We start from the raw sequence: 111303 nt of genomic DNA on the forward strand, positions 1-111303 counted from the left end.
TGAGCCTGCCAGAGGGGTTCAGGGGCATGCACACACAAACATTTTGGAAAATTAATGGATTGCTATTTTCTACATTACACCCATAATACACATTAATACACCCAATGATACCCTATTGCCCTATTATTACACCCGTATTGCACCCATATTATACCCATGTTAAACTGTTATTACACCTACATTTTACTATCATTAGACCCATATTACACCCGTGTAACACCAATATTACACCGTAATTACACTGTTATTACATCCATTTTACACATGGACACAGCCTGTCAATTCACTGCTTCCCTCAGGATACCGAAACCATTTAGGGGTTAGGAGGATATACTGTCACAAACACATACTGTACACCTAAAAAAGGGAAATCTTTACTGTAATTGAATGTATTTTGTTTACTAATTTCACACAACTGTATTAGGTTAGTTAAAAGCAAAAATATTAAGTAAAAAACAAGAATAGTTTCAACTTAATTACTTAATTCCATTTTTTCAGTGCACAAACAGTATTTCCTACAAGGTCAGTGTCAGTGCTTAGGATCAGTACATGCCAGTCTCCTGCTGCTTTTCATTGTAGTCCTGTAATAATTGATGCTCGGGATGTAAATACCAAATCTGAGTTATTTTGGGTTGTGTGGATGATGTTATTAGTCAATGTAGTGAGAACACATGGGTGATTTAATTGTTATTTTACTGACTACCAGGCTAAGAATATTATGTAGCAGTTACCTCGGCATTATCACTGAATGCTTGCTTCTTCTTCACTTTGTGTTGGCATCAATAATGAAATCTATTAGAATTCAGCAGACCTGACATCATTAAAGGAAAGCTCTGGGGTACATTTGGATGTAATTCATGTTTGTGCGACATTTGCAAGCCTCCATAAGTGAGCGCAGCAGGGATCCAGAGATACTTTCTCTTTGTTTCAAATGGCTGACAGGTTGTGGGAATAAATGGAGCAGATTCTACACCTCGAGAGTTTCTGAGCCTGCTGCAGTCTCTGAAGCTAGTTTATCATTAATAAACACTTAGTGGTCCCCAGTCCAGCCCTTGCACCGGAGGATTCATTAACAGTGTTTATATAGATGATGCACACACAGTACATACTCAAGGGCAACATTAGAAGGAATAGGGATTGAAATATGCAAAACTTAAGAAGAAAATTCATTTGTACAAATGTTTATCACAAAGGCAATTCATAGGGCTTTACATAATGTATGACAAAAGAAATGTCAGACTTTTGGCCAGTGTATTGTACCCTACTTTTGATGAAAACTATCAAACAATCTTAACTTTAGTAATCATAAAACATGCCCTTGAATTAAAATGATAAGTAAATCAAAAGGTATTCTTACATAATTGCTTCTCTACCATGATAACCAGTTAACACCTTTTTTCAAATCATTCATGTAAGGATATTCACGTCCCAGTAATTTTCAGGTTATGGGGAGTATCTGAATTACGTAATCAGGATACAAAAAAGGTAACTTTACAGTTACATCATTTGTTTTAATGAGTTTACTCTTAAATTTCTAAACATTTTGGATTACTAGCAGGATTAATGTGTTAGTAAAAACCTAAAAAGAGCATTAGTATTTTGTTCTCTCTCCTCTGTCAGCTGTTATGTTCTGTAGGCTAATACTTGAAGTATGAATCTGTATGCCTACTGCCTGAATCTGCTTGATGGTTTCACTTTATTTGATGTATTTGTTCAGTTTTTAATTCAGTAGGAGAACCTATATGTTCATAAACAATTGTGTGAGCTTAACTGTGTGATATCATTTAGATTTGAACAGGTAACTAGTAATTGTAACAGAACACATTTTTTTTTTACAACCCTGTAATGAAATATTAGCTTGATTACCTTTTAACTGAATCATGATAAACTCTGCCACATCCCAACTCTCAAAAGTAAAAGCTTGTGACACTAACCCGCTAGCATGAGCAATACCTACCAGTAAACATGTTTTATTGGACAAAGATGGCAGTATAGGTAATTTAGAGGCTTATGAGAGGCTAATTAGCAGCATTTAGTTGAGCTGGACGAGCACAATGATGACACACAGAATAGCTTCCTAATGGCTCACCCTTAAAGTGGACTGAGAAAGTATAATGGATGTGGGGAGCCAGGCAGCACCCTCCACAGCTGCTTCCTGTGATTTGTCCGAGGATCTGCACTCTATTGTCCGGAGGAGCTTCTGCTCCGGTCTGACCTGCCTCCCTCACCTCTCACCTCTGTCCCTCACAGCTGCTGCACGCTCACGACAGACGCGTGTTCAGAGGATGCCTTCTTTCTTTGAGGTGGATCTAAGAAAACATTACATTAATATAAATATTATAAAGTCTGGCACATGTTTGCTTTTTCAATGCTTGATAAACAGTGTTTGGAGTGGGTACACTGAAAAAACTGAAAGGTTGACTTCAATGAAATGTATTATGTCAACAGATTTCACATAACTGGATGAGGTTAGTTAAAAGCAAAAACATTAGGTTTAAATACAAAATATTAGGTTCAAAAGTGTAAAAAAGTATTCCATTACAGTTACTAGTTTCCTGTCCAAAACATTTAGTGAGTTACTTAACCTAAGTATCACAATATAAAAGTAATTTAACCTGATTACTCCCCATACTTTTGGATTACCTACTGTAAATATACGGTGGCCGACAGGTGCATCCGCGCTACAACGGACCAGAACATGCAGCAGTTTTAAAAATGATATATATATAAAAACACAAATGTCCCAAAACACATGCATTTGAAGAAACATATTCATCAACTTGACAACACGTGCGTGGCATTTAGAAAACATCAATTAAAATGACGAAACACGTGTTTAAATGTGTTTTTCATTAAATGCTGCAAACTTGGCCCACTTTATAATCCATTAACGTCAACGAGCGCTGTATGGGTGTCACTTTTTGCACCTGTTGGCCACCGTATTACTATCATAGTAATTACATGCAATATACAGGTCTAAGGATTGCAGATTAAATTCTAAATTCGGCTTATAGAATAGTTTAGTGTACGAATGCTGTTTTTGTTGAATCCATGAATTAAGGTGGTATTTTTGTTTTATAAATCAGGTATCCACCTATTGCTTTTAAGCAAAAGTAGAATGAAAGAAGATTAAATGATAACCTTCCTTCGAATTAAAGGCAACGATGATGCACTGGAAGATAAGCTATGGTTTCACCGCTTGTAAAGGTGAGCAGAAGAAGAGCAGAATGAGCCTTCCTCACTGTGTCTGCCTCCCGCTCTACTGCTGGGTAATATAAACAGTGGAGATAAGCTATAAAAGTTAACATCCCCATGTCTCAGTTTCCATTAGAAACACATCTCTCATTGTGCTTCTAAGAGAATGGTCCTCATTAAAATTCATTGCACCACAGTTTCTCTGACAGATATCTTCAAAGAGCTTAAATAGATTTACAAAACATGGCATTTTTTAATGCCTTCGCCACTATAAATAATGGAGACACTGTGGCGCTGTGACAAGAATGGAACAAGAGCTGTTCACATTCAGGGACCACCAACAACCTATCAGAGCCCGGTCCCGAGGTGGGCATCAATCATGGGAGCCCGGCTGTGCTGCCCCGTGTGCTCCAGCAGAGGAAAAGGCTCTGACAGGGGCCCATTATTCAGCAGCTCATCTCTGTCGCTTCACACGTCATGTCACCTGTCAGCCCGCTGCTCGGCCTCGTATCCAAAGGTCGCCTTCAGTCATCAGTCACATCAGCGGCATCATTACAGCCGGCTCTGGACTGTGTTTCCATCTGTTTGACGGGGTGCTCGTAGATGTCAATCAGGACAGTAAGAGAGGATCAGTTACCAGCAGAGACAACGGTGGACAGCCCGAAGCTCTTTATATGATTTATATTCATGTATATAAAACGTCCCATGATTAACTCCCACCCAAGCGCAGGGTTCAACATTAAAGAGATAACATTATTACCTGCATGCTGCGATATATTTCTGTATCAGGTTATAGTCTTTATTCAAGTAAAATCAATTCACACCAGGTGACAATGGAAAATATTATTGAGTATAGTAGTATAGTATAGAATATAAGGAGTAAGGCACACCCATGCACATCATGGTGGACTGCTCTTTTATGACTCTTCTCCAGGGATATTACCTCTTTAAATGTGCATGTGGGACCTTTTCACCTCAATGATACATGAATCCATTTGAATTCATAAAAAAAAAAAACTGACTTTAGCAGCTCATATTTATCCAAGCAATATATCTGTTCATGCCGAAACTTTTGAATGTTCCTGTGTTCTCTGAGATGTTGTGAAAAAGGTATCTTTACCTTTGGGAAACTAGTTGATTTTACCTTGAGGCAACCATTTAATCTTCTATGAGAACAAGAAAGCAGTTCCATGATGTCAAAAGGAAACAGTATCTGAGATAATGTGAGCATCTCCTTTATTCTTTGAATGACGACTGATTATATATAAAAGTATGACTCAAAGAGGTCCTGTTCTGCTTTTTTGGGGTGTTCCTTTCCCTGTAGTGTGTTCTATAGGTTTGTGTGCAAACGATAAAATGCCTGTGTTCCCTCCAGAGGGAGTTGATCTTCCACTGCCCCCAACCCCCAGACTGAAAAACCTCCATTGGAGTCCTTTGTTTACTTCTGTAACATAGTGACATCACCATGGTACACTCAAGTTCTTTTGGCTAGCGCTCCAATATAATACATAACAGGCTAAGGGCCGGTACATTTCCAACACATCTCTAAGCAGTTTACCAATCAACCAATCAGAGCAGACTGCGCTCTGGTTTCAGACAGAGGGTGAAAAGAGGTGCTGCAGCACAGGCAGCATGAGAAAAATAAAGAGCTTTTTGAACATTAAACCTTGGAGACATGTCCCAGACTCCCAGTAGAGGCAATACATACAAATGTGAACCTGAAAATGAGCAGAATATGTCCTCTTTAATTCACCAAAACTATTGGACCTCACACTCCATCTTGGTTTAATTGTGCCTTTTGGTTGTGTGGCTGTATAAAAGCAGCTTATGTTATCCAGTCCTCCCCTAGGACTCCCCCTGCAGCAGAAGCGGCCCCTAACTTACAGCTGAAACACCTAAACACATCAAGTGTGTTTGGCCATCACACTAAAACACTGAAACAAGACATTTGTGACCGAACCAGCCATATGGTCAACATGTTATGAGACGTTTATGGTGTAATGATGATATTCAGGCATCGGAAAGTCTTTAGCCCAAAGAGCAGCCCACATATCAGTTTACTAGTCATACAGAAAGCACTTGAGAAATCATCATCTTGGTCTTGTACAGCGTTGGGAGGGTTACTTTAAAAAAGTTTTCCGTTACGATTACTAGTTAACTGTTAAAATCAGGAACCTTATCTGTGTATCAAAATAAAACCTGATTTAATTTATTTAACCTGATAACTTTCTGTTACTTTTGGAATACCTCAATATCAAAATAATCAAAGAGAACAGATATACTGACAAAAATGTTTGTTATCTGTGTATTATGTAAGACAACAGAACACTGCGAGCAAAAAAAATAAGAAACCAAGATATTTAGCATAAAAGGTTATTGTGATCCTTTACAACAAACACTAGATGCTCTTTTTAGGTTTTACTGTCATTGTAATCCTGTTAGTAATCCCCATATTGAAATGGAACAGAAATGTGATTAGAACTTTATTAATGTAACTGTAAAGGAAAACAGTTACCTTTTTTGTATCCTGATTATGTAATCCCTTTACATGTAATCTGTTACTCACCATGTCTGGTCTTGTGTTTATTGCATTCAGTTTGAAAAGTATTGGCAGTTAGTCAGTAAGGATCCGGAGTCAGCATTTGTCTGCCTCTGTTACTTACATTTGGACCATAATCCCTTAAATTGGTCATTTGTGAATTCCCTGTTGATAATGTAACAATAAATCACTGCGTTACATCCTGTGGTTCAGCTCAGCACATAAACAAATGGCCGATGCTGTCATAATTCTCACACTCAATATGAACATAAACGTCATTAAAATACAGGTAAAAGGGAGCCTAAAAAAAGCCAGTGTCATTTAGATGAATCCATGATATCCTCATATGATGATGGAAACCTTACCATCTGATATATTTATGGATAGGGGGTATGGATATGAAAAAAAGTACTTATTCTCTTCTTGTTTCTATGAACAGCCACGTTTCTGCTCATACTGAGGTGTGCTGTGCGCTGGCTCCCAGTGCGGCTGTCTGCGGGATTAATAGGCAGCAGCAGACAAGAAGCACCACAAGGGAGTTAGGAGGACTGACATGAGGACCGAGGGCTGTGTGTGTGCACAAAGAAATGTATTTCACAAAAATGTTTTGAAGCAGCAAAGGCCAGTGGATGTGTGGAATGAAAATGGCATTTGTGATAAGGTGACATTTAGAGAAATCTCAACTCCATCTCCTTTTAAATCAACTGGCTTATCTCGATACCAGAAAAAACAGGCCTGAAGGTTGTTCAAGTTGTAGTGGAAAAGGTCTGTTCCGCAACATATTTATTAAGAACTCATAAACCGGCTCTCCACACTGAAACAACTGTTGACTTAAATGTATCATGTCAACAAATATCACATTACTGTATTAGGTTAGTTTAAAGCAATAATATTAAGTTGAACCTAATCTTTTTTTATTGAAATGTAATATTATTGCTTTCAACTAACCTAAGGGTGAGGCTAGCTAAAATCAGTTGACACATTTTGTTGTTTTGGAGTAAAAATGTTCCATAATCACATCGTAGTGATTGTAATGATATATGACATCAGCATGTAATAAAGGCGTCCAAGGTCGTAGTTCACTATCCTTGTTGTTAAGGCCACATCATTGATCAGGGCTCATGGTTACCATGGAGAAACATGCAATCAGCTGGTGTTCCTCTCCCTTTCACCACCCATATAGATGGCCTGTTGTTGTCAAATAGTGACGGAGCATGTGCAGTGTGGGAAGGAGAATCTCAGCTGTTCATGTCCGCTCCCGTTCCGGTCCTAGGTGAGCCTCAGTACTTCCCCAGACCTCCCTTTCCTTTTGGCTGCCATTACCCAAACTAAGCTCATTTGTCCCCCCCAATAGACCCATGATCTGCCTTTTGTTCAGGCCCCAACCTCCCATTCATGTCCCCCAGGAGAGCAGACAAAAGAGGAAAAGACACAGGCCTGAACCCTTTGCCCAGACAGACTGTAGTAAAGCAGCCATAAAGAGATGCTTGAATGGAGCTGCTCTGTGATGGGGAGCTCTGTGAGGATGTCCTCCCCGCTCCATATCTGTAATGTTAGTCATCCTTCATTCACACATACCACAAACTGCACAAGCCATAAGAGCCTGACACACTGCAACTACACAAAACATCATCAATTTCATAACCACGTACACTGAAGAAACTGAAACGTTGACTTTAATTAAATGTATTATGTCAGCTGATTTCACATGACTGCATTAGGTTGAAGCAATAATATTAAGTTTGAATACAAAATATTAGGTTCAACTTAATTGCTTTCAACTAACCTTATACAGTTATGTAAAATGTGTTGACATAATACATTTAATTTAAGTCGACGTTTCAGTTTTTTCAGTGTGTGTAGCACGTAAAAAGCTGCTCCACATGTAGAAAAACAAATACAGAAACAAAGCGCAATTACTGTACTGATATCAGAGGCACACTCATACATATGCAACCTAAAATAAGCGTCATACAAGGCAACACTACTGAATAAGGAAATATTCAACAAATACAAAAAATGCAGGAATATTCTACAGAAACGACAAAACAAACAAATACAGAAACGCAGAAACATTCACCAGGTTTCCGGCAATATTAATCCGGCCTTAAACCACGGCCGCAGGAAGCTTTATTTAACTTTAAGAGAAGATAAGATAAAGAGGAAAAAACAATAACACAACATTAAAGAGACAAGCAGACTTTCATAAAATAAGTGTATAATATGTACCTGATTGCACATAGTCCCTTGATCCTCCTTAGGAACGGCCTGATCTCCTTCACAGCGGACTGTGAGCAACAACCTCTGTATGTCCAAAATGACCAATCAAAATTAAATATTCAACTAAGCCGTGGTATAATGTTATTTATGTCTGAATGCGGTGATGTCAAATTGTTAGACCCTTTTATTTGTTTTTATTTGTTCATGAACGATATATAAGTTGCCATGCATGGATCTTTCCGGGCTATCACAGAAAACAGTGAGCAGTGTGTTTGTTTGCTGAGGACACACGATAACGGAATTGAAAGAATTTTTGCCACAGTGCAACTTGGTTCTCATCCTAAAAGTATCAGCTCTGGATCCTTGTTGTCAGATTGAATCCTGCGGCTTACGCTTCTGTTATGGTTTGCGGCACAAATCACATCATATTTAAACCATAAGCTATATTACTGTAGCTCAGGATTTACAGGCTTGTAGAAATACTCTGAACTCCCCGACATGTTAATCTACAAAGCAATAAAGCCTGACATAAGCAGTAGCTGTGTGTGTGCCTCCACCTGTGTGCTGTTAAATATGAGCTGGGGTTCAGCTCGGAGACAACGGGTGGGATCCGCCATACTGTTCTATAGGGGGCTGCACGGCTTAAAATAGAAGAGATAAGGACCAAGTCTCGGGAGGCATCCATGCTGTTACATACTATTACAAAAAATATGGTGTAGGCTGATATGTGTTCCATATAAATGATGCGCACAGGATTGTAAACTGGAAATGAGTGGTTTTAAATGAGATATTTATTATAGCCTAGAGGTAATGCCTGCTCGTACAAAATAATGTTGGCTTGTAGCTCTCTCGTGATACACAGGGTCTTGTTTTTTATTGAAGTGAAGTGAAAATGTAGCATTACAACAATATACTCAGGATTGAAATTATAAGCTTTTTATCAACTAGTGTAGTGGAGAGTTAAAGGTAACTCAGTGTTGGCACTAGTTCTCTAGTTTATCACTAGGTTCACCCCGGTGTGTCGGCCAGAACACTACTTAAGGCCAAAGGTCCAGTGTCCAGAAATGAGGAGCTGAGATGATGGTTGAACTTCTTTATTATGTCCTTTAATGGTTTGGGTGTTTGTATATGTGTGGTCTTCCGTCATTTACGCACACTAACACCACAAAACCTTCCCGCAACTACTTGGAATGGCCACCGTCTGACGTAGTGCCACGTGCCATGCAACTGAAAGTACTGAACATCAACACAACTTTGGAGCCTTTTTACAGCCACCCCAAAATGTAATAATACATTTGCTCATCAATAAAAGGCAACAAAGTGCTACTGCTGGGATGTGATGGCAGGAGTAAAACTGCTCTCATCTACTCCTGATGGAAGAGCAGGGAGGACCACCAGTCTGGCAACTGGCCGGGTATAGACTCTTTCCTTGACCTTCACGTCGGCAGACCTTATTTGTCCGTCGCTGCTTGGATGTGTATTGACAACTGTCCCTATGGGCCATAGGGCCCTTGGAAGGTGCAGATCAGCGATCATCACCACGCAGTCCTCTGTGATGTCAACAGGTATATCTTGCCATTTCTGAGGAGCTTGCAGACTTGGCAAGTAGAGCCTCAGGAATCGAGCCCAGAAGTGGTCAGCCAGAACTTGGGAATGTTTCCAACGACGTCGGCTTATGAGCTCGCTCTCCGGATAGACTACCTGGGGTAGTGAACCATCAGGCCGCCCCACCAGAAGAACATTAGGAGTCACCGGATCGGGGTCGCTGGCATCTGCAGACACATAACCCAAGGGCTTACTGTTGAGGATCCCCTCCACCTCAGTGAGAACAGTGCTGAGCACTTCTTCTGGGACCGGTTGAGCACCGACAGTGACATACAGGGCGCTCTAAACAGAGCATATCTCTCTCTCCCACACTCCACTGAAATGGGGAGGTGCTTCGGGGGTTAAAGTGGAAGGCAGTCTTCTGTGGTGCAAGAATCTGTTGTAGGTTGGGAGCCATTGCCTTGAAGGCCTCTCTTAGTTTTCGCTCACCTCCTTTGAAGTTTGTCCCCTGGTCTGAAAACAGCTCTGCAGGCATACCTCTTCGGGCGATAAACCGTCGAAGGGCCATCAGGAAGGCATCGGAACTAATGCTGGTAAGAAGGTCCAAGTGGACAGCCCTGCTGGTGAGGCACTTGAAGATGATTCCCCATCTCTTCTCCAAGCGTCTTCCCAGCTTGACCTCGAAAGGCCCAAAGCAGTCCATCCCTGTAGAAAATAAGGGAGGCTTAAATAGGCGCAGACGGGCTGCCGGAAGGTCAGCCATCTTGGGTACTGCTGGTCTGGCCCTCCATCGCTGACAGTCAGCACAGGTGTGCTGGTAGCGCCGAACTGCCTCACGCCCTCTCAAGATCCAGAATGAGCGTCGTAGCTCAGCGAACATCCGCTCTGGACGGGGATGGTGTAGACGGCTGTCGAAGTCTTGGATCAGAAGTTTAATCATTCAATGACCTGGGTCTAGGATGATAGGATGGAGTGCTGTCCCCTCCAGGTCCTCTGCTCGACGTAGTCTTCCCCCAACTCGTATGAGCTCTCCACTCTCATCTAACTCCAGAGACAGAGTGAGGAGTCGACTGCTTCTAGGAACCGGCTTACCCGCTTTGAGTAGGCTGTACTCTTGTTGGAAGCTATCCCTCTGAGCCCTTTGGAGGGTCAACCGCTCTGCCTGGTAGAAGTCTTCAGCAGTAGGTGGGTCGTTAGACCCAGCCGCCCCGTGCAGCTCCCGCACTGTCTCTTCCAGCAACTCCTTCCAGGAGTTAGGACGACTTGTGTCTGCAGAAGGCTGAATCGATGCTACTACGGCGAGCCCACAGAATGTAGACTTGCGAAGCTCTGAGGCATCTTCTGTTTGGTGGACAGCTGGATCCTCTGGCCACAAGTCTGGACTCAGCAGGAGGAAGGGAGGTCCTTGGCTCCATCTGTTTATCTCTATGAGCTCCTTCAGCTTCTTACCCCATGTCACATCGTCTGCTGGGTTCGTCGCGGTATCAACATACCTCCAGGTGTTCCTGTCAGTCAGCTCCTGTATCTCAGCCACGCGGGTGCCGACACTGACTTTGAATCGGCAGGACTCGGACTTCAACCATGTTAACACTGTTGTGGAATCAGACCACAAGATGATCTGGTCAACATTGATGGTAAGTTCCCTTAGCAGCACCTGCGACAGCTGTGCACCAGTGAGTGCTGCATAGAGTTCCAGTCTGGGCATGGAGTGGAACCGCTTAGGAGTGACTCTGGAGTGGGCCATCTGAAATGACAGGTAGACAACACCATGTCTGTCAGTGGTTCGAAGGTACGCCACTGAGCCGTAAGCTTCTTCAGAGGCGTCGCAGAATATGTGTACCTCTCTCTGTGGAGCAGAGATGTCCACTTCCATAGGTAGGTACGGCCGGGGCAGGCTGACCTGAGGCAGGACCTGTAGTTCTTCCTCCCAGACTTGCCACTGCTGTAGAAGCTCTTGAGGTAGCAGAGGGTCATCCCATCCACGATGTTTATCCCAGAGGTGCCTGACGAGTATTTTTGCCCTGGTTGTGTAGGGTAAGATGAACCCTAAGGGGTCATACTGACTTGCCAGCACTTTGTAGATGTTGCGCATTGTGATCTCCCCATAATCAACGGGACGATGCTTGTAGCCCAGAACATCCCTTTGGAAAAGCCAGCTTAGCCCTAGAGTGGGTTCTGGGGCATCTGTGTTGTTCTGAGCCAGCCATAGCTCAACACTAGTAGAGCGACTCTCTTCTGGTAGGTGACTGATGACCGCTGGTTCATTACTGGCCCATTGACGCAACTCGAAACCTGCAAAAGCTAGGATGGCTCGTAACTTGTCGACCAGGTGCCTCGCCTCAGAAATGGTGGGGACGCTCTGTAGGCAGTTATCTACATAAAAGCATCTCTCGACTGAGCTCCTCATCTCTTCATCTGACTGACTATGGTCGGTGACGTGGTGCTGTAAAGCAAACGTAGCACAGCGGGGGCTACACGTCGTTCCAAAGGGCAACACTTGCCACTCGTATACAGCAGGTGACTCTTGACTGCTGTCACGCCAAAAAAAATTGAGCAGGGCTCGATCTTCTGGAAGGAGGCAGACCTGGTGGAACGTGCCCTTGATGTCTCCACTGATTGCTACTGCATACTCTCGGAAGCGTAGCAGGACTCCAAGGAGTGATGCTCCTAAGGTAGGCCCAGGCAACAGATAGTCATTGAGGGTTTGCCCTCGATACTGAAAGGAGCAGTTGAACACCAGTCTGTTTTTGCCATTATGGCTTACCATGTGGTGAGGAATGTACCACGTTTCACGACCTTCCTCTACTAGTATTCCAGGGTCACACTTGATGACAGAGCCTGCCTTGATCAGCTTCTCCATCTCCGCTTTGTAGGCTTCAGCCTGCGTAGGGTTCTTGGCCAGTCTTCTTTCTATACTCCGTAAACTGGACATGACAGCTTCTTTAGCAGCTTGGAAGAATGACATATCTTTGCGGCGTAGCAGTGGGGTGGCATAACGGAGTATGGCATTAACCTGTCTTCTGATGGTTTTGGTCTCCAGGATACTGATTGCCTCTTGGTCCTCCCTCGAACGTGTGACTTGTTTCTCGATTCTGAAAGGAAGAGTGTCGACCTGCCACAACATCTCGACATGTCTCATCAACTCGTTCACCTGTGGTTTTACTGTTGTGAATAGGCACAGCCGTGGTTGGGCAAGATGATAGACAACACTAGCTGGGCCTTGCAGTGTCCAGCCTAGCTTTGTGTGAATGGCAGCAGGTCCTCCTTTAGGGCCTAATCTGACTGCTTCAATGGGGGTGATGAGATGTGGGTGATCACTTCCAATGAGAAGTAGAGGCTTCACATTTGTGAGGGTCCGGATGGGAAGGCCAATGAGGTGCTTGTACTTCTCCCGGAGTTGCTCCATAGGGTAAGTATGATCTGCTAGTCCAATGTGAGCAGTGGTGAAGGCAACTGTAATCTTGAACCTGGCCTTTGGCTTGGCAGGAGAAGAAATGTAGAAAGTGACCTGGCACCGCGAAGGGTCTGCACATCCTGTCTGATCGTGCGCAGTGGTAAATCCTCTGGCGTCCCTTGCACACCTAACCTCTGTTCAGCCTCTGGCAGAAGCATAGTCCTCTCCGAACCATCATCCAGTATGGCATAGGTGTTGATGGTTCGATTCCTATGATGGTTGCGAATCTTAACGGCTTTCAGAAGAAGAAGAATAGCATCACGCCTGTGGAGGCGCCTTGGTGGGGGAGAGTCATTGGGGGAGGTGAGGGGGGTCATCCTGGCCGTTCCCTCCTGATGAGAAGTCTCTACCTTCGGTCTGTATCTCTGATTGATGTAGCATGGATGTTCCACATCATAGTCTGCGTAGTGCGATGGAAGGCGAGTTTGCCTTCTAGGGTGTGCACCATAGGCCTCATACTCTGGTAGCGGTTCCATCTCTGAGGTAAACCTTATGATATCCGGCTCGAAGGATCCTCAATGTAGTGGAGAGTTAAAGGTAACTCAGTGTTGGCACTAGTTCTCTAGTTTATCACTAGGTTCACCCCGGTGTGTCGGCCAGAAAACCACTTAAGGCCAAAGGTCCAGTGTCCAGAAATGAGGAGCTGAGATGATGCTTGACCTTATTTATTATGTCCTTTAATGGTTTGGATGTTTGTATATGTGTGGTCTTCCGTCATTTACGCACACTAACACAACAAAACCTTCCCGCAACTACTTGTAATGGCCACCGTCTGACCTAGTGCCATGTCACACAAAACATGTGAGCTAACCCCTCCTCCCCTCATCATCTACACCCAACAACTGAAAGTACTGAACACCAACACAACTTTGGAGCCTTTTCTACAACTAGTGAAGTAAATTCTCCTCAACATAAGCTCGTCCTTCTAATCACATTAACCAACGAATGGCATTATCTGCCTTTACTAATGACATCTCATTACATTGTTGGCTTCCTGCAGTCTGAAGCTTGTGTTGACATACCGCCAACATCACTGGGAGATTCCTGCTGATTCCGTGTTGTGATTGCATCTGTCAGTTTGTACTTACGCGTAGATTGTGGTTCAGTCCGGCAGAAAGTTTGTTTCAAAATCCGTGTGTGAAAAGCCAATCCACAAATACACACTAAATTCACAATCATCTGATCAAAAGTTGTAAATGTTAGAAAGACACTCACAAAGTTATTTTGTTTGTTTGATTAGACATGTTGGTGATGTGTGATGTGCAAACTTGTTGCATTGTTGAAAGTTAGAAAATCCTAAGGCTCCCATTTCTAACATCATGTGGAAGCAGGAGTTTTAGATGCTGTTTTAAAATCAAACAATCACTGAATTTGAAGCGTCCTGGTGTGACAGTATGTGAAAGTTTGTCATGGTTGTGTAAAAATATATTTTTAAATAATACATCCTGGGCAAAAGATGCATGAAAGCGGCAAAACTCAAAATGACATTTCATTTCCATAATCCAAAGCAAACTTACAATACATATTGTTGTGTACGGACTGCTTCACTTTCATTCTGGGATATTTTTTAAATAATTCTCTGCGATGGCTGAACAAATTCATACAGCTGTTCTATGGATAAGGACGATACAGAAGAAGAAAAATATACCCTTAATGGTCCCACAGGGGAATGGAAATGTACATTCTGCATTTGACCCATCCTAGTGTTAGAAGCAGTGGGCTGCCATATGTAAGGTGCCAGGGGAGCAGTGTAGGGAACGGTGCCTTGCTCAGGGACACCTCGTTACTTGTTCTTTTTGGGGGTTTGTACCGCTGATCTTCCAGTTCCCAAGCTAAGTCCCTTTGAACTTCGCCACCACTGCCCCCATGTATTGCATGGCCTTCAGTTCTCAGTTGCCTCTGCTCTAGGAGGATGGTGGGGTCTAAAGTCTTCTGGCCTGGGTTCACTTAGGGGTCTGAGTGGTTTTGTGTTGCATTGCTTTCTCTTCATCACTTCTGGGGAAAGTCAGGTCTCAAAGGGTCAATTCACCCAGGAGGTCCCCAGCTCCTCCTGATCACTCTACACTAGCGGTCACTTTCACTTTCCAAACAGATCATGAATCATCTCTCTTCAATGTCCTTTGTGTGATCAGTTAGGGTTAGGGTAAGGGTATATCGTGAGAACACAGGATATTTAATGTAATTTAAAGTCTAATTTGTTAGACTCAGACCAAACAGGACCGGATAAAGCAACGGTTGACCGGTTCCTCTGCTTCAGTCAGGTCTGTGGTAAGAGATACCCAGTCAGTCAGGAGGAAATATTTTACATGTTCTGTTCCAGCTCAGTTTGTTTATAAAAGGGTGTTGGTGTTCAGTGGTTAAAATGGTCCATTTATCATTAAAGACACATATATATAATTGTGGGAGAATGGAATAAGTGTTTGCTTTGTAACATGGTAACCGTAAATCAGTTTGACCTTCAGAAGAGTTGCTTACATTCTGTCATGTCAGAGTATTAAATGTTGTGTATCAAACATATCCAGAGAGTCACAGTATGTGCACTGTCTGCAGGGATTTTACAGCTCTGGGGGGGAAGGGAGCAGGGTGCCAACTGTAGCAACACAAAAGTGAACGACGGTTATGAGGTGAAAGGTTAGGGACCGCAGCGCAGTTACAACGACCTGACACTGTGTTGACGATGTTTATTGGTCATTTTACAGACGTTGACTGTGTGTGGCCTTTGCCTTAGTCCACAGTATGTAGAAAGAAGTGAAAACATGTTATGGTGACAATGTGCAAGGAGGCGAATTGACAATGCACATCCTTTTTGCTAGCTATTGTTAATCTTTATTGAGTAGTGGTTTGCATTCGGCTAAGCTTACCTTAAAGCTTGGAGGCAGCTAACTTGTTACATTCATGATTAGTTTGTTAATCCATCGCACCGTAAATCTTTAAAAAAAAAGATTTCTCCTAGTAGAAAGGCTAACCTGGTACTTATTGCTTAAAAAAAAGCACAGCCTTGCAGTAATTCATGAACTTGTTGTTGAAGACATGTAATGGTCATTTCACAGTCTTTTAACTGTGTTTGGCCTTTGCCTTAGCTTACAGTATAAAGAAAGAAGTGATAACACTATATTCTCTATGGTCACGATGTGCTTCCTGTCTTTCACTTCCTGTACCTGTTGAGATGCTTCCCGTGTGGTAAAGGACACAGAAGGTGCAACAGAGCTGCCTGCTTTGTTTAGAGTCAAGAAGTACACCCATGGTGGTCCTTACCTGGCAGCGCACAGTCACCACCGCCATTCAAGAAGATAGCACTTACTTTCCCCCCAGTCGCTATGCTAAGCTAAACCGACTCCAGCTCTGTGCAGACTCATATCACTCAAACGCAAATAAATATGTTTGACTTTGTTGTAGGATTGTGGACCGTCACGTTTCAAGTGTCGGTGACCTACAGATCTCAGGCCCTTTTGTCTGACCTCTAAAATTCAATTTATTTTACAAATCTAATGCAAATAACTATGCAAACAGCCGCACTAAAGCAAAACAGAGGGATGTCTGATGAAAGTGATGGTGGCCCATCTTTTCCCCACATTATGAATTATGGATCACTCCTAATAGGCTTTCTCTCCATTGTTTAACCTGTTGTGGCCACAGGCTGGTTGCTGATGGCTGCTTCTTCTTGGGCCCTACTCAGTGCTCATCACCTACATTATTCTTCCCAACACTGTGCTATTGTCTCATTATTGCACTACAGAGGCAGGGGCTTCAGTAGCTAAGGGAGGAGGAGGCAGACTGGGTCTCCGTCCAAGTGACCCTCCCTGAGGACTTAACCCACACCGTCCCACCTCGCTGCTGCATAATGGATGAAGGACAGACATTGGGAGGGAGGGGAAGGAATGGGCGTGGGGCCCTTATTACCTTGTGATTCATTTTTAATGAGGTAAACAGGTCTTTCCAGGTCACCTGCAAGCTCACACACCCCCATGGCGGGTGGTGTGTCTTCTCCATCTCCGCTTTATTGCTGACCGCTTTGACATCCTCCATGGCTGCAGGGGCTCCATGGAATAATTAGGTCTCACTGTCATTGACAGAATGTGTCTTACTTCCCACAGAGTCCCTTTTTCTTTCCTTCAAGTTAGATGCCACCAATTATACAATGGAGAGAAGACCTTATTGTACGTGCTGTAGGCAACCTTTGCCTCACTTTTCCCCTTGCTGCTATTAGAGTAAGATTTCCAGCAGTGAATTATACACTGAAAACCACTATTAATTTAATTTGCAAATCATGAATTTAATGACAGGTTCAGGTGCTAAAAATGCCCACAACACTTCCAGTAGGGGAAAAGCGTTGCACTTAGAAAACATTCACCAACTTGACGAAAACATGCCTAGCGTTTATTGTAGTGTTGTTTAAAAAACAACGGAAACCAGGGGAAACTAAAAAGTGATGCACACAGGCTTGGACAGGAGAGCTTCTTGAGGTTTGGCCAACTGTCACGGGAAACGTACCTAAAATGTACATTGGGGTATTTTTTGCAGGATTCCTTCAAATACTATCGCAGATCTCCTGTAAGCAAGCTAGTTTACGTGGCTAACCTAGTTGTTTCAAATATACTGACAAAACAACATGAAACAATTATGAAACAGACTCACTCTGCCAAGTGAGATGTTCGGGGATTATAAAACTGTCACTGCCAACAGTGACAGTTTTATAATCCCCGAACATCTACAGTCGCTCCGGTCCCAGCTGTGTGCATCACTTTTTAGTGTCCCCGTTTCTTACTGTGTTTTGGAGCATTTTGTATTTGCAGTGTTTTGTCTATGCAGCGCTTTTAGTAAACTCTGTGCATATTTCGTCAAGTTGGCGAAGACGTTTCTTTATTTACATGTGTTTTGACACATTTGTGTTTTTTTATTTGCATCATTCACCTAATAGAAATGTTTTGCACCTGTCCACCACTGATGAAACCTGATGGGTGTAACGTGCAGGGCAGGTAGTTGTTCTCTCTCTTTGCATGGCATGTTATTGTACCATTTTCTCATCTGTATATATGTTAAATGACAGCCGATAAAACTGAACATTGTTGTGCTCTGATGAAAATAAAACGGGCTCCCTCATGCAGACGCCTTGTTCCGGCGCGGCAGGAATTGGATGACAGGCGAGGATGCACGTACGAGGTGTCAGCTGGGAAATCAAACCCGCTCAGTTCACTTGCTCTGAAAGTCGGTGAACAGGTACGCCTTGGCAAACAGGGAGGTGGAGAACTCCCACAGCAATTCTCTGCGAAGCCTTGCGAGGCTGTGAAGGAAGGAGAGAGAGTTTGACAGGAAGGTGAGAAAACAGGAACAGATGGAGAGACGCGGGGAATCTACATTTACAGTCATTTAAAACAGGTGCTAAACATAGCCAAGCTTTCAAGCCATCATCTCATCTAAATGATATCATTACAGCCAGAAGTCATTAAAAAAGATCTATGCCCCCAAACTGTATAGATTTCCTCCCTCTCTCCTGGGAGCGCAGATGAAAATGAATTTAGAGCCCCTCAAGTCATTGAATTTGCTTTTTATCACCCGATAGCCTTGCTACATATGTGCCATTGTGCAGTATATAGGATTAGAGAGGTTCTTTTCTGCCTGACTGGCTACTGGCTCTCAGCAACAAGATGAGGATCATTTCCCCCGCTGAGAAAAGCTCTGCTCAGCACACACACCCCAAGGATGTCTGGGATGGATCTTCACACACATACCACCAATTCTTACCAACACGTGGGGCATTCAAGCTTTTAAACCATTATTTTTTCATAAGTTAGAAAATTCTGCTTCAAAATGACTTGTTTCCCTGGACCCACATCATTAGCACCTTTTTAAAGTTTGCTCAAGAAAAGATACATCTAGTTAAAAAGCAATCCTGTTCCTGTGAAAGCCTTTTTCATTCCCTACCATAGTGAGCACCAGCAGAGCCCTGAATGATGAGTGAGGGGTCATATTCTGACTTAATGAGTGTCACACCATCCTCCACACTGGCTCTCATCAACATCCATTGAAGTGCATTTCTCAGCTCTTTAAAGTCTTAGTTTTTCCACAAGAGCGAGGGTTTGATCCTCCTGAGCTTTTGGTTCCTGTGTTTATTTGACGCAGCTCAGCCTGTTTACATCACCGTCTTGAGCAACAGAACGGCTGGTAATTACGACCAGCGTACGTTTGGTACCCCGAGCAAACTGTAATCAAGAGGCAATTACTGACAGGACCGTTTGATGTGTTGGGTTTATGCTTGGTGGTAACCGCCTGAGCAGTTGGATCGGGAGCCAGTGGCAAAAAAGCGACCTTTCAGGTCAGTGACAGCCAAACAATAATCAAGGAAAGAGCTAATACACCCAAAAAATTAAATTCCATTCCTGTAGTGTGTAGTATGGGTTTTCGTGCATGTAAATGGTCTGCAAAGGCTATATGTGTTTCCTCCAGAGGGATTCTCTCTCCCATACACTCTCCCCCTGCCTAAGAAACGCCTCCATTGGTCTCCAATACTACCGTAACATAGTGATATCACTATGTAGAACTCGCTCTTCATTTCGCCGGCACTCCAAGACATTGTACATGATGGGCTAGGGGTTGGGACATCTCTAAGCGGTTGAACAGCCACAACAGAGCCGGCCAGCTAACCAATCAGAGCAGAGCGGGCTCTGGTTTCAGACAGAGGGTGAAAAGCGGTGCTGCAGCACAGGCAGTATGAGAAAAATAAAGAGATTTTTGAACATTAAAGCATGGAGACATGTCCCAGTAGAGACACTAAATACTGATGTGAAACTGAAATGAGCATGTCCTTTTTAATATATCAAACCCCATTTTGGATAGCATTTATGACCATATTTTGTCAGCTTTTACTACTCTACTACTCCTAGGAGCTGACCCCGGCAGAAAGGACAACAGCTTTCAAGTTGGACAGCAGTAACGTGATTGGCTGTTGGAGATTTCGGCAAATTCTAGATGAAGGCCTAAAATCAGCTTATAAGAGCCAGTTGGAAGAGAAAATTGATAATGGATAAACACAAATGTAGAATTTATGGGCTGCCAGATGCAGTACAGAGCTAGCATCACAGTGTCTGCTTCCAAGCACACAGGTTGTACTTGTGAGCCCGAGGATGTTTCAGCCATGTTTTCTATCTCCTCCTTTCAACACTGTATCTCCAATAAAGGCATTGTCTACTCCAAAACATATCTGTAAAGGTACAGAAGTAGTTCGTTAGTTTCCTGTGTAGCCCTGTAGCTACATCGTCAAGTTTCCAGGGCCGCATTTTTGATGAAGTCACGTTTATTTAATTCATCTTACAGGCCCACTTTCTGTTGTGACTGGCGACCAAACAACAAATAATGGCAGCATTTTGTTACACATTCCATGTTGTCTGCTCCCACATCAGACAAAAAAAGAGCAGAAAGAGACCCCCGCTTTCAAGTTTCTAATGCTATGTTAATGCCGGGTTCTGCATTCACTCATATCTGGCTTTCCCATTGGCTTTGCTCACTGCAATTTGCTGCTAATGGTCCAACCAACCCCCCCCCCCCTTTCCTCTCCGACCCCCCCCCCCCCTTTTCCTCTCCGACTCTCTTTTCTCTCAGTCACTCTCCCCTCTCTCTTTCCAGCCTCCAGGCGTCCTGTTTCAGCTCCTTCGCTTTCAGTCACAATGCTGTGGAAAGGGTGAATGGGTGGGTGGGGGGGGGGGGCACATTTAAGAGAGCAGTAGGTGGGAGTGGAGTCTGACTGCAGAGGGGTCTGCTGTTTAAGAGAAAGGGAGCTCACTCTTTCTCTCTCTCTCTCTCTCTCTCTTTCTCCTCCTCCTCCTCCTTCTCCTCCATGGCTCTCTCTCTGTAGGTAGACTGGAGTGAGCACTCAGAGGGAAGATGACAGAGCTGTCAGCGCTCTGAGACACAGTGGTGAGAACATTTGCCGGGGCTGGCTGTGATAAGGCGCTCTTCAGTTTACGTTGTGTAATCAGTGGAGACGCTGTAAGCATTCTGTGAGGTAAGACACTTTCTTTTCACCTGCATGGAGCTACTGGGTTTGAATGGGAGCATGCTTTAATTAAGATAACTGAAAAAAATGCAAAGCTTGACAATTTTCATATATTCTCTGGGCTTTATTCCTCCTTTAAATAAGTTGATATTAAAACTTTCGTGAGCATTTTTTGTATTAGTTTTAGGACTGAGGCTGCATATTTCTCTTGATGTTTGAATTGTTTAAATTCTAATAACGGATGAGTTCTGAGTGACATTTTCAACTAATGTGTGGTTCACTTAAATTTTAGGTTTACAAAACATGAGAAAAATCCTCCCATTGGGAAAAAGAGTTTTATTTGTTGAATGGAATTATTAATGGATCACAATGATGTTCAGTCAACTCATCAGCACATTGTTCCTACACTGCGTGGATATAATATATTCTAACCTACAGGGAAGAATGTGGGGGGTGTAAGCAATAAAAAGCTTATTTCCATTCATCAACACAGCTTCTGTAATTCATCCTGATCTTTTACAAGCTACTGTATAGCTTCAGAGACTGCTGTGGAGCGCTCTTCACTGACTACACCTGGGGGGTCATTATGTTTTACCGTGAGGGCTATTTCCGATTTATCAGCAGCAGGTAAAACAGAGTGATATCTTCAGAGATGGAAGTCTATTGAATTACTCTGCTTGCAATAGGGCTGATGCTGATAGGATAGCAGACGGGAGCTGGGTAGGGTTTTTGTGTGTGTGTGTGTGTGTGTGTGTGTGTGTGTGTGTGTGTGTGTGTGTGTGTGTGTGTGTGTGTGTGTGTGTGTGTGTGTGTGTGTATGTGTGTGTGTGCGTGTGCGTGTGTGTGTGTGTGTGTGTGTGCGTGCGTGCGTGCGTGCGTGTGTGTGTGTGTGTTTGTGTGTGCTCTAGTTGTACACTTTACCGTTGCCAGCAGACAGTAGGCTTGTGTAACCCAGGAGACAGACAGCTGCTATGTATTAGATGCTGCTGGTTGGTTCCGATCCCAGATCTCAAGCTCTCTCTCTCTCACACACACACACACAAACACACACAAACACACACACATGCGCACACACACACACACACACACACACACACACACACACACACACACACACACACACACACGCACACACGCTGTCCTTCTCCATGTGCTTCCCAGTCTCAGCCTCATTTGTTTGTCAGTGGTGTCGCACAAACAGATTGCCGAAGAGAAAGAGGCGATGTGAATTTGAGGATGTTTGATGGATTAGTAAATAAGCTTGTGTTCAGGAGTACGGATACACAGAAATGTCTGCAAAAAGTTTCCCAACATTATTCGATCCTGGTTATACAATATCAAGCAGGGCATTCATGAATAAGAAATGATGTGATTTACTGCACAGGATTTAAACTTCTTTGTAAGATGTACATATCCTCACTTTGGATTAAATGAGACTTTTCATGCTATTGTCAGAGCAGCATATTTACAAGCATTACGTTCTTTAGAAACTTTTTGGAGGGAGGATTTTTCCCAATCTCTATCCTCACTGCAGTGGATTCCCCACTGAGAGCTAGTGGGATTCTTTAGCCCTAAGGATTTATTAGGTTTTATAACACTCGATTTGGTTCACAGATGTACACTGCATACCCCTAGAGCTGTTTCTTTATGCTGCTGGATATCAGAACCCTTATGTATATCTTGGAAGAGATGGTAGGAGGGAAAGAGAGAGGTGAACGGGTGAGTCAGAGAGGAGAGAGAAGATAAAAGGTGGTGGAGGAGACCTACAGGATACCAGGGCTGCGTCTTCTGGATGGTGATTGTGTATGGTGTGGAGCACAATAGTCTACTTGCCAGCACTGTAAACATGTGACCATGTAAATCAGCAATGCCTTTGATTGTGTGCAGACAATAGTTCATACAAGTGGCTTGGCCGATTTGGACAATTTTGGAGTGGATATGGGGGTTGCTGAATCCATTTCTGACATTTCAGGATCAAAATGGCAGTTTTAACCAGAGAGTGGCAATATTTGTATTCTCGGTGGGCTGATTTTTACTACTGTGAGTTGTGTTGCGACCATTTGAAGAGAGCACATAATGAAAATGACAACCTCTACTGTGGACCATTTATTTGAAAAATAGATAAGCAATCTCTCCAATCCAAATTATCCAGAGTCCACTTAAACTTCGAAACAACCCAAAATTCATCAAAATCAGTTCAAATATGGCCACTTTCCGGTTAATATATGCAAGTTAGCATCCGGTGATTTCTATGTGCTGAGGACCCGTACCATTTCTAACATAAAACTTTGGGATACTTAACATTTCCGGGTTCACACTAGGATAGGAGCTGGCAACTAGACTATAATAATGAGCCTGGCTGATATTCAGTAACTGTGACCTAATCTATGTAAAATATCCCTTAAATGTTACGGTCCAATGTTGACTCATTTGGCCTCTTAAAGATATTAGAATGTGAGCTATCCCTCTTACCCTAACCCTTGGTGCATTAATGTTTCATGATGCTTTGGCTGCCCATATGAGTAGCCACTGTCGGTGACTGGGCATAAAGATGAGTGGGAAACAGGCCTTTGTTTGGACAGCTGTTAGCTGCCTACGCTCTACGCCGCACAAAGCTCTCTGAGGGGGTGACTGTCTTTAACCCCACTTAGCTCCTTTACTGGTGATTGAATACAAACATTCATAGTGGGTATTCCAGATGACCCACACTGTGCAGGACTCAGGAGAGATGCAGAAATGTTCCATCACCATCCTCATCCTTAGCCACACACCTCATTCAGGCCTCCCCTCCTGCCATCCTGCCCTCCTACCCTCCTGCCTTTCCCTTTCTTTATTCAGCATTGTTGCTAGTTTCTGGTTAATACCAGTTAGTTTTTTAATATCCTAGTGACATTTAGGCAGATTTCACATCATTTATGAGTACATATTTAGATAATTTCACTTGCACTGTCTGGCCCTGTTTTTACGACCACCTGTGGTCCAGATGGTTCTTAATACCTTGAGTCTAGTAAACTAAAAGATACTTTTAGAACAGTTAAACTGAAGGTGTTATGTGACAAGAGGACAGTCAAACAGTCAGAAATCATTGTGGCAAGTATATTTGTACAGAGATTGAGGGTTCTCAGATGATGTACTGTATCCCACTGACTGGTGAGCCTTTTCCACCAGTGCCATCAGCAGCCACACAAAGTCCAATACTGCTGCATGACCAAAAACCTACACAACTAATCATACTCCAATCTGCTTTAGCTGTAGCAAAAAATCTTTCTTTTATTAACATTACATTTTGAATGGGCTTATTTTAGAAATATTTGATTCGCTCTTCTTAAAGATTCTTGGCTGAACTTGAAGGATTACTTCAAAGGGTTGTTTTTCCTCAACCGGTGGTTATTGTTAAAACGTTTTGTGAAGACACCAATAAATGTAATACCCCCACAAGTTTTTTCCTGTCAGATTAGTCACCACCACAGAAGGAAGACCCCCCCTAAAGAAATCCAGTGTTTTAAAGTGTCCCAGATGGTTTAATGTTCCTCTGATGCTAATTTGCTTTGGGAAAGGAGTGGCAGTCTTGGAGCTGTGGGATCCGGGCTGCCTTTGTATCGCCTGGCCCTCCATTGGAGGCATCCAATAGATGAACACATGTGGTAGGCACTTCGCTCTGACACTTTGCCTCTACCGGTGACCCTGCACATTGGAATGCATGAGCCATAATGTTCTTGGAACAAGATGGGGGCCCTTTTGAGAGGGGCAGACAATTTAAGTTGGGGAAAATGGTTAAAAAAAACGGGGAAGCCAATGAAGGGCCGACCTCGGGGACCGGGGTCATTAGGCTCATACAAGTGTCTGAATGGAAGGCACTCCCAATTTGGACACGCAACACGCTTCAGTCTTTCATCACAGACAAGGACAAACAGATGTCCGGGTATCACAGCCAACATGCTCGCTTCCATTTATAGCAGAGAGAAAAAAATCCTTTCCATCCTGTTTGAATGGAAGTAACCAATAAACCTTGGTGGAAAGTGCTGAAATGTGCAGTCTGTGAAAGGACTTGCAAAATCCTCTTACATGTTAACTCAGCATTCTTTGGACTTGATCAAAAAAGTCTCCCATCACTTTCAGAATGTACAATTCCAGTCAGACCATTTATATGTTTAAAGAAACGAGGGAGCTTTCTATTTTTCTACATTTGGTTCAGTTCAAAGATGCAAATTATTTTGATTGGTAGCATCTTACTGTAGGTCAGGGGATTCATGCTTTCTGACAAATCGATGTTAAAGGTTCTCCTATTATGCTATATTTGAACAATATATTGTAGGGCCATATCTATACAAAACTTGTCTGTGAAGTGTTTTGCTCAAAATAGCAAACAGATCCCCCATTGTAGCATGCCTCATCCCCCTCTATTTCAGCCCTGTTCCTGAAGTGCTGATTCTGTGACTGTAGCTTTAAATGAACTAGCTGCTGCTGACCACGCCCCTTTGGAGCTGCTGCTGGCCACGCCCCTTTGTAGCGTCATGACCTCTCCTCTGTGAATGTTTCCTAACGCAGAAACTCAGCTAAACGCTGCCGTGATTAAACCCCATATTATGTTCCAAAACACATCCAGCATTATTTCTGAAACACTTCTCAGTGTTTACCACTACAACAGAGACATTATATGTATTATATAACAACAACTCTAAGTCCCTCCTGCAGACATCCTGCTGAATACACAGACACACAGATGAGCGGCGGAGGGGATTCAGCTTGCGACTGTATGGGGGACGAGGTTGGGACGTGTCACGTGGGGGGGACGTTGTCAGGAGTTCAATGTAAAGCCAGCCCACATTTCTGATATGACGTCAAAATTCCATGTTCAAAAAGTTGAGAAGCAGAAACAACCATGCAAACTCAGACAGCCAAAACCTGAGAGGGAAGGTGTTAGTTACATGGTAAGCCTAGACTATTCCGAGAAGTCGATATCAATACCTCTGTGTAGCATTACGATAAGGGAAGCAGCCAGGTACAAGGTAGATTTTAATAGTACGCAATTACAAGTGCCTGGAGAAAACAGCAGGTGGATTTGCTGTAAAGGCTGCACATGAGGCTGCCAAGTCTACACACCACACAGGGACCGAGGCTAATAAACAGTAGGTCACCAGCACCCAGCATGTTAAAACGCTCTTGAACAATGACTGGCTTCCAACCTCTCCATCTGGACCCAGCGAGAACAGCAGCGCAAGACGGAGGCGCCGCGGGGGAAGAGTCATAAAGAATATCGATGGGCCTCAGGGCGAGCTGCGAGTCAAATCACAATGCAGTAAAAACTAAATTGAGATTTGACTGTCTGCTGTGCGATTGACCCTGAGAGCGTTCTCCATCTCTCAACATTTGTTTTCTCTATATAAAAGTGTCAAAGTCTGAAATTGGTTTTGGTTGAAGGAATAGACTTTTTAGGGAGGAATCAGTCAGACATGTCAGCTGCGGCTCGTAAGCACTCAGAGGTTCTCTGAGCGCGATAGGGCTCAGCGTTGGCAGAGCGCTCTCCCCGAGTATCCAGATAAGTGTTGCTGCCGGTATCTCAGATCCAGCCTCCACGTCTGCCTTATCAGCCATGAACACACTAACCCCCACCACTCTCCCGATATCTGTGTCATCAGAACCAGTGGGGTCACAGCCGAGAGCCAATGAGCACAGCAGTGACTTGATGAAACCTTCTCTTCATCCATCAAAAAAAAAGAGCATTCCTCATGCCATATCTGTTTAACAACTCAGATTATTATTCGTGTCTCACTATCTGGTACATCATTTTGTGCTCATATCGTTGTGCTTATTGATTTCAGGCCATTGCTTCTAGCCGGATTTGTGTGAGAGGAGATAGAACACTTTAATTCTTTTTGTTTTAAAAGGGAATCACATATAATGAAGCTTGGCCATCTTAAAGTGTCATCTGGTGAAAATATTTGTAATTTAATTGCACTCTCAATATCTCATGAAAAACCAATGAAAGCTTTTGTTGGCCTAGTGACATATTTCAAATGAGAATCTGATGTATTTTTGCCAAGTAGGTTTACACATAGAAGGAGTTTACTTTAAAGTTCATGGCTCTTACCTAAGATGAATACAGTTGTAAGAAAAAGACCCAAAATATTAAATATTAAATATGAAAGAAAATGTTAAACACTAAATAATAAGAGCCCCTTTTCTGCTCGTTCGGGTTTCCCATTTCCTTAGTGTGTTGAATAGTTTATGTACATGTAAATGGTCTTGAAAGACCAAAATCCCTGTGTTCCCTCCACCCACTCGCCCCAATGCCTGATACGCAACCATTGGACTCCATTGTTTACTAGCATAACATAATAACATCAGCATGTAATACTTGTGCTGCTATAGGCTAGCAATCCAACACATTGTACGTGATAGGCTAAGGGGTGGGACATCTCTAAGTGGTTGATCAATCCCAACAGAGCAGGCCAGCTAACCAATCAGAGCAGACTGGGCTCTGGTTTCAGACAGAGGGTGAAAAGAGGTGCTGCAGCACAGGCAGTATGAGAAACATAAAGAGCTTTTTGAACATTAAAGCTCATATTTGTATTTAGTGTCTCTAAATACAAATATGAACCTGAAAATGAGCAGAATATGTCCTCTTTAATAAACACAAACCCAAGAACAGTAAAAATATTACAAAATACTTTGCCTCAGAACAGTATTATAATTTAAAGTGGAAAGCTGTGCAGAAAATAAAAGACTTAGAACATAAATGTGCTCATCAGACATAGAGGCGGGGCCACCATATTAATATGGAAAGGATTTGGTCACATGCATAGTGTCATAGAGGAGAGGGTGAGAGTCAAAGTCAGTGGGGTCCCAGGCCTTGTCGAGGAGACGAGAAGCACACAGGGAGAAATAAACTCTAAACTTCCAGCCTTCTTACTTTAGATACGTTATATAATATACTTTCACCAAATAGTTAAGAAAGTAAGTGGAATATAAATAAACATAATTATGTTGAACTGTTATTTAAAGCCCTAAACAAGTAATATACACGACAACAACTTTATGAGCGGACTCAAAGTCTCCACTCTGCGAGAAGGTGCAATCTGCCATTCCTCCAGGACCTGTACACCTTCAGGACCCTGAGGCGGACCGGCCCCTCCCACCCTGGACACAAACAGTTTGACCGCCACATGAAAACAGTTCTGGCCAACACTCCAAACCCAAAGAGTAATTGTAGCAGATTCATCTTCTGTTGACCGATACAAATGTGGAAGAAAACATGGTCTATTTACACCACCAATACACACAGAGAGCTATTTTATTTGAAGTCGTGTTTTTGTTACCTGGCAAGTCTATGTCCAGTATTCACGCACAATGAACTTTGATTCGTCTGCTCAAAGACATCTCTCTCTCTTTAGCTGCAAGACCTTGCAATTTCTTCTCCAGCTTGTTGGTCTTCTACTCAGTGTTGGGCTGTGATGTCAAAGCAGCGGGCTGAAAGAGACTAAACCGCTGCGTAGAGCTAAGAGTGACTGCAAAGCCAGGTAACATTTCTCTGTGGGTTTTTCAGTTCAGATTACACATTCCATAAAATGTTTAATGGACTGTACTTATATAGTACATAATCAGTTGAGTCTGCAATACAGTTATGTGAAATCTGTTGTCATAAATAAAGTCAACGTTTCCGATTTTTCAGTACACACAGCATTTCATCTATTGTAAATATCAGCATTTTAATAGTGTACAATTATTCCATGAAGCTGTCTCCATGAACTTGAAGAAAACAAGATGTTTGAGCTCAGTTGATACTTGTAATGCCCATTTGTGTTGGTCTGTGTGGCATGTTTTGACCCACTGCACCTAACCTGCTTTTGAAATGTATCAGATAAGACAAAAGCTGACAGACAGGAGGATTCTCTTCTCCTAACTAGCTGTATCCTAATGTCATGGCCCGAACACAAAACTGCCAGATTCAATTCCCGTCCTGATCACTCGTCTCCCTCACACGCAATGAGTCGAAACTGATTGCCTCTTAGTCTTGTTTTGTAACACGGCGTCTGTACAGCCATTAAGCGTGCAGTTTGCTCCTTTATTCCGCCGTGGGGGATATTGTGTATTTCATCGACGGCTGCATCGCTCATAAAAGGCAGAAAGAGAAAGACGGTGTGTGTCTTCCAGAGCGTGAGGTGATAAAACTTGAAAAACCTTTTCAGAGCAGCAGCAACAATGGTGCCATCGATCGTACGTCGAGCAGTCAACTCCAGCTATGCTTTCTTTCTGGAAATTCATTTCTGTGTTTGATGATTATAACTCACAGCCATAGTGCTGTCCTCAGCAACTCGCTATCTCCCGGACTGTGACCTTGGTGGAGATGCGGGATCCAAATCAATATTCACCTGCTCGAGCGCAGGACATATGTCTGAGGGTTTTTTTCTGTCTCACCGCAGACACGTTGATTGAAATAAATATGCTCCTCAGCAGATTCCAATTTGTGCGTCTTTGGGATATGAGCTCTTTAAAGTGGTGATTCTTGAGGCCCATATCCAGTGACAGTGTCTCAAGGTGAAAGGAGGACCAGACAATAACCCTTCATTCAGTCCTTATACCAGCGACCCACATTTGGATACTGTACCAAAGAAGGCACGCTGAGTTTTTGTCAAGGGTGACCTACAAAACTAGGCAAGCTTGGTAAATTCTTCAGAAATGAAAAGAAAGCATCTATCAGCCCTGTTTAACATACGGTCCTGGGAGTTGAGTTGTAGTTATAATCATTGAATATTTACAGCTTTTACACACCAAGGGGGGGCGGCACGCTGCTTCATTATTCACTTTGTTTGTTGTGGAGCTGCGTTGTCTGTTCACACTCACTGCTGCCATTATCCACTGATAGACCGAAGCTTCCTTTTCCTTTCATTAAGACTGCTTGTCTGTCACCTACCACACATTTCTGTTGATAACTATTCCTTTGAGCCAAAACAAATTGCATTTTCTCTTCGGTGCAGCAGTAAAGATAACCGCTGCTGGCAGAGTAATAGTTTTATTTTGATATATCTCGAAATGGCCATTTGGTATTTGCAGCACAGGTGAACTACTGTAATGACTACGGTTGTCCGGCTGGGCTTTAGGGAAGAGATAAAGTCTGCAATCATCCCCCGACAGAAAGTCTTCTTTCTCTCAACCAACTGAAACCAAAACGTGTTTCCAAAGTGATGAAAGGATAAGACTGGTAAAGTAAAATTGCTTTGTTAAACATGCAGAACTGTTATTTAGTTTAATATAGGGATAGGTCACAGACATAAGAGGATTGTTTCCCTGAAGAATTCTTGGTGGATCGCTGGTTGATTGGGGATGGGGGTGTTTGCTTGGCCTACACTGAAAAACTGAAACATTGACTTTAATTAAACATATTATGTCCACAGATTTCACATAACTGTATTAGGTTGGTTGAAAGCTAACATATTAAGTTGAAGTAAATTTTATTTATTTAAACTTAATATTATTGCTTTCAACCAACCTAATACAGTTATGGGAAATATGTGTAATAATACGTAGTACAGTTCTTTCAGTGTATTATCTCTGTCACTTTGGGATGTTAGTACAAGCAAACCCAAGGTTGCAGTTCATATGTGACCTGCTCTATGGAAATCACTGTTCCCCCATTATATTAATCTCCCTCTTAAAATAACTATGGTTTGACATTGTATGCAAACTTTGAAGGCCATTTTATCAAAGTTGTGTCTGGATAATACTCATTATGTTATGGGAAATATTTTTGTTGAATATTTGGAGAACAAACACAACAACGGGTTTCGGTAAGATGTGACTGATTATGATAGAGCAGGTCACCTATTTACTTAGTGTTACAACAAAAACAATTTAAAACAGTTACAGTTTTGTTCAACAAATAATGCTTTTCATTATCGTCAAAATAACTGTACAATAACTGATCTGTGGCCCCAGGTTGCGTTCAATCTGACTTTCTTCCTTTCAGCTATTCACAATATTTCATATATATTCATCTTTAAATGGAATGGGTAATAAGCACAGATATTGAAGTTTAATGTATAAACATTTATTTAGACAAAACTAATTCTGGAATATACTGGACCCAGCGAATAGACCGAAGAGTAAGGCAACATGTGCACCAGTCTCCCCTAATCATCCACTTCCACAACATAGATAGAGGATAAAGAAAAGGACATGCTGGAAAACACTTGTGCTTGTAAGGCTGTTAGAGGTGCAATGTTTTTGACATTACATTAATGTGAAAAACAGGGCTGTATGAGGAGACTTATGTCAAGAGCACATCTGTGGATGCATCTGTCTACACACAGGAAGAGCTTTTTCTGGTTGAAGGTTTGAGCGTGTTGCACATGTAGTGTTGTGAGCATTTCTGAAGGGACACTGACCGTGATGAAGTGTAGCTGACCTTTGACATCCTCGTGAGACTCGCCAGGGAAAAGATGTTCACTTTTTCCTCTGCTAAAGAACCTTATAGGCAAGCGGGACTCTTTTTTTTCAAACATCTGTGTACTGTTGTTTTTGTATTTGAGCAGATTTGTTTGGACATAGTCTCCTGACAGGCTCTTTTTAACGCAAGCAGAGTTGAGACAAGTTGGCCCAGAGAGACAATCAAGTTTATCCGGAGAAGCAGAATTTCCACCGTGTGCTTTTGCAAATACAAAGTGTTGGATATACACTTTTTATTCTCCTGAACTTTAGTTAAATACTTAAAGTGGACATGTCAACCCAGAGGCAAATCAGAAAACTATGAACCGTTATCACACAGCTTGAATACTCCATAATTAGTCCATGTAGTTGTACTGAAGACTGCAATTCATCGTCTTTTAATGGGTCTTTTAGGGTCAGGTCATTGTTTAAGACAAGCTGTCACTTTAAATCTTAAACAAACTACCATAAAATGAATTTAACATTCCTGACAGCGCGAGACCTAATCGCTTTTTAAATGGACGCCAAATGGATCTTTAAAGCATTTCCAGCGCGGCACTGTGTGAGGTATAACACTTCAAGTGTTTCCCTCCTTCACAACAGGGTCATTTAGATCAGTTGCTCCAAATGTGTCTGTGCGCCAGCAGGTCTCCCTGGAAGTATTGCCCCACACATTCGACCACAAGACGGGCAACCAGCTTTGTTGCCATTTCAGAAACTATCTATAGAGCAAAACCTAGTGAGGGGATAACAAAGCAGCAGCAGTCAGATTGTATCAAGTCTATGTCTACAGTGCCAGCAACCAGCTGCATCAGCACAGTGCCAGGGCCACAGGGGGCTCCTGAAGAAGGTCCAGACAGGGGGATCAGCTCTGTGTTTCTCACATTCTCTTTTGCTGCTTCATATTAAACAGTGCTGGATGGCAGGTAAGAGAAGAAAAGGTCAAATCAGATTTATTCTCTTCATCTATTTCTGAATAAAGGCGCGTTTCGCCAGAGCCACCAATTCCCAAACAAAGCTCTCTTTGGTGTCTCTGGGTTGCCTCGCTCAGAGGTCCATGTGGAGAGCAGCCAGCCTTCAAAGTGAGAAAGCCAACCATTCGCCCAGAACTAAAACCTTAGCAGCAACTCAAAGCAATTTTCTGGCTATTTGTTGATTTAATCCCTAGTTTGTGATGCTTGGGCACGGCGGTGTGACTGCATCGGTGTGGATGGGGATGTGTGACATAGTGTGTTAGAGTGAGAAGGAGGGCGGTAGGGGTGTGGGGTCCCCTGAGGGTCCCGATCCTCAGCACTTCCATCAGCAAGCCACATTAGCACTTTCACAGTCTACCCATCATGGAGGCGCTCATCCCTGTCTGTCTAATCAGACGGGTGGGGTGGGATGGGGGGATGAAGCCGTGGGATCCCAACAAGCTGAGCTCATCTGTCGGCTTATCACACGTCAGGCCGGGATGAGCATCTCTTCCTGGAATATAACCTGTGCACCGTTAGCCTCCATGTTCCTGCACACATGGAAACGCGGAGGCGTCCTGTGTTCGACCACATCAGTGCGACCGAGTCCGGTGTAGCAGAGAAAATAAAACCCATTCATACATTCCTCACCACAGGGGATGGAATATGTAACATATGCTTATTCAGACATTTTCATGCTGGCTGCTAAGGCTGCTATTCACCTTTCAAGCTGCCAAGGCACACATTGGCTTTGTTTGAGGTAGGAAATGATTGGTGTCAGCATCTCTGGCATTAGGCTAAGAAATATATTATATAAACTCGCATTTACCCTGCATGGAATCTATACTCATTATTATTTTGTCCTTGTTGGTGCTAAAAGACATTCAGCATATAAATACCTAGAAACAGGATTATTAGATGAATAATATGCATCAAATCGCTAAAATGTTAGGCATATCAAACTTATTTTTTAATGAATTAAGTCTAAGTTTTTTCAGTGGGTGTATTTATTTTAACGCTTACATGAAACATTAACAGGATCAGCAGGTTTAATGCAATGTGAAAAACCTCAGCATATCTTTCTAGCAGACCTTTTAAAAGAGTCAAGTCTCCGAAGCATTTTGATTAAAGCAAAAAAGAATCACATTACAGAAATAAAAAGAGAGTGGCCGTCAGGAATGCTGAGTGGACTGTTTGCAGGTAACGGGGGGAGTCTGTGCTTACAGGAAGTCCACAGATGGTCTAACCATACATCGCAATCAATCTGTCAGCCCGGACTGGAGAGAAAAGAGGAGGCGCCCCCCCCCCCCCCCCCCCCAGTGCAGGTGTTGCCGGTTCTAATCATCCAGGTCACATGTGGGCGGGCCCGCAGGAACTGCTGCTCTTGGTCCTTGAAGAATTGTGAGAAGAATGCCCCGATGTCATCTGCTAAGTGTGTGTCTCCTCCTCTGAGAGCAGGAAGGCTCAAATGGGTCAGAGGCAGCATCAGGATTGGAAGTGGTCTTTTGTTAGGGGCAACAGAAGCAGGTTCATTGCGTTTCAGTGGGATACTCTGATACTTCAGTACGGCTATACAACCCCCAGTGTGTGTGTGTGTGTGTGTGTGTGTGTGTGTGTGTGTGTGTGTGTGTGTGTGTGTGTGTGTGTGTGTGTGTGTGTGTGTGTGTGTGTGTGTGTCCAACAGGGTCGGTTTGGATCAGGTGCCCTACTGCAAACCAGCTTTCATGGCTTGGAAAGCTGCTACTCAGGCACCAACAATCTGTTCGACCATTCTAGAATCCTTTATTTACGACGCTAAGTTGCCAAACATTTTCAATCAAATTTGAAAGAAAAAACTAAACATTTCTGGGGAAATCGTGCATTAGGGGACATTCAGTGTGACAGTCAGACAGTGAATAACTGCTTTCAGCCGCAGCTGGTGTTAGGAATTGGTAGATTCAACTTGCAATCAAACTGTATTGGTAATAGCAAAGTCTGACATTGTTGGTATTGTGAGGGATCATCACGTTAGTGTTGCAGCAATTTAAACGGAACCACTTTACAATAAGACTGCCCTAAAATGTGTTAGAGAGCTAGCCATTAGAAGAGTGAGTGTTACACAGTGATGTCACTATAAGAAGTTAAAAAAGGAGGCGTTTCAGGGAGGGGGAGGGTGGGGGACAGAAACTCCCTCTGGAGGGAACACGGAGATTTCAGCCTAAGCTGTAACAGGAAAGGGAGAAATGTAAAAAGCAGAAAAGGACCTCTTTGAAATAAAGACGCAAAGAAGAACCATCAGAGTAATGAGCATGGAAATGGATCTTCTTAATTTCTTCTTTCTGTCTGTTCTTTATTTTACTCTAGGACTAAGGACAAGAACACCTCTTTGATTCCTGAATACACTGTAGTCTGAGTGTCAGGGTGTCATCATGGCCGTTAAAGGCTTCCTCTTGGGCTTTGTGACCGTGAACCTGCTCCTCGAGCTCTCCACTGCTGGCCTGGTCAAAAAGGTCATCCGCCACCGCAGAGATGCTCTGAGTCCTAAGCAAAGCCAGGAGAACCTCACCCTGCCCCACCCCGACCAGCCAGTGGTGTTCAACCACGTCTACAACATCAACGTCCCCTCCACGTCCCTCTGCTCTGTGGACCTCGACGCCCCTGGTGATACCGATCTGAAACAAAAGAGTGTCCCGGTGGAGATGCAGAACAGCGAGCACATGGAGCACACCTTGGACGGAGACAATCAGATCGTTTTCACCCACCGCATCAATATACCCAAGCAGGCGTGTGGCTGCGACAACCAGCTGCCCGACATCAAGGATATCCTGAGCAGATTGGAGATGCTGGAGTCCGAGGTGTCGAGTCTGAGGGAGCAGTGCAGCAGCGGGACGGGCTGCTGTGGAGCTCAGGTTACAGGTAGCTGTATGCCCTTCACTGTATTTAACGTGTCTCTCCGTCAGTATACATGTGAGGTGAACTCGGGTGAAATTAAACTCTTAAGTTGTTCAACCACATTGTTTCGAAAGTTGATGAAATTGGACTTCATACATTACAAATGCTACACCATTTTTAAAGCTGAGCCAGGCAACCCTATTTAGCAATACATTTGCATCTTCTGACCCATTAACCACACAATGCCTGTATTTCACATTAGTGTCACCCTCTTTACAATGTAGGGTTGAGTTCATTGCTATGTCTTCCTACCTTCTACTCATTGTTTTCCAGTCCTTGTTTTTGACTGGCTTTTACTTCAATAAAGGAGCTGGTGAATCGTCACAATCCAACATTTGAATGTAAATGATCAACAGATTCTCGGGATTCTTTAAAAGAAAGGTCTCCTGTTAGGACTTGACTATAATACAAAGCTTCATAGCTGCCAGATGTCAGTTATGGGTTGTCAGAGCGTCCTGGCCTTGGGAAAATACATACAGTTTTTAACTAAATTTAAAGTCACTATGATTGTATTTTCAATTGTTTCATTTCAATTAGACAGAAACCATTGAGTACCCAGAAGTTAAAATGCCTCATCCATGCCAGTTGGCATTATTAATGCCTGTTTTCACCTTTCAGCTGGTTTGCAGTAGGGCACCTTTGTTTAACAGACTGTTGACCTTTTCCTTCTATAATAGGGCATTAGAAATGTATGCATTGCACATTTTATTCAATTTCTTCTTACATTGCTTACAATATTAATTTTTCCTGTGTGGTTTTTCCCCAGGTGAAGTGTCCACAAAGCCCTTCTGTAATGGCCATGGTAACTGGAGCACTGAGACCTGCAGCTGCATATGTGAGCCTGGATGGAAGGGCCCCAATTGCACCGAACTTGAGTGCCCCAACGACTGCCAGGACCAGGGCCGCTGTGTAGATGGCAAGTGCGAGTGCTTTGAGGGCTTTGGTGGGGACGACTGCAGCAATGAGCTCTGCTTGTTGGACTGTGGTGACTACGGCCACTGTGTGGATGGCTTCTGCCTCTGTGAGGAGGGCTTCATCGGGGAGGACTGTGGTCAGACCAACTGTCTCAACAACTGCCTCGGCCGTGGACGGTGCGTAGAGGACGAGTGTGTCTGCGACGAGCCTTGGACAGGCTTCGACTGCTCCGAACTCATCTGTCCAAACGACTGCTTCGACCGCGGACGCTGCGTCAACGGCACCTGCTTTTGTGAAGAGGGCTACACCGGAGAAGACTGCGGGGAGCTCACTTGTCCTGGCAACTGTAACAACCGTGGCATGTGTGTGAACGGCCAGTGCGTGTGCCAGACCGGCTACAGTGGAGAGGATTGCTCCAAGCTCACCTGTCCCAAGAACTGCAACGAAAGAGGCCATTGTTTCAACGGGAAGTGCATCTGTGATCCAGGATATGAAGGTGAAGATTGCTCCATCCTCTCCTGCCCTGACAACTGTAGCAACAGGGGCCAGTGCGTCGACGGAGAATGTGTGTGTGACGTAGGCTTTCAAGGTGAAGACTGTAGCGAGCTCTCCTGCATTAACAATTGCCAAGACCGTGGTCGCTGCGTCAACGGAAAGTGCATTTGTAACAAAGGCTATGGCGGGGAGGACTGCAACATCAAGACCTGTCCAAAAGACTGCCAGGGACGTGGAGAGTGCGTGGACGGCAAGTGCGTGTGCTTCGTCGGCTTCACTGGGAAATCCTGTGGCGAGCTGACTTGCCCCAATGACTGCCTGGACCGCGGTCGCTGTGTCAATGGACAATGCGTTTGTCATAAGGGCTTCACTGGCGAAGACTGCAGCGAGAAGACGTGTCCCAAGAACTGTCTTGATAGAGGTTACTGCGTCGATGGCGATTGTGTGTGTTACGAAGGTTTCTCCGGGTTGGACTGTTCCATGCTGACCTGCCCAGAAAACTGCCAGAACCAGGGCCGCTGTGACAATGGAGTGTGCGTCTGCGACGAGGGCTTCATTGGGGACGACTGCTCAGAGGGTAAGATGGTGCATTCACTGAGAGTCATCCTTACACATGAGAAATTTAGAATTTACAAAGTCTGCTGTCTACTTCAATATACTACCAGTGTCAGCCAAAGTCAGATACATTTTGCATTTGCGTTAAAGCCGCATTATTGATTTGATGGCGCTTGGGAGTATACATTTACAACAAGCTTAATGTTTAATTGGCCTAATCTAATAGTCTAAAGTTAATATATAGTTAATTTGCCTGTTCACACATCCACATGCGAAACAACCAATTCAGGAGAAAATTTAATGTCTAATTGAATGTCTAATATTCAGTCTATGTTGTATTATGCCTGCTGCAGCTTTTGGAAACAGCGTTTAAGAGAGCACACCAATACATTGTTGAAAATAAAACAATTAGCTTAAAGAGAGTAAAAATATTGAGTAGGGCAACAACATTCTCACTGCTCTATGCAAATATACAAAGGAATGATATTTTGGGGATGAGCTGAATTAAAAACAGAACAAATTAACCACATAAAGTGAAACTATAAAGCAGATTCAGGCAGTAGGCGTATAGATTCACTTGTAAAGTATTAGCCTACAGAACAGAACCGCTGACAGAGGAGAGAGAACATCTGATCCTTTACAACACACACTGTATGCTCTTTTTAGGTTCTACTAACACTGTAATGCTGCTAGTAATCCTTAATTTAAAAAATGTGACAGTAATCGGATAAAGTCTTCTTTTATGTTACTTTTAGGGAACACAGTTACCTTTTTTTGTATCCTGATTACGTTACTCTCTAAGCCGGCAGTTAACTTTTTTTTTCAGCTTTGCACATTCACAAAGTTGACTTTGTTTGACATTTTGGTTGTCACTGGCTCTTTCTCCTTCTGGATTTTAAATCATTTAACATTGACAAAGGTACTTTTTTTACATTTTCACTTGAATGTAATAGGTGGTTGGTGATGATGATTTTATTTTTATTTGCTGAGTTAATTGCTGTAAAATAAACAGAAACACTTCCAAATTGGAAATATAATTGGAAAATTGCTTTGATGAAGCAGCAGGTGAATCAATACAGCAATCAGAAAGGCCCTTAGATAATTCAACAGTCCCTTAGGTGTGCCAAATAGTGTTCCCTTAGGTTAATAACACAAAATAATCACAAAAATCCTTAACAACTCTACACCAAACAATGTCAACATGGCTCTTAATCCTGTAGTGTGTCTTCAGAATATATATATATTTTTTTTCTTTAAACCAAATTGTATAAGCATCACCTACATGGTATCTTATAATAACGTATCAAAATGTCAATGTCAAATGCAAGTCGATGTGTATTCCCATTGGCAACCATACAGTCCTCATAGAAAACTGTCTTTCCGATGCTAACATTTGTAAACCCTCAGTACAGATGACTGATTTTCAGTGTCTCTCTTTAGTCTCACCGCCCAAGGACCTGACAGCGGAGGTGGTAAGCCCAGAGACGGTGGACCTGTCCTGGAAGAATGAGATGCGTGTCACAGAGTATCTTATCACTTATGTACCAACGGCCGCTGGAGGTCTGGAGCTCGACATGCGGGTGCCAGGGAACCAGATGATGACCACTATTAAGGAGCTTGAGCCTGGTGTGGAGTACCTGATCAGTGTCTATGCTGTGCTCAACAACAAGAAGAGTCTTCCTGTCAGCGCTCGGGTGGCTACACGTAGGGCAACCTCCTCTGTAGCTTTCTTACAAAATCCCATGTAGATCTAAATGAAATGTAGTGACAATTTTGTATCATGCCTCTCAGATCTGCCTGAGCCGGAGGGGCTGAAGTTCAAGTCAGTGCGGGAGACGTCAGTGGAAGTGGAGTGGGATCCGTTGGACATTCCCTTCGATAGCTGGAACATCATCTTCAGAAACACGGTGAGTCCTGCTACCCAACAGAGTGTCTGTATTCCAGTCCCTAGATTCTACCACAGCCTCAACAAGTTTGCACATTTTCCTCTGGTAGAGACATCTTACACCCCTACTTTAAATTCAGTATTGGTCTAATAGATGTGGATCATGGTGGGTATCCTGTGGAAAATGGTTTAGCAGTTAGCATGTCCTGACAGCTCAAATGACCACTCAAGCTCAGAGCTATTGATGCTTTGCTTCATGCTTTATTTTCTTTGTTGAGTGCTCATAGAAACCTTTCCAACCAGGGCTACTGGGATTTACTCAAAGCCACATTTTATTAAACTGAGTCAACTCTTAACACCACACAGAGTGCCTTTATGTATGTCGTTCCTCCCACTTAACACATAATGCCAGGATTGATCTTTGTAGTGGTTGATGACTGTTGTTTTTGGGTGCTGGCAGAAAGAGGAAGATGGTGAAATTCTTAACTCCCTCGGCCGTCCGGAGACCACCTTTGAGCAGTCGGGCTTGGGCCCCGGCCAGGAGTACGAGGTCAAGCTGGAGGTGGTGAAGAACAACAAGCGTGGACCGCCTGCCTCCCAGAACGTGGTCACAAGTGAGTGTTCACATTCACAATGCCAACTGGCTTATTATTCTTCAGTTTTTTTACCTAAGGGAGCGCTTTGACTCAGTTGGCAACGAAGCAAAAACATGTGTTACATTTGCATTACAGAACATATATATGGTCCATCGTTTTAGAAATGATCTTTTGAATATCTTTACCATCAGGCTATCAATCACGAAACTAAGATTGGCATCACATTCTTACACATATTCTTACGGCTGAAAGTTATTATTACCTCTCCTCCTGTAAATGTTTTTCAATCCACCAGTCTTTATCGCCACATGTCTTCTGAATCTGGATACATTATCTGGAAAAATGTCATTTAACTCACTATTAAGAGCTGGCATTATAGAGTATTGCAGTTATGACATATTATTTTAGGCCAACCTGGAAGTTAGCATCACAAGGGGTCCCTCGACAAAAAGCAATGGGATTTCCCCATTGGATTTCAACGTTAATGTCTGGGAGATTTACTTTATGTCTTGGAACAAAACCAGAAAATATCTTGCGTTAGACCTTATCTCAGTCTTCAAACAGCAAACACAAATACTAAATATTTTTTCTGCGTTTTAGGTCTTATTACTGTACCACTCTATTAGAGGTCAATATGGTAAAGAGTTTAGTTGTGTAACATCGAATAGTTTGTAGTAGTAAGATAGAAGAAAAGAGACTTACTATTATAACAATCACATCTGCAGGATAATAAGCCTTAACTCTGAGCCACTACTACAGATTGAGGTGGTGTGATATTCCAGAAATGGAGGTTATTGTGGAATAAGATGTCACCAAGAGCTGTCAAATTGAAATGCAAATACAGGTAGTCACCTTCAGACTATGCAAAGGTTCAGTGATTTCTATATGTAGGTTATCATCTTGTGGGGCCCCCAACAGAGTATTGGAAACAGCCCGGCGTGTCAACCCTGAGTGATTTCTTCATTAGATTTCATTGCATTGTTGTGATCCAGGGGGGTTGTAAAAGGTATGGATTTGCAGGCCTGTTGGCAAGTTGTGAGATATCTCTACAGCTTCATCAGGCTCTAAAGCCCAATGGCTTGTAACACTGCAGCCTGGGATCTTTATATAGAGAAAAAATGCTTGATTTAACTGTCAGACCAACCACCAGGCCATTTTCAGGTGCCTTTAGGTGTTGACTTAAACCACTGCTCGTGGTTAAATGTGTATTTTCTTTGAAAGCATGTCTCTGTAGCTATTACCCCTGGGAGACTTCTGTTTCAACAAAGCAGATTCAACAGGCACAGCAATGTTTGCCCCATTCAGCACAAAGTTCATTTAAATAGCAGTGCTTCTAGCTGTGGGTCAGGCCCTTCTTTGCTTATTTATGGTGTGAAAATGGTGCACACTGCCAAGATAAACACAAGTATGCATGGAAAGGCCATTAGAGGCCTATCATTTGCTTCGGCCCTCAGCGGTGAGAGCAGGGCTGCTACATTCCAGCGGGTGCACATTGAGGTGAGGTTTGTTACATTCATGGATTAATATTAAATGACCTGGGGGTTGACTTCGTTGTTGGGAATGTCATTTTGATAGACTTCTTGGAAATGTTTAAATGGATTAGCAGCAAAGCTACAGCTATGACAATAATGAGGAAAAGCAGGGTGGTTAAAACGTTTACGACTCTTTGAGACCTCAAGTTTTTCAAGACCTTTTTATTTTTATGATTTTAAACTTTTGCAGGTTCAGTTTGTTGTTGCTGAAAGACACATTACTGGGATCAACCCAGCCTGTGTCCAGATGCACTACACCATCTAGATCTGTGTCTCCTTTAATGTTTTTTGAGGTCTGTTCATATTGTGTAATAAGGAGGATGTCTTTATATTTTACAAGATTAAGTGAGATGGTGTAGTTCTAACAAGAACAATGCCTTTAATATAAGAAAAATCCCAAAACCCGGAAATGATTTAAGCACTTTTAGTTGCTTTTCTTGAAGCCAAGGTTTTATTTTATGTGGTTTTTGTTAGATAAGGTCTGTGGTCAACACAAGAGATTTTCATGTTTTGTTCTACGAGATAAAATATGTCAGTAAATGCCCCACTGGTAACTGTAACGTGTTTGTGTCTTTAAAACAGCGGTTGCTAACAAGTGATTCTGAAACGAATTAACGTCATCACTTCGAACATTAGCCACCTTTATCTTCACGGGGCTGATGTAAAACTAAGCTACTGCAATGTAGTTTGTTTATAGCATAAAGTTAGCTTTTTACTTCTGGATGTTAAATATATGCTTCGACTCTTATAAAGTGTTTTATTTTGTGGAAATTATCCTGCTGAACAAAGTGTGTAAGCATCATAAATGTGTGCTATACTGTTTGTATAAATAATTAAAAAAGACAAAAAGAGATGGAAAGACAACAATTAAAACAAAAATGTAGCAAGGTTTGCAGCATGCAATCCCTGTCGTCATTGAAGTGATTAGTTGGTTAGAACTTAACTGGGTTATCTACACATATTTACACCACTTATGATGTTTTAAGCGTAAATGCAAAAGCCACAAGTAATTATTAACTTGATGCTGTAAACAAATGACAGCATGGTCACATGACCTCGCGTCCCTAGCACTAAGCTAAAGGTGGCTAATGTTTGGCATGATGACGTTTAGTCTTCATATTTACTCAATTGTTGGAAACAACCATTTTTATGATGCATAGATGCTGATGTTAACTTCAAAATCTATCCACAGAGCTTATTTCAGTCCTTTTTTAAAACATAGACTTAGGTGAGCGAACCATAAATGGTAAAAATGCTCACTCAATTATGACATCCTCTATTGACATTGATGGATTCTTTCAGTAACAGTTTGGCCAAAAGATCCTAATGGATTGTAGAAAAGGTAACTGGGATACACTAACACGTGTCAGCACTAATTGGATTTCAAGGATCAAAGATCTGCGTGTCATTCAGGCTCTTTTATATCTAGCTCAATTTTTTCCATTACATAGGCTCATACTGTGGGATTTGCATGCTAAAGGGGCTCATTTTGTGAAGCGAGACCTTCCACTTTACCCTTTCTCCTCCCCCTCCAACATAACCCAGCCTGTGAGGGAGGCTGCAGTAAGTGAGGCTCAGAGCGACAGCGGCCTCCCGGGAGAACAGTATCATGACACCAGAGCCACACATTCCCAGCATCCTCAGAAGACAAATCTGTCTTAAGCTCAAATGCAGATTGTTCACTTTATCAGCCCTGTGCAGAAGGTTGACTTTCCTAGAGTTGCTTACATGTGACAAATCAATTTCAGCCTTGTAGAAAGGCGCCCTTCATGGAGCAGGGCGATGATCTGTAATAGGCTGAATATCTTTTTATAAATGCTAGAAGGCTGTCACATTTCCAGCACCTTCATTGCTGAAATGACTGTATTCCTGCATAGAACAGCAATCCTCCATGTGCTTCCTAACCCCATGGTCTTTAGTTAGGGTTAATTTATATCAGTGTACAACCTTGATAAAAACCATAATGAAAAATGTCTACTACTCAAACACAAATTCCAACTGGGAATAAGTAAGATTAAGACACTAGTCTGCAACTGACTCGATTGTTTACAGTCGTAAATAACTATTATAAAGATGATTAACAGAATGAACTGGACACCTTCCAGATAGTTTAGGATTAAAGGGGCCCTTTTATGCCTTTTGGGTTTTTCTCTTTACTGTAGTGTGTTATATAGGATTTTCTGCATGTAAATGGTCTGCAAAGGCTAAAATCCCTGTCTCCCACACACTAATGCCTCCATTGGACTTCTTTGTTTACTTATGTTACATAGTGACATCACTATGCAACACCTGCGCTTCTATTGGCTAGCACAATATATATTATATGTTAAGCGACGGGAAATTGCCAACAGTCATAGACATAATATCTGAGAGATGATTAACGCATCCAAGGATCTGGTCCTTTTGGTTAACTTCCAGTTTCCTTAATGACCCGTACGAGTTCTCTAGATAAATGATCAGGAAATCAGAAAACCAGTCAATGTTTTTACTCAGTATGTTAGTAATTAAGATAAGATAAGATGTACCTTTATTTGTTTATGCAGCAACCGATAGAGAAAGAAAAACAGTACAGATTCACACAAGGATAAAAAAATAAAATCAGAATCTAAATTATATTCAGTTAAGTAACAGTTTCAAAACAAACTGTTGGAACAAAAAATAATGAACAATTAAATGGGCATATATATATTTCGTATTGTTAAATATATGCACATTGCACAAATGAAATGAAAAACAAAGGAAAATGAAATTGAAATGAACATTCTTGCACCTGTTCTATGTACTGTACATATTTGAACCATTATTCACTGCTCATTTAATATTGTTCAAAGGTGTATTCCCATTCGCGTTCTGTCAGATTTGAAAACATAATATTACAATTAAGTTTATTGAATCAAACAGGAAAATAAAACCAAGTTACTTGTTCTGAAACTGAAGCAAAAGATTGACCGGGCTTTAAACAATTGTAAGCTGCCTACACTGAAGAGACTGAAACATGACTTTAATTAAATGTATTATGTCAACAGATTTCACATAACTGTATCAGGTTAGTTGAAAGCAATTATATTAAATTGAAGCCAATATTTTTTATTTAAACTTTCAACTAACCTAATACAGTTATGTGAAATCTGTTGACATAATACATTCAATTAAAGTCATGTTTCAGTCTCTTCAGTGTATATAGACTGAACCATATTTGCTCGCTGTAATCATTCCTCCTGTTTGCAATAGACCCTTTCAATGTTAGTGATGGAAGACAAAATCCAAATTGTTCAAAAATGTGCATATACCAGAGTTTTGTGTCATAAGCCTTGTTGCTCCTTCCCTCTGCAGTGATCGATGCCCCCAGCCAGGTGGACGTGCGGGACGTGACAGACACCACAGCACTGGTCACCTGGTTCCAGCCCGTTGCTCAGGTGCAAGGGGTCAGCATTTCCTACGGGCCAAGCTCCAACCCCACTGATCGCAGCGTGGTGGAGCTTTCCTCCAGTGACACCCAGTACCACCTGGGAGGCCTCACACCCGACACCCAATACGAGGTGTCTCTGTCGTCTCACATGGGCGAGCAGAGCAGCATTCCTGTGTACCAGTCTTTCCTCACAGGTGACACTCAAATAACAATGTGATGTGCTTTCAGGACAGAAAATAGATGAACCTGAGCCGTTTATATTCTAACCACAGCTATTAACTGCTGATGAGAGGTGGGAGAAGTACTCAGTTCTTGTACTTAAGTAAAAGTAGAAGTACCAGAATGTAGGAATACTCTGTTACAAGTACAAGTCCAAATGTTACTTAAATAAAAGTACAATCATCAAATAAACTTTAAGGACGAAAAGTAAAAGAATAGTATATATTGTTTGTATATTCGTATGCTGCAGAGCTTGTGAATTGTGAAATTTGATTATATTCAACATCATTAATCCAAATCTGTAAAGTAAGTAAAGGTATTAAATAAATGTAGTGGAGCGAAAGTATACAATTTACCTCTGAATGTTATTGGAGTAAAAGTGCAAAGTAGCATAAAATTGAAGTAAGTAGATTAGAAGTACCTCACAATTGTATTTAAGCTGTGTGTCAACTAAGGGGGTTGTATGTTAAATATCAGGCTGGTGTGTGTTCCTTGAAGGACCAAACGTCTTCACAATGATCCCCCAATTGTCTAAAAGGACCCTCTTAATCTTTGGGTCTGGATGAGAAATACAGTTGAGTTTAGTTTAGAGCATACTTCCTTCCATCTACTTACATCTCATCTGTGTGTTGTAGACCTGGACGCCCCCAAAGACCTGCAGACAGTGGAGCTGACGGACGAGAGCATCACTCTTGAGTGGAAGAACAGCCAAGCTCCAGTGGAAAACTACCGCATCAAGTACGGACCTCTGTCAGGAGGGGAGCACGGAGAGCTGCTCTTCCCCCCCGGACCCAAGGACACCACCACAGCCAAGATAACAGGTACTGATCCCTGATCCAGCTAAAGCTACAAGCTACAGGCTAAGGCTTCAAGCTACAGACACACACTGGAAAAACTGAGCCGTTGACTTTAATTCAATGTATCAACAGATTTCACATCACTGTATCAGGTTATTTGAAAGCAATAATATTAAGTTGAACCTAATATGTTTTATTTAAACTTAATATTATTCCTTTCAACTAACCTAATCCAGTTATGTGAAATCTGTTGACATAATACGTTGAATTAAAGTCAATGTCTGCATTGTTTTAAGCTTGAACAGGATTTTAGGGGCTTCATCAGTGCTTGAAGCTTGCTAAGTTGTCATGGATAAACAGCATATAGAAAATATTCCACAGCTTTATATATCCATACACCTGTAATAACTGTCCTGGTCTAAAGTGGACTGGTTTGTTTTAGCTTTGAGCTGATGGTGTGCCCCCACATGTTGTTGTAGACGTTCATTAATTTGGGTAAAGCCTTGAGAGAAACCTTTTTGGGGGTGGGGTCCTAACAGAAAACATGAAGAATAACAAAAAAGGACATTGTAGTACTAGAAAACACAAGAAAAAAAAGGCAATCAACAATCAAACCGACGACTAAGACAATAACAAACATCAGAAAAAAAGTACGTTTGTATGAAGTAGTCCGGAACACGGACACCATGGCGGCTCTCAGTACAACAATCGACGTGCCAGAATTTAACCCGAAATGTTGAGTACCCCAAAGTTTAATGTCAAAAATAGTATAGGTACCCTTATGTGGTTCAATTTGTATAATTACCATGAGTAGCATAAATTAACATAACTTATCACTATAGCTTAAATGGAGAATATTTTAATCGTGTTCGATTTGGATTCTGAGGGTTATTGAGCATGCTAGATCCATTTCTGTCACCTGTTCTGAATTCAAATACAAATATGGCCAGTCTTTGTTTTGAACGGTCTAAGTTCCGTGGGATGATTTTGATGAATTTTGAGTTTTTGAGGATGCTGGATTAATTGGATCTGATATATAGCTCATGGATTTCAAATAGCTGAAATAACGTAATCTTAGTTATAAAGTGTACTATATTTCTCAACACAATTATCTGAACAATGCAGAACATTTACATTTTCACACAACATATACTATATATATATATATATATATATATATATATATATATATATAGTATATGTTGTGTGAAAATGTAATATATATATATATATATATATATATATATACACTGGATACAAGTGTGCATGTTTCAGAATCCAAGTGATGAGCAGTCACTTTGATCATTGTATATTAGTCCTGAACATTTATGACAGTTCAACTGATAGTCCTGCTGAGCAGAGCGAGCAGTTTTTCATTCTTCCTCTGCTTTCAGTTCACTTTAGCCCGTTACCACCCCGCTTCCAAATGACACAGCTGAAAACCGTCTGTGGGAAAAAAAGATACAGTGTGAAGTGTTTATTCTACTAATTCTTTGGGCAATTGTCGCGCTCCCCTAAAATTGAAATGGTCAGTGTTATATTCAGCCGGCTCATTTCCTTTGTTTTGTGTCCTGAAATGTTTCCCCTTCTACAAAAGGCTCACTTTATTAGAAAACCCCCAGGGGGGTTTGGCATTCAGACTTTAAATGGAATAACACAGCGGCTTGTTTCCCTCTGAGCCGTGTTTTCATCTATGTGTACGCTGACATTATAAAGCCATGCTTTGAGGCGGATGTGTTTTTTTTTCGGTGTGTTTCTACCCTGTGAGCATGGCAGGATTAGACACCATGAGAAACAAAAAAAAAAAGCTTCCAAAACAGTCTAATAGTGTTTTTGTCTAGCCCAATTCTTTGTCCTTGGGAGGCCCATCCCATGGAAATAAAGCACTGTGTCCATTCAGCCGACGTCCCACTCTGCTCCACACACACCTCAGCACTTCTTTCACACAGTTATTATCTGTAATTGCCTTCACGCTCGTGATTTTATTGATAATGAGTTTCCTGGGCATTAGGTGTAATTTCATGCTGCAAGGCTCTGCGTGTGATGACCTCTGTGGGAGTTAATAAAGGAATTAGAGGCGATCAGGCCGAAAGAGGGCTTCATTGTGGACACCAAAGAGCCTCCAGAGCCTGCTGTATCATAGCAAGTAGCTCCACGACAAGGGCCCTATAGACCCATCAATGATGTTCCACAGTGAGCACAGGCTTACCATGAAATGCAATTAGGCTGCAATCTATTGTGCAACCAAGCCACATGAGAGCGTTTTTGTGTTTGCTATAGGCATTGGAGCCATTAGCCAAAACAGCTGGCCACTTGACTACAGAGCCTCCCCATCGTTCATGCGCTGACACCTCAGAGCAGCGGTACAAACTCAACATGACACTGCTTTTTATTTCTGCCCTGCCATGTAGGCCTGAGACCTGGCACAGAGTATGGGATGGGCGTGACCGCGGTGACGGATGAGCGGGAGAGTCGGCCGACGACCACCAACGCAGTGACTGGTAACACACGAGCACTTCAAACACTAAATGTTTTTTAAGACTTATTTTTATGACTTTGCTATTAAGATAAATACAAACATTCACTTGTCAGAAAGTAATAAAATAAAAACAATAACAAAAACAATACATATTTACAATATATACAGTATGTCTGTCCCTCTATTCGTCTACCTGTCTAAAATTCCACTTTACCTTTCTGTGACTTTTCCTGTCATCTATACATTTACAAAGTTCTAGTATCAATACTTAATTCACGCTGAATAATCTTCCACCTGGTGCGGAAGCATCTTTGCAAGAAGAATTTGTGTCTAACTGCGTCTTTGTATTAACTGCGATCAAGCCTGAAAATGCTGAGTCATCAAGTCACAGTGGAATGTTCAATCAGGTCCCCTATTCTGCTTTTGGGGTTCTCCCTTTCCTGTAGGTTTGTGTGCATGTAAATGGTCCGCAAAGGCTAAAATCCCTGTGTTCCCTCCAGAGGGAGTTTGTCTCCCACACCCCCCTGTCTGACATTAAAGCATGTAAACATGTCACAGTAAAAGCACAAAACACAAATATGAACCAGGAAATGAGCAGAATAGGACCCCTTAAATACGACTTGTCTAAACTCAAAATGTCTCACTATAAAATCATGCATGAAAAGAAAAAGCCTCTGTAAGAGTTTGGAGAATAAATCTGAACCTCACAGTCTGCTGTCTTGATTTCTCTTTCTCTGTTTCAGTGTTGCTGCAGGCTTCACAACTTCTAGTTTAGAACAGACAACCCGTTTTACTTTATTCTTTTTGTTTGTTTCATAATTTCATCAACTGATTTGAAGGTTTTTTTTGCAGTATTTTCAAATAAGCATGCCGAAGCTTATTTTAAGTACGCAGCCTCAGTTCTGCCTTCATGTCCCTTACATTATCTTCTACAGCGAGTATGGAGCTCATTTCATGCCAAAACTTAACAAACAAACAAAACATGTTTTACAAGTGACATATAATTCACTAATAAACACAGTTTGGTTTACAAATACATAACACATATGACACTTTTGGTTTCATTATATTGTTTTTGAACTTGTAGGATATATATGTGTGTTTGGTACTTTAGTTGTAATGCAACTAAAATGCATTAGTTGGTTAATGGTGATTTTTATCAGGTTGTTAGTGAATTAAAGGGCTTTTGTAAAACATGTTTTGTTTGTTCGTTAATTTTAAGCAGGAAATAAGTTCCAATGAAATGTCCTCAGGTAGTTTAATGTTGGAAAGCTGCTCTGTAGCTGAAATCTTTCCTCTGCCCCCCCTCTCATTAGCACTGGATGCTCCCAGGGAACTGGCTGTTGTGGAGGTGACAGAGACCACCATGATGCTGCAGTGGAAACGCCCCCTGGCTAAACTGGACTCCTTCAGATTGGTGTACATATCGGCTGACGGCCACAGGGCGGAGGACGTACTGCCGGGCAGCTCCGAGTCTCACATCCTGAGGGGCCTGACAGCCGGCATGCTGTACACCATCAGCATCATCGCTGAGAGGGGCCGCAGGACCAGTGCGCCCAGCACCATCTCAGCAGCCACAGGTCAGCACCGCAGAAAGTCCTTCCATTGTCTCAAACCCTGACTTAGCGGTAGAGTCTTTACATTAAGGGGGTGTGACTTAAACCTGTCTTATTAACAAGGACGTCTTCAACATCAATTATAGGAAATGTAAAAGGTGAATCAGAAACAGAATTCCTTTATTGGCCGCACAGTGGGGACATGTACAGCATTAAAGCAGAAAGTGGCATAGTAAGTAAAAAAAAAGGCGTACAATAGTAAAGAATAAGCTAACTTAAATAGAGAACAAAACACTCATTAGTAATACCAGATAAAGACAAGTAAGTACACATCCACATGGCTAAAAATGAGGAGCAACAATTTAAAGAGCTAAGAGACCCGGTGACATATTAAGGTTATGAGACATTGTAAAAATGTATGTTTTTCACATAAAGGGGATTATTGCAACATATGGCATGAAAAGTGTCTATATTGCACAATGCAGGATTATTGCACAAGATTGCAACAGTCTGCATTGTGTAAGAATTGGTACAAGGTAGATCAAATATGCAACTGTGCAGTTACAGTCAACAATGTGAAAATACTGATATTTGCACAGTCATCCAAATGCATCACGAACTTGCTAAACTCACTTAGTGTAACACGTTTTAGTTATTTTGTGAGCATGTGTTACTTTTTGAGACAATGCACATTAGTTCCTTCTATATTTACATTGCATAATCTGTTTTGTTAGTATGCAAACTTTCTTAAAGCATTCTCATTATTAAGTTAGGATTTTCTAGTGCAAGCTATTTAGCAGAGCCTTGTTAATAAATGATAATTTCAAAAAGCAGTAGGGAAAAATCTACCCAGATTTCGGACACAGCCTATTTTTATGATCCAAGCAAATCCACAATTTTAAGCGGTTGATCCATCCAAACAAACAAAACTTCAAGTAGTAGCCACATGGATAGTTTCTAAATGCACCCTGAGGTATTTTCTATAAAGAAATAGTCCCCATGAGGACTTGTATGGAAGGGGACACAGAGAGTGAGTGGGTTGGTTCGCCCTGCTCAGTCTTTTTTCAGCATAAAAGCTCTGGTAAAGCTGTCGGTGAGAGGCAGTTAGCATGTACCTGGTAGCGGAAGAACCAGGTGGCTAGATATAGGGTGACCAGATTTGAGGTGGCGAAAAAGAGGACACTTGCGATTGTTGGGGGGGAAGTCTAAGTACAGTAGACTTCTGTGCAAAGCGCCATTCAATTTAAGTACACGCTTAATGGTCCCATGAAAAACTGTGAAAACCGGACGTTTTCATGAATTTATAAAACCCCCCCGGACGCTCCGGACAGGACATAAAAAGAGGACATGTCCGGGCAAAAGAGGACGTCTGGTCACACTCATGAGACAAATCAACTTTACTAAGCTAACTTGATGAAAGTGGTTAAGTTGTGCCCTTTTCCTATATTAGTATGGAGGTTGAGATATTGAGTATGTGAGTCTTTATGTAGCCCTCTGTGAGCTCGCTTGCTGGTAGCGCAGGGTTAAAGAATAACCATAGGTTCATTTTTTTGTCCTTCAGTATTGCAGCCAAACCGAGGCAATGAATTGAGTTCATTGTTAGCTTCTGAATGTAAGTCACTCTGTCTCTACCCCTTACCACCCTAAGGCTCATTTATAGCATGTGGGCTTATTTTTCTTTCCCCCCTGTTTTTTTAAACCAAAACAAGAAAAGACAAATGATGTGATTGTGGCATTTTCCTCGCGCTGCGGTCAGAGCGCTTCCAAACCAAACATTTCACAAGTAAATCCCCCAGTTATGCAACGAGTGCCCATTAAATGCATGGCTCCGGGCACAAATCGATACGGCATGAGGGAAAAGTTGGTGAGCTTCAGAATAAAACTTTCTGTCTTTTGTTGCATTTTCTTGGTTTGCACGCTGCCAAGTAAAGCACACAGACTCCTGTGTGTGTGTGTGTGTGTGTGTGTGTGTGTGTGTGTGTGTGTGTGTGTGTGTGTGTGTGTGTGTGTGTGGGCGTGTGTGTTTGAATGTGCACGTGCATTTGTCCGCTCTTTATGTCCACTTGTCTGTTTGCTCATGTGTGACATATGATTGAGAGACAGAGTGGCTTAAGACTGCGACAGAGTGAAACTGTGTGTGTGTGTGTGTGTGTGTGTGTGTGTGTGTGTGTGTGTGTGTGTGTGTGTGTGTGTGTGTGTGTGTGTGAGAGTGTGTGTAGGGGGGGGGGGGCTGTTGTGGACATGTGAGCAGCCGGCACAGTGTTCATTCATGTGATAATTGCTGGCGTGAGCGCGGCTCCGCCTGGTTTTGTGCTATTTGACCACGATGAACTGTGGCTCCGTCAGATAAAAGGCCACATGCTGTTAGAACATTGTCTCTAAAATCAGCAGCCCTCAAATCCTCAACTGGGCCAATCTGCAGCCTTTATCGTCTCTAGACACGTAACACAAACACTGATCACACTTGTTTTAAAGGAGGGATTGAAGGGGGGGCGGGGGGTTGTCTACTTGTGCCTGACAATATGTGTATGTTTGATCACCAGGGTTGTTCAATGTATCCACCAACACACCTCGTTGAGGGCATTATGATGGGGTGTCTTGCTTCCTGAGACAAAAGAGCTGACACTGGAGTACATAGAGCATGTAAAAAGCAACATGATCCTCCTGCATGCACTGCATGATCTACGAGATTCTCACCTTAAAGACGGATACACTTATTGATGAATGATAGACCAATGCTGTAGCATGATCTCAATGAGTTTGTATCAAATGGCAGATATCAAAATGAAAGGTGATATGTCAAAAGAACATAAGATTTACAAAGAACACACTCTTACATCTGTACGTGACACCCAGGACTGAAACTGGGCTTATACAGTTGCCTCACTGGGGGAAGAAAATGGAAGCCTCAGATTCCTTTAGGTCAGTAAAATCGATATGGATCAAACGTTGTTAGTGCTCACCTACTGGAACTGAAACATTTCATTTACTTGTTTCTTACCAGAAACAGCCATTTTACTGTTAACTGCTTTTAGGTGAAATTACCTTCTACTAAAGAGAAAGTATGTAGCAACATCGTTGAGAGCAACCAGAGGGGTTTGGTGTTTAATCTTATTTTTTAGCACCACAAATAAAATTCCTTTCACTTCCATTTTACTGGGGCAGAAGTCTCCGGCCAACATTGTTTATCCTGAGCTTATTTGACCTCAACAACCTGGTATATATATGTATTATATATGCAGTATATGTGTATATGACTGAGAGACAGAGTGGCTTTCACTCCTATGAAAGTTGCTCAGTGGCTCACGAAGCCAAAATGGCCAGACTCTGCCTGAGCAACAGCCACAATATCTGGCCTAATGAATGGAGAGACAAATTAAGCTTTGAGGACATAATAATTCAAACAAGAGCTATTCCAATGATGGTACTGGGAAGTTGATTCAGCTCTAAAAAAGTATCTGTTGATTTACAGACTTTGCCAATTCAAGTCAATGGGGTAATTTCTTTTTTTGGGCCCAATGACGTCATGGACTGACATGGAAGTTGTAATACCACAGTTTGGACACACAGATGTTAATGAATATAAATTACTGTGAGAAATAATACATTCTAATTTGAAGACACATTTTATATAATTAACGCTTTCCTATATATTCAGTCTTTTCTTTTTTAGGCACTCAAATCACCCATCGTACAGTAAATGCATTTCCGTGTTCATATGAGCTCTTACAAGCCCCCCCCCCCCCGGACAACTGTCTGCTCCACTCAGCCGCCCAGTGAAAAGGGGATAATGGCAACCTTGATGTTTACCTGCACCATCTATCTCCATCTCTTTCTAATCTACTCTCTAAATGCTTGCACTCTCAATGGACTCCATTTACAGGCTGCTGCACGGCACTGCATGCCCCCCCCCCATAGGTTTGAAGTGGACGGCGTACTTCTGCCATAGCGGCGGGGCTACGCTGCACCTTCAAATGTTAATGGCTCATTCATAGCCATTAATGCGTACAAGCTGCATCAGCATGTCTGCTGCTGCTCTCTGTCTTTAAGTCTTCCCACTTATATGGAAATATGGAGGAGATGGCTATAGGCAGCCATTGATAATGAGGCTGTTTTCTCCCCTTGTCCTTTTGTAGTGGAAATAAGGGAATATTTCCACTGTAGACAAAGTGATGGCCATTTTGTTTCTCTCAGAAAAAAAAAACGACTGAAGATATGTGATCATCATTAATGTTGCCCCCCTTTTTTTGCAGCATATACAATATGTCCTTCCTGCAGAGACACTTTCATATGTTTCATAATGTGCATTGTGAAGAAGAATTATGTGTGTTTGTGTGTTGTAAGGTTAGAGCGATATATGGAGCCGATTCCGCATCTTTGAACATTTTAAAACTGCTGTCACATCAGCTGATATTCAGAATGGGCTTTTAAATACCTGTATCGCTCTAACCTCATGCCTTCATCCTGTCTGTCTGTCATAGTACTGTAACTCCATTGATGTGTTTGTCATCACCCAGAGGAGGAGAAGCCTGTGGTTGTCAATGTCACCATCAGCGATGTGTCGTGGGACAGCTTCCTGCTGTCCTGGGCTACTGAGGACAGGAGGTTGGAGGGTTTTCTGATCGAGGTTACCGATGCAGAGACGGGCTCTGAGTGGCAAAACCATACGTTGTCCGCTGATGCTCGCAGCATCGCCATCTCTAGCCTCTCCTCGAGCACCTGGTACAGGGCCAATCTGTACGGGGTGTACAGGGGGGCCCTGTTAGAGCCCGTCTTTGCAGACACCATCACAGGTATCACCGTTGTCAGCTGGGGCCTCACTCTTTCCTCTGCTTCCTTTTCCTCTGCTGCACAGTCAATTAACCCGTGTGGACTTTCTAAGAAATGGTTTCTTGCAGTTGTCGAATGGAGCTGATTAAGCGGCGGTGTGGCTCACTGTCAGTTTTAAATGGACTCTGATGTTCATGGTGTTAGGCGTTGTCAAAATTCCCATGTCCTTTGAAAAACGTCTCTCTTAGTGAGTTAAACCGGTCACTTTTACTCCAAAAAATTCTATGGATTTCAAGAATATTCCTGAAAAGTCAAGTGATCTATCTATATAAGTGGAAGCAAAGAGATGAACAAAGACGGCATATTTTTATGTGATCTCAGAATGTAAAAATGTGTTATTCTTGTCCAAGTAGTGTAGAGTAGTGCACAATGCAAATCCCCCCATCAGCTTTCCATCGTGCACAAATCCCTGCCTTTGATGCAGGGGACCATTGAATGTGTCTCAGCCTGCATGTTGGTTCAAGTCCAGCAGGAAGCAGCACCTGGTGTTAGAGAACAGGCAGAAAAATATCAGAAGGTCAGGGTGCTGTTAAACACAAACGGTGCACTGCTTTCCCCAATCACTGTCATTACCAAGGATAAACAGAGTGTGTGCTGTAAACAGTGAAACCAACATGTGCTCATGATGAGCCTCTTAGAACCTTCACAAATACCATGGAAACACAACAAAATAACCCTATTAAACTATTTAGACTGGACCAGAATGTCTGAAATAACCAGTTTGGGGTTGGTTAATGTCGATCTCTATTTCAACATTATCATTCAGCATTTCACTGATGAGGACCGGTCAAGTGGAAGAAAGATGGGAGGACTGACAGCGGACAAAAAAAGCCTGAGGCGCTTTTGTCACTTTGTGTGAGGCCTCTGTTCTGTATGCATCCCCAGTCGGCTCTTCATTCTCATGTTGGGCTCCGGGCTCCGCTGCTGGGGTGCCAGGGGCTTCTGGGGCCATGGAGAATATGGCATGCGCTCAACATGGCCCATTGTCTGCATGCTAATGGGTGGGGAAACCATCTTAACATTTCTCATTAGCATTACTTAATCCATAAAACATCCCACCTTGAATATGAGTGCTGACTAATGTGATAATGGTATGGTCATCTTCAGTGTGCTGCATGGAAGTCCCGGTCTGAAACAGGAGTAAGCAGCCTTTGATTTGTATACAACAAATGATTGATGGAAGCACAAAGAGATGTGGAGAGCACCCAGAACAAGCTCGACTCAGTTTATTCATATCAGCACAAGCTGCTCTCGTAAAGTTATCAGGCGAGACTGGAAGCAGCTCTGGGCTTCTACTATTCAGCAGGTTAGCTGGCGCCGGCGCAGACCTCTAACAACAGGCTCCTTTTGTGAGCAGGGATTGTGTTCCCTCAGGTCTTGGGGGTGTGGAGGGATATGGGTAGAGGGGTAGAAGTGGTGGGAGGGTGAAATCAGTAGCAAGCTAGCACATGTTAGCCGATGGATGCAGCCCTCCCTCTCTTCCACTGACCAGCTAAAGCTAATGAAGAGTGACAGCTCCTTGGGATTTGTCTGCTCTGCTTCTCATTTCTACTTCTCCTCACAACAAATGCCTCATGCGTTTTCCCTCACGATAAAAAGGGGTTTTCAGGCTAGTTCATGGACCCCTGAGACCCTCGCACTTGGTGTAGTGTTTTAATGAGCACTGGCTGGGCTTTATTGAGGCTTTCCTGAGCCCACTTATATCTGCTTCTATCAGATGGCTCCATCTGTGCTGCTACCGGAAGTTTCTCCAGCTAATTAGCTTCAGGGAGCTTTTTCTCCAGCTGCTAGCCCCCCAGCCTCTCTTCCTACACCGCAAATTATTAGTGCTGTGTGTGACTAACTACCAGCTTTTACAGCACTCACATCTGCATGTTTGAACTGTAGACTGCTGTAGTTCATCTTTATTTCAAAATCCAGCAGAATTGAGAATCTGGTCAAACCAAGGCTGTTCCTTTTTCAAAAAAGTTTAAAAGAATGATGTATTTAAGTGCAATCCATCTATCATAAAATGTGTTGCAGAAGTAAAATCAATCAATGAAATCTAAGGAAACTACTGTAGTAGCAGTGCTCAGCAAATCATCTGAACACAATATTTAAAGGATAGCTTTTCTGTATTTAACTTTCCCTGTTTTTGTTGCGGTATAAAGAAAAAGACAGTAGTTGGTGGCATAAACACACCTTTTAAATAAACTGTGTAAACTTTTTGTGTTATTAGCAACCAACCTAACATGTAAGCGAGTTAGCTACCAGTAAGTTAGCTTTATTTTACATCTTGAATTTCCTAGATATACAGAATGCCAGGGATGAGTGGTTTGATAGTATGAACACACCTTTTAAATAACTTGTGAACTTATTGTTCTGTTAGCAACCAAGCTAACAGGGTAAATACGCGAGTTATAGTAGGTTAGCATCTTGTCAGAGGGGTGTACCTTACATCTAAAATAACTTCAAATGCAGAATGCCAGGGAGGAGTAGTGTGATGGTACTGTATGAAGACATATTGTATACAGTGTAAACTCACTGAACTGTTAGCAACTAAGCTAACAGGGTTAGTCGGTGAGTTAGCCACCAATAACATGTTTTCCGTGAGCTATATTTGACATGTTAGAACTTAAATATGCCAGGGAGGAGTAGTTTAATGATACGAACACCCCTTTTAAATAAACGTTGTGCAATTATTGTTCTATATCCAACTAAGTGAGTTAGCTACCAGTAAGTTAGCATTGTGTCGGTAAGTTTGATGGTATGAACATACCTTTTAAATAAACTGTGTAAACTCTTTTTATTGTTAGCAACTAAGCTAACACGGTATCTTTTTTGGTGGAGGGTAAGGTGGAGTTTGATTTTTTAACAAAAAGTGGCAGCTCTCTGTCAGCATTGTTCCTTTCAAATTTCCTGAAAATAAAGTGTATCTTCTTAATAATCCAGTGGCTTTGATAAGCCAGTGAACTAACAACCTTCACAGTGCGACCTGAAGTTCCTTTGTTTCTTCTGTGTTTTTCACCACATCGCAGTAAAACTCTTTATTTCCTGCCTGACTCTGAGCTTCCATATAACAACGCTGGCATTTACACATAAACTGTTACACATTCTTTGGCTGCCATGTTCCTCAAATGTCAAAGCACTCCTTAGTTTCACAGAGGAGAAACTGACTTCCCCCTGTCACTCAGAGGCAGAGCCAGAGGTGCAGGCTCTCCTAGTGTCCGATGTCGGCCCTGAGAGCCTTAAGCTGGCCTGGATGGCTGAAGAGGACGCCTTCGACACCTTTGTCATAATGGTGAGCCAGGTCCAGCCAGGCCAACCCAGAGAGCTGGTGCTGGGGGATGATGAGCGGAGCACAATCATCACAGATCTCACAGAAGACACCGAGTACGAAATCCAAATCTTTGGACTCATTTTGGGAAGACCCTCCAAATCAGTAATGGAGAGGGTAATAACAGGTACAAGCTGGATGGAAACGATAAATCAGAGCTGAAACTGTGCATCGGTGTTGTCAGCGTGGTCCATGTTAAATGTCGTTGTATCTGGTATGGTAACATTGTGCCTCTTTGTATACTAACCTCGTCACAGCAATCGTCCAAACTGCAATTCAACAAAACACTAAAGGATTGATTTTAGAAATTAATCAGTTTTCATTATGACCAGTGTGTCGGAAGCTTTGTGTTATATTTGGGTTCAAACCCCTTTTTATCCAGTTTTAATTGGCAAATTAGTATCCCATGATGATCTAAATGCTGTGGATGCATACCCATCCTTTAAATAATAAAATTTAAGCATCCCAAACACTAGAGACAAGGCCTTCAGAAGTAAGGACATTTCCTCTGCTCCTTTCATTGTCTCGTCTCTGTCCGCTCGCCCTCCCAAATGTTGTCTTTCACTGCGTCAGGGTCGCTCTTTGTAAGTATGTGTGTGGAGGGGGGGCGGCAGTTGTCTGTGTCAGATAGAAAGGGTGTCTGTGGCTGTGTCCCCTGTCCTCCCTGGGGGAAGGCTTTACTCTTGGGTTGTGTGGCGCATGTTTCACTTTTGTGTTGCCATGAAATGGGGGCAAGTTAATCTCTTCAGGTCTGTCACGCGAGATACTGTGGCTCGCTGTTAGCCAGGAAGGGTCTGTGTGTCTGTGATCCGGGCCTCCCCGGACCTTCTGTCTGTCAAACTGCTGGCTCTTACACATGCTCTCTTTCGCTTTAACACGTGCCTTTCAATAACATGTCAATGTGTTTTTCCTTTGTCTGCTTTTAATTGTGAAGCAGAAAACACCTACGCTATATGTAAATGTCTTGAGTGATGTGTTCCATTCTGTATGTTCTGTTTACAGTCCTGTCCAGTGGCACACATGTTAACTAATCCTTTATTGTGTGTGTTTGTCAGACCTGGGCTCACCCAAGGGCATCCGCTTCTCTGATGTCACTGACACGTCCGCCACGGTTCACTGGGTGGTCCCCAGGGCTCGGGTGGACAGCTACAGGGTCACATATGTACCAGCTCACGGAGGTCAGTAACACCCAGACAATATTACAACAACACTGTAAACATAAAAAAGAAGAAAGTAAGCATTTACAGACAAAGACACCCCCGAGCACTTATATTTTTACCAGCCACAACTTCGTCCAATAAACTGATTTTGAATCAGCATAAACGTATCAGTAACTTTATGGCCAGTATGGACACTCAAGAGTTTACCAGTACATACTCTGCAAAGCAACTCTTCTTCCAATGATAGACTACTCCTGCCCCCTGCTGACTACTTTTAGGTACCTCTACTGAAGATGTGAGTGGGGGGTCCAGAGCAAATGGAAATAATCACCAGTAATAAAAACACTTCATCTTTTTCACTTTGAAAAAAAACCCCACAAATGGATAATATTTGGCAAGTAACATCAAATAGCCCCTTCAGATCCAGCATCCATTATAATGAAGTGGTTTTTTAAAGTAGGTTTTATTAACCCATAAATGTCAAGTTTCCTTATAAGTTGCCAGGCAACAGAAAAAGATATGACACAAAACAAGTGTGGCAGATTGAACAGGTTTTAAATATCAATTTATATCCATGCATCTCTCTCGGAAAGTACTGCTTCTTTATAATGGAAGTACAATAGCAGTTCCATAGCAGAGCATTAATCTGATGGGGAACAATTATATTAGTATGTTTCTTTTGTATTAAGGTCATTCCTCATTTCATATTCCCATTTTACTTTTCAAATATAAACCTACAATGCTTAGTAGTTATAAGTTATAATCAACAATCTATACTACAGTTGTGATGCTGAAGGTAACCCTGGTCTCAGAAACCAGAAAGTAATCAGGAAAGGTAACTGTATCCCCTTACAGTATCATAAAACAGGTAATCTGATTATTGGTACGTTTTTATAAATGGGGGATTATTAGCAGGATAAAAATGTTACTAAACATGTCTAAAAAAAACTAAATAGAGCATTTGATTTCCTATAAATATGTTCATGTTTTTTGAGCAGAGGACACATTTTTGATACTAAATATTTGATTTCTTCTTTTCTAAGGTTACATTGTTCTGTTGTTTTACATAATACACTTAAGTAAAAAACATTTCATTGATATTTATTTGCGTTGTGTTCGATTTTGAGGTAATGTAAAAGTAACGGAAAGTAATCATGCTACATTACTTTTATATTTTGATACTCAGATTAGGTTACTGGTCACATTTATTTACATGCAACTTGTTATCATAACGGAATATATTTTTTAAGTAACCCTCCCAACACTGCTAATTTAATCATAGTAACTGATGAAAGCACTCAAGGCATACAAACAAAACAATTATTGGGAATATTCATAATAATGTTTACATTCCATATTTTTTATATTACGATATTAAAAGAGACACTAGAAAACTAGTTGGAATACATTTATCCTCCTCTCTACATGAGTGCAAAAAGCTGAGGCCATCAGGCTGTGAAATGTGAAGGTGGAGGCAGGCTTCTGATGTTTGACGACCTGTGTTTGGACTTGCAGGAAATGCTAAGACGCTTACAGTGGAAGGCTCTGAAGCTTACACTGTGCTGCCCAACCTGACACCCGGGGTCACATACGAGGTCACTGTGGTCGCCGTGAAGGGTCAAAGGGAGAGTGAGCCTGGATCGGACAGCGTCACCACAGGTAAGACTGACATGGAAACCCTCCTGGGTAGTAACGGAATACATATAACGGGTTAGATATATACCCTAACCCTATGTGGTTATGTGTGGTGCTTTTCTTCTTATGGACTACTGCATGAATACAATAAATGTTTTCCTTTTCAAAAAACTGAGCAGAGGGCATATTTTTTTAACAGAACATCTTTATTCCTTCTTTTCTAATGTTGCATTTTTATATTGTCTGACATAAAATACTTAAGTAAAAAGTAATCTTACAGTATAAATAGTTATTTTTGTCTTGTATCTTGAGATAATCCAAAAGTAACATCACTTTACTTTTATATTGTGATACATACATACAGTTAATGATTACATTCAGCTCTGGAAAAATCAAGAGACCACTGCAGTGTTATCAGTTTCTCTGGTTTTACTATTTATAGGTATGTCTTTGAGTTAAATGTTTTTTTTATTCTATAAACTACTGACAACATTTCTCTGTGTTGGAATTCACTGGAATGGCTGACATACATATAGAGATAAAGATTTAATAACAATTGGGAATGGTCTCTTAATTTTTTCCAGAGCTGTATTTATACATGGGTAATGCGTAATTGTAATGCAATATATTTGCAAAATAACCTTCCCAACCCTGTATTTAAATATATTAAAAAACAGATATTTGTCAGATGCTCTAATTAACAAAAAAATGTGTGTGTGTGTGTGTGTGTGTGTGTGTGTGTGTGTGTGTGTGTGTGTGTGTGTGTGTGTGTGTGTGTGTGTGTGTGTGTGTGTGTGTGTGTGTGTTTGTGTGTATGACAGCTCTGGATAAGCCCCGTGGTCTGAATGCAGTCAATATCACAGACTCTGAGGCTCTGCTGCTCTGGCAGCCTGCCATCGCTACAGTAGACGGCTACGTCATCACCTACAGCGCTGACTCAGGTACCTGATGCACACATGCATCTATGACATGCAGACTAAACACCTATGGGTACTATCTGTGATTATAAAGATAACCATTATACTTTACTGTTATATTTCTGTAGAAATTATAGTATTATGGGAGCTTTAAATCCCCAAAAAAGAGTAAATCAATGCAGTTGGGATATCATCTCTTTGTGGCTAGTCACAAGGTGCAATGTGACGGCTCAGGCGGTGAACATTGACATGATCATGGGTTTATTATTTGGTGACAGACTCATGGGTCAGTAATGTCATGACTGAGCATGTATAACTTAAACTGTATAAAGCCTACTTTGTGGGCTGGAAATCTCTATGCGGCTGACCAATCAGAGCAGACTGGGCTGTGGTTTCAGACAGAGGGTGAAAAGAGGTGCTGCAGCACAGGCAGTATGAGAAAAATAAAGAGCTTTTTGAACATTAAAGCATGGAGACATGTCCCAGTAGCGGCAATATTGCAAATATGAACCTGAAATGAACATGTCCTCCTTTAAAACCCAAGGACACCTCTTTGACGAGTTTATTGCAGAGTACACACATAAAATCACCCTTAATTAAATAGAGCTGTTGAAACTTCATCATTCATTTCTATCAATAAAAGGTTCTGTCAGAGACACACATTACAATCTGTCTCTCTGTTTGCAGTGCCTCCAGTGATGGAGCGTGTGTCAGGAAACGTGGTGGAGTTTGAGATGTCCTCCCTGACTCCAGCCACTCACTACACAGTGAAGGTTTACGCTGTGAGGGACCTGTCCAAGAGTGCAGCCACCACCACAGAGTTCACCACGGGTGAGCCTGCTGCTTTAAATCAAATCATTTCCAAGTACATCCAGTAGACTTTTCATTGTAGATCAAAACTGCAATTTAACCTCAAACAAAAGTGCATGATGACTGCAGTGATGTAGAACTATATCAATTAAACTGGAATTTATATGCAATGTACAATTTACTTTTACAGTGTATTAATGTTATTACTGGGTGCTACTTCCATACTTATTGTTATATTTATATATTTGTTATTGTATTTATGTGTGACATGGCTGTTTATTTAATATGTTAGTCTACTCTATTATGTTTTTGCCTTTTATCTGCACTACCTTTGCAAAAAATAGGACTTCTGATTCTAATTCTGAATTAGAAAAATTAGTAAAATCACAAAAATACTGCAGCTGACAGGTGCAAACGTGGTACAACGGCCCGAAACACTTTCATTAGGAGGAATGCAGTTTCAAAAACGATGTAAATATAAAAATGCAAATGTGTTGAAAGCAAAAATGTTAAGTTGAACCTAATGTTTTAAACTTAATATTATTTCACTTTTATCACTTTTATTATGCCCATTTCTGTTGTTAATTGAGTTTCTTTCTGGGGCTTCTTTTCTTTCTTTAAAAAAAACAAAACAAACCTTTCTCCTTAAGGAAATTATTTGGGGGCGTTTTAAGCCTCTGTCCAAAAGGTTCTCTATGAGCTGACCGAGAAATGGACAGTAAGAAATTAAGCGTTGTGTCTTTAGATGTGGACGCCCCTCAGGACCTGGCAGCCAGTAACATCCAGACAGAGAGCGGCCTGCTGAGCTGGAAGCCGCCGCGCGCTGACATCACCGGATACATCCTGAGCTTTGAGTCTGCGGACGGCACCATCCGTGTGAGTGCACGCCTCGACTTCATTCATCCTGGACTGCACCCAGTGTCCTAATTGTGTTGGGGAACTAACTGTTTCACCGTGTTTGCTCCTTTAGGAGGTCGTCTTGAGTCCCACTGCGGTGTCCTATAACATGGCTCAGCTCAGCGCGTCCACACAGTACTCTGTCAAGCTGCAGGCCATTGCTGGACCAAAGAGAAGCCGAATCATCACCACTGTCTTCACCACCAGTGAGTGAACCCATGCACGCACTGCACAGCTCTATTAAAAACACATTTCAAACGTTGTATTTCTAATACTAAGTAATGAAGTGGAAGAGCAATTAAGCTCTTAAAACCCCACTTTTTGCAGCAGGGAAGCAGCCTTTCTCAGACATTGGTATATCGTTAGTAATGTCGACCCTCATTAGAAAGTCCTCTGACCTGAGTGGTTCACTTTATATGTTTGGGCTCTGTATATCAGAGTTTACAAATCAAAAGTAATTATTTTGGGGGTCAAAAATTCCGACAAACTCTTTCTATTAAACTGAACTAGGCCTTTGGAGATGCTGTGTCAGTGTTTATGCCAAAGTTTTGTGTAATTGACTTCCTGCTGGGACTAAGCATTGGGGGATTTTCTTTTAAGATAAGATAAGAATTACTTTACTGATCCCAGACTGGGACATTTTTGTGTTGCAGCAGCATAATACAATACAAGTCAATGCACATAGTAGAAAATAAAATTAGAATAAGAAATAAACAATTCTAAAGTATGAACATAAAAGCATAAATAGAAATAAAACTAAAAATTAACCTGGCTTTATATATATACAACTATATATATATATATATATATATATATATACAATTGACTATGTACATAAATAATCAGTAAACTGTTAGACAAGTAAGCACTACTGAAGTTAACAAAATATAGAGCAGGATATTATATACATAATAGTGTAGTGAATGGAATATTAAATACAATCAGTACCCAAGCACAGTCCTATCTGCTGATCTGGGGGTTAGCTTAAAGTTAGCAACAACTTTAGCCAAGGCTCACTTAAGGTGGACCAGCTTTTTAGTGAAGAGCCCCTCCGCTTTTTCAGTTATTTAGGGAAATACCTCATATATCGTCTACCCTGTTGGAATGTCAGATATAGCTAGAAGAAAAGGTTGTCCTAGGTGGGGAATAGGTGCCTACAGCTACCAATCCTGACCACATAAAGTCCTCGCTGGTCTACAGGTGTTTGAATGCTGCCTAAAGCACATTGTTTGAATTTCCATAAAACTAACAACAAATAACAACATGCACTGACAAAAACTGAAACGTTGACTTTAATTAAATGTATTATGTCAACAGATTTCACATAACAGTATTAGGTTAGGTGAAACCAATAATATTAAGTTGAACCTAATACATTTGTTTGAACTTAATATTATTGCTTTCAACTAACCTAATACAGCTGTATTAGATTGTGCTGAGTCCACTCGGTTGATTATTCCATCATCCTGTTGTGTGTGTTTGTGTGTAGCTGGCGTGCTGTACAGATACCCCCGGGACTGCTCCCAGGCCCTGCTGAATGGTGACACCTCCTCAGACCTGTACACCATCTACCTGGGTGGAGATGAGAGTCAGCCCCTGCAGGTGTACTGCGACATGGGGACTGATGGAGGCGGATGGATCGTAAGTCACTGGCTAACAGTATCATATGTCCAATTTGTGTTCATATTTATAGCTATATTTATAGCTACACAAATCAATATTTCTATATTACCAATGGGTCATTTCACTGTGTGTAATGTCATAGGTAATGGTGGAGTATACTTTTCCTTGGAGAAATGCTATTTATTTGAAAATAATAGTGAATAATATGTATTTAGGATAATACTCAGAATAATACAGTATAATAATATAATGTAATGTTAAGGTGTGTACACTGTCAGAACAGTGTTTACATCAGAATGTTTGTGTGCGTTCATGAGGAAGAGAGTAGTGAGCTTGGCTGCTAAGGCTGTTACGCATGTCCGTATACAGGCCCCTCTCTCCCCCTCATTCTCTGAGTGTGTGTATGTGTGAGTGTGTTTGTGAAAGGTCGAATAAAAAGGCCAATTTTAGGTTCAGGTTAATTATTCTTCACATTGTCTGAAGCTAACGGGGTACGAGGTGACGATTGGGAAAAGTATAGTAGTAACACTCCTATCGCTTGATGGGGAACTTTGGTGAAGGTCAAGAAGTGGTCAGTGTGACGGAATGCGTCCAGGACACGTGTGCAGAAGTGTACTGTAGGTAATGCAAAGGTCTGCAAAAAAAGTAACAGACAAAGAAACAGGGAGGTGGTTTGACAGAAAGAGACTAGGTTAAGGTTTTACATGTTTGTGTTAAAAGGCATCCGTTTGCTAATCCATTTGCTAGCAATAACAGTTTTATACGGTCATCATATATTGATGTTAGGGTTACAGTTAGTTTTATCTACCAAATCAACAGAAAATAAAATGAATATACTGTAGCTTGAACCCTTAAGACCCAGAAAGCTCAAGGCTAGAGTAAATATGCTGATTTCCTTTAAGCTAGAAAAAACAAGTCCAATGTCTTGCTATCCTGTATCAGGATCTAAGGCTTCAATTTGGCCCAGTTAAAGTTAGCAATTATTAGACATAGAGCATGGGGGTGGCCATCGTAGGCTTCAATAATAATGTTCTTAGCCTTCATGCACCTCATAAATCATAAAAGGCGCCTCACCAAAACAAAACACGATTTACAGTGTTTTGTCTTAACTGGTGCTGTTTTCCTCTTTCAGGTTTTCCTCCGCAGACAGAGCGGTAAACTGGAGTTTTTCCGCAACTGGAAGAATTACACAGCGGGCTTCGGAGACATGAATGATGAATTCTGGCTGGGTAATTTCAACAAAGATTGAGATGAGATTAAATATTCTTTACATAGTTGATTCACTTAATTGAAAGCAGTGTTATTTATTATTTAATTTTATTGAATACATAGCTTCATATTTTTCCTTGTTTGTACTCAAAATCTACCTCATTTAATTTTTAAATGTAGCTTAAAAAAAATGCACATTTGTATAATGTATGTATCCTATATTTATGTACTGTATATTTTACATTTAGTTACAAATGGATATTCTGGGTATTAACTTTCTGTTGATATATTAAGTGTTAATGTTTATTTTATTATATTCTTAAGACATATGTAATGGCTTTTACATGCTGCTAGATACTAGAACAAAACAAGATCCCAATATGGGATCAATAAATAAATCTCATCAATAGACACTCTTAGGTATCTTATCAAAGCCATCCCTGCATTGTTATTTTTCTGTGAGTCAGTATTATAATGTCCTCTCTCACTTAGGCCTGTCTAACCTGCATAAGATCACGGCTGGAGGCCCGTACGAGCTGCGAGTGGACCTGAGAGATAAGGGAGAGACGGCCTACGCTCAGTACGACAAGTTCTCTATCTCTGAACCTCGGAGCCGCTACAAGGTCCACGTAGGAGGATACAGTGGAACAGCAGGTAAAGCACTGTTATTCTGCTGAACCAAACACAGTAGTTCCTCTGAAGGCAGGAATATGTTAAAACAACAATATGTTAAGACTGGTGCATTAATAAGTCTTAAAACTTGGAAAAAACATAGCATTTTACCACTTCCTGTTCCTTTGTTTGTGGTTAGAAGCCTGAAATAAGATCTGAGGTTAACACAAGCTGAAGAGATGTTCACATTTTGTGCTATAACATAAAATATGTCAGTACATACCCCTTTGTGAATGACGGGAGCTCCTATGTGTCATAAAGAATGCCTGTACAAGTGACTAAATTAGACTATTTAGCCATCATTAGCCACCTTTACGTACTGATGCCAAGCTACTGTGATGTAGCTTGTTTATAGCATTACAATAGATTTGAATTTCTACCAAATTAATTTACACTTCAAACATCACAAAGTGGTGTTAATATGTGAAGATTACCCTGCTGAACAACACTTGTAATCATCATGAACGTGTGTTTGCCACAGAACATATTTAAAGTAATATACAAAAAGAAGTAGGGAAATCCTGTTGCTTTTTGTCGAAGGAGCGCTTGCCATTCTGGCTTCCGATTCGGCCAACAAAAAATGTGTCTTCACTGCACCACTCTATATAAAGTATCAGGAATTAAATAATAATTTTCCTCATTGTTTTTTTTATTATCAAATCTTAGTTACATTTACAAAGGTTGATTTATCCATAATCCGTGCTCTAGAGAATACTTGTGGCAACAGTACGGTGTTTGTTTGTGGGACTGTGTGAAAATAAAGTGTGTGTGTTTATGGTATTAAAGGTACATTTTACCCAGTGAGATTAAATCACTGCCTCTGAAAACTCATCCGTTAATCAAATATGTTACACTCCCTTCAAATGTAAAATCCACTGGGAGGAAATGTACTCTTCTTTTCATAGTTAACTGTTTGACAGACATACATACTGCTCAGTAAATGATAATTCCCAGCGGTAATGTTTGCTGACGGACTCCCTTTAGTGTGTAACAAAATGAAATGCAAACTGAAGCCAAAGTATGTACATGTCGTATGCTGTTACCTTAGTACATATTATATTTTTTCTTATATATTATAGGGTTTATCTTTTTCAAATCAAACTACAATTTAGTAAATGTTTATATTATTTGTATCACATTTACTTAGAATTTCTTATTATTTAAATGAAATAATATTTATAAGGCAACCCCTTCCTTAAAGCGTTCTTTCTAAAATAATTTTCACTATTTAATTTATTATTTTCATCATTTTTTATCGTTTAGCACTCCTAAGATTTAAAGATTCAAAGGCTCTATTGTCGTATGGACAGCAGCTACAGTGTAGATATGGCAATGACATTTTGAGGTCCCAGGCTACTCCAACAATACAACATAATATATATATATATATATATATAAGATATAAAACAATAAAAAAGCGCAACATTTCAAAAAAGTAAATAAGGGTCCAGTGCATGCATTATCGGTTTCTCCAGTTTTACTTTTTATATATGTCTTTGAGTTAAAGTACTATTATTATTTTTTGTATTGTATCCTTTAAATTACTGAGAATTTTCTGTGGAAAATGCAATGGCTGCCATTAATGTAGAGATAAAGATTCAAGAAAAAATTGGATTGGTCTCTTGATTTTTTCCACGGCTGTATATGTCAGAGATAAATAATACAATAAGATAAATGTTGCAGAGAATGTTTAAGTGAACAAGTAAATGCAGGAGTCGATATACGTGTAAATAGAATAAGAATTTCTATAACATTTTCTTACTTCGTCATCAGGCAATAAAATATATTCCAATACATAGAATATAATGTAACTCTGCATCTCATGTGCATCTGTTGCCAGTGTAAGTCTTTTCATCTCCAACATAACTGTGTCTGTTGCTCTCTGCGCAGGGGACTCCATGACTTATCACCACGGCCGGCCATTCTCCACCTACGACCATGACAACGACATTGCTGTCACCAACTGTGCCCTGTCCTATAAGGGAGCGTTCTGGTATAAGAACTGCCACCGTGTCAACCTCATGGGACGATATGGAGACAACAGTCACAGCAAGGTACAGTCACTGCGGGCTCCCTGGGGGTGCTGCGTGGATCTTTGAGATGCTGTGGTCCAGGACTCCTGTACACGGGTCAGATGTAATGAAGTGCTCCCTAATGAGTTCACTGGTCTTCCATGAGGAGTCATTCCGAGGGTCCTGGAGCAGGCTCTGACGATCTCACTGATCCAACTGAATAACTTTATCTCATCAAGGACAAATCTGAGAAAAATTAGTGTTTTTGGCTGGCCCAGCCCGACATTATGTAGTGAGGCGGGTTTCGGGTGGCGGTTACGACAGGGTTTCGTTTGGGGTAGTTGTGACAGGAAACAGCTTCTTCAATTTCTATTGTGTCTGACCTTTTTTATCCGTCCCCAGGGGGTGAACTGGTTCCACTGGAAGGGCCATGAGCACTCGATCGAGTTTGCCGAGATGAAGATCAGGCCGTCCAACTTCAGGAACCTGGAGGGAAGGAGGAAACGATCATAGAGGATCCACCGACACCAACACTGCTACTCTGTCTGGACTCCCCATGAACCACACACAAACACACACCCTGCAGCAACCAAAGCCACTGCCAAGAGCCCTGCTGCCTCCACACAAAACAACACAACACACCTGCGCTCACAGATCAGCCTCCACTGCTTAAACCCCCGCCTCCCAGTAAAACGGTCGTGGAAATGCTGCCAGTGCGGGAGTCGATGTGCATGTTACAAACTGGACTTAAATCAAGCCCTCACAGATTCTTCTCACGCACCAAAGAGAGAAAAACAGCTCCATCTCACCTGATTATGATCCTTTCTCTTGTGTTGCAGCGTTTGTGGGGAGGCCACTGTGCTACTTGCGCATTACAGTATGTTTAGTATGTACAGTCATTCAAACCAGTTCCCCACAAAGGACAGGCTGGTTTTGATACAACAAGGTCTAGGTTCAGGGCTTCTTTGATAAAACCGATAATAATGTGATAATTCTCCTGGATTATGACATTATGAAATTCTATTCCTTGTACAGTAGCCACACGTATCCATCTGATTTAAACATTTAGAACAAAGGGATATTCCTGCGATGGCACTGCTCAGATGTCAGATACCTCCATCTAACCTGCCATTTGTTTGTCTCGTGCGTAACTCGTCTCAGTGTCACTTTATCCTCCCCTGGTTCCCCCATCTCCCGCTACATCTGATACAGGGGTGTCGCACAAAACTCTGGACCCTGTACATAACCATTGTCTACGCCCCCTCCCAGTATCCACGGCTGTATACTCATTCCACCCACCCCCACCAGTCTGATGCCCCTGATATGATGTGATAAAGATGGAAATTAAAAGAGAAAAAACATTAGTATGGAAAAGTATTTACCCCGCCTCATCCCATGTCAACATGGATGGCAATGTTTCCATTCATATTAAAGCACCTGAAGGCATCATGCTACAGCCACAGTGTTGTAAGGAACAGAGAAAAGAAAAGCTCATGTGTTTATATTCCTTTAGTTTCTCTTATGATCCGAGGCAGGACCTGTTATTCAGTATATGATAAAATGCGTGATGATATTTTTTATTTCTTTTGGGAAAATGTGAATACAGTACTAGGTATATGTGTTGTTAACACAATATGTTGATGCTCAAAACATATAAAACGGCCAATTCTAATTGAATTTTATTGGACAAAGCAAGGTCTATGCTTATGTTGTTGATAATAATGTTTGAAGAGCGACCCCCCCCCCCCCTTCCCATGCTACAGCAGCATACTAAACCACTGACCTTCTAAAGAATGCCTGTGTAAATTAAATGGTTTTTATTGTTTTGTTTGTTTATAACTGGGTGAACAACAGGTGTTTCTCTGTATTACAATAAAACTGTTTGTTTAAAAGGAAGATGTTCCCGGGCGTTTTGTTTGTTCGTGTCCACTCAAATTCCACTTTATAGATTTACTTGATGATTTTTTTAATAAGGAAATCTAGATGAACAATATGTTTGTGTGTATAATAAGTGTTCAAAATGTCCCTAATTGCGAAAATGTACCTTTTTTTTTATTGAGGAAAATAAATAGTCCTATAGACCTATAGCCACCTTATGTCACCCTATAGCTACTACATTCATTTGGAAGTAGTGTTAATACTTTGGTTTTTAGGTACATAATACAACTATATTATTATTACTATTGTTATTGTTATTGTTATTGTTGTTATTATTATTATTATAAATGGCAGTAAGTTCTGCCGTCTGACTCGATATGGGCTGTGTTGCTGCTCGGCTTGGGTTCGCGTTCCTTCGAAGGGATATCACCATGGGTGTCATGCGCATGGTCACGCGCCCGCCCTCTTTGGCAGGCATATTTCCGGGTTCTGATGGGCTGGCCTGCTGGGAGCTCCTGTCACAGGAGTTCCGTGATATTCTGTAGAACGTTTTTTATTGGGCGTGGCGGCAGGACTAGAGAGTGCACAGACACTTCGGGGCCATGAGGAGAAGTTGTTTATGGAGGTTATTGAAGTTCCTCACCGCTTTAGCACTGCTTGTTCTGTCTGCTCACGTCTTTTTCTCAACACCGAGTAAAGCTCCGCGGATTCCAAGCGCCCTTCCAGCGGAGGAGTACCGCCTCCTCTCCCCTGAGACTTATCGCTACCACCTCAATGAGCCCGCGGTATGCCGACACAGAAGCCCCTTCCTGCTTCTCATGGTCCCAGTGGCCCCTGGGGAGGCTGTGGCGAGGCAAGCCGTCAGATCAACATGGGGGGCTCCTGCTCCAGGCCGGGACAGCTTCACTCTGTTCTATGTAGGGCTTCCTGAGCGGGGGCGGGGCTCCAGCACCCAGGCCAATCTGGAGGAGGAGAGCAGGAGACATGCTGACATCATCCAGATGGACTTCCAGGACAGTTACCACAATCTGACCATCAAGACCATGATGATGATGCACTGGCTTTCCACCCACTGCCCAAACGCCTCCTACGCTATGAAAGTGGACGCTGACATCTTTGTGAATGTGTTCCTCCTCATGAAGAGGCTGAGGGGCTCCCCCAGGCAGCGCTTCATAACGGGCTCATTGATCAGTGACGGCCGACCCAGAAGGGACAGGAACAGCAAGTGGCATGTTTCAGAAGAGCTGTACCCAGATGACAGCTTCCCCCCGTATGTATCTGGAGCTGGGTATGTGTTCTCCGCAGACCTGGCCCCCAGTATCTCCTGGGCCTCCAGGTATGTCAGGATGATCCCGCTGGAGGACGTGTACGTGGGGCTGTGTCTGCGTGTGCTGGAGGTCCGGCCTGTGTACTCCCGCAGCCTGACCCTCAGGAACCTGTTTGAAATCGGACAGCTGGAGTACGACAGGTGCACTTTTGCCAAACTGGTCATTGTGAACGGATTTAAGCCGGAGCAGCTGCTGCAGGTGTGGCCCGACTTCTCCAGGGGCCACAGCAGCTGCTGACTGCACTTTATTAGACTGTTGCTTCACATTATCACAGTCCCGGCAAGCAACGCTGAGAGAGGAGAAATAGCCATGAGAGACAGCTACCAGGGGTAGTCATTATATTTTCTATTATCAGGGAATTATTGAAAGCAGGATCAGAAGAACTTTATTTATCCATGAATTGGGTGTCGTTGTTCCATTTTAGAATGAAATAAAATAATATATAAAATATATAAACATAACAACCAGTAAGAATACAACTAGAATTTAACTGAATTGGAACATTTACAGGGTTGTAAAATAACGTCAATTAATCAATAATGTAATCAGAAAACTAATTGATAATCAAACTTTCTCAATACGGTGGACTATTCCACTCAGGACATGTTGACACGTTACAGGAGTCAAAGCCCAGAGTTAATACACAATTGTGTTGGCCATCATTATTGTGATTGGTAACACTTTTCCTATGACTAGTCCAAATGTCTGCTGTGGAGAAGAGGCGTATTTCTGACACACAAATTAGATTTAGCTTTAAAAATGTTCTTGTTTTTTTTTTTTTTCAGTGAAAATACTGGTTAGTTTAACTCCAGGTTTTCAAGGAAGCATTACTCTTTACATATTAATAAGTGTTTCATATACAATCAGTCCTCAATTACAGAAGCAGGAAGTGTGTGTGTGTGTGTGTGTGTGTGTGTGTGTGTGTGTGTGTGTGTGTGTGTGTGTGTGTGTGTGTGTGTGTGTGTGTGTGTGTGTGTGTGTGTGTGTGTCATCATAAACTGAATGTATTAATGGATACATTGATCAGGTTATAGTCCTGTGAGACGAAGAAAAGCAGAAATGCTTATTAACTCGTTAACAGGATTTAACTATCAGGGAATATAATCAAGGCCTCACTTTAAAGAGAAAATAAAGAATGTAGTTCTCAAATATTTACTGCACTAATCAATCAGCAAAACATGACCACGTCTTAGTCGGTCAGTTAACGAGAAAATGTGCTGAAGGGCGTTTTTGATTCCATTCATTTTACTAGACAAATGCAGGTTACAGTAAAGTAGGTAAGCAGGGAATCATCTGACAAGCCATAATCAATATAGAAAATGTCTCTGTAGACAGTTAAAGAACAGATATTAACTCTAATTTATAAATCCAAAGTGAAAGCCAAACACCAAAGACTATTTAAACATGTCTATTTTAGTATCGCTGCTCTTTTCCTCTAGCTGCTGCCTGCTATTTACTATGCATCCTATGACATGTGCCCATTTTTGTTTGTATTGTAGTAGCAAAGGACAGCCAGCAGGTAGCAGTATGTGCTAGCAGATGACATGTACTTCCGTTTACCCAGTGCCTAATGCAGAGAGATGGTGATAATTATGAAGACATTCATGGTGTTTGCCTAATTATGTGTACTTTCATTTTATTTTTAAATGTTACGTTGGACTTTTTGATACTGCTGACTGATATGCTGTTCACCAACATGCCTCCTAGATGCCTCATCACTAGATAATGATGCAATATTTCTTATCACATCTACTTGTTTTTAAGTGAGTCAATGTATAATAAACTATCAGATAAACAAATCAGTAAACTGTGAGACAAGTAGATTGTTGAAGTTAACAAAATAAATTGCAGGATATTATTACATAATAGTGCAGTGAATGGAATATTTTGAATGAAAAATTCACTCCCTAAGTTAGTATCTGTAGAGACAAGCTAAACAACATGAATAAGAGAAATAAACTTCATCAGTCTGTTCTTCTGTGGGTTTCTCTTCTCCTCCTCCTCTTCCTCCTCGTCCTCCTCCTCCTCCTCCAGTTGTCTGATTGTGTTTATGAGCTATCTCTGCCAGTTTATTCATCCTCCACACTGACGCACTGACTCACTGATTCAGTAACTCACTGATTCACTAACTGACGGATTCACTAATTAAGTAACTCACTAAATCACTAATTCACTGATTCACTAACTGACGGATTCACTAACTCACTAAATCACTAACTCACTAAATCACTAACTCACTGATTCACTAACTGACGGATTGACTAATTAAGTAACTCACTAATCACTAACTCACTGATTCACTAACTCGATGATTCACTAACTGACTGATTCACTAACTCAATGATTCATTAAGTCAGAGATTCACTAACTCACTGATTCACTAACTCACAGATTAACTAATTAACTAACTCATTGATTCACTAACTCGATGATTCACTAACTGACTGATTCACTAATTCACTATCTCACTGATTAACTAACTCAATGATTCATTAAGTCAGAGATTTACTAACTCTCTGATTCACTGAATCGCTAACTCAGTGTTTCACTGACTCACTGATCCACTAACTCTCTGATTCACTGACTGAGATACTTACTGACAGACTAATTGAGCTAGTGACAGACTAACTGAATTATTACTGATTCACTCATACTGATTATTCATTCACAGTTTCTTCCCTTACAGGGAGTGTCTGAACCACTACTGACTGAATTACAGACTCACTCATTTATTGAATCAGTGACATACTTTCTGACTCAAATAGCTTTATTAGCATGACCATAATGACATACAATAATGCCAAAGCTTTGTACAATTGTGACACCTTTACATACAGTAAATATACATTTGAAATATACCGAAATTCAAGAATACCATTACCAATACCATACCAATACCATTATTTACAGGGTTAACCATATCCTTTTTGAACAAAAAAATATTGCTGATTCACAAAACAAATGATTAAGAAATAGACATGAGTTATGGTGTAGCAGTTCAGTCTGATTCTCTCATGTTGTATATGCAGGGACAAACTGTCCTGCAAGAACGCAGCTTTCTTTCATTTTCTTTTTTGAATAATAGAGCACGCTTTCTTTAGGATTTAGAATTATGGGAATAATTGTTTAGGTTAGAATTCTGGGCTTTGCGTGAGGAAGAGCTTCACTGAGTGATTATCAATATAATTCATTTTGAAGTGGGTTCACGAAATGAAATATAAAAAGTGGTATAAAAATGAAAAACAGGACTGCTATAAACAACTAAGAGTCGCAAGTGAAAGTGTAAACCCGCAGCTCAGACTGGCAGGCTGCCTCCCCCTCTCTACCGCGCGCTCTCTCTCTCTCTCTCTCCGGGGGTGGAGCTCCATCCACCAACGCGCTGCGGTTCTGGTTCCTAAGACAACCCATAAAACACGCACTGCAGCCCTGCCAGCTGAGCTGCACGACTCGGCTGAGAGGAACGACTTTGAAGCGCCGACAGCACGGACACACGATGCAGAAGAGCTCACCGACGATATAAAGCGACCACAGCACCGGGACTGAACCTGTGTGAGTAACCTGTCTGCTGTCCTCTGTGTCGGTGGAAACTTTCAAATGACGGTCACAAGAGCTGAACAGCAGCTAGTCTGCTCAGACCAGAGGCGGGAATTGAGTAAAGTAGAAGTACCAGAGTGTAGGAATACTCTGTGACAGTAAAAGTCCTGCATTCTAAATGTTCCTCCAGTGAAAGTAGAAAGTACTCTCATCTAAATGAACTTAAAGTAGCGACAGTAAAAGTAGTCATTGTTTGATTGGTCCATTTCAGAATAATATCTCTGATATGTTTTATAATTATTGATCATTAAAGTGTTCTCAGAGCTGGTAAAGGTGCAGCTAGTTTGAATGGCTTTGTATACTGCAGGGTAGCTGCTGGATTTACTCCAGGTGAACTAAAGTCTGATTTAAGGGCTGATCATATTTACCATCATTAATCCAGATCTGTAAAGTAACTAAAGGGATTAAATAAATGTACTGTAGTGGAGTAAAAGTACATGAAATCAATGTCGATATTGATGAATTGTAGTGGACTAAAGTAACAAAAAATTGAAATACTCAAGTAAAGTAACCTCTTTCCTTGTGCTCTTTTTATTTTCTTTAGTTTAGCCATCATGAATCCAAAGTTTTATGCTATCCAAAAATACAAACATTTGAAAAAGTATTCCATTGTGTTTTCTGATGGAGTGACAGACAGTAAACCAATGTTTTTTTGGCCCTAGCTGAAGTTGAATTGACCAGACTTCTTTCTTAGGGTTGATATGACTGCACTTGGTACCCTGCGATTTAAAATAGAGAAATGTCAGACTGCAGAAATTGACCAATGCACATTTACTGATTCATGGGTCACATCAACTGAAAGCTTTTTGTTCTGCACACAACAGGTCAAATCAATTCATTTTATTCAACTGACACATAGCAAACATATTGCAGGGTATGAATTATTGCTTCCTCAGCCCAAATAAGTTGTGGGGGGCTCAACAGGGCCCCTCAGATCAGTTTAAATCCATCCCTGTCTTTGTCAGATTTCTTAGATTTATGTGTGAAAGTAATGAATAACAATGTGAAAAGTTGTGGTAAATGTTGGGCTGTGAGGAGTTTTGCTGCCATCCTGAAGGGTTTACACTCAGTGTTTATGAAACTGTGTTGTCTGATGTCTGAACTTCATGTTAGTTTTCAGTGTTGTCCTAACAGTGTGTGTTGTTGTGGTAAAAGTTGTGTATGTGCTGTGCTCATGTGCTGTTGCATGTATGTGGTTCCTCCTCAGTTTCTGCACAGAGGCTTCCACCATCCTCACAAGATGCATATGAATAGCTTATCAAATCAATGGAGTAAGTATTGAGAAGTTTTTCTTCATATTGTGTACATTTCTTAATTGTATTTAACCATGAGAAGTACCCGAGATGTGTGCAGGGCTGCAGCATGTCAAGTATTATATAAGAGGACGTATTTTGTTCCTTTTCAGGTTCATATTTGTATTTAGTGTCTCTACTGTGACATGTTTCCATGCTTTAATGTTCAAAAAGCTCTTTATTTTTCTCATACTGCCTGTGCTTCTGCTCCAGTCTGCTCTGATTGGTTAGCTGGCCGGCTTTGTTGTGATTGGTCAACCACTTAGAGATGTCATGCCCCTTCACCTACAATATTTTTGAGCGCTAGCCAAAAGAAACGATAAGAGAGAATATGTATTCATGTTCATGTTGCGCCTTTAAAGGATGATCCCAGTGTTTTTCCTACTACTTACTTAGAGGACGGGTTTTGAATTTGTAGCATTTATTTTGACACAGCAAACACATTCTTGCAAACCCAAAGGCAGTCCCGTGTCCTGGTTTAAACACCTTTATTTACTTCTATCAGGGGCTTTTTACATCACTAAAACTAAAGATCTGTCAGTGAGCCCATGAGGAGTTAGCAGCAATACAGCTCCCTATTTTGCCATGCTTCAAATGCTGCATTCAGGAATTTCGTTTGGAACACAGCCATGTTTTTTTCTTCATTGCATGAACGTGACAACTTGAACTTTGGGAATGTGCTGTTTTCACATTTGGAATGACCTCCAACTCTGTTTGCATCCCACTCACTTGACTTTCCAAGTGACATGTTATTTTCAAAAGGTAGTTCTCTTCACAGAGAAAATATGGAACTAAGCGGGTTACTCTGCTAATATTTCAGATGCAGTTAGGGTGTCAAAAAATACCCTAAAGGTTTCATGTGTGCTAGTGAACTGGCCCAGTGGACATATGAGTATAACCAAGCAAGGCAGGTGTTAAAAGCTCAAGGCAGACCTGATGTAATGCCTTTTGGAGAATTTAACATTTTAAGAAGCGTGGATTAAGTGTTATTTGTTTCATTATATAGGCATTCAATTTAACCTCTGTAGCTATTTAGATAGAATTGCTACTTGGTGATCTGACTTCTGGAAATTGGACAAACTGGATTTTAGATATAACCACAAGTTCAATGACAGTCAAGATCCAAAGGGTTGTTTATTGTCATTGTACAGTACAGGTTTTTGCAACAGAATGCAGTTATAGGTATTTTTGCTACATAAGTGCATAAATAAAAGGTATAAAACTACTTTTAAGGTCTCCATTGAGTATGACCGACGTCAGTGTGACTTTAAGACCTGGCAGGTGTCAGCTGTTATGTTTGAGTCATATTTACTGTGTAGTTCTGACTTGTTTAAGATTAAGTTACGTTTCTATTCCCTTTTCTCTATGTAAAATATAATTTATATTATTTATTTATATTGTTTTTTGAGTTTTTCTTGGTGAGAAACCGTAGGATCCCCCTTGAGTTAGATGAGATAAACATTGCGCAAAATATTAAGGACTTCTAAAATAAATTGACAAACCCTACTACAACAACAACTAACTTTGCCCTAACTTTGACAAACCTTGATGAATTTGGTTTCACTTGAAGGCCTCATCCAAAAAAGGGTAGGAGAGGAACAGTTTGTACATTAGCAAGATGACAACAATTACCTTATGTTCTCCTACCCTTATTATTCTACAAAAAACCCACATAATCCAGGTCCATGTTCACTTTCAACACCAGTTTAAAGAAGCCTGTTTTCTGACCTTGACGGAAACATCTCAAAAGCCTCTGACTGTGAGCTGCTGTTGGCAGGTTTGGTTTCGCATTTACGCATGGACCATGAGGCTGGATCCCTTTTCTTACCATGCCTTCTTTCCGCCTCAAGAATCCATTCTCAGTTCTTTGCCCTCATTCTGTGCAGAGGCTCCTGATGCTCGTAATCTAATTTTTAATGTGAAAATAAATATGTGGTTCATGTTCTGCAACAGTGGCGTAACTCAACATTGCTACATCCACCCCAATTGTGGTCCAGTGGGAAGCCACTGCTATGTGTGCTCTAGCGCTGGGCAAACTCTGCCTCCAGAACCCCACAGACCATGGCAGTGGTTCGGGGCAGCTCTGATATGAACGTCACTTCGCTTTAGAAAATCCTTGACGCAATTAACAGCTACTGTGGCTTGGCTCGGGCTAGCTTTAGTGTTGAGCTGTAATGCATGTGGCCGCAGCACGACATGCCATGACTAGAGGGCAGTTGAAGTCATATTGATGCTCTGCCGCGGTGCAGTGCTCCCGCCCTTTACATACTTTAGCCCTGAAGTCACCAAGGCTCAGAGTATGCTGTTTCCACACCCTGACTCTACACAATCCTATTTCTTAAGTGGCATTTTTGCCTGTTTTGCTTTGTCATTTCTTGGACAGAACCCATCGTCCTGTGAGTGTCAACATATGTGTCCTGGGCTGGTAGATTGTCATCAAGTACATTAACACATACCTGGTGTTAAAAGGAGCAGATTGACTTATCTTTTTGGCTTAAAGTGTTTTTTCTTCTGTGAGGCTGTGTAAAAGGAGTATGAATATATTATTTGATATATATCATATTATATATACCTATGTGTGTGTATGAAATGAGCAAAACTGTTGAATTGCATTCACACTGGATGGATGTTTTAATTCAATGTGCCGTTTCAAATTCGAGAAGGACGTTGTCGATGTCCTAACTTGTTTTTGCTGCGCAGGTGGACACATCTTACACAGGAAGGAAAGATGTTTGCCGTCGGGGTCTTGGTTTGCAAGAGTGTAAAATTGTTTTAAATGTTCGTGAGGAGAATCGGAGTCCGTCTCCGTGCCATCACTTCCACTAGCCATCTTGTTTTTTGTTTTTTTTAAATCGCAGCGCTTTCTCTCACTCTCGTCATTGGTCTCTGTATCTCTCTCTCTCGAGCCCCCAGCCCTCCGCGCTCTCGGCGTTGCTATGCCTAAGCCGCTCTGCTGCAATTCATCATGGGTAACGTCGTGCGGAAGCCAGTACGTTTCAACTATTCAACTCAACTATTCTCAGCCGGACACTACGGGCTCAGAAGTCATAGGTCCAACTATATAAACACACATTAGCTCTCTGCTTTGATCTTATGACAATCCCCAGTCTGATCTCCCATACCTTCCTCAGAGAAAGTCCTGAGGGACCTAGCTCTTGGGAAAAATTTTGCTTTGGTGTAAACAGATTTTTGGTGTGAGATTTCATCAGCAGCATTCCTTATCAGCAGGGAGGACGTCAGAGTGGTGAAGGCCAGTCCTGAGATTCCTGTTGATAGTGTGTGGTGAGACACAGGTCCACCTCACAGTGACTTGTGATAGTACCCACCCCCCCTCAGTCAGACACACAGGTTTCCCTGAATGCTGCCTGTGTAAACTTCACATCTCATGTCGGGAAAAATCACAAAGCTGGAGCTGTTGAAGAATCACACCTTGGCTCGCGTGCAAGAAATCTGAGTCAGCGACAACACAACAGCTAAATGAATCCTCTGTGAATCTACAGACTGTTTCAAAAAGGCTTTCATTCTTTCAGAGGGTTATCCCTTTCCTGTGTTCTTTTGGTTGTTGTATATAGATATATAGATATCTATATATAGATATATATCTATATATATATATATATATCTATATAGATATATATATATATATATATATATATATAGATATATATATATATATCTATATATATATATCTATATAGATATCTATATATATATATATATATATATCTATATATATCTATATATAGATATCTATATATCTATAGTACACATATATATATCTATATATATATATAGATATATCTATAGATATATCTATAGATATCGATACCGATATCTATAGATATATCTATAGATATATCTATAGATATCGGTTAACACTAGCTGAGGATATTATCACGTTTTGCTGTACGACATAAAATACTTTGTAAATACCCTACTGGTAATTCTTTGAAGCCTGAACGCATAGCTGGTGGTGGTGACGGGCAGCCATGGGACAGTTATGTATTTTGTAGCATTTCAAACTTCTCATTTCTGCCGATTACGTTAACCCTACAAAAATGTCAGAGTGGTGTTAATATGTTGGGATAATCGTTCTGAACAAAGTATCATAAACATGTGTTGGTCCCAAAGCTTATTTTCTGCAATATATGTTAATCCAATTGGGAAATCCCTTTTTTTTCTTTTTTGCCTTGCAATTCTAACTTCCAAGTCGGCCTAAAGAATATACCATCACTGCACTACTCCATTGTATTGAATATACTTTTTCTTACAGAAGAGATTGTCTTGTATCATTTATTGCTGTGCTTTTCAAATTCCAGCAAATGTCAGATACATGGATTGATCAAGAAAACATATCTTTTAGACATCAAAACAATATGAATATTGCAAGATAGACAATAGCAGGTGAATACAGTCAAATCCACACTATGATGAAGCTTGTCGTGCTGCCAGGTTGACTGCCAGTATAGGAGCCTTTCTGTTTACTCCCAAGCCCAGTGAACAAAAGCCGCATGACAAAGCTGGGTTCATTCCCCCGGCTTGATTGACAAAACCCAGCCAATTGTGTTAGCGTGTCAGTGTGTGCTTTCCACCGGCGTCATTGTAAAGGCGACAGAGGCTGTTGTCGTGGTGAAAACTCTGACCATCAGTTCAGGCACAGCAGTCCTCTATGGCTGAATGAGGTCAGGACCCTGTATAAGGAGTAAGCGAGCACTGTGGGAGGTGAAGTGTCGGCATTGCTACAGAGGGGACTCTAATGTTCCCAACATTTTGCAAATCTTTGTTGAATATATGTTATGAGTAAAAGCAGCACAAATTCTTTCCTGTGGACAACCGGTTTGCAATTAAAATGTATCTTCATGTGTTTTGTGTAAGCTCTTTGGACACTCTCCACTGTGTGTGGGTGTGTGTTCACTCAAAGCCTTTTATGCGTCAGTCCTGCCTCTATTTTAGACTCAAATTATTCACCTTTGTCTTTGTTCACTCTGTGAAGTGGAGGCACTTACCCTCATCCACGCAGTTAATAAGTGGGAGGGTGGAATTAGACCTTTAGTGAGCCTCTTTTCTATCCAGGGTCCTTTCATACTGTTGAATGCAAATTGCCCTTTAGGTTGTCCTTTTGTGTTAGCGTGATCGGCTTGCAGAGGTGTGCAAGGAAACTATTGTTGGGTACAGAATATATACAGAATATAAATATTAATAGTGTGTGTTTCTATCTTGATGTGCTTGTTCCATTAAGTTCAATCACCATCAAAGGGGTCCTATTATGCTAATTTTCAGGTTCGTATTTGTATGTTGGGACATGTCTCCATGCTTTAATGTTCAAAAAGCTCTTTATCTTTCTCATACTGCCTGTGCTGCAGCACCGCTTTTCACCCTCTGTCTGAAACCAGAGCCCAGTCTGCTCTGATTGGTTAACTGGCCGGCTCTGTTGTGATTGCTCAACCGCTTAGAGATGTCCCGCCCCTTAGCCTATCACGTACAATGTGTTGGTGCGCTAGCCAATAGGTGCACCTGTGTTACATAGTGATGTCACCATGTTATGGAAGTGAACAAAGGAGTCCGAGGGAACACAGGGATTTTAGCCTTTGCAGACCATTTACACCGCGTTCCAAATTATTATGCAAATTGGATTTAAGTGCCATAAACATTGCATTTTTGTTTACTGAGTGCCATGCAACCCTGGATGGTCCAGATGGATGGAGTAGTGGATGGGTGGTGGATGGCCACCATGTCCCAACAAGGCTGCGACGTCAGCAAGGAGGTTGGCGGAGTCATGTTTTGGGCCGGGATCATGGGGAGAGAGCTGGTAGGCCCCTTTTGGGTCCCTGAAGGTGTGAAAATGACCTCGGCAAAGTATATGGAGTTTCTGACTGACCACTTTCTTCTGTGGTACAAAAAGAAGAACCGTGCTTTCCGTAGTAAAATCATCTTCATGCATGACAATGCACCATCTCATGCTGCAAAGAGTACCTCTGTGTCATTGGCTGCTATGGGCATAAAAGGAAGGAAACTCATGGTGTGGCCCCCATCTTCCCCTGATCTCAACCCTATTGAGAACCTTAGAGCATCCTCAAGCAAAAGATCTATGAGGGTGGGAGGCAGTTTGCATCAAAACAGCAGCTCTGGGAGGCTATTCTGACATCATGCAAAGAAAATCAACCAGAAACTCTCCAAAAACTCACAAGTTCAATGGATGCAAGAATTGTGAAGGTGATATCAAAGAAGGGGTCCTATGTTAACTTGGCCTGTTAAAATGTTTTAGATTGAAATAGCTTTTGATTTCAGTAAATATGAACTCCTAATGCTGCAAATTCAACAAATTATCATTTTTATTTCTTTACAACCTATAACATGTTTTGAAACTCTGTTGTGCATAATGATTTGGAACAGTGCATTTTGAGTTTTTTTATTTTTGAAAGAAAAACTGTAATCATTGGGAGGTTTGGTCAATAAAATTCAAATTATACTCTAATGGCTGATGACTTGAAAATTATACTGACTGTCATTTTGTATCGACTATTTAGGAAACTCGGAGAAAAATATCATTTGAATAATAATTTGGAACGCAGTGTACATACACAAAAAAAAATATCGCACACTACAGGAAAGAGAAAACCCCAAATACATAACAGTGCCCCTTTTATACACCATGTTTTGGGTAAGTTAGCCCTTCAGCCCTTCATCAGTGTTGCACATATGTACCCAATTCAAAGGATGCAATGTAACAGCAGAGGTGATCTTCATGCTCTAAAGAAATAGGGGAGCAGCATTTCACCCCATCCTTCCATCATCAGCAGATCAAAATAACACTACTGTCTTGTAAACTTTACATGTAGCGGCCTATAGGTTACAGTCGCCCTCTGTGTGTTAACTGTGGCGCTGTGGTATATGTTACATTTGATCATTAGTTTTGTGACTTGGGTCCAGGGGGCCAGAGAATAGGGAGTGTTTTTGTCTGGTCCTGTCTGTGGATATGGGCCAGTTTCCACCGGCAGCATTAGTGGCTACGGAACAACAGTTATATAGTATAATTTAATTATACAAAACAAATATCCAGCTCCAGCAAGCATATGGACTACAAATACAAAACGATGTCCTGATGAATCTACTTTAAATAAAAGTTGTGACGCCTCAAGAGTTTTTTCTAAGAGTTTAGCTCTCATGGGTGCCTAGGTCCACACACTCACACGACCATTTTTCTTCGGTCGGTGCATTGGTGAACTAGAGAACTTTATCGGCATGAGACTTGTTGTCGTGGAGGGAGGGGTCGAGTGCGTTCTGTCTGTAAACAAACATCTCGAGAGTTTGAGTAAAGGCGAGCCCAGGCCGTCCTCAATGGGAGATCACTGATGTCATCACCTACACCAAAACCAACCAATCCTGGGTCTGAAACTGCGTATCTCAAAGTTAATTTGTCTTCCACCTTTGGTTTAATGAGTCATTCTTTGTTTGCAGCTACATTTTCTGTAAATCATAAAAATGAATTAATGATTCCAGCTGGAAAGTGACCCTGTTTTGACTCGCTAGCCCAGTTGCAGAGGTTATACCATAAGGACAAAAAAAACTAAACAGAGAGTCAACCTCCAACTCTTGCTGCATGTTATTTCCCATCTCTGTTGCCCCGTCTTCAGCCTAACCTGTGTCAATGTGTCTCTACTTTCTCAGCGGACATCCCCAGAATGTGTGATGTGGACGTGTCCCCCGAGCCTACCAGTCCCACCCTGTACGGCGAGTCTTCAGACAAGTACTACAATGAGGACCGCTGGCAGAAGCTCCGCACAGCTGTCCGAAAACTGGAGTTCTGGGAAAACTTCACTGCTGAGCTGATCGGAACTGGCTTCTTCTCCAAAGTCTATAAGGTACTCTCTCTGTCCTCTCCATGTGTTGCCTTGTTGCCGGCCTACGTGTAAGCTGCCATCAAAGATTGCTTTGTTCCAGACACTCTAATTGGGACATTCTTGCCATTCCATGATTGGCCCACCAGCTTTGGAGAACATAGGGTGTAATACTCAGCCTCAGCTAAGACCTTACATAATTCCTAATGTGTCACCAGTGCAGGAGTGGAGCTGATTTTTTTACACATTTAAGCTTTGTCCCTGATGATATAAGCTAGAAGGATGCCACAGGAACTGAAAGAGTGGGTGGTATTGAATGAAAAATCAGAAACCTAATTTTCACTGCCTGATATTGGACTTATTTTCATCCTATGCACTTATGTTCATTGTATTCACAGAGAAAACACAAGAAAGTTATTGATTTCATAGATTCCAAATCAGAAACGAGTTTATTGGCAGGTAGGTTTACACATACAAGGAGTTTGATTTGGTGTGTATAGTGCACGCATGGACACATTAAGGGAAAATAAATTGTAAGAAAAGGGCCAAAAGTAGAACTGTTAAAACAACTATTTAAAAACTGTTATAACAATAAAAATATAAAGAAATATTAACACAAAATATAAGTACGACAAAAAAAACTAAGTACAGTAAATGACTCCCAATATTCGCTATCTATACACTTTGGAAGTCTTTTGCTGTGTCTCAATTTGGATTCTTCCCCAGTACTCTGAATTTGGTACATCCTACTGCACAACCCTACTGCAGTGTGTGAATTACGCCATGGTAAAATTGTCTCAAATCTCACACAGCACCTGTGCCCTCACCGGAAGTGAAGATTGCCTCTGTTAACTGGTTAACTAGCTAACATCTAAATAGCTTAGTTAGTTGGTTAGCTAACAATCGTTGCTAGCTAGCAAGATGCAATCGTTCTCAGTAACAAATCATTACAGACTGCTCCATTAACCCGACAGAATAAAGGTGGCTTCTTTTAGACAATAGTTTAGTTGTACGTTTATTGAATTCTGAATAAAAACACAATTATAACTTTTATTTGTATATTTGTAGAGTCAGTTGAGTGTGAGAAGTGTGCAACGTTACATATTTAACTTTTTTGACCATTATGAGTGAATCATCCAGGTACTCATTAGCACTTCGCATTAGGACACACCAAAAAAAGGCAGTTAGTGTGTAGAAGTTAGCGAACTGAGGCGACCAGCATCCCCATCACCTAGCGCCAGTATGACTGTCTTTGTCACTAATGGACACCATGTCCTTCAGGTGATGCACAGCACCAGTCGGAAGGTGATGGTGGTAAAGATCTACAAAAATGACGTGGACCAAGACAGCATCGTACGAGAGATCAGCCTGCTGCAGAAACTCTCCCACCCCAACATCGTCAGGTACCAGTCCTCTTATGACCCTCTTCTTTCTGATACCTGCTCTTTGTCTAAGGTCTGCTAAAGCAAAATAACCTGCTAGAGGATTTCCCTCACCACATTCATTCTCTGCACCTTCCCACACACACTCTCACTCTTTCTGCACCTCCACATACTGTAGTTTCATTGCAGATTATATAACCAGAGTTACAGAGTATGATTAGCTTTTTAAAGAAAATTGTATTTTTTCTTAAATCAGATTTACTATTGTCCTCACAAAACCACAGATCTCTTGTGCCTGTGAAGTCCAATGGTGCACACTGTTGTTAGTTTGGTGTGTCAGTCACAGGACTGAGGCACAGGAACCTTGGCCTACAGAGGTTACATAAAGGGTGAGGCCAGGCAGACATGATGTTTGCATAAGCAATCTTAATTTAGCCATTAAGCAAGGTTACTGTGGTAATGTTATCAGAGAGCAGCTTATCTGTGATGTGCTTGCTACACGTCAGGAGCCAACACTATACTGTTGCTAAATTCTTCTTTTAAATTTGATCAGGTGTCTGAAATACAGTAAGGACAGTCACTTAATATGTTCAAACTTTAAGCTACATTTAAAACTCACTTGAAAGTCTGTCTGTGTCAATCAATTAAATCAAATTATATTTATATAGCCCAATATCACAAATGATACGTTTTGTCTCAGAGGGCAGCACGACACCATCTGTCCTTTGACCCTTGCAGCGTTCAATGAAATACTGCCTATAAAAACCGAAATTAATTAGGAAAAATGGAAGAAATATTGGAATGCTGAGCTGGTTACATACACTGTATAACAGGGTAGGAATTTCAAGGTGGCCATGACAGCCATAGCCTTCATTGCCCCTCGGTCTGGCCGTGATGCCCTGAAAATAATTGTACGTCCTGCGGCCACCATGGCCTTTGTGCCCTGTTACTGTTAAAATCTCGAAGTTGCTTTAAAAGTGTCAGAGCGGTGGTCTGGGCTCTGAACTGCATTAGTCCTTGTAGCTTGGATTGGTTGCGCGCACCTCACATGTCATACGTCGCATCATTCAATCATCATTGCAGCGTCTCGCTCTAAGAATACAAGGAGGCCTCGTGTCTCTTTTTGTCCATGAGTTTATTCACTTCTGAGACAGGTTACTGTCGTCCGGAACCACGGCAAAACAACAAAGACGTACCTTAATTATCACTCGCACACACATACCGTTAGCTCTCTCATAGCATTCCCCTGTCTCTCTCTCTCTCTCTAGGAACCTCCCTTCTCCTCACCCAGCGGCGTTTTTATATGTACAAAACTGGTGGGGCACGAACAACTTAGATATATAAAGGCTTCTTGTACCTTAATACATGGAGTAAAGAGCGCTATCACAAAGCAAAAGTTAACAACAACAACAACCGTGATGCCTCAGCATGAAAACATCAGACTGTAGGAAAACACAGACACTCGTCACCGTGGTTACAATGGCAATCGATCCTGCAGATGGATAGCCTAAAGGCTAACACAGACATCAACATAAACTATACTTCCGCTCACCAAAGCTCAGTAGAGGGTCAACTTCTTTCATGTTCTGTTTGTATTATTTACCACTGGTGATGTAGTCTAAGCCCTCTCGTCTCCTCTGCATAACTACACTTTTCGCACACACACTTACAGTCATCAGCTCTGACTTATGAGGTGTGGTTTCAGTGGGGCTGCGAGCGCTTTGCTCCACTTTTTTGCCGCACACACTGAATGAAAAATTACAAAAAAGTGATTTGTTTTCCATGTCATTCGTATGTTTTTATTATCAGAAAGGGAAGTTATTTATTTGTAAGCTCCAAATCCTAATTTTGGCCTTTGTGTCCTGGCAAAAGGCCAAATGGCTTTGCCCCTAAAATGACAAAATTCCAAGCCTGCTATATAGACAAAAGTTTTGAGACACCTACACATTATACCTACAGGAGCTTTTATGACATCCCATTCCAAATTTTCAGGCATTAATATGAAGTTGGTCCCCACTTTGCAGCTGTAACAGCTTCCACTCTTCTGGGAAGGCTTTCTACAATACTTTGGAGTGTGTCTGGGGGAATTGTTGCCCATTCATGCAACAGAGCATCTGTGAGGTCAGACCCTGATGATGGACGAGAGGGCCCGGCTCGCAATCTCCGTTCTAGTTCATCCCAAAGGTGTTCAGTGGGGTTGAGGTGAGGGCTCTACGCGGGCCAGTCCAGTTCTTCCACACCAAACTCATCCAGCCATGCCTTTATGGACTTTACTTTGTGCACTGGGGCACAGTCATGCTGGAACAGGAAAGGGCCTTCTCCAAACTGTTTCCACAAAGTTGGAAGCATAGAATAGTCCAGAATGACTTGGTAAGATGAAGCTTTAAGAATCCCCATCACTGGAACTAAGGGGCCTAGGCCAACCCCAGAAAAACATCCCATAGCATTATCCCTCCTCCAGCACACTCTACAGTTGGCACACTGCAGTCAGGCAGGTAAGGTTCTCCTGGCATTCGCCAAACCCACACTCGTCCATCAGACTGCCAGATAGAGAAGCGATGGTTCCTCCACAGAACACGTTTCCACTGCTCCAGATTCCAGAGGAGGCGTGCTTTACTCCACTCCATCCCACACTTGGCTGTGCAAACGGTGGCATCCTATTACAGGACCACGTTTGAATTCAGTGAGCTCTTTAGAAAGACCCATTCTATCACACATGTTTTTATAGGCAGACTGCATGGCTAGGTGCTTGATTTTATGCACCTGTGGCAATGGGACTGAATGAAATACTTGAATGAAATGATTAATTGGAGTGTCCCACTACTTTTGTCTATATAGTGTACATACGTTTGAGACATGAATGCACAGAGATAGAGAAGAAAGTTCCCCCAAAGTCTAACCTTACTTAAATGTGGAGTGATCTGCTGCCCGAAACACACACTGGAAGCTGCTTCCACAGAAGAGCTCAATACACAATGCACTAGTGGGACACTAGGGTATTTGTAATGTATTATGAGGTTTTCAAAGACGTGTGTCTTCAGTAAAGATTAAGGACTTTTAGTTTGAGAGCCACAGACACAGAATCACACAACAAGAACTGCCTAACAAACCGTTCATAAGAAAAATATCTTTAATCGTTAATCCTTTAATAACTGCTTCTATCAAATTTGCTTGAGAAACTAAACTGACTCTTAATGAAAGTGAACGATTAATACAAACACATTTTCTTGTATTCCAGATATCTGGGAATATGTGTGAAAGAAGACAGACTGTATCCAATCTTAGAGGTGAGCGCTACACCTTTTTTTTTTTTTCACACCTTATGATTCATGGTTGCTGTGCGTGTTCACAGGCAGTGGAAAAACACTAGAGATTACACAGATATGAGATGATAGTGATAATGAAATGGTTATTGTCTAGCTAGACATGGAGTCATTGCTTTAGAGCAATGGCACACTGTATATGATTGGAAGTGTTTTGTTCACATAATCTAACTTTTAACTTATCTCTGAAATTCAACAAATGCATTTTTACAGTTCCACTGCTCAGTGTTATGCATAAAGTGTATTTATACCTCTGTGTATTACCTGGGTCCTGTTTTTTGCAGTATGTGAACGGGGGCTGTCTGGAGGAGCTTCTGGTTGGTAAAGAAGTTCCGCTGTGCTGGAAAGAGAAGGTGGAGCTGGCCTGTGATATAAGCAGAGGAATGATCTACCTGCACTACAAGAACATTTACCACAGAGACCTGAACTCCAAGGTTAGAGCCTTCGCCTCCGTCCCCCTAGTGCCACCAGGCATCATTAAAGGGTCAACTCATCCTTTATACCTGACCTGTAGTTCATATAAGAGCAGATGGAGAACTTGAGAACAGGATAACACCACCAGAGTGTAAACTTTACTGATCTGTGACTCATCGAGCCCCCTTGTGGCCTACACATTTAGGACCTGACAATGAACCTTTGGGTACGGTCGAATTGTCCAAAAGTCAGCTCCTATCATCTATTCCTATCTACTATTCCTTGACCTTTGAGTGAAACGTCACGGGGTTAAGGAATAGTGAATAGGAGAATTAAAAATGACTTAGGAAAAGAGACTGTGGTGCTTTGAGAATCCGACTGCACTTACACTATCCCACGTATTTATGATGAACGACGTTGTTAATGTGCGTCTGCTGTGGGGGAACTACAGCTTCTATAAAGCGGACTACTGAAAGTGCATCTACTCTGCACCGTGCTCTCTGATGGTGCTGTTTTATGCTTTATGAACGAGGACAACAGAGAGGCATACAGTATGTTCTTCATTACAAAGGTTTGAATTGAGATAAAAAAGGAAAGTGAAACTTAGGCTCATCCCCCTCACCCTCCGCTCCACACATTAACCCACATGAATCCCAATACGTATGATTATATGAAAATATTTAAAATAAATACAAATGAGTTTATTATAAACTAGTTATGCCTTAACCTATCACTTTGAATATCACAATTCAAACATGTTTTGAAATGTTTAAGAAACCCCACACAGATCAGTAAACAAAGAAATGAGGACTTTATTTGATCATTTCAGTTAAAAAGTAATGTTCATATTTCTCCTTTTGATTAATATAGAGCTGAACGTTCAAAACATAGCACTTTAGAAAGTTACGGCATAAGTTTTAAACTGCTTAATAAGCCCCGTAACTTTCATGAAATGCATTTCTCGTCACGATCGGCTGTTTCTTTGAACGGCCGAATGTTGTGTCATGGCAAATGTTGCGGCCGCAAGGCATTGTGGGACAGCATTTTCTCCATTCCTTTCCCAGTGTTCCCTAATTTAAAGGAGGTTATAAAGGACGTTTCAGAGCTCCTTTCCTATCATCAAGAGAACTTAAAGAGCTCTTTTAATGGTGGCCACTGAGGTTCTTCCGGGTCATTTCACTCCGTTACGAACCTTCCTAAACTACACTGACTATTCGACCACAACCATCGTTTCATCAACCACTATCTCTTAGTCATTCTATTTCCTGTCTAGATGGATGGATGGATGGATACTTCATTTATCCCAAAATTAGGAAAAATATTTTTTTCAAGCAGCAGTGTCATGCATTACACAAGTTACAAATGTTTAAAAGATACAATAAGATACAAATATATATTTGTTTTAAATACATTAGGTGTGTGTGTGTGTGTGTGTGTGTGTGTGTGTGTGTGTGTGTGTGTGTGTGTGTGTGTGTGTGTGTGTGTGTGTGTGTGTGTGTGTGTGTGTGTGTGTGTGTGTGTGTGTGTGTGTGTGTGTGTGTGTGTGTGTGTGTGTGTGTGTGTGGGGTTGCCAGGCTTAACGGAACAAGCAGTCAGTAATGCAGGGAGCTAAGGCCGCAGGACAGTGACGGTGTTGTTATGTTAATAGAGAGTCACTAACTAGGTGCTGTTGCTACACAGACCATTGTGTGAGAGGGGAGGGCCTCTCCCCATGCACGTCACACTACGTATTTGGCTTTTTACCAATTCCCTTTATTGACACGGAGGCCATAGTAAGTTTATGTCACATTCTGACTGCAGACTCTAGATTGATGTATCCCTAATGTCGGCCCATGGTGGATCAGGATATTTGAATGAATTATTTGGACTTGGAGATACGTAAGCTGCATCTATCAATTATTCAGAGAGAACTGAAAGCGCTGAGAGTAAATGACAAAAGTAAAGTTGTGGGTCGACAGAATAACAAAGCTTTATGATCTAGGGGATTATTCTCAGAAAGTTACACATTTTTCCACACTTTCAAGTTTTTTAAACAGTTTTACACAATTTCTCATTGCTTAACACTGTTCTGCATTTTTCCAAATTGTTACTCACAATTTTTTCCCCACATTTTCTGCCACTACTGCACATTGTCTTTCATTATTTCAAATTGTTTTGTATTGTTTCAAAGATTACAGGCTTTTTCCCATTCTTGCACATTGTCTCAAATTGTTTCACATCATTTCAAACTGTTTTTCCTTTTTGAGGTCTACTGTTTTCTCTTGGTCTGCAGGCATCAGGCGGCAGTGTCATAAAGTCACTGCCCAGTTGCTAACAGAATCACTCAACCAGCAGCTAGAGACTAAGTTAGTGATGTCTGAAACAGAGATTAAATTAAAGTTAATACTGCCTTTGATCTGCCAGGTGGACAAAAACACAAAAATAAACATTGATGCTGCTGTTCTCAAAGATCAATTACTTTAACAACAGCGAGTCGGTGACTACAAGCAATTATTTTTCTCAAAAGGTCATTGTTCGTGCTGGGACACATTCCTGCCCTGATATTTCATAATCTGGTGTGAACAAAATGACATGAAATTACAATACATTAGCTTGTTTCTCCTCCGATCCCTCACTGAAGTTTGGCTAGAATTGTGTCACATATATCCATTGTGTCAAATGATTAGCCAAACAATGGTCAAGCACTAACCTACATTAGCAGGATTATTTTAAAGACCATGTCAGGCTGCCTAAACATTGGAAGAACTCAGTTGAGCAGTGGCTGGACATGAGGATCTCCTCTCCCCGGCATTCTAGGACGTCCAAAAGGCAAACTAAACTCCAAAGCCCCCAGAACCAATCCCGTCTTTGTGTATATGCCTCAGTGACTCTACAAGTGAACTTGAGTTTAAGCTCTTTAAATAAGCTCTTTAATTAGCCCCTTTCTCTTTGTATCTGCGAACAGTTTCATTTTCTGTTCCCAAAACTTTACTGGAGAGAGGCTAAATTTAGAGCTGAAGTGTGGGACTGAAGTTTTTTCCCCCAGGAGAGCCTCGCTACTGGATAGAACAAAGTTCAGTTTCGATGTAAGCCAGGAGCTGTGATGTCACACGAACATAAAAAAGCTCTAAATAATTGTTTTTTTCTATTAGACACAATAATTTTGTTTCTTCTAGGGCGCAAATACTTATTCTGTGGATACCCATATAAAGATCAAGACTTTAGTATCACAGTTCTTTGCAATTGTTTCTAAAAAAGGCTCCTTTTTTTCTTTTCTCAAAATACTGTCTAGTTGGTTGGACCAAAGCTTGGTGATATGATGAAGGGTGTGTCATGTAATGCAAAAGTTTTATGTACACTGAATAAACTGAAACATTGACGATAATTAAATGTATTATGTCAACAGATTTCACATAACTGTATTAGGTTAGTTGAAAGCAATAATATTACGTTTAAATAGAATAATTTATTTCATGTTGACTTCAGCTTATTATTAGTGCTTTTGAATAACCTAATATAGTTATGTAAAATGTGTTGAAATAATACATGTAATTAAAGTCAACGTTTCAGTTTTTCAGTGTTGAGTGCAGTGCTTCATTTTGCAGAATATATGAGGTGTTTTTAATCGTGCTAATGTGAGATCCGAGCTGAGACTTAGATATTTGAAAGTCAGTCTAAATAATTATGCTTTATGTGTAATTTTTGTTTGTAAGCAACAAAAATAAACTGTAACAATAACATGAACAAAATAACTAGATGCTGCCTTTTCAGACCTTGCATGTCCCCCTGTTGGCGAAATATAACACTGCAGGTTAGTTAACCTGACCACTCTATCTTGTTCCTGTCGGTCCAGAACTGCCTCATCCGGGTGACGTCTCGAGGTCGAGAGGCTCTGGTGACCGACTTCGGCCTGGCCAGGGAAGTGGTGGAGCCACCAGTCAAAGATCCCGGCAGGAAGCTGTCCCTGGTGGGCTCCGCCTTTTGGATGGCCCCTGAGATGCTACGAGGAGAGCCATACGACCGCAAGGTAATACAAAGTTCAGTTTGTACCACACACTGCTTCAGCTGGATGCACAATTGCATCAGTTTTGCAATCTTTGGACACATACAAGTCACATGTGATGTTTAAAATGATATTGACTAAAAGTGAATAAAATGTACTTCTAGTGTAAGTTCAGATGACACGCATTCATAGTATTGTAACTTTTATTAAGTCTGAAAATATATACTCAAAGATTTTATTATCGGGTGGCTTTTTGCTGCTTTTCGAAACAACCACGACATTTGGGATTAGCTTGAGTTGTATATGTCTCTCTTGCAGGTGGATGTTTTCTCCTTCGGAATTGTCCTCTGTGAAATTTTGGCCAGGATCCCAGCAGACCCAGAGATACTACCCAGAACACAGGTAGTGAACAGAAGCCCGTTATTATACACCCACAGTCATATCAACGGTTGGACATGTTATTACCGTGACCTGATATTGAGACTACATTCACTTTGTTTTGATTTGTGTCGAACATTTAACAAAAATGTGTTGTTTGAATTATGTTTTTATGAATTCTACCTCTGTAAAATGTCTTTAAGTTTTTAGAAAAGCACTCTATAAATAAAAAGGATTATTATTATGAAGGTACATGGGCTGTTAGCTTAGCTTAGCTTAGCTAGCTTAAAAACAGGAAACAGGGGGAAACAGCTTCTTGGATAGTGCTCCAACACACAAAACATGTCCGACACATCTCTAAGCGATTGACCAATCACAACAGAGCCGGCCAGCTAACCAATCAGAGCAGACTGGGTTCTGGTTTCAGACTTTGGGTACTTCTCAGCAGGGGGGGTTTGTGTATTAGGGCGATTTGGGGCGACGCATTACCAACGGGAAAAAGAGGGACATTTTTTTCGAACACAGCAGCAGTGGTAATCAGTGTTCTAGATGTTAGATCTGTCAAAAACGTCATTGTCCAATCAGACTAAAGTCGTGCTTCACATGGTCCCGCCCCTTTAGGTGCGATTTCAGTCAGGTTGAAAATCGCCCCAGGCGTCTCTCATAGACTCTCATGTAAAATGCATTTTTTTCAAATATCAGAGCTTTCAATGCAATCTCTATGGGTTCCGGGAGGGCTTGCATTTACGCTCGTTCGTCATACGTGACTGAGAAAAAAAGCGGGCAGCTTCTTCAATCAAGTCACTACTCTCAGGATGGCTAGCGTTCAGTGCAATTCCATTGTGTCTTTGAAAGAAGTTCCTTTTAGTTGGCATGCAAATCCAGATAAATTGGCATGAAAACAATCTGGACCTCCAAGACCAAATTTCTTTTTTTTGAAAGAATTTTTTGGGCAATCAGTGCCTTTAATATAGTGCAGTTCAGAAACAGGGAGACAGAGGGGAAGACGCGTAGCAAAGGGGCGCTATTGGAACCTGGGTCCATCTCATGGGGATCAAACCCCAGTATATGGCCGCCTGCTCTACCCACTGAGCTATACGACGGCCCTCCAAGACCAAATTTAACCATTCAACACGTTTCTACAAAGGGGGGAAGACCTACACCCGAGAATTGTCTACAAATTGGTATGAGCGAAAAACCTGGCTAGCAGGCTGTGAAGTAGCCAGCAGTCTTCTGCTATCCCTGCCTACTTTTTCCTCCTGAAGGTGGCACGGCAGACAGCAATGCTTGGACGTAGACTGGTGTAACAGTCTCAATCTCTGCTTGAGATTTTCGTCTTTTGTGAGGGTGAACATTGCCACTCAATTGGATGAAGGGTACAGGCTAGCTGTTCGTCGCCACAATGATGAGGTGAGCAAGAACCGTCACATCCTCAACCGGCTTCTCCAGTGTGTGAAATCCAGCGGGGTGTTTGAGCTAGCTTTGCGAGGAAAATATGAAATTGAGGGCTCCACCAACCCTGGCATTTTTCTCGGACTTCCACTTCGTTGCACAGTTAGATGAAGTTTTTGATGAGCATCTCAAACATGCTACGGTGTTCAGTCAATAAATACTTGACTTAATATGCTTATGCTTATATTGGTCTTTATTTGTATGAATATTTGTGTTTGTGGGGGGGTTACTTTATTTTGGCTTATAAATTAACTAATGGTTAATGGTTGAATCGGATTTTACAAGTAAATCACGAATCAACAAAACAGCTCAGTTACGTTAAAATGAAAATCATGAGACGTCTATCATCAGATGAATGATATGGAAAGGAAAAGTTAAGTTAGAACTACTAAAGCCAGTAGTGCGACTCATGCTAACATGAACACTAAGCTTTTCCCCCCAAAAAATGTAAAACTAATCTAAGTAATACACAGCTTTCCGTTTTCTCCAAATGCAAAACTGATATGAACAAATATGCAATGCAATAACAGCTGGAAAACTGCTTAGGTGTGTGTTTTCTTTAATATTTACCATTCAATAACGCAATCGCTGCTGTCTGTCCCATAGAATAACATGACAGCGCAGCGTTTGTGTGGAACTATCTGGGCTCACATGAACCACGTGACTGCCCTGGCGGCACATCAAAGAGTGTCGCAACTCTTAGTATCTATGTAGCTCTGGGAAATACGTTTTAAGAGCAATGGGACGTCCTTTCCTCGGAGCGTCACGTGAAGCAACGTCTATTTGTGATGACGCCGGTACAGCCGGATCGTCTGACAACAGCTCTGTCCCCGTTTGATTCACACACACAACACCCCCCATCTAACGCCTCTGTTAGTTCACATTTGTATCATTTGTTGTCGACCCAAATACATTTAATGAAATAAGAACACATTTTCAAAAAAAGATAAACGCCATTCTTTAAAATGTAAAACGGAAAACTGTTCCTGCAGACAGATATTAAATCTGTCCCTTTTCATTTGTATTGCGTTCATAATAATAATGAATTGGAGGTCATGAAAAAGGTTTCCCATAAATTAATAAACAGATTTGTTCCACTTTATTTTTCAGATATGATACATTAATTGAATCAAAACACTAAAACTGAGGATTGATTCCCTTGAGTCTAACGTCTTCACTCCGCTGTTGAACTGCTCTCATGTTAAGAAGCATTAGATCAGCGCATGCGCTGCAGCGTCCAATCAGTGACGGATACACAGTAAGGGGGCGGGGCGAGTGGCTGAGGATTTCACCGGAGGATGGTCTGGTGGTTCCTAGGTCGTCGCTCCTCGATCCTCCGGCACAAATAAGCGCTATGGGACGCTCCTTAAAATGGCGCACACAAATCAACTTCCAGTGAGACCGAGGAGCGAGGAAATGACAAATAAGAGAAGTGAGATCTACCCGGAGTGTGAAAAGAGGTGGTGCAGCACAGACATAATGAAAAATTAATGAACATTAAAGCAGGGAGACATGTCCCAGTAGAGACAGGAAATACAAATATGAAGCTGAAAATGAGCAGGATATGTCTTCTTTAATCAAGCTTTCTAATATAATACGCGCTCATGCTGCAGAGACTGTTGATGTCCCTGTGTTTCAGGACTATGGGCTGGATGTGAATGCGTTCAGGGAGCTGGTGGCTGATTGTCCTCCGCGTCTCCTGGAGTTAGCAGCCAGCTGCTGCATGGTATGTAGAGCTAACAATATTAATAGAAAATGTAACTGAATACTTTTTTTTAGGTATTTGGGTTTTTCGAATTAACTTTGAATGTCTGTTTATTTTGGTAATATAAATGTAATTTATGGTTGTTATGACCGGCTCTAAGGCCACAACAAAAGAGAGGGAGACACAACACATTCCGCGAGAACAACCTCACATGGATTAACATAAATCGAAAAAGTCACAGCAGTGGAGTTCGATCAACATTTGTTAACTTAAAATTGCCCAGGCAGGGCAAAAAAGAGGGGGTCCGCAAACAGGCAGCAGGCTCTGGGGCCGTCACAATGGTGCTGCTGGAATGCTGCAAGAAAGCCCCGTTTATACAGTTTAGTGCATTTGTGTGCAACAAGCTGAAGATACAAACAGTATAATGTCTAATCACAGTGCCGCCACTTACACATGAATGCGTCAATACCACAAAGTCATTATAACAACACTAATGTATTAATCTATGTTAAAATATCAAACAGCATTCTTTCTCTATAGGGTGGTGCAGGAACGAGTCCTAAAACCCAGAAATGATAGCATTTTAGCTCCAATTTTCTTTTTTACATGGTTCCTGTTATACAGTAAGACTGAAATAGCATATGTCGTTTAACAAGATAACAAGATTTTTTACCTTTGACATGGAATATTTCCAATCGTGAATGTCAGAAGCCATATGTGTCAACAACCGTCTTAATGAGACTGCTATACGTTCGAACAGAACAAGGAACCCTTAATGGTCCCACAGAGGGGGAATTGACATTCTGCAGTTGACCCATCCCAGTGTTAGGAGCAGTGGGCGACAGGGGAGCAGTGTAGGGAACGTTGCCTTGCTCAGGGACTCCACGGTAGCACTTGGTCTTTCGTGGACTTGAACCGGTGACCTTCCGGATCCCAAGCCAAGTCCCTATGGACTCAACCACCACCGCCCTATTAGCTGCCTTTAATTTAGCAGTGTTGAGACACCATTGTAGTTCATTTATAGCCTAAAGTTAGCCTTTTACGTCTGGCTGTTAAAAACCATATAAACAATCATAAAAGCTTATGAAAATATTTAACATAAGAATATTAGGTTTGTTGAAAGCAGTAATATTAAGTTGAAAAAAACCTAAATCTGGTTCAACTTAATATTACTGCTTTCAACTAACCTAATACAGTTATGTGAAATTTGTTGACATAATACATTTAATTAAAGTCAACGTTTCAGTTTTTCAGTGGACCTTTAGTAGCTTTACAGATCTGGATTAATGATGGTAAATATAATCAGCCCTTAAATCAGACTTTAGTTCACCTGCAGTAAATCCAGCAGCTACCCTGCAGTATACAAAGCCATTCAAACTAGCTGCACCTTTACTGAGTACTTCTACTTTTACTCAAGTACAAGATCTGAGTACTTCTACTTTTACTCAAGTACAATATCTGAGTACTTCTACTTTTACTCAAGTACAAGATCTGAGAACTTCTACTTTTACTCAAATACAAGATCTGAGTACTTCTACTTTTACTCAAGTACAAGATCTGAGTACTTCTACTTTTACTCAAGTACAAGATTTGAGTACTTCTACTTTTACTCAAGTACAAGATCTGAGTACTTCTACTTTTACTCAAGTACAAGATCTGAGTACTTCTACTTTTACTCCTCCCACCTCTGCTTAAGTAAAACATAATCTTTTTTTCAGTATAGTTATAAAAACAGCAAAGTATTTCCACATGGTGTTATTTCTCCTTTAACCAAGTTAAGAACCAGAGTGCTCCTCCCTCCCCCCTCAGGTGGAGTGCTTCAGACGACCAGCGTTCACAGAGCTGCTGGATGAGTTGGGAGAAGTTGCTGAGAGTCTGGAGCCGCAGCCACAATCCGACGTGACCACGACCTGAGGGGTCAGTGTGGGACGCCCCCCCCCATCGAGTGTCTGGGATTGTGGGGCAGTGAGGGCAGGAAGCCAACTGACCCCGAGTCTCTGTGGCATCCCTCTCCTCTACAACACCTCCATGGTGACACTGAAATGAAGTGTGCCAACGCCTTTCAGAGGGTGGAGGAAACTCTCCCAACGTCTCATGGACGCTCTGCTTTGACACGCCAGGTTTGAGGGATTTGAACAGAAACAGAGGTCAAATCAGCATCACATTTCATATTCATGGTCATATTTTTGATGTTGGTCTTATTTTATTTACAATCTTTTGTAATGGCTCTTAAAACCTGTAACATATCACAAGCGAAACACTGCTCTAGGCCTGGTTTAAGCTTCATGAATTAGCATTTTTGAGATATTCTGTGGATTTTGCTTCAAAGGACCAACAGTGAAATCACAGGACGTTTTGTTTTTTTTACTGGCAGAATTCACACTTTATGTCTATATCTCTTTTTTTCATAGGTCATAGGAGTTCCTTAAGTTACATTTGACCATGTGTGTGTACATATTTAAGATGTTTGCTCACTTCTGCCACCTTTTGGGTGTTGAAAGGGCCCACATTCCTTTTATCGTACCAATATTTACTACTTTCTGCTTTGTGTGTGTCTGCAATACAAAATGAACTTTCACAAAATCCACCATCCTATTAAAATGATTCTTCCAGTTTTATTTAATTTCTCAAAGTTCAGAGATACAGGTTTAGTTTTGCTTGTGATATAAATAGAACACAAAAAGTCACTCACTAATGGGAAGAAGTTATGAATGTACCTGTTAGGCCGGGAGTTTTCTTCATTTAAGGTAGACCTGTTTAGAGAAACAGTTTTAAAGAGGCCATATTCTGCTTTCTGGAGTGTTCCGTTTCCTGGAATGTGTTATTGGTTTTTGTGCAGAAAATAAAGAGCTTTTTCAACATTAAAGCATGGAGACATGTCCCAGTCGAGACATTACATACTGATCCCGAGCAGAATATGTCCTCTTTATTATTTTATACACATAGAAGTCCCTCTTTCACTTCGGATATTCTACCATAGAAAACTAATTTAAACTAAACTATTAAACAAACTGGTTTCAGTCCCCTTTCTTTTAAATATATGTGTGTCATTTATTGAGAATTGTTGTATTCACTTTAAAAACTTCTGAGGCCCTCACAACTGTATTGCATAGGCTGGTTAGGCTCTGTTTGAAAGCTAGAGTGAAGACTTTGGTGTCATATGAATGAGAAAAGCATGTATTTCCACCATGTAATGCTCCAAAGTTGGGCAACATTTTGAAGTGAAAAACCGGCAAGGCCATATTCACAGGGGTCCCCTAACCACTCACCTCAAGATATCTGACTCTATGGGAAACCACAAGTCATAACTGGTGTATTTGCATATTTCTGCATGCTGGAATCGCTAAACAGCCCTAGAAAAAAAGGGTAGGACTATAAGCTGAGATCCTTGTTGATCCAAGAGCCCACTGGGAGAATGATGTTAGTCCCTGTTGTAGGGAGACCTTTTTTAAACTGGACACTGCTGTATAAAGTGACCTATTGTGAGCTCTAGGATAATCACAGCCTGATGATACTTTAGAACCACAGACTGAGGAATTCAGTATGGGTTTCCTTCATATATGGACAGTAAGTGGGTTTCTAAAAACAATGCAGAAGTTTATGATCCTTTATCACAGCATGACTTTTTCTATCCTGTTTTTTCTAAATCTTAGAGTGGTAATTTGGAGGAGCTGAAAAATGTAATGTGGCTCAAGATCTGAGTAACAAATGATTTACACCCCAGAAAATGGAAGCCCAAACTAAAAGGACATGACGGGGCAGGTGGGTGGCCATCATATGCTTGCAGTGCACCATATAGTATAAGCCCTTATGCACTCAACACTTTTTACTTGAAAAGGTGCCTAACTTACAATGTTTACATTGTTTACTAATGATTTATTACTACAATTACTTTCTGGATTATAACAAAATGACATTCAATTGTATATTTTGCAGCTGGTAAAGGTGGAACTAGCTTTAATGAATTTTTATAGGGGATTGAAATCCGTGTCAGTACATCATAACTTATTAGTAGATGTATATTGTATTGCTAAACTGAACCTGCAAGGTAACTAAGGTTGTCAAATAACTGTATTGGGGTAAAGAGTACAATTTTGTTCACAAAATGTAAATGTGGATAGGTATGAAGTATTGTAAAATGGAAATACTCAAGTAAAATACCTCAGATTTATACCTAGGTACAGTGAGTACAAGTACTTGGTTTCTTCCACCACTGATAGAAGTTTGATTAAACAGACAGGATGCCTTAAACTGAGTCGTCACAACTAACTGGCCATTGGATGAATAAACTGTTTGATTTGATGTTTTTTGTTTTTCTTTCTTCCACAGTTTTTCAGGATTCTGATTTTAGTTTACCGTAGTGCTGATAAGACTGAAATGATGTCACAGAGTTGTACTGATATGAATTGTCTGAGATTGAGTCTTAATGTTAACTTGTGTGTGACTCTAACATCATGTACACAGGGTGATAATAAGCAGGGTTACTTTGATCACTTTTGCATTAAAGCAATGCAAATAAATACAAGAGTATGAATTGTATTATCTTTCTCAGAACAATGAAAGGCCCTGCCGGTCAACACTATTATCGAATATTCAGGCTTGAACCTGTTCATAAAACAATGTGTCTGAGCTTAACTGTGTGTATACACACATAATACACTGAAGTAAAAAACATCTTGTGATATTACTGTGTGTAATGTCCCATGCAAAGGTGTGCAAAATGTGTGTGTTTCTATCTTCTGACCTGGAGGTTGCTGACCATGTTAATGATGTGTCTTTGAGGCAAATCTTTTTAGATAAGATAAGATTAGATGTACCTTTATTAATCCCTGTGGGGAAATGCAGTGGTTTTAGCAGCAACAGAATAAGAATGAAAAACAGGACAGTGTGGTTCACAGGATAATAAAACACAATATAATTATTAAGACTTTCCCAGGCACTTAGTGCTGTGCAGAGGTGGGTTGAGTCTGTGGCTGAACGTACTCCTCATCTTCACTAGCTCTGCATGGAGGGGAGGGAGGGGTTATCCGGGATACTGTCCAGTTTCCTCCTCGTCCTCCCCTCAGCACACCACGGCAAAGAAGAGCAGACTGAATAATCAGTGTGGAAATATAGTGGAAACATTTCAAATACAAAGCAAGGCGCCCCTTTTAACTTGTATGACCAACACCCACACACCCACCCACACACACACACACACACACACACACACACACACAAACACACATCAAAAGATCAGTGGGTCCTTTAGCAGTACGCTGTTCTGAATCAGAATCATCAGAATAACAATCGGCCTGATGGGGTCACAGATTTTTCCTGTGGTGATTAGGAGGATAATGGGCTGTGTTATGTCACACAGGTTTCAAATAGTATGTGTTAAGAGGAGATACACTAAAAGCAACTGCACAAAAGCCTTCCCATACTGTAATTTCACTACTTTGCTTTATTTAGATTTATTTAGATTCTTGGCCTTAAAAGCTTCTAATCCAAGGAAATACAAATATAAACTCATGATTCTCTACAGTGCACAAAGTAATGATATAATATATTAAGGAGTAATAAGGAGTGTCTTTTTTGTGCTTCAATGTAAAGAATGTGGTGCAGACAATTTATCCAAAGTTATATTTGACAAAATCCTTTCTATACACATTATAATCTACATGGTGTGAATTTGTAAAAGTAGAAACTGAAAGTGCTTATGTTTCACATCATCTCTACAGAGTAGGATTTACTTAATACAATTACGAGTGGATAAAGACATTAACAGTGAAATATAAGAATAATAAAAAATACACAACATTATTCTTAAAACATGTTTATTGTTGCTTATTTTTCATCTGATAATAACTGTGTGTTGCCTATCACGTGTCTTTTGCTTTCTGTTCATAAACTACGCCTTAAAGCCATGTAACCAACAGTCGGTGATATATGAGAGCGTATATAAGAGGATTGTTCCATGCTGTGCTCAGTTTGCATTACTCTGACTGTCCACAGGGTAGAGGTGTTGACTCAGTACGTTAACAGTGTCAGCAGGACACTACGCTGATCCTGACCACATAAAGTTCTCGCAGGTGTTTGAAGGCTGCCTAAAGCACATTATTTGAATCTCCATAAAACTAACAACAAATAACAACATGCACTGACAAAAACTGAAACGTTGACTTTAATTAAATGTATTATGTCAACAGGATCCACATAATTGTATTACGTAAATTGAAAGCAATAACATTAAGTTGAACCTAATAATTGTTATTTTAACTTAATATTATTGCTTTGAACCAACCTAATACAGTTCTGTGAAATCTGTTAACATAATATATTTAATTAAAGTCTACGTTTCAGTGTTTTCATTGCAGCCATTTGGGGACTTGTTGAAATGAGTACAACAGATTAAGGAGGAAAATATGTGGTATCATTTAGTTTTTTGGAGATATATAATTGATCAGATTTTAATGTGACATATCAACATGCACTGTCGCGCAAAACTGAAAGCCTGCCATGGTCAAAAGACAATAAACCAGAATTTGTTATTCCATATATAATATCATGTACGTTTCAATTATATATGGCCCTCTCAATACTTTTTTCATGCATTTGCAGTAAGACTAATTGCAATGTAATTGTGGAGCTACTTCCGAGGAATCCAAAAACAACCTTTAAGGCAAACAAACAGCTGGTTTCCTAACACAGTGACCTCTTTAAAATACTTTTCTGCGAATGAGCTTCTGGAAAGTGTCTCTGAAGGAAGATCCAGAAGAAACCAGGTTAAAAGAGGTATTAGGCTCAGGCAGGAAACCAGGAAATGAGTTAACCTGTAATATACTTTGGTTGACATGCTGCTATAATCAGATTCCCCCTACTGTTAATCCTGTTTTCTATAAACCATGACTGGCCCATTTGCACTGTGTTGATATTGCTTTATTTCAGGAGTGTTTGGAGCCTTTGGAGGATAGAAAAAAAGTCTTTCATGTCTATCGATTCTTTGCTGTATGACATTCGACCAGATAAGGGGGGCAGACAACGATTTTTGAAAAGATTGTGGTAAAAAATAAATGATGTTCGATGTTTTTCTTGCGGCAAGTGCAACAAGCACGGAAGAAGCTGGAAATTAAGTTTTAATAAAAAAGAGTAGGTTCAACTTAATATTATTGCTTTAAACTTAATACATTGTGTGACATTTGTAGACATAGTTCATTTAATTTTATCACTACCCTACATATTATCACCTCATAAGGTTAATATGTCTCCAAAACGTTTAAAAACAAAGTGACGCCCATGCACGTGAGACCTAAGAAGAGCAGGAGGATCAGGTCCCTTCATTCACAATGAATGACCTGCATGATTTAGTCAGTCTGAATTAGAGCATGAAGGTGTGTTGAAAGAGAAGGCCTTTCAGATCAATCGATGTAAAGAAAGAAAAAAACACTGCAATGTGTGGGCAGCCATTTCCTTGTGTGTGTGTGTGTGTGTGTGTGTGTGTGTGTGTGTGTGTGTGTGTGTGTGTGTGTGTGTGTGTGTGTGTGTGTGTGTGTGTGTGTGTGTGTGTGTGTGTGTGTGTGTGTGTGTGTGTGTGTGTGTGTGTGTGACACTGAAGTAGGCCAGGAGGAGACTCTGCGGACTGAAGAGAGGGGATCAGGAAAGGTGACCTAGTATCGCAGATTGAAGTTAAAATTGATTTTGGAGGATGGATTTTTGGAAGGACATTTGTGTCACGAGAGGCAAATTGCAGGCCAGCACTGTATGTATTTTTGTCAGGCTTGGGGAGTAATGGATAACATGTAATGGGATTATGTAATCAGGATACAAAAAAGGAGTTACTGTATTTCCATTATATTATTCCATATAAATAAACGTGCCTTACCGGCATATTTCTAAAAACACTTTTTGGGTCTGAATGCACTAGGTTGACATCTGATTTATAAAACAAAAATACAGGACTAAAAAAGTGAAACGTTGACTTTAATTAATTGTATTATTTCAACAAATTAATGTTAACATTAATCAGCTGTACTCATTTTAACCACTCCTCAAATGCCGTAATCATAAACTGTCAGCTCAATGATGAATATGACTGTGGGAACTCCCTATGGGAAGGTTTGCCCAACATTCAATTAATGGCTGAGGCCCCGTGAGGGCCCTACTATTCATGGGACTCGCTGGAAATGACTGACCCTGAAAGTGCTGAGGCAGCTGGAAGGCAAAGCGATGGATCCTGACTTTGAAGACATGCTGTTAATGGATAGTTGGAAGGAGATATCTATAAAGCATACAGTACCAAGGGAGGGGGAGGGCAAAGAGGAGTCTGGCCAATCCTGGAAGTCATACAGTACAGATGATAAACCCTCCCCCTCAACACCCACCACAATAGCTCCATCAGTGTCTTAGGAAAGCTGTCTGCTCTCAGTAGGTGTAAGCAGGGTTGTACATTACTGTTGTCTTCTGATGGGGGATTACTGTTCTGCCAACGACTGAAGATCGATCAGGGTTATCAGAGTGGCAGCAGATTGTTGTTGGGCTGTTGATAAAGTACCCAATTCTATTTATTCTTCGTAGAAGGGGCGGTTTTGGGAGGTGCCAACAGGGACCTGTGTCCCCTTAACACTGACCTGGGACCCCCCTGTGGCCCACCCCTCCTAAAAGAAAAGTTTATAATATTGGAATTTATTGGATATACTGTAGTGCTGGCGCCATAGGCGGAACTAATGTAACGCTGCATTCTAGTCGGACCCCTTAGAGCGGTACACCGCCACTGGCAGGCTGAAGCACGCAGAAAAAAACAACAACACTTGTTCTCTCCAACCAGAGGCTGTTTCCTTTTTACTTCAAGTAAGATTCAAACCTAGAAGTTGAGAGACTATAAATCACCAAAAATCGCAGGATATTGTTGCTGTAATGAGAAATTCTAGAAGATAAAACTTCAGAGGCCCTGTTGGACAGCAGAGACTGAACTGCTCATTTCCTTATAGTCAGAGTGGCAGAAAATACTGTTAATGCAATTTAATAAAATTGTAACTTAGTTTCTAAAACAAACAAAGAATAGCTATGGAAACAATGTGTTACTGAAACAAAGAACTGACACTTAAAGTCACTGAAAATAAATACCTGTACAGAAACAAAAACCAATGAATGTTTTTTTTGTTTATTATATGCAACTTTATTTCTTTGTCTTTTTTAACCCCGCATTTATTGTGCCCCTCATAAAATAACTGTCCCTAGCCTGGCCCCCCCATAAAATTGGTCTAAAACCGCCACTGCTTTGAAGGCTGTACTGTGGGCCAATACTTATTGTTTAATCTAACGGAAAGTAATCAGGTTAAATTTCTTTTATATTTTGCTACTGAGATTAGGTTAATGATTAGATTTCAGAATCAGCATCTGTTTTATTACCAAGTAGGTTTGTACAATGTATCATGTCCACAGATTTCACTTAAATGTATTACGTTAGTTGAAAGTAACAATATTAAGTTTAAATAACTACATTAGGGTCAACTTAATATTATTGCTTTCAACTAATCTAATACAGTTATGTGATATTTGTTGACATAATACATTTAATTAAAGTCAACGTTTCAGTTTTTCAGTTTGTTTACACAAAATATATACATGTGAGGAACTGAGTACAGTGAAATAAAAGAAAATGTGACAAATACTACATTCAAAGTGGAGAGATGTGCAGATGCAAAGAGAGGTAGTGTGGTGCAGAAATGTGCAACATGTTCAAAGGGTTGTGCAGGATTTACAATATTAAAAACAACAAGATATTGTTTGCATGTTTTTGCATTAATGTAAAGCATAATGTTTAAGGGGTGGGTTACTGACGGTGGGGGTCCCAGGCCTTGTTGATGAGGCCGCAGAAAATCTTGTGGGGAGAGGTTTTGGTCCTGGTGGACAGCAGGTAACTAGTCATTTTAACTGAATACATTTTTAAAGTAACCCCCCCAGCCTGCTGAACACCTAATTGTTTTGACTGCACCTTAAACATAAAAAAAAAGGAAATGTAGTGTCAGCGTCAGCTAAATTAATTTAACGTAATTAACAGTCAATGCATTAAAGTTTGATAAAGATGTTACCCAATTGCACAGACCCTTCAGGATTCTTACTGAGAAAGTTCAAATATATTTCCAGAGGACTGTTGCTGAATTATAGCGACCCATATAACAGTCAACTACCACTGAAATCGTTTTTTGTAAGAAGTAGCAGTTTCCTTACGTAGAGATTCATAGTTTCCACTGGACAGCGGTGCATTAAAAATAAAAACTCTCTACCTGGCAGAAACCTGAGGTACCAGCAAAGCATTTTTTTAGATGCAGGCCCAAATATGTCCCATAGCAGCAAAAATGTGAAGTAGGGCGCTGATACCGAGGTTATGTAAGCACCATATTGCACACAATTTGAACACCACTCAAAAAGAAAATAAACAGCACAGGGAAAGTGGCCCCTCAGAAAAAAGGAAAGCAATCATACAGAGCCCAGTTGGTGTTGCTCCCCATCATTAAGCACAGTGCAGCTCCCTTATAATTATTAAGTAACTGAGCAATTGCCTGCCTATGATTAAAAGTAAATATTACTAATTTATAAGTAATATATGTTATTAACAAATTGAACTTAAACTTTACCTAATTTCTTATAGAGAATTTTGTATGTAAAATCTGGGTAATATTTACTTAAAACATTGGGTGAAATCTACTCAAAAGATGTGTGTGCAAATTGTTAACCCACTTATATTGAGTAGATCTTATAGGTTGTTTTTTACAGTGTACACTCCAAATATTTTCAGAAGTAATCTATTCATTCTCATCCCTGCTCAATACTTTAAAACTACTCTTTGTTAATTTGGAAAAACATAAAACATGCCAATGCTCACCTCCAGTACAAAAATTTACACGGCCTTACCTCACCTCCGCTCAGACAGTTTATCACAAAACGTTATTAAGTTAGTTGAAAGCAATCATATTAAGTTCAACTTAATATGATTTATTTAAACATAATGTTTTTGCTTTCAACTAACCTAATACAGTTATGTGAAATCTGTTAACATAATACATTTAATTAAAGTCAACGTTTCCGTTTTTCCAGACAAAGTGTCCTATGTAGGTTAGTGATCCGATGGCTTTTGATCTAACCCTTTACAGTTACATTTTCCAATACTTTATAAACAGAAAAACTGAAACATTGACTTTAATTGAATGCATCATGTCAACAAATTTTGAATATCTGTTTTAGGTAACCTTTCCGAGAACCAGCACCTTATCGTGGTGGAGAGGTTTGTGTGCCCCGATGAACCTGGGGGCTGTGTTGTCTGGAACCTTGTGTTCCTGGTAGGGTCTCCCATGGCAAATTGGTCTCAGGTAAGGGACCAGACTAAGATTGGTTCAAAAAGACCTCATGACAAACTTGAAAGCGAGGTTCCCCGGCCCGGAGGAAGCCCGGGTTCCCTTCTGGAGCCAGGCCCAGAAGGAGGGCTCGTCAGCGAGCGTCTGGTGGCCGGGCTTGCCATGGAGCCCGGCCGGGAACAGCCCGAAAAAGCAACGTGGGCAACACCTCCGCTTCTCCGTCCCGCGGGCCCACCACCTACGGGAAACAACGATGGGGTCGGGTGCGCTGCCAGAAGGGTGGCAGTGAAAGCAGAGGGTCTCGACGGACCAGACTCAGGCGACAGAAGCTGGCTTTGGGGACGTGGAATGTCACCTCTCTGGGGGGGAAGGAGCCGGAGCTTGTGCGGGAGGTGGAGCGTTACCAGTTGGATCTGATGGGGCTCACCTCTACGCACAGCGTCGGCTCTGGAACCTTACTTCTTGATAGGGGTTGGACTCTATTCTTCTCCGGAGTTGCCCAAGGTGTGAGGCGCAGAGCGGGTGTGGGAGAAGTTCGGAGAAGCCATGGAGAAGGACTTTCGGTCTGCACCAAAGTTGTTCTGGAAAACCGTCCGACACCTCAGGAGGGGGAAGCAGGGAACCATCCAAGCTGTGTACAGTAAGGATGGGACGCTTTTGACCTCAACTGATAGGGTGTTAGGGCGGTGGAAGGAACACTTTGAGGAACTCCTGAATCCGACAACTCTGCCCTCTATGTTAGAGGCGGAGCTGGAGTATCACTGGGGGAAGTCACTGAGGTAGTTAAACAGCTCCACAGTGGCAAAGCCCCGGGGATGGATGAGATCCACCCAGAAATGCTGAAGGCTCTGGGTGTTGAGGGACTGTCATGGTTGACACGTCTCATCAACATTGCGTGGACGTCGGAAACAGTACCGAAGGAGTGGCAGACCGGGGTGGTGGTTCCTCTTTTAAAAAAGGGGGATCAGAGGGTGTGGGCCAATTACAGAGGCATCACATTACTCAGCCTCCCCGGGAAAGTTTACTCTAAGATGCTGGAAAGGAGGGTCCGGCCGATTGTCGAACCTCAGATTGAAGAGGAACAATGCGGATTTCGACATAGTACAACATCTTATTGATATTTAGTTTCTCTTGTATTTGTTTGAGTTGCATTTAATATTGAGGTAATCCAAAAGTAACAGAGTTATCAGGTTACTTTTATATTTTGATACTCAGATTAAGTTACTGATTACAGTGATGTTTACAGGTAACTAATAATCGTTACGGAAAACATTTTAAAACTAACCCTCCCAACCCTGATTGCCCTCTACTGTACCTTGATGAAAGAATACTTAAGGAAAGCCTGGAAGAAAAACAGCCTCAAGAACACACTGATTATAGTTTGGGTTTACAATACATCTGTGTCTTTTTTGCCCTATCAGAAAAGCTTTGAGGATATTTTTTACAAACCTGGCACCAACTTCTTTCTTCAACTCAAGGACGACTGATTGGAATGTATAGTCTTTATTTAATCAAGTAAATCATATTTATATACACACAAAATAATCGCTGAAGCACATTCTAGAATCATAAGTGTGTATTGTTATGACGGATGTGAATGTTTTTATGTCCAATCAATCAATGCCTCGCTCCTCTGTAAAATATCCGTGATGAATATCTGTCATCGTATGGATTTTCCCCCCACACAAATCAAGATTATCTATTATCGTTTAACTCTTGTCACCATGAAATATTGTCATCATCATAGCTGCTGGTAGTTATTACCAATTAAAACAAACATTGAAGGATACGTGATAACTCTGCATTAAATTCTATTAACACATTTAACACACCATTGACGTAATGAAATAATATTTTCTAAACATAAAGCTTTTATTGTTTTTTTTACTGCACCACTTCATCATCAGGATATTGGAAATTCAATGTAGGTTGCGCTGTGGGGCAAACAGCAGCAGGATTTAAAGGCTGACACTGTAAAGACCTTTTAAAGAATCCATCACTACTGCTCTGTGACCGGCTTCCAGGAATGAGAGTGTCAGTGGGGAGGAAGAGGAGGAGGGGGCTTAAGGTCAGGGCTGCTGTTAAGTGTACTTGACTACAGCCTCTGACACCCCCCAGGAAGATTTAGCCCCAGTTTCAATCAGAGTCTGGAGACTTCTAATCAAGTGTGGGATAATGGCACCTTGCTGAGGAAAGGATGTTTATCTGCTGAACAAACTATTGTCTGCCTGTCCCCGGCTCTGGTTTAATTCAGGGCTGTTCACTGTTGCCCCTTCTCCACCAAACCGGATCCGGTTCAAGATCCGATCTTTTGCTTTTCTGGTTCTATCCTGCAGCACCCCTTGTGTTTCCACTGCCTTTAGTTTGATGTCATTTTGATCTTTGTTCACGCGCAGTAGATGTTTTACGTTTTTAAGTATTAACCCCTAATCGGAGAAGTAAGATAGAATATACATCTACGCGCGAACCGTCTCTTCACTTGTACCCAACACTGCTGTTGCCGCCAGGATACTGTTGTCTTTCCGCTAAAGGAATTTCAAAATTAAAGAACTACTTCTCCAACCGTATACTTCTGTCCAGAGAGCCGTGGTTCAGCGGCATTTACCGCCCGCTGCAGTGCTGCTCGTCCACCA

General features: G+C 41.3%; 3 protein-coding genes across 6 annotated transcripts; all 3 read left to right on the top strand.

Annotated features, from left to right (window-relative positions):
• Window positions 1-20785: 20785 nt before the first annotated feature.
• tncb (tenascin Cb) lies at window positions 20786-70619 on the top strand. Of its 3 annotated transcripts, XM_063896687.1 has the most exons (23): window positions 20786-20952; window positions 34665-35216; window positions 36019-37239; window positions 38658-38921; window positions 39009-39124; window positions 39563-39716; window positions 44564-44833; window positions 45494-45679; window positions 48067-48156; window positions 49451-49714; window positions 54208-54483; window positions 57694-57963; window positions 58892-59014; window positions 60512-60655; window positions 61453-61572; window positions 62236-62379; window positions 63104-63234; window positions 63329-63461; window positions 64745-64896; window positions 66011-66107; window positions 66580-66741; window positions 68650-68813; window positions 69174-70619. In XM_063896687.1, the coding sequence occupies exons 2-23, from the start codon at window positions 34730-34732 to the stop codon at window positions 69282-69284; spliced, it is 5079 nt and encodes a 1692-aa protein (XP_063752757.1). In that variant the 5' UTR covers window positions 20786-20952; window positions 34665-34729; the 3' UTR covers window positions 69285-70619. The 3 variants fall into 3 exon arrangements, with proteins under 3 accessions (XP_063752757.1, XP_063752758.1, XP_063752759.1); XM_063896688.1 differs by lacking the exon at window positions 57694-57963; XM_063896689.1 differs by lacking the exons at window positions 54208-54483; window positions 57694-57963.
• Window positions 70620-71135: 516 nt separating this feature from the next.
• Window positions 71136-73951, top strand: b3galt8 (beta-1,3-galactosyltransferase 8). The gene has a single exon (XM_063896693.1). The coding sequence runs from the start codon at window positions 71252-71254 to the stop codon at window positions 72212-72214; it is 963 nt and encodes a 320-aa protein (XP_063752763.1). The 5' UTR covers window positions 71136-71251; the 3' UTR covers window positions 72215-73951.
• Window positions 73952-74261: 310 nt separating this feature from the next.
• Window positions 74262-101639, top strand: zgc:162952 (PKc_LIMK_like_unk domain-containing protein). 2 transcript variants are annotated; one of them, XM_063896691.1, is made up of 10 exons: window positions 74263-75526; window positions 76779-76842; window positions 84532-84725; window positions 85983-86104; window positions 89322-89370; window positions 89691-89840; window positions 93653-93826; window positions 94121-94204; window positions 97272-97358; window positions 99147-101639. In XM_063896691.1, exons 2-10 carry the CDS (start codon window positions 76812-76814, stop codon window positions 99249-99251), a joined length of 996 nt encoding a protein of 331 aa, XP_063752761.1. In that variant the 5' UTR covers window positions 74263-75526; window positions 76779-76811; the 3' UTR covers window positions 99252-101639. The 2 variants fall into 2 exon arrangements, with proteins under 2 accessions (XP_063752762.1, XP_063752761.1); XM_063896692.1 differs by lacking the exon at window positions 76779-76842 and having other exon boundaries at window positions 74262-75526.
• Window positions 101640-111303: the final 9664 nt, after the last annotated feature.

This window comes from Eleginops maclovinus, chromosome 12 (assembly GCF_036324505.1).
Source record: "Eleginops maclovinus isolate JMC-PN-2008 ecotype Puerto Natales chromosome 12, JC_Emac_rtc_rv5, whole genome shotgun sequence".
Classification (NCBI taxonomy): domain Eukaryota; kingdom Metazoa; phylum Chordata; class Actinopteri; order Perciformes; family Eleginopidae; genus Eleginops; species Eleginops maclovinus.

What these genes read in the sequence shown, in the direction of transcription:
- tncb (XM_063896687.1), top strand. Translation starts at nt 34,730, where the DNA reads ATGGCCGTTAAAGGCTTCCTCTTGGGCTTTGTGACCGTGAACCTGCTC. An exon ending in CACCACAGAGTTCACCACGG is followed by an intron (nt 62,380 to 63,103) that starts GTGAGCCTGCTG and finishes TTGTGTCTTTAG; the next exon opens with ATGTGGACGCCCCTCAGGAC. An exon ending in CACCACTGTCTTCACCACCA is followed by an intron (nt 63,462 to 64,744) that starts GTGAGTGAACCC and finishes GTTTGTGTGTAG; the next exon opens with CTGGCGTGCTGTACAGATAC.
- b3galt8 (XM_063896693.1), top strand. Translation starts at nt 71,252, where the DNA reads ATGAGGAGAAGTTGTTTATGGAGGTTATTGAAGTTCCTCACCGCTTTA.
- zgc:162952 (XM_063896691.1), top strand. Translation starts at nt 76,812, where the DNA reads ATGCATATGAATAGCTTATCAAATCAATGGA. An exon ending in GACTGTATCCAATCTTAGAG is followed by an intron (nt 89,371 to 89,690) that starts GTGAGCGCTACA and finishes TGTTTTTTGCAG; the next exon opens with TATGTGAACGGGGGCTGTCT. An exon ending in GAGAGCCATACGACCGCAAG is followed by an intron (nt 93,827 to 94,120) that starts GTAATACAAAGT and finishes TCTCTCTTGCAG; the next exon opens with GTGGATGTTTTCTCCTTCGG.